The following is a 131,847-nucleotide window of genomic DNA, read 5'->3' on the forward strand; positions in this document are numbered from 1 at the left end:
GCGTTTGCAAAATGCTACTGTTTAGCATTACAAAATATTCAGTGATTCCCCACAAGATCTCTGAGGGACAGATTAGTTACCACAGACAGGAAAAGAAATAGGTCACTTGGTGTACAATTCTTGGAAGATTTGGAATACATGAGCAACTAGAGAAGGCCAGATTCTCTGATGAAAATGTAAGTGTGCATGCTGACTTGAAGTTTGAACACTTAGAGCAGTTGAAGTGTAAGCACTGGCTGGGTTTGAAATGTCTTTTGAAGTGTAAGAGCCAAAAACAGTTGAGGTGTAGTTGCTAAAAGCATTTGAAATTTGAATTTCAAGTTTAAGTTGAATTGTCAGTTGTCAGTGTGTGAGAACTGAAAGCAGCTGAAGTGTCTGTTGAAGTGAAAGATAAATGTTGCTGACCTGTCATTTGAAGACTAATGAAAGCTGTCAAAATGATAAGCTTCAAAAGGTGAAAGCAACTGAAATCGTTTCAGAGATAGTTAAAGTGTATGCACTGTTAATAGTTGAAGTGTCTACTGGTACTTTAGCTGCAGCTGCAGTTCAAATATCAGAGAAATGGATGGAATACTGTGTGCAATGCAACACACCCTCAGATCACATGATATACATGCTGATCTGCACAAATGTCAGTGCAACATCCACAACACTAACATGCTGTGGTAAAGTAGCACTATCGCAGATGTAAAAAAAAAACAAAACAATGAAAGACGAAGCACTGAGTTTTGGCACCACCGCTGCACCACTTTCAGTTCATAAGGCACTGCCAAAAGTCACAGTGTGGTCTTGGCATGTATATACGCATACACACATGCACACAGCAGCTACAGTCGAGTATGGAATGGAAAGAGCTCGCAAAGCTCCGCGCTTGTGGTGAAAATCTGTCAAACGCATCCAGCAGAGGCATTAATCATGGCAGGTCAGCAATCTGTGAATCATTATTGAGACTCTATAGCGCTGAATGGTGTATGACTCAAGCTCTCACAGTACTGTAAAACATACCCCACATTTGCTCAGTTTATACACAAAATCCCCATAAACTGTAAGTCATGTCCATGTGCCACTGCAATAATCTATGTTATTAATGTACTCTGTGCACGTTAAGAATCCACAGTGACATCCAGGATTTGATTGGCACATTCACACAGTTGCTGCATGCACATGTGGCACCTATTTTCTTGACACGCATGGACTGCAGAGATTTTGGTTTTTTCCCTCCCCAATAAAGACAGTTCTTGTGTTTTTTCCTCTCTGTCAAGTTTGGCGTGACAGCCACATCCTTTGCAACCCTGAGGGATGCAGCACAATCGATTGATCACCACGACCCCGATCTTTGTGGCCTCTCCGTGGCCTCTGACCTCCATATCATCCGCTGACAGCTCCTACTGCTTCCTTCACAGCTCTGGAGGTTTCATCCCTTCCCCTGCAGAGACAATGATGCACTCACCGCGCTTGTGTGTCACCACAATCTGGAGGCTTCCTCTCCGAGTGTGGGATTATACAGCGGGGCAACGGATACGCGCACCACAAAACACAACACCCACGCGCCACTCCACACTTTGGTTGTTGCACTTCCCCCGTCTAACCGCTAATAACAGTCAACACGACATATCCTCCCAAAGGTGAGGTAAGGTCCAGGTTTTGTTATGCAGCCAAGTGAGAGGAGTGACTCACAGGGGTTACCACAGTCATTCAAAGAGATCCGGAGATCACAAGGAGCCACGAAGGTAGTGTAACAGGAGAGAGATGTCCTCAGGCCTCGACCTCCCCCCTACTGTTGATGGAAAATGGTCCCTGTGTCGCTGGAAGGCTGCGTGACACTTTAATAACATCACACATTTCTACAGGGAATGTGCTAGTGGCTGCTCCTTCGTATTGTAGCTGAGCCATTAGATGAAAACAAGTCTAGATTTAAGACAGTATTTTTGGAAATTAATAAATGTTTCTCATTTTATGAATCCAGGAAGAAAAGGAAGAAATCTGCTGACATTTCACAAAGATCTTTCCCTTTTTATTTTTAGTCTCATGCTTCTTCGAGCTTTGATCCCAAGCTCAAAAGGTGGGCTGGTGGAGGGGTGTGCTAGTGGCCCGGACACAGGCTTTGAAACCCAACACTGTCTGCCTCCAGCAGCCCTGGGGAGCCCATGAAAGTGATGTAATGGGGAGAGTGGTTTAGGAATCATCAGTGGTGGGCAGCAGGATGGAATAGCGGTTAGTAACCGAGATCAAATGGCTTAATTTCCACAGCCTTCGGATCCCATTTGACATTAACTGCCCACCTGTCAAGACCAGCGGACCTTAGTTACGCCCATTAGCACAATGAGGAGAATTAAAGGTCAATTATAGCTTTCTGGGAACGTATCTGAAATCATAATGCCTGTGGGCCATGCAAAGCCTTGTGCAGAAACTGTGAGAACTCACATACCCAGTGCATGCTGAGAAATTACCTTGATTTACGGGGCCATTGCAAAGTGCTTACCATGCGCAGGCTTTGGCACTGAGAAATCTGACATCACAGATGCTAAGAAGCTTTAGCTCCACATCTTTCGATAAATCATACCATCATCTTGGGAAATAAACTGTGAATTTGAAGTCCGGCTTTAGGAAAGCTGGTACAGGCTTTTGTGTATCCCCCACATGGTCTTCGAACAATATGTCAGATTTTCATCAGTTGTGTTCGGCATTTTGGCCAAAGGCTTCTCGGACAATATATCATAATATGTCCTCTGCAGCTGTCATTGTGCCTCCTGGTGCCACAAAGTGCAATAACTGGAGCGAACCCCCCCACCCCCACCTCCTCACAGTAAACTCCCTTTTGTCCTGGATTGCCGGTAAGCCCTGTCTTCTCAATGTGTAGGGGGATAAAGGGTACAGGGTCCCACATAGACATCTGTCCCACAGATAGGGTGCAAATGTATCTCTGCAATGTGGATATTAATTCATTTCACATTCATTCAAGCTATTCTATATGGCTTTTCATACACCACAGCACCCCTCCTGCTTAAGATGCATCAATACATTCAAGTCCCCTGACAGTGTATCCAATTGTTACGGTTGCACAATGGTTATGTATGAACAAACCCACAGTGCTTCCAATGTAAAACAGCATGATGGCTACATGTCTGGACGTTACCATAAAATATAGTAATGAGCATTTTTTGGGGTATGTAAAAATGAAAAATACACCTCTTTATGGCTTTAAATTATTTGCTACTGTATCATATTCTGGTGTTATTATTGTTTTGCTTTATAATCTTTTGTCTTCGTTGAGCTGTATGTTTAAATTGGAGTCAAATTTCTTGTATGTGCACACATACTTGTCCAATAAAGCCAATTCTGATTCTGATTCTGCTGATGGAGCATGTCATACACATCATGATGCTGTAAATCAGTGGTTACCAATGTTGTTTTGGCAGACATGCCCCCACACAGCCCTGTCTGATGAACTCAAGTACCCCCACAGCACATCAAAAATACCAAAAATTTACTGTCTTTATCCATTACTTTCAGAAAGCTACTTTAACTGTTAATGCTTTAAGCTGTTACAACTTCTCTGCTTGCTAATTTGATTTTATCTCTTTTTTTCTTAATCACTGAAATACTCCAAAGTCTTTCCACATACCCCCTGACAACTGCACAAATACCCCTGGCTGGGACTCACTGTGTTGTTGTAAATGATTTGGCCATAATGTGACTATAGGAACAATATGGTTGCTAATTACAGCACAACACATCAAATGCATACACACACACACTTTAGTTGGTAAAACTGGCAGGGCCTTTGTCACTGTTACATAACCCATCTGCTACCCTGCTGCAGGGTGCTGAGGATCACCTTCCAATCACGGGAACCAGCCCCTTCAGCAGTAGTGCTGGGCTCGCCCTACCATGAACCATACTATCTAACTCTAATTGCCGCTTAAATCTGTGCCTACAATAACAACGCAACGTCATATTTCCATGTTAGCGCAAAAAATACGACCACAGCGATGTTGACTTTGAGGCCAATTCAGCGGCTGTCGGTGCCAGTTGATCCAGAGGTACGTCAGCGGTGGCCACAGAGCAGATGCTGGCGCAGCAGCATGTCTGACGCAGATCACAGCTGGCAGCTCTCTCTGCAGCCAACCTGACAGGTTACATCAGTTATACAAGCAGCATTAAAAAACAAGCCAAAAAAGCCTTGCATGTATTTTCACTTTGAAATGACCTGAAGATGCTTTAGTGTTGAAACAAATATCTTTGCCAGAGGGTTTCTATTAAAAACCTTGACGCAACTGCCAGACTTCGGAGCTCACGCAGAGTCAGTGAAATTCCACTTGCAGCAGTCTATGTCTGATCTCAACTATCGAACAAACTCATGAACCTTGAATGTTCTTGAGCTACTTTACTCTCTGAAAAACAACTTCACCTATTCAACTTATTTACTAAGAATATTTGTCTAAAACACACGCATTAATGGCAAAGTATTAATGGGCTAGATTTAATTTTCAGATGTTTGTTGACAGTCACAACGAGCTTCACTTCAAGTTTGACAACAAGTCTCATTTCACAGCTATTAAACCCATCAGAGACCCTTATGAGCTATACCACTGGATTAAATCCTTCATAAATACACTCAAAAATCCTATATCACAACATTTATCCTTTAATGCAATCTGACTGCACATGGGTAGAAATTCCATTATCTCCCAGGACGGAGCATGAAATCCCTCAAACTTAAGTGAAGCATGTTTATTTGTGCCGCTGAATATGAAAACAGGATTGAAGCTTCAGTCAGTCAGTGTGAAAACATTTGTAACTGATCAACAAATGAACACTTTCCATCTTCAAATGTAAGTAATGAATGCCAGAGAAAAACAATTTCGCTGCTGAAAGACAAAAACTGTTTATTTTTCGATTTCTCTGTTCATTCTGGGGGATGAATAAACCATGAAAGGATTGGACATAGTCGAACCGTTAAATATTGATTGATTTTCAATGAGCACATCCTCACATTGACAAGACAAACACAAGGAAGGCTCACAAGGACAGTAACTAAATGAATAAACAGGGGTTTTGTTTGGCCCTTTGTAAAAATAAAATAAAATAATAATAATAAAATACCACTGCTTGTCCTTGTGGACAAATTAATGCTATACACTAATTAATGAGAAATGCCTGCTGGAGTCTCTGTTAGACCAATAGAAAATAAAACAGAGCTGCTTTGAGGGCTAGCAGTCTTTGACTCTGAGAGCACGGGATATTTACACACTAACTGAACAATTCCCCCCGCTGCGCTCCATCTCACAATCAATTATTCAGCATGCAATCCATTTTAAGGCTGTTTGAGAAAGAAAAAGAATGGTGTACATAAATACATGCATGTGACACACTAACTCTTCCAGCAGCTCAGTATGCCCTTCAGGTTAGGTCACAACCCTGTTATGAGACGCGTGCGGATCCACTCAATAGTCTGGCTGTGTATGCATTGACGCAAATAAAACTTGCTGTCAGCACGAAAATACACAAGCACTGCAGGGTTTTTCCCATGTAGTTGCTCTGAATCACCATATTAGGTTGTTTGTCTTAGACAATCTTGTAGTGCTGCTAAAAGGTCTTGGAGAAGAGCATTTCTGTTTTCCTTCGACACCTGAAGTGGGAAAAGAAGTAAGCAAAAATCATAAACGATGGCTCGTACAGTAGGGAGCCTGCACATAATGTAAAATTATATAACCTGTGCTGCCAAAGACAAACAACATGAGAACTGTGACCAATTTCTGGTCCTGTAGGTCAGGATCAAAAGGCTAAGCCTCAGAGAATACAGCGTCCACTCTGAGATTATCAAACCACATGTTGTAAACACCAAATCTCTGACCCACCATCGCAGAAGTAAAATTACAAATCATATGTTTGCCAGAAATGTTCACACTGCCTCATAACCTTGTTTGACAGAATAACTACCCCAGCTTGGTGAGTATTTTGCATGACAATATCTATAACTGAGTCTTCCGTGATAAATCATTTTGACATTTGAGACCACCCTTTGTTGTTGAATCAGTCACGCATGATTTAGAGTTAATCCTGCTATAGGAGAGGGATAATGCAGGGCATGCCACTTCTGCCTTAGTGAGCAGACTGACTATCCTCCTAAGACCAAGTGGATACAATGTAAACAGTGTCCTATAGCTATTGTGAGACTTAAACGCTCCTGAACTGACCTAAATATCTATTTTTTCCCCTCCGGGCAGCGTGCTAGTATTTGCACTCACCGTGAAGACCCTGACATCTCTCCTGCTCCGTACCTCTTCAACGAGCCCCAGTGGTTTACCCTTAGGAATGGGGATGGTGCCCAGGATGGTACAGGAAGAGCTGTCTAAAGTCTGTCTCACCGATCTGATGAACGACTGACTGAAGAGCTCCATTTTGCCAATCTCGTCAATGACAAACACCTTCCTGCTGCCCCCATCCGCTGCCCCGACCTGGAGAAGACGGATGTTAGCGTTAAGCAAGAGCGCTATCAGTGCATGCATACAAGTTTGCTTGATGCTGGATAAGCTTTAGAAATTAAAGTTCAGTTTGGACATTTATTGATAAAAAAGATTAAACATCTGCGGTCATGTGGCTAATCTAACATGTGGGAAAAGCTCATCATGTTAATGTCTCGTGTGTGAATCTCACTGATAGTATGTCTGTCACAGTGTTGGCACATTGCACGCAACGGGTGATCTGAAGTGATTACAGAGATGCTTTGAGCGAGATGAAAGTGGAATATGTGCAGCCAAGGCATAGACACCTTCCTCTGGAGCGCATGTGTAGGCGTCACTCCAGGCTCACTTTACATGCCGGATTAATCACGGTCAGTGACAGCCAGACGGCACCACGAACACTAAAAATGTCACTCTGGAATTTATGTGTTTGCAAGCTTCCAATTATTCCATCAATTCTGAGAAAATCAAAGGTCTGATGATTTGTTAAGTGGGGAGAAAGGGGAGTTTTGCTCACTGTGATCTATTGATGAGTTTTAAAAGCACGTGTTGCTGTCTTACATTGCTGAAGAGGGGGAGAGCCAGGTTTTCAAATGAAGGCAAGTCAACCACATACTGGCCGACTGTGTATTCCCGTCTGCTATGAGATGGACCCGTAATGTCTCTGTGAGATAGAATAAGGCAAATGTTGCCACAAACAGCATGATAAAAGAGAGCAGGCATTTAGATTTGGGTAGGATGACAACCCCGCTACCTGATTCTGGACAGGTGGCCCCTCTCTCCTGTCACTGTGACTACATCAAAGCCGACTCTCCGGCCTCCCTCCCTGACCTCCTCTGTGTAAAAGCCTTCAACTCCCACGCCAGATGACACTAAGGCCTCACAGGCCTTCTGGACCAGGGTGGTTTTCCCCACACCTGTAAGCAAAACAACACTATGAGACAACTATATTACAGTTTAAGTCTGGGTTACAGTGCCTCACTGGAGACTGTATAATCCATGCATTAGTGATGCTCTCAGTCTCCTAAATGTCAAAATCAATATGTCTTTGAAGAGGGAATTATTGAGCCATATTGACTAAACAAGTACCGAAAAAAGTATTTAAAAGGAACTATTTATACGAACGTCTCTTGAATATTTGTAAGGAGTTAAAGGACTAGCATTCAGTGTATGAATAGCTAAAAAAAGGCTAACTTTAATCAGAACCTAGGTTGTCGTTTACAGACTGGGACTCTGGGTCAAGACAGCTGACTGACTGCTAAGGATTTACAGCGACTTTAAGTTCAACAGCACCGGGAAGTCTGGCTGTGAAGTATTACCTGGAGGTCCTGTCAGAAAAACGTGTTTGAACATCTCACTTCGCACCGTTCAGCCCTTCAACACGCTGCCACGGCTCTTCCGTACACAGCAAGTTGACGCATGCGCGGTGGGCACTGGACGTCAGAGCTGTATTTTGTAAAAAGGCAGCATCTTCTCGCTCAGTTCTCGACGATCTAGTTTCTTTAATGAGCCAGTTCAACATAAGCAAAAACTACAAAACACTATACTTGTGAGTACAAGTACCTTAGAATACTACTTAATTACAGTCCTTGAGTAAATATACTTAATAACGGTAATACATTTCCACCACTGCAAATTCGTTAATTCAGTTGTACCACTGAAACCCAAAAATTACGGGATAAATCCTAAACACAGCTGTCACACAAAACACCCCCTGCCAGCTTTAAAATGAATGAATAGCTGTTTCTCTTTTGCTTATCAAATAACATCAAGGGGCAAATGCAAAGTGGTATTTAAAGGAAATACCCTGATATCAGGAGCTGCCCTGCGAGCTCTGGGAGATTTTCAGCTAGAGGCAACTAAGCTGGAAACAAGATCTTATAAGATAAATGATTTGCATCCTCAATGGCGCACATAGACAGATTGTCGACCCTCTTATGCGTTACTAAAAGACTCATGGTCCACCTCTATACAAATGTACAATAGCCTCATATTACCTGAATTATACAACGTCAAATGGTCACATCACTTTCACAGAAAGCTTGTCTTTATTAAAAATGTTGCTGGACAATCACAACTGGAAGGAGAACTTGCACAATTACACATTTAAAAATACATGCATTAGCTAGAGGTACACAGTATAATGCTGCTACTCATCTGTTTGACTTGCTTAAGGGAAATAATGTCGTCTTAAATGTTTCCATAATATGTAATTATATTTTTTTACATAGTGTAACCGGGGAGTTTGTTTGCCACTAGCTTAGAGATATGCTGATACTCCTTTCTGAAATCGAGAGATCCAAGCTCATCCTCAAGTTCCTCTGCCTCCTCTGGTTCAAAGGAGGATATTGATTCTGCAGAAAACCCTCGAACTGGGCTGCTGTTCTTGGTTGACTCGCTCATTTGACCTCTTGACGATATGAAACTGTCAGCGCCAGAGCTCCGTCCCATTCCGCCACTGTCTGACATCTGTTTTCTGGAGCGTATGGTTTGTAAGGAGGCCGGCCCGTCTCTCTCAACGTCATCGGAGGAAAAGCTGAGGGCCGAGGCGTGGGTTCGAGGTCGGATGATGTGTGTACCCCTCAGGGCGTGCTGTGGAGAGCTGGGGGCTTTGATGGGCATGGGGAGGACCGTTCTCCTCTGGAAACCTTCAGAGCCAGAGTCAGAGTTGCAGAAGTCAGGGCGGATGGGAGACCTGGGAGTCTTGGCTCTGGAGGGCTCAGGGCTACTTGCAGGGTCAGGAGAGTAGGCATCGCTGGGCTCAAGACTGGTGAAGTCATCGGCGTAGTCTGCCTCCTCGTTTCCCTCCGTGACGGAGTCTGAAAATGAAGATCTCGGGCTGCTGTGCCCGCTGCTTCCTGAACTTTCAATTTTGTCCCTGTGCCTGTCAGAGTCAGACTGCAATTGATTTGATTCACTGTGATGCTCGTTCTTGTCTTTGTCTTGGGCAACACCATCCACACCGGGAATGTGTATACATTTCAAACCTCTTTCAGAAAGAGACGGTTGTCCTGAAATTCTCTGAGAGTGTCTGTCTAATTTGCCACAAACCTTCCCATGCAGATTTTTCTTTTTTAGCGTGACTGTTTCTTGTAATGCAGAGCCCACTGTGATGCTTTGAATCATTGTCTCAATATTTTCATTGACACCGGAGCTCTGGTTTACTGCTGATTTTCTTTTGCTGGACTTCACGATCTTATCACTTGACTTTGTCTTGCCTTTGGCCATCAATGATGGTGTTTCATTCTGCATTAATTCCATGCATTCATGACGTTTTACTTTCAAGGAGGAAATTTGCTTCAGTCTTAGATTAAATGTCTTAGTTGTACCATATACAAGCTTCTTCTTGGGAAATGTACTAGAGCTTTTGCTCTCAATCAAAGCCTCTTCTTGTTTGTCTTTCACTTTAACAGATGCAGGCCTAACTAGTGGTGTAGAACAGTTTCTGGGGGAATGTAAATGCTTTAAATGGGGACTAGTCCGCTGTCTGGTTGCCTGCGGTGATTTGTTTTGCGCCTTTCTTGCTGTGTTTCCATGCCCATCTGTGGAAGCAGGCCTGTAAATCCAAGCAAGATTGGGATGAATAGACAACGGCCGGTGTGGGTTCTGGTCATTCAACTGCGACAGCTCAACAAGAAGAGCATTCAGTAGAGGCAACTGTTGTAAAGCTTCCCCAAGGACATTTTGAGTCGCCCCACTTGTTTCTTGTCTTCTTGACGTTTTTACACCATCTCTCACACTCTGATCGATCGTTGTAGGGCTTTCACCTTCAGTTTTACTGTCAGCTATGTCTTCCTCTGAGTATGTGTCTTCATATGTAAAAACCTCTGAATCTAGATTCAATAAGTTGCAATCACCCCTTTCATTTTCGCTTTTTTCCTCTGCAGAATTACTGTAAAAGAGATGTGGTGGACAAAACACGGTTAAATCTTCAAAAACATTTTCAGTTTCTTTGAGTGTCTGAGGCATTTGGCTTCTTGGCTTGTGTTCAGTCTGCTTCTCATTTGGTGGTTTCTTGTTTGGGATGTTTCTGCTCACATCACACAACACCTCTTCAGATACTTGTACATATTGTTCTCCATGTACATTGGTGCTTTTAAGTCCCCTACTACTGTCTGTGATATGAGGCAGCAAACTAGCTCCCAGACTTAGCAGTTTATAACTCAGGGAAATTGATCCGATTTTCTCCCCCATCAGGTTGCATATACCAACAAGTCCCCTTTCACCATGAGACGAGGGAGTAGAAGCACCATGTTCAGTGACATCCTGTCTGATCCTGTCCATCACAGAGGCCAGTGAGACGAGCGAGGTCCCCACTAACTTCGGGATCTCCTCTTTCACATCCAACACCATAGCGTAGAGGGGGCTGTTAGATAACTGGGTGTGCAGTAAGTTCATGTTCATTTTGAAGAAACAAGACTTGCCCCTGTTAAAGATGTGTTCTCCCCGCTGATCCTTTCCATGATGTTCTTGTTGGTTAATGCCACCGCTGCTCTGCTGAGGCTGATAAATGATCAGCGTTGGAAAATCCAGTAGACGTACCCCGAGAGCCAGCTCATCGGAAACCTTACTCTCTTTCTGGATTCGGATACATTCCACCAAAAGCTCAAAAGAAAAGAGAGTCTCCAGACTATCGCTTTTTTGTCTTCCTGACATCGTGAAGACCGTAAAACCTCAAAAACAAAAACCAGCTAGCTAACTAGCTGTTAGCTAATCCGCAAACTCGAGCTTTTAGCTTCTATCGGCTCCATGGAAACAAGCAGGTCGCGAGCATTTTGCGTCATACAACGCCCAGCGTCTTGGGAAATGTAGTTTCAGGGGGTTTTTACACATTGCACTGGAAATGTAATTAAGTATCAATAATATTACTTACTTTTGTATTATTTTATCAAAAAGTGTATTATTTGTATTAACAAATACAGGTTATTGTTGCAGTCTGTTTCTAAAGTAAACGAAAGAAAATATAAAAAAGAAAAAGCAACACATGCAGAAAATAATGTGTTACGGGCAACTAAATAAATACGACACATAATAATCACAGGGCAAGGGGATGCGAAGATATGAATTTATCCTGGTGCAGTTTGGGAGAGCAACTTTTCAGCGATTGACCAGATGGTGCCACTGTAGGGCTTATTGGGCTTATATACTAAAATAGTCTTGTGGTGAAAGACTTCAAGGCCATCGGGCTTAGTTTACACGCAGGTTCATTATTCACGTTTATTCCGCAGTGTACATTGGTCTGTCAGCCTCGTGTCAATATGAACCTCCAAATGTTTGGTGGTAATGAGCGCGAGCGGCCGGCAGCGAACAGCAGAGAGTTCCTGCGAGCGTCGGGTGGGCGGAGTCTTCTCCGCAGCGCGTTGTCATGACGGAGTTAGGTGCTGGATGGATATCGCTGAGGTCTGTGCCACTTCAGTCTGGAGGCTGAGACTGACAGAGAAAGAGATGTGAGACCGACCGCTACAGCTTCAGCGTGTTTCACCTTTTAAGGATACTTGACAGCGTTAACAATTTCGCTACCTGGACAGGACGCCGCTCCCGTTTTAAGGTAAGACCCGGACGTCTTTTTGCCCCCCGGAACGGACCGACAAAGTAAAAAGTAGGACTGTAGCTGGAAGTGAGGAGCGCTACACGCAGCGGGAGCAGCGGAAGGCGTAGACACTCACTGGCATGTCGCTGGTGGTGGTGAACACAAAGGATAAAGTTAGTTTCTGGCACCGAAGCGGTCAAATATAAAATAACAGGGGGTATGATGTTTCAGCAGTAGTTTGTCTGTAGCCCACATTTGTGTCTGTTCGTGAAGTACATGGTATGACCTTACGCTGCTGCTGACTTCCACTTAACTCATGTTTGTTTGTTTGTTTGTTTATTTACTTACTGAGGAGCATGTCAGCCTCTTACATAGAGCCAATTCAAGGCAAAATACTGAACTTATCATCCATATTCCTGAAGGCAGGGCATGTCATATCACTCCGCTTTTTAAATCAATTCGGCTGCTAATGATATAAGACGTTGACGTCATATTTTGTGGTGGTGAGGGTGATGGCGGTGACGGTGTTTGCGCGCGTGCTGCGTGGAATTAAATGGACTGGATTTGCGCAGAAATATTTTTTGAATGAATTTATTTAATTTGTACAGTGGCGTGCCTCCATGAAAACGGTGGGGGGCGATAAAGGCATCGTTGTCCAACTGGTCATGAGTGATAAAGCCTCCTCATGTAGGTGAAGTCCACAGCTGTAGTCTCGCAGGCCGTGTTTAATGGCCCTGGGAAGCCCCAAAAAAGGAATGTGTTTTTTATTGATCTAACTAGTGGTCAAAGAAAGCGCACTCTACTGGGCTTTGCTCTTGTATTATGTGCTTATCTTGATTTTTTGCAGCAGTAGGAGCTTGTCAGTGTGCCCAGACAAAGAACTATTTCCCCTAACATGAGAGATGTTTGGATTCTCCATAAATAATATCTGGCAGTCTGCTTATACACACCATGTACAATCTTGTTTTCTTACTGGCTGCTCCTGTGGCCTATTCAGCATACAGTGTGCTGTATACCCCTCTGGGAGAATAAACTGTTGTGAGTGAAATGTTGTTTGTCTTCCAGTGCCATATCCTTTGCTTTCTTCCTGTAGGAAGTTTAGCCTGTACAATAACTAACTTCCCAATAAAGGGAAACAAATAAGGCCGTTCCTCTTCTGGTAGCTAGCTGCAGACACAACAATCAGGTGCTCGTGAACGTAAATGTAACTTTCCATTGTTTCGTTTTCAGTTCTCTGGATTAATGTCCTCCTGTCTTCACAGCTCCCGTCTGAACAGATGAAGCATAAAGAGTTCTCAGCTCCTCGAGCGTTAAAATCAATAAGACACCATTATTTTTCACAGCGTTTTATGTCTGGGAAAGATTAGTTTTCTGTGGGGCTGTGCAGGGCTAAGTAGGCACAGGAGTGCTTTAAGATGGCTCCGGTATGTTGATGGCCTGGTATAACATTTAACATATTTTCCTTTAACGCCTAAAATGTTTGGCTTAACTCCAGCTGTAAGAGCTCTGCACATCAGGGAGGCCATTTTTCAACTGGCCACGCTCCTGAATGAGCATAAAGACATCTGTAGTGATGTGCGAATAATTTGCTATTATTGTGCACAAAAGCGAAAAGCAACCCCATTAATCTGCTCACTCTCTCTGTCATCATGCAAACATTTCTATTAGTGAGCTTGTTTTTCAGTTGAGTTTTGATTCATGCCTTTCCTTATTATGTAGTTGAACTCAATACCTGACCTTTGTGATCTTTAATTTAGAGTTTCATTAGCGTTCCACCTTGTTGTATTTTCTGTTGGAAATTCTGTTTTTGTTACAGAAGACAAGGCAGTCTTTATTTTTTCCCACACAGAGAAAAGATGGATTAAAGACAAGATCCCTAATGTAGATGAAAATGAGGCTGCCGAGGTACTCCATCTCGCCCACTGCTTGCAGTGCACTCCTTGAGGGAGACCTGCTCAACAGCCATGATCATGAGAGTGCCAGGGAAAGTCTTTCAATCTTAGTTTGAATAGAGATCTGTTGCATTCTGCCTTCAAGAGTGCATAGAGAGTGCCCTGAAGAAGAAATATGTTCTCATCTATTTCTAACAGCGCCTTCTGCATGGCTAACCAGACAATGGGTAATTGAGCCGGATAGATATGTCTTTCGAAATAAGTTATGTGCACAATGTGTGCTCAGCTGAACAATAAGGCACCTGTCAGGATTGGCAGAGGAACGGCTTCCTGTGACATGCCCACAGGCCATATCCAGTTGTTATCATTGCAGAGCTGGTTAGGATGTCTTCTGACCTAGTGGGCTCGGAGACGCCCCTCTAGAGTTACAGCTGTTATGTTGTGTTTGTGAACCAGAAATAGCCTTCAGAGATATTACCATAAGACAGAACACACCACAACACGCGAGTTTGTGGGCTTTCTTTATGTTCGGGACATTACTTAACAGCAGTAGCTGATTTCAGTCTTCTTGTTACACCACTCCCCCTGAGTGCTTGACACTGTCTCCTGCTCTCCCTCTGTTATTCCCACGGTGCTTTGCTACTGGGGTACTGACTAGCCATGATTTGGAGAACAGTAGAATGGAAAAAACTGCCAAAGGACTTTAAGTTCAGACCACATTTGTTAGGGGTGATGCATTTTTCCTCATTGTACCATAGCAGCATGCCAAACCATGTGGCGCCCCCCTCTCCAACAGATCTCACTCCCCATTCATGTGATGAGGATCAGGGAACCTGGTCTGGTCTGTGCCGGCTGGCTGGCTGGCTGGCTGGCCGGCCGGCCAGGAGTCACATTAGGCCTCCCAACCAAATCCTGTTGCTTCAAAACCAACCAACCAGCAGACAGGGGATCACATGCTGCCTGCTCCTGTTGTGAGAGCCAGATTTTCTCTCCGTCTTTCTATCAGCCTTTGTTTTGATAGCAGTCTGGATTTATGGAAGGATTTAAGCCCACTCATCACTGTAAGGGAAAGCACAGATGCTGTCATTAGGTTGAAGTTTTTTATGAATTGATCCCATGTTCCAGCAGGGGTCTGTTTGTGATGGACGTGGGTGGTTTTCTGAGCAATGTTCATAATGCGTATGGTACAGATAAGAGCTGGCAATAAGATTTATCACATTGTTGATCACTTAAGAACATATCAGTTCCAGTCATACTTTCCATTAGTTTAGGATACAAGAGTAACAATAAACCTTCCGTTTGACTCTGAAGCATGGTTACCAAAGGGTCTTGTTAGGTTATTTTAGAGTCTGGACTGCACTTGATATGACTTCTCATGTGTAATTAGTGTAATAGCATTAAGATGGCATGTTTAACAGCTTGCTCAGGCGCTGGCCTGTGTCAGCATCTATTCCAGAGAAACACAGGAAGAGGCCAGCAGCCCTTCACTGCACAATATTTCCACTCCTCACATGATATGCACAAATGAGATGTTATGGCCCGTGGTGTGTTTCTTGAGGACATGTGTGGATTGCTGGCCTTGTGTGCCTCTTTGCTTATTTATTTATTTTTTTCTAGTAAATGTATGTTAATCTGATGTGGTTAAGCCTTGTAGTAGATACTGTAGATTAGATGCAGACAGACGCTGTGCTTAGGCAGATGTAATGCTTGCCATTTAAAGGCATTTTGCTAAGGGATTCCTACATTATACCTCATATGGTTTTAAAGGAGAAATGGATCCATAGAACATTTTCATGGTTATCTTGTTCAGAAGTAGATGCTAGTAGCATTAGTAAATGTCGTTTGTTAAAATAGCTGCTCCACCAGCCTGTCCCTTGCGTCTTGTACAGGCTGTATGTGCTCTGCTCTTTCATTTCCCACCCTCTTGCCACTCATCCAGTGGCTTGCTGTCGTGCCAGGCACATGTGGGTGAAGAAGCAGTGTCATAGCTGGAGGGGAAGCTGCTGGATGGAGCAGATGGTATGGTGACAGAAGTCAAACGTTGCCCGCGCCATTGCTGGTGAGGACCCTGTCAACCTCGCCGAGCTGCTGAAGGACTGAGGAGAAGGTGGGATGTCGGGGCAGAGGGGAGAATAAAGGCTTGATCCCTGCGATGAGAGACTATGCTTTCACCGCTGGCTCATGTGTAGCTAGACCAATTATGAAAAGATTAAGCATCTGATAACTTCAGCCAGAGACATGGATGATGTACCGTATGCTTCTCTGAGTCCTTATTACAGCTGTTTTGTGGCCCTTTTGTTGCAGTGCAGATGGTGAATGTACAATGATGTAGCATTATATCCACGCATTAGATATTACAGCTGTATCTCTGGTCATGAAAACAAAACCATATGACCAGCTTAGACCAGCTTGGGCCTTTTTAATGATGACCTTTTGAAACCCTGCATGATTTTTCTGAACTAAGCTCCATCATACACACGGCACTGACAGACGGAGGTACATGTGATCTTAACTATGTGACGGTAGCACTCACAGTCAACACAGATGTAGCTGTAAGATAGTTTTCCATCTGAAAGAAAATCATTAATCCTTTAGATAATAGATAAGAAATAATTTGATCTTCAGACACAATGGTTAAATATGGGTCATCTCAGTTTATAACTGAGGACTGTCATTTCGTTAAATAGCAAGATGGAGGCAAACCACAACGTTCAGGCTTTGCGCTAAATCCATTAGTCTTGTTCCTGGTGTAAATGCACCTTTATTTTATCCATTTCTTATCCATTGGTGACAATGTGCAAATACTGCAGGATCATTCTTTGTTTCACCAAACCAATCAGTTCACATTGCCTCTCCAAAAAACATCATAGTCATGCATTATGGATTTTCACTAGTCAAGCATACAGGAAAATGTGCCTTGCCAAGATGAATTATGTCTGCATCTCATGTTCCCTTGGGGACTCATTAGTGTCTATATCAGGAATGTTGGGGAAAAGGCCACCGAAAGTTGCTGACCCTCCTTACATGTTTTGTCTACATGTCTGTCACTGGGCCACAATGGAGAGAATGAGTGCTGGCCAGTCATTAACCTGATTGCCAGTGAGTCCAAGGACCAGTCGTGACCCATGGGGTTAACTCGGTCTGTGTTCCCCTCAGCGGGCCCAGACAATCGGGACAGCTGACCTCTGTGGTCGCAGCCAGCCTCCAATGGGAGATAAGAAGGGATTTGGTTTAGTGCTGGTGTGCATACCTCCTTCCTACTGTAGCGAAAAGAAAGGGCCAGTCTGAATAGGCAGACATGACTGGGTGTGGGCGATCCAGCCAGAGTCCAGACTGCATGCCATCACGGCCTCTGTAGACTTTTTCTCTCGTGTCTCTTGTGTCTCTGCCTATTCATTCATTTAATAGACACTACCTTGGTAAATGTGTCCAGTGGGGTGTAAAATCAACACACACGTATGTGTAAATACAGGGCAGTATGTTCATTAACCAAATTGCCTCCCTCAGCTGATCACCTGCCAATGAGAACTGTAAAATAATGAATGAATAGAGCATTGAGTTTGATGGTTTCACACTTTATTGGTTTATTTATGTATTTTTCTGTATTACTCATAGGATTATGTATTTCATTATATCTATGTATGTAATATTGGGGATGTTGAAGTCCTTGAAGGTACCTGGACCTGCAGTCATAAAACGTAGGCCAATACTGCACGATACCCCTCGTGCAAACATCTGTGCCCTTGACTGTCAAATTGACCCTGCGTAAGCCAAGGCGCAAATAGCCATCGGATGAGTTGTTTTGAAGCGTAAAAGTATGCTGACTTGTTTCTGATGGAGGTTGATTGTAATTAACAAGTCAAATGGAGCAGAGCCGTGACAGATGTGCCATAAAGTGCTCAGCTTTAGTGTTCGCGTGCGTGAGTCACTGAGGCACTGCTGCTGGAGCCGCTATCCTTCACTTAACCTCACCAGTGCACTGCAGTGATTCCACACTGTTGTTGAGCATGAGGTTATGTTGAGATTCAGTTTAGCCTAAATGACCAGCAGGATTGCTTCAATAGAGATTACACTGTATACTGTAAGGCAGATTCCTTAAGCAGTATTTACTTAAGATATAATGATTATAAGGGTCTAAGAATGAAAGAATTGAATTATACCACTCCATGCTGTTTGACAGAGGCTGCTTTGTGCCTATTCTGCTCCGTGTACAGTGCTGACAAGAATGTTTTCTGGCTATCGGCCTTTTTACAGGAAGGAACTTTCTCCTAAACAGTCCTTTCATCAGTTGTGAGAAAGTGTCTGTTTTTTGTTGGTTCCTTTCATGTTGCCAGCCCACTGACATGAGACAAATTAGAAAGTCTTGTCATGGTCTGTAGTCTGTCATTGTGTTTTGTGAAGCGCTGATGGAACATATTGGGACATTTTTCTTGTTTGTGTTTCCACTGATCCATTAATCAGATGATAATGAGTTTAGTTTACAGAATATCTGTGGTTTATACTGAGAATCCCCAAACTATAACAAAACTTTGTCCGGTTTGCACTTTTATTGCAGTGTGTATTTCAGATTTGTGTGATTCAATGTATTATTCTGATTGTGTTATTCTTCCATTTGACAGCAGCAGCAAGCCGTAAAACATCTTTGTGTTGGCTAGAAGAAATCAGAGGCATTATGGCATTCTTCCATGAAGCCTTTTTCATTTTCTAGAGCTTATTTGGTTTAAACAAACATTCTACTTCCTTTCAATATGCTTGAAATATAAAGATTTTGCATCTTCAGACTGTACTTTTGAATTATGCACACCATTAAACCAGGACATTACTATGTAGCCTTTGTATCCACTTACTGAGGCATAAAAATGCCTGTATATGATGTTGCCTTTGGCCTTTTCTTCTAACTTGCTGTTAGCGAAGGCATAGTAGTCTTTGACAATTTTAGACAAGCCTGAGATACTGGAGTTACTGGTGTGTATGGGAAACCCTTTTACACAAAGTGGAAGGGAAGGCTAAAGCTGAGAGGAGCTGAACTGTGCAGGGATGGCAGTCGGCCTGGCCTTTCCTTGTACTTGGGGCTGCTGAAGCAGCGGCATGATGTGTTTAAGGAGCAGCGGCCCAGCCAAGCAGAGCTAATTCGAAGCTAGAGTAGTATATTCCATCTTGCTTGTTTTTTTCCCCTCTTTCTTTGCGACATCGTTTTGACTAGCCTTCCTTTTATGCTCTTTGTAAAGGCTGTTGACGGAGGATAATGATCTAGAGTGACAGTGGCCTGATTTTTTTTTCTTTTCTCTTGCTCCTATAATCGCACTGTCTGTCAATGTGGAGGAGATCAACTGCACCCCTCCAATGAAGTGTATTGAAAGCTTCTGCGGATGTTTGGGGGTTAGCCACAGGGGGTGAGACGCTGTGGGCTCCAGAGCTAGAAGGACAGCAAATTTGACACTGAATGCTCGCCTTTATATGGACTTACTGCCTTAAAAGAAGAAGGAGCAAAGGAAAAGGAGATTACATAACACAGTCAAGCAAACAGTGTCCCAGACATTATGTTAGGGTCCCAAACAAGAGCTCTCTGTACAAGCAATTTTTACAATGCCTAGCAGCTACACTGTGTTCATTCAGTGCTTACCTTCCACAGGCTATGTTTACTGGAAGCCCTCAGAACCTCTCTGAAATGTAAACAGGACTGGAGGGCCACATACAGTTCAGCACTGAGCTGTGTGGGCTCGAGCCAAAACACAACGAACACACAACTGCTGGATACACAGCCAGGTGCTGTGCATCTAACCACAGGAGCAGCTGTATAATTACACTGTTCTCATCTGTCTCAAGATAATCGGCATTTAGGTAGAGCACACAAACACCAGAGGTCAGAGGTCAAAGCAAGCTTGCAACTTGTTGATGGATTTACTTTGTAATATATTTACTTAACTATCTTTACTCAAAGTTTTTTTTTCTGTCTCTCCAGTAGAAACCCTGCTGAGCCAACCAGATTTTTCCCAAAGCTTTCCTCTATTAAGGAGCAGTTTCTCCTTTACACGACTCTTAAATAAATCAGGTTAGAAAGCCAACAATAATCAGGTTAGTTAAGTGCATGTAAACACACAGACTCTCATCAGGTCGCACATGAAGATCCATTGTCTCAGGTGGTGACATTTGACATTTTCTGTGGGAGTGTAAAGAGTGAAATGAGTGGAGGTTAATTGTTTCCTGTCATTTTGTTTAATTTTCACTGAAAGGCAGTCTGAGCCTGGAGTCCCCGAGGAGACTTCTTGCATTTCCCTCTGCTCAAATGGAGCCAGTTCCCTGGTTAGCCCAAGCTGCTGTTTGTTGACTTCATGGATTGCTGCTGCACCATTGCTTTGTCACCTCAGTGTTTTTGTTGTTGCCCTGCAGAGTCAACAACATGCCCATGGCTAGATTTGCAATGTGGAATATGATGGGTTTGCAAACATTTTCTCACCATAGATGCTGAAAGACACACACTGAGCCATGAGCCTCTGCTTGATAGGATTTTGCCCCAGGGAGTCCCATACTGGAACAGTGTGGTCGTTATTGATTTAGTATTGAATAGCATTACTGTCTGTGCTTTCTTAGGCACAATCGTAATGGTGAGGATTCAAGTATTTCATATTCCTGAGGTGGTATGTCAAGGTCAGATGCACAAATTCCCTAACAGACTCCGACAAAGTGTGAAAGGACTCTTTGTGTCTCTCATTAACAAGGCAGGTTGACTACGATCTTATTTATAGCAACAGCCTGTGGGAGTCGTCCGTCTTACCAAACCCTTCTAGATGCACAGTAACACTGCGTTTGCTGTCTACCTAAACTAAAGCTTTCTACTTGATTCTGCTGGGTTGGTGACCCTGAGTATATGCTGTACAGCCGCCAGTGCCTGGTGCTTTCGCTAAATACTGCCATCTTGGTGACATTCTTCAGAGCCAGCTGCAGTTTAGAGATAAGGAAGTGAAGTATAAGGAAATCTGTGCTTATTTGGTATTCTGTTGTAAAGTCTGGCCAGCTCTGTGATTAAGGACAGACACCTTCCTGTGCACATTTTTCATCTTTTGCCTCATCTCTGCTTGAGTGAGGTGGAAGTACATTTAAAGGTTTTTTTTATGCCATTCTGAATTGCATAAATATTGATGTCAATGGACTTCCATGTGCATTAACCAGTGAGGTCCCTGAGGAAATGCTGCAGTATGCACTACAACCATACTCCTTATGATTGTTAGGACATTTTGCATCCACCCCCCATTCTTTGCACACTCTCTTCACCCCTCCCCACCCCCTTCATAAGATCGTTGGCCTCAATCAGTTCTAAAGGTCAAAGGTCACTCGATCGCTGGGGCCCCTCATGACGGGTTGGATCAGTGCACTTGGCTCCTGGTGGAAGGAATAAATTCATCTGCGCTCATCTCCCTGGACACTTTTCCCCATTTAGCATTCAGGAAGGGGGATGGTAGGATGGTGGTGTAAAGAGGTGGGAACAAGACTAGAGAGAAGATGTGGTGCCTAAAAAAGAGCATTCGTATCCCTTCGTCCCTTAACACACTTTTTAATGGTTCATGTACAGTGCGTGTGTGTGCGTGTGTGTGCACACGTGCCTGTGCCTGTGTGTGTGTGTGTGTGTGTGTGCGTGCGCGTGCCTGTGTGTGTGTGTTTGTGCCTGTGTGTGTGCACCTGTATGTATACAGATATTTAGCAGGTGATGATGATAGCCAGCTGACTGGAGGAATGGGATGCATGTATGTACTGTATGTGTTTTTTTTTTTTTTCTTGAAGGCAGCTGACTCCTCTCTAAATCAGTGAGATCAAGGATGTGCTGATGAGTGGCAGTAGAGAGGGGAGCAAATTTTAGAGCACAGTGTTTCCTGGTGCTTCGGTATGTCATTAACATTATTAATCTTTACGCAGAGACAAATGCATACTGTGTGATTGTGAACATGTGGCTGACCGTGCATGTAACCCTGTGTGTGTTTATGCGGAGTTGTGCGCGTGTGTGGGTGGCTCTCAGTGGGAGGTTAGTCTTTGACACCCTTTTAGCTGCCACGCCTCCCTTGAACACACCCACCGCATGCCATGCCAGCTGCAGCTGTTGTGCCTCAATGCTAGAGATGTAGAAAATTCCTCTCACTCTGCAATTAGAGCTGCAGATTGCTGAATAGCGCACATTGCAATGTCCTAAAATTGCACTTGGTCCCCTTTCTACTCCGAAGAACACTGAGTAAATAGAAACTGATGAGAGCGAATCATGAATAAACTGGCCTCCGTCTGCCTCCAAGTTGACAGATTGTGTTTTGTGCAAGCTGCTCCTTGTGATGTGCTGTTGCCCTGGTTAAAAAACCAAAGGGTGGAAAAAGGCCTCATTGATGGGGTGGGTTTCTCACGCCTGACTGAGAATGTTCGCTTTCCATCGAGTCAAGTGGTGCATTGTGATTCCACCAAAGAAATGCAAATATATAGAACAGATGTACTATTTCTTTTCCCCCCCCCCCGTTTGTCGGCAGGAGTAATCCCTCACTCCAGTGGAGATTGTGCTGGGTGCGCTCTGGGTGCAAGACTAAAGTGTTAACAAGGGAAAAGCCATGTCACCCTGGCACATGTGATGGCGGCCCGCCATTCAGGGCCTTTTCTCAATAAGGCTAGATGCTCAGGATAGATAAATGGAGGCTTTTGTGGCCAATGCCAGAGGGAGAACCACACAATGAAGGACACACACAGAGCAAGGTCTTTTCCAGAGAAAACAGCTAAAAGCAGCATTTCTACAGTTCCTCCTCTTTTCTCTCTTTCACTCCCTCCTTCACTTTCTCCTGTCCCTCACTCTTACTTCCCAAATCTTTTCCTCCTCCGTGAGAACTGAACCTTGCTCTTGTAATGTTTCCATAAACAGGCTGAGGGAATGGAAATAACTCGGACAATTTCCCATTGCCTCCCTCTATCCACTCTCCCCCCACTTGCACTCTTTTTACAGGGCCGTGGATAGTACTTCCCTTAATGATGCACAGTGTTTTACACTACTCTGAGCACTAGCAGAGTGGGCATTTAAGGCATCTCGTACACTCTGGACACAGCAGCCTTAATATAGCTGTGCTGCTGCTACTTCATCAGGCGCTAGCAGGCCCCTCTACTAACAGGACTGCTTTGAACAGGATGGAGGTCAAATTGGTCTTCTGTCTGCGATAGAAAGTACCACTGCACATCCTTCAATATGGCCAGGAGACATATTACTCAGAATTACTAGTTATTGCACTCCTCTTCCTCCACTATAATAATATATCATCTCTTGTTATTCAGGTTTTCTCCCTCCTTTCATTCTTCTTTTGAGTCATGTGTACTATCAGTACAGCCATCTTTTCTCGGTCCCTATCTTTTCACTCTATTCGTCATTTCTTTTTTCCTCTCCTTTACCCTTTGTAACTTATATTGTTGTCTTAACTGTCACAATGTGGCTGTCTCGGCTTTTACATGTACATTTGCATGTCGGTTGTCGCCTACATCTGCAGGCCATCCTGTCAGGACTGGGTAATCTCTCATGTGGGTAGCTGCCCTGGGAACAGATGTTTTTGATGCCACTTGTAGGAGGGGGGGGCTTTGAAAGTGACTCCATAAAAGAGATGCCAGCTGCATGACAAACCAGGGCCGCCTAGCTCTCAGGAATTTTGTCAGAGCCATTTCTCTCTCAGCTCTGAAAACATGGCCTGTGGAGAATAAGAAGAGTTTTCACTTAATCAGACTGTTCCCTTTGGAGAACTTCATTAATTACAGCAGGAAGTAGCTGCATTGGAACATATGCTCCAGATGGCCTTCACTTTGCTTGTTGTTGTTGTTGTTGTTGTTTTTGGAATCTAGATCCTGTACAGTGTTCTGAATATAGTCTTTTTCTTAGCCACACCTACAGTATGTCAACAGGTTGATACATTTTTGAATGGTAACTGTTGTTAGATGGCTTGTTTGTTTAATGGGCTGTTTTCCACTTCTCTTGCCAGGCATTTGGAAATCATACACGGTCATCTAAAAACACTGGCAACTTTGCCCATACTGCTGTTAACAATATTGTTTCCAGTGTCAACTTTCCTTTGCTTCCTGACTGCCTGCTCCCTCTGCTCACATCCATAGAGCAGCACCCCTGATCTGGCATCCAGTGCACTCTGCCCTGCCAAACTTCCAATGAAAAGCAGCTCTCTGGCCAGTGATTATTATTCACGTGCTAATTTTAGCCCCTGCAATCGTCAAAAACCCTCATTATGTGCCCTGTGGATGAAGCACGTCATCTGTCCTGCACACAAAATGTGCTGAGCCGGAACTATTGGTGTCTGCCAACTTTTGCCAAAGTATAGTTTGTAGGTTGTGGTGGTAATGCTGGTACTCTGCCCCAGGAGTTTCTGACAGATCCTAATCATATGTTCATAGGTAATGAAAGAGCATGTGCAAAACTGCAAAATAGAAACAAGACTTGGATAAGCACTTAATTACTGAAGACATCCTCAGTGTGCCAGTGGCAATGCTGTAGTGTTCAAAAACTAATTCAGAAATTTTGTTTACTTCTCTGTGGACAGAGATACACTTGCATGTTTTAAAGCTCTGGTACCCACCCTTTTTGGGCTCCCTTAAAATGATGCAAAATCCACTGTCACCAGTTGCATATGGTTATTTTTTATTTGAAAGAACAAAATGATTCAGTAATTTCAATGAAAACTGCAAAAATTAGAAGCACGAATGTTAGTCTGCTCTCTTATTCTGTTAAATTAGCTCATGACACCTCAGATTTGTCTTGCAACCCCATGTTGGGTCCCCACTCCAAGATCTTCTCTGAGATTATATTGGTTCACCTTTTTCTAGACTAATGATTTGGTCCAAATGTTTAATAATGTTGCTTGAAACTGATCAACAATGTGTCTGTCCCTGTATTCACCAGATCACCGCTCATCTCTGCGCTGCTCTCTGCTCCTCTCCTTTCCCTCCCTCTTTGTTCTGAAGGGAGGTCTGCTGTCACTCAATGCTGTCATATGCAGAAAAAAGTTGCCTAGCAACAACATAGAGGGATGCGAAGCCACTGTTTACTCTCCACCCCCTCACCTCATGTGCCCACTACCCCCTTCTCTTTCACTCTTCTTCTGATGGAGTGGCATGGGAGGATAGTGGAGGCAGCGCAGACTCCTGTTTTCTGATGAATTCAGAGAACAGATACAAGACAGAGCAAAAAGAAAGAAAGAAAGAAAGAAAGAAAGAAAGAAAGAAAGAAAGAAAGAAAGAAAGAAAGAAAGAAAGAAAGAAAGAAAGAAAGAAAGAAAGGGAATAGGGGAGAAGTGACACTCGGAGAAACTGTGTCTGCCTGTTGCCTGCCAGCTGCTTTTCTTCCCTTCCACTCTGCAGGAGGAACAGGCCATTTCCCTAAACAACTTCTCTCCCTCTCTGCATAAGTAAGGAGAAACTTGTCTTACCACAGCATGCCATTATCAGCAGGACTAAAAATACCGGACAGCAAATGTATCACATGCCTGGCTATCGTCACACCCTCATGAAAGAGGGCTCAATCTAAGCGGATACAGGTGCCTTTCGTTCTTGGTGGATTGTTAAATGTCCCCTGGTGGAAGTAATCAGGCAAAAGCCCTTGTTCCTTACCACATTATGTTCCTTTGTTTTGTACCGTAATTATAAAGCAAGCCTCAGTGGCTTCCACACTGCCATGCTGAGTCTGGTTGTGTTTTTAGGTTAACTGTAGAATGACAAGAGAAGCCTATTCTATTCAGAAAGAATAGGCTTCACTACAGAGATCATATAAGAGAGTGTGATTTAACACCATGCTATCTCCTGGATAATGGTGAGTGTACATGTATTGTGATCAGACTTGGCACAAATGAGGGATTACATTTTTTGCAGTTTTTTGACAGCTTGGCTTGTCAGTCATCTTAACCAAAACGATGAATATGTGGCACCAAGTCATTTCTCAGGCATCTCCAGTAGAAAGGTCTGTCTAATGCTAATGCTTAAAGGAACAATTGGAAGTTTTGGGAAATACACCTGTTAGCTTTCTTGCAGGGGGTCAGATGACAGGCTACCTCCCCTGTGTCTGTGCAATAAATACAAATACAGCCAGTAGCCAATTAGCTTAGCTTAGCAGAAAAACTGGAAACAGCTAGTCTGACACTGTCCAATGACAAAAAAAACACCTACCAGAACGTCTTAACCTCACTAGTTAACATGTTATATCTCACTACCAGATCTCTGGTTACAGGGCAGTGTGCTGCACTATTTTAAAGAAATACTCTGCATCAGTATTATCTAACTCTTGGCAAGAAAGCAAACAAGCGTATATTCCAAGATATGGAACTAAGCAGAGTGTTAATTATACAACTAGGTGCAAACTAAGCCAACTCAAACATAAAGCTAAACCTGTCTCCAAACCAAAGTAGGTGTTTTTAAAAAATATTTAAATCTATGAATGAACAGAAACGTTGTCCCTGGCCAAATATTGCCATTTTCTAAGGGACTTCCTATGTGAGTAAAACAAATCAAACCACAAGTGTGACATGGAAAACAATCTTCTGCCACTAAACTTGTATTTCATTTCATTTCATTATTACACATGAAAAGATTAAAAGTAACATTTTTGTCAGATGATGGAGTCCCCAAAAGTCAGTATGTTGCTTTAAATGAGTCAAAACTCTCCACAGCGTTTGAAAGATGAGCTGTGAAAGATGTTTTTTCAGTGTTTGTGAATGTAGGTCGTTCTGCATGTGTATCCGTTTGTGTAATGACTACCCTTGGTATGTAAATTACCCATCAGACCCGCTCGTCCATGTGCAAACGAGCAGTGCTTGTGGGATTGTGTGCTTCTCCACAGGCCCTGCTGCACATGTGTGTAGGCTGATGAATAGTTTGTCTGTTTGCTGGGATGCAGTGACAAGAACTCCTAAGTGTTACCTCCTGGGGCTTCCCACTCTTCAAATAAAACTCTTTCCTTCCCCTCAACTCAAATCAAAGCTGCAAACCTGCCTGCAGAGGCTAGATCAAAGCAGATTGTGGCACACAGACCTGTACTTGCTGCCATTCATTCAGCTTGATTAAAGTCTGTCATTTCCTGCTGTTAACATGCTCGTACCTCCAACCAGAAACAGACAGAGCATCAGGAAGTGGTTAGAATGACACTGTTTAGTGTTTTTCCAATTAAGCTCCCTGAAACTCAATTATGTTGCCTTGCACAAGAGCAAAGATATATCATCAAAATTCAATTACCGCACAGAGTTGTTCTTTATTTAGCCTTTATGTGTCCAAGGAAGGTTGACTTCCGCAGATATAACTGGTGTTTTTCATGTTGGCCATCACGCAGCTCCTCTGTGGAAGTTAAAAAGTGCCTTGCTCAGAGGTGTCTCATTGGCTGTTAAGAAGGGTTTTATTGGTCTGTAAACCCACATTTAACCTGAATTCAAACCCACACAGTCACAAGTCTGCTGCACTGTCTCTCTGTGTTGAGGCCAAGTCACACCAAGCTGACCTCAAGGAAGGTGCATCAACAAACTGCAACTAATAACAGCTGACACTGCCAGACGTCTTCCATTAAAAGCTGAAGTTGAACACCACAAAGACAACAGCTTACAGTCAGCTGACCTGCGCTTGCATATGAGGAACTCAAGAAGTATGTATATGTAATCCAAAAAAGGACGCAGCCTTAGTTTAACTAAATGTTTGAAAAATGAATTGAGAATATGTCTGCCAGAAAGTTGAAACTGGCACTGTAACATTCTACCACTCAGTGTCAGGCATCAGCTGTTCAGCCGAGCAAGCTGTTGTTTTCACCAGTTTCCATCAGATTCTCCTGTTGAGGTTTCTTTTTTGTCTGTTGGCTTTTGCCTTCTCTTGTCTTCTCCGAGCAAAAGACCAGGCCCAATGCCAACACATAGCAAAGCAAAGCAAACCTTAACAGTGCCAGTCGCAACTTTTGAATAGACCACTTACTTATTATTTGCTGCCATGCAGGCCCAGATCGTGCATGAATGCCAGTGGTCAGCTTGCTGTCAGCTGTAGCCTTTGATGCATTGCCTCACATCTTCTGATAAAAGCTGCACTTAAACACACTGCAGTCAGTCTTTGTTGGTGCTAGCTCAGCTCGCACAGCTGTTTGCAGGGAAGCACCGGAGAGTAGCGCCCTGCAGAGATGAGGACCTTTTTTCATGCATTTTTCTTCCCTGCTCTTAGGACCATCGCAGCCTCTCCCCTCCCCACCTCTCTCCTATCTGCTGCTCTGGCCTCTGCTGAAGGTAAAAATATGCAGGCTCAGCATATGGCATGTGGCTAGAGGGATTATCAGTTTTGAAAGAAGGGCAGTTCCCCTCTCTGGTCGTGTCTTTCTTCCCTTATCTCATTGTTGCTGGCTCTGTTTGTCAGACAGACCTTTGTACCAGGCTGTAGTTCATAGGACAGGAAATAAGTGGATTCCTCCATCTCCCGCTGCTCCAAATGTCAGCCATTGCAAGAAACTGGGAAGGTCACAGGCTTGACCTGGGCATCTTTTCCCGGGAACAATAGCTTTCCCCCTCTTTTTCCTTGTCCTTCCTGTCAGCCAGAAAACTTCTGAATGTCACGGTCCACCCCCTCCCCCCAAACCACCAACACCCAGCAGTCTTTCTCCCCCCACCCAGCACAGCCACCTACTTCCCTTACATATGCTAATGTTGCAGTCTCATTCATTCTGTTGGTGGCTTTGTCACAGGGGGAGGGAGAGGGCCGCGTGCATTAAGGGGCAGCTGTATGCATTTCGTTAAATTGACTCCCTGATGGCTGCCAGACTTGTCCTTACTTTACTCTCCCTCCTTCTTTTTCTTCTATCTTTCTCCATTTTCTCCCCAAACTAGTTATTGGATAAAGGAGCAGAAGGAAGAGCTGTTTATATTAGAGGCTTTCTGCTGTGAAGTGTGGCGGCTTCCTCTCAACAAGTGGCTGATGGATTTAATGCACTTGGATAGCATTTCCACACATTGAGCTCATTAACGCAGTGGCTCACAGGGCTTTATGTCGTGTGCTTTTAGGATTTATGGCTCTGATGAAAAAGGACTCTCTTAATCAGGTAAGCATGGCAACTGTTGATCTCAAATGCTGGTTGTCATGTAATGTCCATGTGTGATGGAAAAAATGGAAAGGCTGAACAATGCATATTGACCTCAGTTTTACATGCATTTCTGTGCAGAAGAAGCACACTATAAAACCCTTATATTCAGACAATGGTATGTTTGAGTCGTCTAGTCTGTGGTGTGTACCAGGAGGAATTTGTGAGTGTGTGTCTCTGGCAGACACGGCACAGAAAGTTCAGTGAATAAATGAGTGATTCATCTGTGTATCTGTGCTTACTCCTGCTCTCCCTGCAGTTATGTTCGCCTCACATCCTCTGGTTGATTAAACCTTATTCGGTGTCAGCTGTGGGGCTTCCAGCTGCTGCCCAGGAGTCCAAATGGCCTCTCTTACACCAGATTTCAGTCAGCAACACCAGGCCAAGTGTGAAAAACAAACTTTGAAAAGAAAATCAGTACGCTGAAGTGAATAAGAGGAGGCACAGATGCTCCATGGCACCGACACACTCTGAGGTCGCTCTGCCGGTCAGCGTATAAATGCTCCTCCCTGAAGGATGTGTGTAAGTGTGTGTCTCTGCGTCAGTGTGTGGGTTCTCAGCCTTCAGTGTCACACAGCTTACCTACTTTCCTCCTCTGCTGCACTGTTCCTCAGTGATAATGTGACAATATGGACTCTGACTGACCTCAGCAGAGGAGCGGAAGCATGGATGTTCTCAGAGCTTTCGATCCGGCCTCCTCACAACTCTTTTAACAGCGCCCCTTTTTGCGAGATCAGAGCGCCCTTCTCACCATTTCTCTCCACCTCTTTTCTTTCTCTCCTTCTCCCGAGAGAGTGCGCTCCGCTGACAGGCTGTCATTGGTATGGAGGTAGTGGGGCAAGCAGCGGGCTGCTGGGAGGCAGCAGAGGGGGTATGTGTGCTGATGGAAATAGGTGGTGGTTTATTCTGGAGGCCTGCTGGGCCACATCAACCCTGCACGTCTCTTTCTGTCTCACCATAGCAGTGAAGGCCGGTGTGGCTAGGCCAAGTTCGGGGGACAGATGGTCCCTTTTGGAGAAGGGCCACAGCACAGTGCTCTCTGTTCGTGGGGCTCTGCTGGAGCAGCCAAGAACAAACATGGTCTCCTTCTGTTGAGAACATACAGGAGCTCCAGTCTGCGAGACCTCGATAGGCTCTGGGATCGACATCTAAAACTATGCATGTGTACCTTGGGTGTGATATTAATGCTGGGTGTTACATAATATGAGCTGACATGCAACTAAGTACTTCGTGATAGCACTGCTAGTCACATTTCCAATAACACGGTATTCCACTAGTCAGTATTCATTAATTTTGTATCAGAACAGGGACTCCCTGCATTATGCTTAGCCAGATTTACAACATCGCTAAAGTCTTTTAACTTAGTGCACTGTGGGTCTCTGTTTACCGCACTGGTTGTTCTTTATTCTGTGTGTATAAACAGGGAAAATCTGTTGTCCTGTCTATTTTAATTCTCAGATCACCCTGAAACAACTAAAGGACAATGGCAGTGTGCTGCCTGGCAGGCGCTGGGCAGATAGCCAGCTGGCGGGGCATCAGGGTGGGAGACTCCCATTTTCAGTGGAGCCAGGAGGAGGCCTGCCTCTCTCCTGCACCACCTACAGCCAGCACTACCACTATTGTGCTTATTTACAGTATCTGATACTCAGTCCAATTCTTGTCTTTTCATAATGAAACTGCCACATAGCTCGGCTCTACACCTCGCCAATGTGATTATTTGAAGCTACCATCAGTGCCTGTGACTGTTGTTAAGCTGCCAGTTGATGGATTGCTCTTAGCAATTATGTTAATCTTGGCATGTAAAGGTCGTCATTCCAGAGCTGCAGTGGTAATTTCATTTTATCGATGGCTGTCATCTCAATGCATTATCTGCTGTTGGAATTTAGAAACAATATATCTGAAACACAAGGTGCACTTTATGTCTGCACTAGAGATACTGTGGCAAATGACTTGATGAATGTGCTCACTTGCAACCGATTGATAAGAGACAGGTCTCTTAAAGCCCTTCAAGAACATCTGTTGTGGATATTTAGTGATCATATAGCATGTCAAAACACTCCTCGGTGAAGAAGCATAAATGTTGCGTTTGAAGCCCCTGCATGCAGAGCTTCAAAACATGCTGTGGTGCTTCACAATGCAATCAATTACTTTGAAAGACCCAATTGATGTTTCCAGAGAAACAGAGATGAAAGATATATACACATAATAAGATTTACTTTGACTAGTTCCCTGGCTTCCATACACAATCATGGTGTTTCAAACCACTCTCTTCTGGCAGACCCCCTTTCTTTGTGTGTAATGCAGCATATGGTAGATATTATGAGATTTGAATGTGTGCAGGAAATGAAAAGAATTTACCATTTGCAGTTCTGTTGGGTAAATACTTACTGTTCCCTGGACCAAGCAAAGTGGAGTCAGATCATGAGTGACCCCTGTGCTTTAGACATTCCACATGGAGCTTCTGCTAGCATAAAGCAGAGCAGACTCTGGGGGTGCACTGGTTTAGGAAAACAGACTCATGTCTATGTAAGCTGCCTCCATGATAAGACAATGGCTAGAAATAACTAGCAGTCCAAACCACAAAGTCCACAGAAAACCAAACAGCTATCTTTTGTTTAATATTACACGTGAGAGCACCACTGTTGACAGATGAGGTGTGGCGAAATTACTGTTGGAGGGCAGTGACCTCGGGTACGCTCTGTGACCACAGGAGCAGATATCAGACAGTGAAGCTCAGCATAAAGCTACAGTATATCTCTGTGGCCTCTTTTATTCCAGCTGTTGTCCGCCTTATATATGTGGAAAGCTATTCAATTTTCCTAGGCTGCTATGGAAGTATTGAAGTCTTATTCTGGTATGAAGCAGCTTCCTTTCTGCAGAGATTCCCGTCTGGTCCTCTCAGTCTAGAAGTGAAACAGCTGAAAGGACTTTTACTCGAGTTTTATATACATCAAAATGTGGACAGAGTATAAAGAGTCTCTTTTGAAGCAGCGCTCATGCCAGAGGTTAGACTCCTGGAGACACTGCAGTGCTTGTTTGATAGAGGCTGTGTTCTCCATAAGTCTGTGCACCTGGAGCACTGACTGGGCATTAGTGAATGTGGGCATTTCCCACAGTGCATTGTGAGGCCTGGCGCCCGGGGAATGATGAGACGGCGAGGGTATATGTTTACTCTTTGCTGTCTGACCTCCTTTTTTATCTCTTCTGCTGATTGTTCTTCTGCTGTTAGGTCAACTCGGGTCTGTGTGCTTTGAGATGTAAACAAAAGGCCTCTAATCGTCTCTCTCTCCTGCAGAAACTACCTCCGTTCTGCCCTAAAGCAAGCACACGCTCATATATGTATACACCTTCCTCTCCTTTGTGGTACTTTCTGTTTTCTCTTGGTCTGCCCTGCTGCTGTCATGCCCATCGTCATTTTGACAGTCTTATGCTTTCGCTCAAAGAGTTTAGCTTGAAAGGGACAGAGTGCACATATGCAGACCGTCAAAGAGAAGATAGATTGCAAATGAGTAGCACAACCCAGATTTCCAAAAAAAGTTGGACCGCTGTGCAAAATGTAAATAGAAACAGAATTTAACAACTGAGCCTTTCCAGGATGCCCCTTTCATACCCATCATGATACCATCACCTGTTGTTTATCAACCTGTTTACCTGTGGAATGTTCCAAACAGGTGTTTTTGGAGCATTCCACAACTTTCCCAGTCTTGTGTGGCTCCTGTCCCAACATGTTTGAAACGTGTTGCTTCATCAAATTCAGAGTAAGCAGATATTTGTAAAAATCAATGAAGCTGATGAGGTAAAACATTTAATATATTGTCTTTGTTTTCCTTGGAGTTTATGTCAAAAAGGATTAGCAAATGATCACATTCTGTTGTGTGTATGTTTTATGCTGAGTCCCTTTTTTGGAATCGGGGTTATAAAACATGGAGGGACTGAAAAACAGAAATGTCATGTTCTCTCAAACGACAAGGCAGGTTTGCAACAAATGAAAGGCCCTCACTGGGCTTTGATTGATGCAGTCTGCGTCGTTCTGTAGTTGTAACTTTCATGTTTAAAGTGCCTCCAAATGGTTAATAATGTCGTGTGATCTGTTCCACATTATAGGTATCAGCTTTGGGCACATGCTTCTTGTAAATCTGCCGTTTATCTTATTTCCAAACAAGGTAAATGGACCAAATTTGACAATCAGGATGAATCATTTCAAGGCAACTTTGAAAGGAATCCATCCTATGAATATGTTCCATGTATAAACAAGGATCTGCTAAAACTGAACTGAAAACTTATACCGAAAAACTAGTAGAAAGCAGCTGGTCCTTAGCTGTACTCATCACCTTTCATGTTGTCTTCCTGCCAATGTACTGTAGTTAAGCATTTACAGAAACTTTTGAGAAATTTGAGACACTTTTAATGCAATTAACAAAATAAATCACATTAAGTTTACTTAGTGGGAGTGTTTATTGCTTTTGTTAAAACGGGTCACTCGCTGTGGCACATCATTAAAGTGACTGGCACACAGTCACCCCCTCATCTGTACCCCTCCCCTGTTAGAATAGAGTAAGCTCTCCATTCTGTCTCCTTCCTTGGTTTCGGGAACAAACACACTGTCTGCTTTTTGTTGTCGCAAAGCAGCACCAGGACCGATTCTAAATCATCTCGTCCCTCTTGTAACATAAGCTGTAACTTCAAGCTGCAGCTGGAGCTTGTGCATCTATTCATTTCAACTTTCACCATCAGGATTTCTGGCTTTGTGACTTCTCTGCAAATTCCACAATTTCACATAGAGGGACAGACCTCCAGTCACACCCAGAGCTGTGTTCCACAGCCTTTGAGGACATGCCAAGCTGATTTCAAATCGACTATACTGGAGCTCACAATAGAAATCTCTGAAGAAGAGGGTGGGATACAGGGGGAGTGATGGGGTAATGGTTACTGACAGTCCCTATATCTCTCTCACTCTTTAATGGATGATGCTGTCAAATTGCCATCCATCACTAGTGAAGTATTATTTTTAATTCTGTAGCTTATTACTTACGCAACCTCACTTAACCTAAATAAATCTTAGCATCTGTGGTTGTTAAATTCCCATCCGTGTGAATATTTTTAAGGGATAACTAAGCTGGATGTGGTGTGCTGTTCGTTTCTACACATGAGGCTCGATAAGGCGGCTGGCTGCAACTCATTTCATTGGTTTCCTTACCTCCCACTGAGGGTGTGACCCTCCATTCACACTGCCCATTAAAATCTCAGCATTACTCCCTGCAGGCAATATTGGCACATCGGGGTGTTCGGTTGGTGATCTGAACACAATAAGAGAAGGTGGAGTTAGATGATTGGGTTCTTTAGCTATAGTGAGTTATCGCTGTGTACAGGAAGGGGTGGTTTAGGCCATTAATGGCAGGGCTTTAGCATCGGTGCTAATTTGAGTGTCAGCTCGTGTGAGATGCCTCCCTGTTGTGAGGTTGAATTGTGGGAGCAGCAGATGAAAGAGGAAGAAGTTGAATGCCGCATTCGGTTTTCTTTGGTCTCATGCACACACACACACACACACACACACAGTCTCACACACAGTGTCCTCTCTGGATATGGAGGCACTTGGGGAAGATGGTATGCCTGCTTTCCCAGGACCCAGTAATGAACTCTCAAGGATACCATCTCCCAATTAATTGGTTCTGTGGTTTAATTGTACGGATCTCTTTGAGCAAGGTTTGGCAAAACTCCCATTCTTTTTTTTTTTGTCTTCCTGCCCCGCCACTTTCACTTCTCTTCTTAACCCCACATTCTCCTATGCTTTAACCCAGTCAAGGTAAAGAATCGCTCCAGTGAAGCAGAAACAGAAATGTTTTCATCAGATTGGAGATGCCCGTGTCTGGTTGCGGTCATACACCCCTCCTTCTCTGACTGAAAGTGTGATGAATTTAATATCTACCCTGCCCAAAACCAAAGCGTACACCCCTCCCATTCCCACCGCAAGGTTGGAACAGCTGCTCACAATAGAGGATTGAAAACAGAGCTCCCACGTTGTTTTAAATCAACTCCTCGGAGGGCGAAACACTAACACAGTGTGCAGCGCAAATTTGATTGTATTTGAGTGTGATGTGACATGGAATGTGATTCATTGTTTTTATTGTGAGTTTAGTGAGGAATCAAATGGCGGGCAGTGAAGCATAAGCAAATGTGCCTTCAGGTTTGTTTTGCTTTCCGCTTGGATTTTTTCCTTCCTCTGTGTTAATGATGAACACAGTGTGACACATCCAAATGTCTGACTGGCTGAAGCCTGTCAACATAAAACAGTAGAAGGCAGGTGACAGGCAACTAAAATAAATAGGGTTGTGAATGCACAGAGAATGACTTGTAAATTTGCTTCACATACTAATGCTGCCTGAGTCACTATATGATGAAGTCCATGAGCTGGAAAATTGCTGTAATCATCTTGGCCTCTAACCTACATCGCACCCTAATTTGGCTGCAGGAGGAGATGATGACTGCATCTCGGCTTGGCCTCAGCTCTGGAGGTCGAGGCGTCTTGGGGACGAGGCCAGCTACTACTTCCTGCTTGCCGAGAACAGAGGAGCATTAATGTGGCTCAATTACACCAGAGTTTATTAAAGATAATTGTCCATAATCACAGGTCTGTGTTCACCCTGGGGCTCAGAGTGACCCTGCAGCTTTGTAGGGGCTAACTAAACATGTTTGACTTTGGCCTGAGGTGCAGAAGTCTGGACAATGTAGTGGATACCACATTTTAGAAGAATGTAAAAATTCAAGGAAGGGAAAAGCATGGTTTCAATACAGTTACTTCACTTTAGGGCCATGTGCCTTCTTTTACCAACAAGATGCTTTGGCTTCAGCTTTGCCAGTGTGCTGAATAATATAATAACACACTGCTCTGTTATTATAATATTCTGTAATCATGCAGAGTGGGTGCACTGGCAGAAACATACAGCTAGATTGTGCTTGTGATGGCCAAACATATGCAAATCTTGATATTTTGCTTCCTTAATTGTGACTTCTAGGTGAATTTTTGCTATTTTAACACGCTAAACCTTTGCAACATCAACTCCTCTAGTTTATGCTGCACAAGATATTTTGAAAGGTAACCTTATGTTAGTATCAGGCATGGAAATGATTTAGCATTCCTCTCAAGAGTATTTTTTTAAAGGCCTTATGACATGGCCCTGCTTTTTGAGCATACAGTATGTGCTTAATTTCCTGAAGTGCTGTCAGCTCTGAGTGGAGTAATCTTAATAACGTTGTGCACAGAATGTGTTTGCAACTGGCATCAAATACAGCGTCAGTGTTGAAACATGCAGTGCTGTTTTGTAGAACATCTTTGCATTATGATTTAATTTCCATATATCTCTTTCAGTTTCACATTTTTTACACTCTTAGCTCAAGTAGCTGAGCAGCAAGGTGTTTCTCAATGTGCCACACCACCCAGTTTGATCAATCCAATGCTGTAAACGTATGGATAAGTTGGAGAGCTGCAGGAGAGCTGCAACCAAACTTCGACAAAAAGGCGATCCACAGTTTTGTTCGGAGGGACTTCCTCTCTGATCATAGTGACAGTTGGAGTTGTAGACGTGCCTTAATGAGAAGTGAGTCTGTCAGATCTGGCTGACATCATGCCGTGTATCCTGCTCTGGTGAAATGGCCTATCAGCGATAATAACTATTAATCTCAGGATGGTGGACAGAACGTGTTCACTTCTCTGACAGTGTATTAATATCTGCCGGGCCTTTAATCAGGCCACAATGTCAGGATTATTTTAAGACCTGGGAGAACTGCTGGGCCACTCCTCTCCTGATGAACCAAGATGAAAGACAGACTATCCAACATCAGACAGAAAATGAGTTCATTACTGTAATTAGGCCTGTCTTTCTCTCCCATCTCTCCTTCTCCATCCCTTCCCCCTGTTCACCAGGCCTTGTGTCTTAAACACCCATAATGGCGCTGTGTTACTCCAGTAATAAAGGGCTGTTAGCAAAGCAGGCCGCCCACCCTCCATCTGCTGCCTCCCCTGTACACACAGCCACAAAGGAAAGGACAGAAAACAGCCTCCTTCCTTCAGGTCGCACTGAAGATAGATTCTGCTGACCAAGTAGCGTGTGGCACTCTATTGGTTGGGGGTGCAGGGGGATGGATGTGGAATGAGACATGGTACAACTGAGTTCATTAATCACTGTCGCAGGGAAAGTAGCTAATAGACGGCAGGAAAGGGAAACACAGACCACCATGTTCACTGGTTTATCCTGTCCTGTCCTCAAGGTGAAATAAAAGCCAGATCACCCTTTCCTGACCTCGTGTAGCAGCGCAAACAGGGAGAGGCTGGACAGTATGAACATAAACAGACTAATCTCCTGCCTCTGTGTTTTGTTTTGTTCTTTTTAAACTATGAATTCACTACAAGTGGGAAAGAGACTGGGGACAATGTATGAAACACAGCCAGGAATGAAAAGACTTTCAAATTATGTGCTTTTAAAATAGGCAATATTTACACTGATGGGGTCTTTTATTGTCTTTTTTCACCACGTTTGTCCTTTTTTTTTATTTTTAAGCGATGACATAATGCTGTTTTCTCCTGACAGTGGTAACAGCGCTGCAGTGGTGACAGCATTACACCCCTCTATCTTTTTTAGCCACTCAACACAGACTACTGTGAAAAGTCATTCATGCTGTTTTGTTGACATGCATTGAAATTACAGTATGTCAGTTCCTTTGTTCCTCCTGTTCTCAGTCATCCGTTAAAGCCTCTGTTGGAGTGTCACCATTGATAAAGCTGTTTGCACAGGTGGCACATTTTGCTGTCACTCGCTGTAATTGTTCAGTCAACGCGTGACATTTGGGTGTCGGTCAGCAGACTGCCATTGTCACCTCTGCTCCCTGCCATGCCTGGGAAAGAGACCTGAGGTACATTTTGGTTGACTGGAGAAACCAAAAATACATTTCCAGCAGCAAGAATAAAAAGGAAAAATGTAGAAAATCGTCTACTGTAATTTTTCCATGATTCTTTGTTTGTTTTGGTGACAGAATATCATGGTTGCAGTATACTGGTTTCACCCTATACCATGGTGTGAAAGTTGATGGTTATAATATCATGTACATTTGCTTATCTGCGGTGTTGAATTCTACCTTATTAGTAACTTGACGCTCCAGATGGTTTATTGCACAGAACCATCTGGAAAGTCATCCATGGAAACTGTTAAGAGAAGGGCAGGCACTTTAAAAAAAAAAAACTTGGCAGGTGATTGGATGAGCCATCTGTCTGTTAGAGGCAAACTTCAACCAATCAGATCAATGAACCATTGACTTACTACGAGAGCAAACCTCTCTGACTGAGGCCAGTCTGGAAGACCAAAAACATGTTTTCCACGGAGAAAAGCCTTCAGTGTTGTTCGTTGTTCTTCTTTCAATGAAGAAATACGCTCCAGCTCTGATATAACTGACACTATCGCAGCATCTACACTAACTTCTTCAGGAGCCGCTAGTGTTGTTTTCGAACAAACAGTCATGCTGTTGTCACATCTAAACCAAGCCTGTAGCCGCCAGTGGTTGCTCATAGGTTAGGACCACAAGCGCATAACTTAAAGCCTGGTAAAATTGATTCCCGCATTGTGTGATCTCAAGTAATCTTTTAAGATCTCATGTGATCTCATGATCTTGCAAATCCAGCTGCCTCGTAAGGTAACTGCATTAGTGTTATTAAAAAGAGGTCAAGTCATAGATTACGATTCACACATATTTCAGAGACGTAGTTATCCTTCTGAGTATTATTAAAGTATTACCATAATTACCCTTCACCAGAACAAATGTTTGTCCCAATATGTGCTAGCACATTGACTCACATGTGTGTGATTAAAGCACCAGTCCAGGACGTGCATTGCTTTATTTAGAAATAGTACTTTGACCTTTTCAGACACAGATGTTGTCTGTGTTGAAAATGAGTGGCGTTGGCATTATTCAGTACACTGCAGCCCAGCACATATTCCATCATTCATCACTCCCCAACATATTTTCCAGAACAGTTCTTGTCGCTACATTGTGCACTCGCATGACACAACTCAGTATCGTCCTGTCCCCTCTCAGCCTTGTGTTAAATACAGTCACACTACAGTTTCCTGCTTGTGAATGAAGCTGTGTTCCTAGCCGGACCAGTCCATGATGGGACAGAGAGGTCTGTGGAGTGTTTGGCAGCAGACTTAACTGAGAAGGTATCATTGTCAGTCTATTCCTACACATTTGGGTCATGCGTGCCGTAACCTGTATTTGGCCCAGGCAGGAAGCTTGTACTTTATTATCACATAGTTTCTAACTCATCCCGTGTGTATTTGGTCCAGTTTGTGTTGTAGCTAATCTTGATGTGACCCACATTTTCATCCTGAAATAGTTTATCCTCCTCCTTAATGGTAAATGACAGAGAAACGTAAACAGCTGTCTGGAAACAGAAGCTATCATGTTAAAGGGCCTTGGACTGAGCTGAACCTTATCTGTCATGTCCACAGTGAAACCTTACAAAAAGAATATCTTTAACAGGGCTTTTCTTCACTGGAGCAGAAAGAACCACGAGCAATTCAGTTCCATATTCTCTGTGATCTGCAGGGTTTACTTGATAACTCATGGGATTTTCACATCATTGCAGTACTAGGAGAAATGAAGCACACCACCAGCTTCAAAGAACAAGAAAAAGGCATTTAGGTCAATTTAGGAGAACTGGCAGTCTCTGTTATGGCATGGCGTGGTGCGATCTTCCATGCAGAAGTCAGTTTTTGACGAGATGAATCCAGTGTAGCACTTCAGCCACTTACCCCCAGTGGACCAACAACACACCTAATAGCATGGGATGAGATCGATGAGAGAGGAACCTGCTTGGGTTTCGTGGAGTTGCTCACTTCCTGTTGGATGATTGCATTCAGTATACAGTATGGTCTTTGTTTGTTAGCGTCTTTATTGCATTGTCCATGTCAAATCATTTTGCACAGTTGAAGGAGGCTTTATGACCAACATGGCGCCAAGTCAACAAAGCCTACAAATGGCTGATATACAGGGACATTATGTATGGATGAAAATGGAAACTGTGAGTTTGCAGTGTGTGTTTTTATCTGACATCTGAAATACCCAAGAGGGAAAGAAGCTGCGTTTCAAGGACAAGCCGACCAATTTTTCGCTCTCCTTCTCTCTCACCTCAGATGTTCAGGTTAATGAATAAAACTGCTGATATCAGCTGTTTGTCTGTTTATTATTTCTGCAGTTGAACAAAACTGAACAAGGGGGAAAGAGTAAATTTGCAAACTTTCTCCTCTAAAGTTACAGTAGTAGAGAGGACTGCGACCTCATATATCAGTGACAGTTGTTACATTTCATTTCGTTACATTTTATATGTGTCATAGCCAGTGTACCTCATCAGGTCCTCGTTCATTGACCAGTTCAGTGACCCTGCCTTCCAGAGAGGTTGTGCGGTCTTCGCCCTCAGAAATGCAGCTCCGTGTTTGTTATTCTTTTCGTGTTGTCGTCAGTGCGGTTACTCAGTCGGCCCAGGTTGGACTGCAGATCAGCAAACTTCTGCTCCAAAACAGCGTTAATCTTCTCCTTTAGCTCCAGACATGTTTCCCAATAAAAGTTACCTAAGTAACTTAGATTGAATCAGTCAGGAATAAGAAATAATCTGCCCCCAAGGTGGAATGCCGGACAAAAACGATGCTCTCACTCCAAGTGCATCACGTGACAATTTTGCTCCTAACCAACAACATAAGATAAAAAGGCAAAGTGGCACTGGCGTCGAATATGCAAAAGTGCCCCTCCTGTATAATTTGCGGGCTTGATAATGCTGCGAGCGGTTGGATCAGATATTAGTACATGCTAACATAGAGCTGAACATCTGCCTCTTGTTGTTGTAATTTGGTTAACCACCATCTGTCAGGCATTGGCTGAAACAAAGATATACATCTATCTTGTTATAAACCCATAACCAGCTCCTCTCAAATACACTAATTAGCCATATTCGATGATGTGCTCTACATAGTTCCAGAACTAATACAGCCCTAAGTACACCTTGGTGGGAGTTTATCACAAGATAACAGGCTACAGACAATTTAGGTCAGCAGTATGATCATTTTTATAGCTGAACTGAATGTGCTGTGTTTTCGGGTCATTTTGAGGAATACAGGCTGCTTTTCCCTGTGTTTTAAATGTTTTAAAGTACCCTAACCCACTTGCTGTGTGCTAACATTTTCTTCTCTGTTTTTATTTCTGTGTCTCAGATCCGACTCTTCCAGCTGTCGTTCTGCATTGGCGGCACGCTGTGAGAAAAGACTCCACTCCGCTGTGCCTCAGCGCTCCTCAGGCACTTGTCCTTGACATCCAAATGCTGCGCGTTGATCGTCGTGCCAGCCGCCTTCTGTGAGTTATGACGGCGCCTGCTTCATTGACTCAGGAAAGAGGCTCCTCCTCCACTCACCACTGAGCAAATCACATGATGTAATGAAGAAGGGTCCTGAAAGTCTGCTCTTCAAGGGGTCTGCCAGCAGGATATGAGTATTTTGAGCCCTGTGACGGATAACAAATCAAACCTTGTGGGAATTGTGGGAGGCCCAGAAGAATACTCCAGAGCCATGCAGTCAGAGGAGCTATTTGGCAGGAAACTCAAAGCCCTAAATGGTAGCATGGGACCACCAGCCTCCAACATGCAGGGGAAACCTGAAGGTGCAGGCAAAACAAATGGTACTCCAGCCATGCCTAAAATGGGCGTCCGGGCCAGAGTGACAGAATGGCCACCAAGGAAAGATGGGTGGGACGGACGGCCTTCACCGAACTATCAGAGTGTGATACCAGTATTTCAGAATGGCCAGCAGGAACATACGGTGGAAATACTGGAGCAAGGCGAAGCAGTCTGTCTGGAGGTAGACTACTCTGACAAATACACACTGAGTGACCTCCTCAGCCACTCCCCGCTGAAGGGTCTCCATCCTATCCGTCAACGCAGTAACAGCGATGTTACCATAAGTGACATTGACTCTGAGGACATAATGGACCAGAACGCTGTCAATCCAAACACTGGGGCCTCGCTGCACCGTGAATACGGCAGCACATCCTCCATTGACCGTCAGGGCCTGAGTGGAGATGGCTTCTTTACCATGCTTAGGGGCTACCGAGTAGACACCCTGGACCACCGTAGCATTCCGCCTCTGGGTTTCCCAGAGTTGTTGCGCTGTGATGCCTCCCTGTCCCCCAGCCTGCAGACAGCAGCCCAGATAGCCAGGGGTGAGATAGTCCACATTCCAGGCTACGACTACATAGACAGCTCTCTGCTCTACAGCCGGGAGCGGGAGAAATCCTTCATGAGGCGTCTTAAATCAGAATCATCTGAAACGTCTCTGTTCAGGAAGCTGCGGACCATAAAGAGTGAGAGTGACGCCTTGCGGCTCTCAATAGAGGATGACCGCCGACCACTCAGCTTCCAAAAATGCTTTGCACACTATGATGTCCAGAGCGTTCTTTTCAACATCAGCGAGGCAGTGGCAAGCAGAGCTAACCTGAGCCAGAGGAAGAACACCACTACTGGGGCTTCAGCTGCCTCAGCTGGAATAGGGCCTGGAGCTGTCGGAGTGTCCGGAGGTGGTGTTGGGGCTGGACCCGGACCAGGTACAGATGGTGGAGCAGCAGGATGTAGCAGTGGAAATGCCCCCATGTTTGAGTCTCCACTAGGCAGCAGAGAGGACTTGAACCCCAAGGAGAACTTGGATGCTGACGAGGGGGACGGGAAGAGCAACAACTTAGCGCTGAGCTGTCCTCACTTTCGCAACGAGATCGGTGGTGAGGGCGAGAGGAGGATCTCGCTCTCCCGAGCCAACAGTGCCAACTACAGCGGTGTGTCGGAGAGCTGCTCCTTTGAATCATCTTTAAGTTCCCACTGCACCAACGCAGGAGTGTCTGTGTTGGAGGTGCCTCGAGAAAACCAGCCAATCCACAGGGAGAAGGTCAAGCGCTACATCATTGAACACATCGACCTCGGAGCATACTACTACCACAAGTACTTTTACGGGAGAGGTAAGGAATGCTTATGATGAATGTGTGTGTGATTTTTGAGTTGACGAGATTAAACAATGATGATACAGAGGGATTTAATGACTCAATGTTGAACATTACAAAACTTTCCCAGCCAAATCCATTTCCCTGAAACAACACTCTCACGATGCCGTGTGAGAGTTCCCAAATGGAGCAACCTCTGTTCATGGGGTCAGATATCTTGACGGCCCAGTTATTTTTGTAGGCCCAGATGAAATAAGGGCCAGAACAATAGCAGGCTTGTGTTGGGTGCGAGGGTGTGTGTTTCACTTCCTCTGTAGAGGAGCGGTCATGTCCTCCCTGTGATATTGTCCTGAACCCTGTGGAGAAGCTGTGATTAGTCATGTGAGAAGAGAGAGGTGAGCGAGAGGGTGTCTTGCAGCTGTTCCTCGCGGGGGCCACAGGGGTGTCAGGACCCCTCCTCTGAAACTTTAGGGTCAGCAAAGCTATGCCAAGAACCCAGCTCCCCTCATTAAAACACCTATGTGACTGATGCTGGAAATACCATGCTGACCCCGACCCATCACTGCATTATACATATCTGTTTTTCCCACTGTCTGTGCAGCCGTGTTCACTGCTCTGAGCAGATTGAATTACCCATTCTTAAGCCTCCCCAGAAAACAGCTGCTTCACCTTTCACACTGAGGGATGCCTGACCTTCCTCAAAAAGATACCCTGTATTAAAATATTAGTCAATCGAGGCTCGATGTCTCCAGTCAAGGTTAATGAGACCATTACGGTTCTGCTCTTCTTACAGTGTTTGACTGTACCACTGAGCTTACTCTGTTAATCATTTACTCTGAAATGTTGCCTCACTCACTGCTCATCCCAGAACTGGTGTAGCTGTATTATCTATTTAATCTTTCTGTGGTAATGTAGGCCAGTGTGGAAATGAAATTCCCAGTGTTGCTGTCAGTTTCGTTTGGATGTCATAGCCTTTACAGGAGATGCCTATTTCACAGTATGTGGACGTGGCCCTTGCCCTCCTTTCATGAGGTGTTTTATCAGACAGACAAGTCTGTTGTCACCTCTGCTTCACCACAAACACACACACATAAAAACAGACACATACTCTTGCACACAAACATGCCCGCGTGTCACCACTTTAGGGCAAGCTTTTATCAACCTGGGCTGAACATTGATCACATTGATTGCCCAAAGCCCTCCTTCCCTTAGCAACACCAGTGTTTCTCCCCAGGCTGCCCTAATGGACACAGGGTTTCAGTATTGTTCAGTTCCTGTATGTGGGTAGACATTGAGATGCATAGTAGCAGCTGATTTAAACCAGGAGTTCTCAGCCTTTTTGGATGTGGAGAGCAGCAGGCTAGCACAGAGTGGTCCTGTGTAACAGTGTGGTGGGTGGAGAAAAGGATTAAAAGATCTACAGTTTTAAGACACTGTTAAGAAACAGTTTAGAATAACTTCTAGCTATATTTTAACTCTGCACATACATTATTCTACCCAGTGATGCTCAAACATCAAAGTAAACGAACAAGAAAAACCCATTTTACAGGGAAGAGGGACTTTAACATCAAGTGCATTCACTCAAAATACCTTTTCAAAATAAAAAAATACAGTTCAAAAGTTAGCGGATTCCTTTAATAGCTCAGTATTTTTGCAACTTTACATCTGTCATGATGAGAGAAGAGAGAGAAAGCGGCAGAAAGCGCTCTGGTTTGGGTGAGCGAGAGGGGGCGTGCCAATACACTATTGACAGAGGGAGAGAAGTGTGAAAGTGAAGTTTATTACATGTCACGGAAAATAACACTCACCGCTCAATAAGAAATTTGCGCATATTCACAATCTATCTGTCATAGCGTGAATGATCTATATCAGCGACAGATGGAGGGTGTCTCTTTTATTCTGCTTCACCCAGTCTCTTGTGGGTGGATGGATGATTGGTTCTTGTCAGATCACATTTTTGCGGCCCAGTAGCCAACGCTGCGCGGACCGGTACCGGGTCACGGCCCGGTCATTGAGAATCACTTATATAAACCGTGCCTTATATGGAGATATGTGACCTAAAATGAAGTTTGTAAAAGTTAAGGACATGCAGTGTAGGACTTTTAAAATAAACTTTGAAGGCATCTCTGCTGTGTGGAGTGACAGCAAGATGGAAAAGAGGTGTTATTTGACATGACAATCAAAGTCATCCATTTTTTAACCTTTGGCAAATTGTCAACACCAAGTGACGAGAACCAATGACATGCCATAGAAATGTGTTGACGAAAGCGTTCCTCTACAGTCAACACTGTCTCCCTCACTGTGCCGCTGGTATTCGCCTGCCTAGCGGCCTCATATGCATCAGCAGCCCTCATACCACCATTTGACCTTATGCCTCACAGAGCATTTCCCCTCAGTCCACTGTCCCTGACAAGCCGAGCATTCCTCGGACGGTTAACCCCGCTGTACCCCCATACAGTTAATTCATTATTCGTGCTGATATGCCCCAGTGTTAATGCCTCAATGACAAGAATCAGTGTGTTCATATCGTATGCGCCGCATGGCATAGATCTAACCAGAACAGAAATCAGTGCTTTGAGTCCCTGCTGAGGTTTTTCTTTTGTTGTCTGCTGAATCCAGGTCTTTCTCCCTGTCTTTAGTCTGGATTAGGGAGTGTTTGCTCAAGGCACTGCATATTATGTGCAAAGCTCTGCTCCTGTCTATGTCCTAAACAGACACGCTCACACGCACACACATTTTTAACACACATTCTCCAACCTTTATTAGACAAATACTAAGTAAATGTTTTACAATTATACTATATCTTTACAAAATTCTCATTAAGTACAACATATTTTTTGTATCTTAGTTGGGCAAATATTTAGGTAATAATGGATTTCAAATTGAGTCTAAAACCCTTCTAGTGGCTCCCCTACTGTCCATTAAATTTTTCATTACACAATGCAAAACTGCTGGAAAGAGCATATTTTCTGGAAGCCTCACCAGAATTGAGACTATTATTATAATAATGTATACATTTAATGACAATCTGCCTATTATCTCCCTGCGATTATTATAACTGTTATTTACTGCACACATTAACATCTTCAGAAGAGGAAAACTCATTTTCATGTGTACCCTCACCTCTCCAGTGTAAATGTAAATGTACACTGGAGAGGTGAGAGTGTTTACAAAAACATTAGGAGACTGTCTGAGCACCATGAGAATCTCCAGGAAATGTCCCAAAGATCTGGCCATCAGTATTTGAGATAACTTGTCATAGATCAAAGTGTTGGACAAGGGGAAATAACATTTCCTGTAAATGTTGACATATCTTATTCATGATTGAATTGTTAAACTGATGGATGTACTGACCAACATGAACAGGCCCTGCCACTAAAATCCTAAGAAATGTCACTAACTTTTCTCCTTATACTTTGCCCTGGATTTTAATGTAGCCAGGAAACTTTGCAATATCAACTCTCGCCATATATTCTTCCACCCTGCTCATGCAATGAAAACAAAAGCAGAAATGATCTTGAGTAATGTATCCCTTCCATATAGCATGGTTGGTAAAACCTGGGTTTGCTTCACTGGAGCAGACTGTCATATCTGTAGTGGTGTGAGTCCAGACACAAAAAGTCCCTAAATCTTTCTGATATTTTCTGGTAGTTCTGAGGGTCTGCATTGTAAAGGTGTGCATGTGGTGGAATCATTAATTCAATACTTCATAATAAAGAATGCAAAAGATCATTATTTTTTGAGTTAGTCCCAAATCCATCTTTAATACTGAATCATGCTGAACAGAAACCTGTCTATGCCTGCAATAATACTTTGCTCTGCATGTGTTTATATCGTGAGAAGCAAAGCACTGTGTGAAGTATCTGGGTCAGTGATGGTCAGAGTGGGTCAAAGTTTCCAGGCCTGTATTTGTATTTGTTTATTTACTTTTTTAATCCCAGTGCTGCCACTACAAGCCAGGTTCTAATCCAAAGTGAATCATTTTCAAATCTCCCCTGAACCCCTCCTGTTTTCTGTAATTGGTTTTACAGCTCGCCACGATCAGTCCACAGAATTTTTGCATGAATGAATAAATATTTGAACTCAATAATGGAAATCGATATTCTGTGGAAGCAGTGATTTGATAACATTGGAACAAGGTTACAGATTGTTATTCTGTCACTCTCTGTGCGGCAATAACAATTTTCAAGACTTTGCAAGTTTTTCAGTTCAGTGAAGTTGATGTCATCTCGGAGCACTGTGATGCTTAATGTATGTTTATTTCCAATCTTTCATGCTTCACCTCCAGAGCATCAGAACTATTTCGGAGTTGATGACAATCTGGGACCTGTGGCAGTCAGCATCCGCAGGGAGAAGCTGGATGATGGGAAGGAGAAAGAAGGAATGCAGTTCAACTATCGAGTCACGTTCAGAACCAGCCAGGTAACTACACCGATGTGCACCTTTTCTGCTCTACTTCTCTTAAATCAACGCAAAACTATTACAGATGCATGGTAGGAGAAACTTGCGTGTTTTCTGTCGCTCTATTTAAGAACTGACTCCCAGCCAGAACATGCTTTTAAAGGAAATTTCTCATATATTGCGTTCAGCAAAACATGTTAAGGTCACTTAGCTCAGGGCTCATTCAAGCAGCACAAGAGTGCAGGAATGCCTCAATACTCCTGAAAACAGGAAGGCTTCTTTCAGCTCTCTGTTCCCAAACCTGCTCCTAGCACCCTAATGTGCCCAGCGATCCTGTGCCAGTTGTGACTCAGTTGGCCAGTCATGCAAGTGTGATCACCCTGGCTTGCTCACACTCTAACACACCCATGCGCGCACACATAGGCACGCGCATGTACACACAGGCTGATTAATCCACAAACTGAGATGCACGGCCTCACAGTCCCTGGTGGTACATAACCCTTGACTGATGCTGGGTGTTCTCATCCACTGAATAATTCAGGTGCAACAGATGTGTCAGGCAGGGAAATGTCACTGATATCCAGTGCCATTCTTGGTTTAGAGCACCACTCCCACGATAAAACAATGTATCTGGGTCATGGTAGCCCTGCAAGTAGCACGCAGAAAATGTTTTAACTCCCCAGCCACTGGAGCATCTATTTGCATGTACTCCTATCATTTAGCCTCAGCGCTCTCTGGCCCACTGTCCCTTCCTCTCTATGTCTATCAAGTAAACTGCTTTTCAGAAAGCCTCTCTATCGGACAGCCATTGACTGCTGACATTCACGTCCACAGGATGTGCAGATGGAAATGTGATTTAGGGGCGTAAATGTGCCTGTGGTGCTCCAAATAACAACACAAGGTTACAGAGTGGGTGTTCTGAAGCTGCTTGGGTTATCATTTACCTACACATTAATGATCTTGATAGTAAAATACCCCTTAACATCTAGTGCTCAGTTAGCCTATGTTAATTATTTAGAATGTGAGATCCTAATGCCTTTGAATGGAGCCGTACTGAAGCCACTGCTTCGAATAATATGGTAAAACATAAAGGGATATGATAACTGGCTCAGATAGCAGCTAGCATATTAGCCAGGTTTTCATTTCCAACATTTTGAAATAAACTGTAATGGCCAGCAGTGAGTTCCAAATGAATAAAATCACTGATTCACTGACATATTTACCCACATGTAAATAGTCCACACACAGACCTAACTGTAACACACTGTACAAGGCGACACCAAGACCTCATACGAGACACAACAGACAATTGACAGCATGACACTTCACCATCTCTCTTTTCTGTCAGCTGACCACACTCCGCGGAGCCATCCTGGAGGATGCCATTCCATCCACGGCAAGACACGGGACGGCCCGTGGACTGCCGCTGAAAGAAGTGCTTGAATACGTCATCCCTGAGCTTAATATCCAGTGTCTGAGGCTGGCCCTCAACTCCCCCAAGGTTCCAGAGCAGCTACTGAAGCTGGACGAGCAGGGAGTGAGTACATCAACGGGCCCTCAGTGCTGATGACGCAGCACTGGAGCAATCTGTGGCTGAATGTGTTCATTAGGGACATTTGTTGATAGGGAACAGTAGTTATTAAAGGAATGGTGCCAAATTTTGGGGAATTTTGCTCTTTGCTCTTTGTACAAATGCCTCAGTGTTGAAATTACAGTTTGTAGTTTTATGGGACCATTCCCTGTCCAGATACAGTGACTTCCTGGAGTCTTCTTGTTGCTATGAGACTCCAGGAAGTCACTGTATCCGGAAAAGAAATGGTGTCCCATAAGCCTTGTGAAGGCACAAAGTGCAGACATAAACAAACAAATGAGATATAGTGTGTAATAGTTGTAGTGAACCTTAGTGGTGTTGAAGGGTGGATTCTGTGAACTTCTGACAGAGCCAGGCTAGCTGTCTCCATGGTTAAGCTAAGCTTAAGCTGGTTTTCCAGTCCAAACTGGCTGCTTGCTGTAGGGCAGATATAAGAGTGGTATCAGTCAGTCCTCTCCTCTAACGTTTGTCAAATAAGCCTCTTCCCCAAAATGTTAAACTATTCATTTAAGGAAGCTAAAGCCATAGCCCATTCACTGTCCTTCGCAAAGATTTATCTTTTCATTTTGAAGCCATCAGTGCCACATATCAGTATAATCAATGATGTTTTGGAATTAGAGAATGAAGGACTCTATTGATATTATGATAGATTTTTCATTTAAGGTATATCTGACTCTGTTTCTAACATTTGGGGCAGCTATAGAAGGGAACAGGGGAGGGATTAACTTCAAATAGCAGGAACCTTTGTCCCATATGTGGGTTGCTTATTATACGTAGATGAAGACAGGCTCCCGGGTGGAGGCATAAGACAGCCAATATCACACCTAAATAGAATCAATATGAATCCCGCTGTCTCTGTAGCCAGCATCGACTACTTTGACTCACATTTTCTGCTGATAGGGCACTCAAGCTAAAGTAACTCACTTTTGACGACTTACTTATCCGAGAGCAGGTAATTTGGTATTCTGCCTGGATGGCGGCGGATGTCATGTTGCATTATCTCTGTTTGAATAAAATGGCTATTAGTGATATGGGCTCTCTGTATTCACAGGTGTCGGAGATGGATTCATTGTGTGATCTTAAGGCCTTTATTTTCTCATCTAATAAAACTGCGAGAGCGTGGGGGGATTAGCTAGTGCTGTATTGCTTATCTTACTATCAGAGAATGGCCAGCTTATTAGTGTAATTACATTCATTAGCATGAGCCCATCCTTCCAACTGACAGGGGAAAGGCTCTCATAATAGAAAGTGTCAGCTGTGTCCCTCTTGTACATTAAGGCTGTGTTACACACATAAACAAGTGTAGCGTCCTCTCCAAAGCAACTTAAATGCACTCAAGATGATGACAGACTTTGTGTCCAATTATCACAAAGTAACTTTGTAAGTACTCCAGGAAGTTCTTCCTGCCAGATCTTGAGGAGCTGATACAGGAGTTTGTTCACCTGCTGTACACCTTCCCTTGGGTTTGGCATGAGAGACTGTCTGCAGATACAGACTTTGATATAGGACAGGAACTGACACATGAAGGGGAAAAGAAGCAATAAAGTCATCTAAGGAACTACTTTCAGAGGAGGAGAGCCCAGGCTAAGTGGGGCTTAAAGCTCTTCCAACTGGCACTCTTCCTCACAGACCTCAAACCAAACGCCCAGTGGAGGCCAGTTTTTTATATTTGGACATCAGTATTTTTGTACACTCTGTTTTAATCATTAATGTTGTGCTTGCCGTGCAAATGTTTAACAGTCAAGCACCCCGTAATCTTCTTTTTAACCAAGCTGGACTTTCACCGCCCCTCTAATGTGTTTATGTGAGGAAGCTAATATTGGAAAGGAAGGACTGCAACTCAGAAATAGAGTGGTCTGACAGGCCTGTTTTTGTTTGTTTGAGTGCATAATTTTCTTCTACCGCATGTAGAAGGCTTTATTTGAGGAAGTTTAATGTGTATGCACATTGCTGCGGAGGATGATGATGATGTTAGTCCTCTGTTTTTGTGTTTTGAGTGAGCGTATGTGTGTGTGAAAAGGCTTCTTTTCACTGTGAGCAGACGCCTGGTGAGTGAGATTGTCCTGGAGCAGGACAGCCTTCATAATATCCTCATGATCAGTTCTGCAGAGAGAATATTCCTGAAAGCTTGTTGCAGACTGTGCTGTAATGGCCCTGGGTGTAAGAAGAGAATAGAGCATATGTGAATGTATTTTAGATCACATTGTAGATCACAGTGAACTGTGTGCAGATGGACTGGGAAAAGCATTAGGCAGTTTTTGAAATGTGATTTTAGGTGATAGAAATCACAAATGATGCATTCTTCTAAGGAAGCCATTGCTGTAAAATGTGTATCCGTAGTTACTGTCTAAAGACTAAAATCTGGAAAATGAAATGAAGACAAAAGCTATTGTTTAATAGAAGCAGTTTATCAGCTGCATCAGAATTAAATATGCAATTTCATGCTTTAATTTATAATTCATTATAATGAAGGCAGGGATCTGAACAAGATAAAGGCTAGCCTGCAGGTATCTGCATGGAAAACTTAACCACAAATAATAGTGTTTGGTGATAGCAAAGACAACATCGAAAAGGTCAGAGAAAGGCTACTGATCTTTCCCTCTCAGTAATGCTTAACAAATGACCTTCTTCCTCATCTGAAAAGACGTTTTCACCGCACTGCTCTGTATCATAACATCACACCACCCAGCTACACACTGCCAGTCAAGTTTTTCGGCAGCCTTACAATAACCAACAGGTAAAGCCTTTGCAGGACCATAAATCACTCCCGACACCCACAGCGACAGTTCAACTCTGAAGTATAATTCGGGATTAAGTGAGATTTGTTCCACAAGTTCAAGAGAGTAATCTACCACCTGCTGAGGCTGTTATTGCGCTGCCAAAAAATCACCTCTCCTTTATATGAATCAGTCCCCTGTCATGACATTGAAACTTGAGGATTAACTTGGTGACATTATGTAGTGACCAGAATTTTCCCCCCTTCATTTTCCCCCTCATCTACATCCCATGTTCCCTTTTTTAGATATCGTTGCTGTGGATCTTGAACTTGTCTGCCTCAAAAACAGTAATAGATGTCTGTGTAATGGTGCATCGTGATTGTAGCCAGGTTTTGGCAGCCATATTTTGGATTTTTGCTGCATCGGGACACTGCAGTGCAGACAGATGTCACAGTGTTGTGTGTGTGTGTGTGTGTGTGTGTGTGTGCGCGTGTGTGTGTGTGTGTGCGCGTGTGTGTGTGTGTGTGTGTGTGTGTGTGTGTGTGTGTGTGTGAGTTGTGTTAGGACACTGCTGTATCCCTCAGGTGCGTTTCAGAGCTCTCCGAGGGGAACGTTGTCCCCATTTCTCTCTTTGCTCATTAAGTATCTCTCCATTTTTACGTTTTGTTTTTTTTTTTGGTGAAGAGAAGGAGAGGGGAGAACACTTTTCAACACTCTGGACAGATAGACCAAGAGGAACGTTGGGGAAAAGAGAGACCAAATTACTGCTTTCTCACAACCTATACACAGATTTTTACCAAGTGGAATATTTTATTTTATCACAGATCAGTCAGATGGGATATAGCTTTTTTTATATGACCGCTCTACCTTATCAGAAGCTGATGCCGCCATGAGCTTCACCTCAGGAGCGTTACTAGTCAGTATATGTTTTATGTGTCCCGGTGTGTTTGCAGTTTTTCAGGCAACACCAAATTTGCACCAAAGGTTAACATGATTGTCCTTGCCATGAGGCAGTCTGTGAAGAGGAGCAGGAGGTTAAGTGAGCCCATATAATGCAGGATAAAAAATGGGAGACCACATCATTGCACATCATGCCACTTCCACTGGGCTTGATGGTATAATAGCTTTCCGCCACCACAGGAGCTTTAGTGCAAAGCAGACTGTCTGATGGAGGGAGTCATCATTGCAGCCGTGTCAGGAGCTCACCGGAAACTGATAACCTGTGACAGAGGAAAAAGACAATTCCAATTTGCTTCAGCATATAGCACATTTGTTGGCTTTTGACATTCTGAGAAATCTTTTCTTCTTGCTGCATGGACACATTTATCCTGGGTCAAGATCACGCTGTCCTCAGCTGCAAATATTGGGCAACAGGTGCCAAACGCAGGAGGCTATTTTTTCATCTGTTTTTTCCCTCTGTGACTCTCTTGCCTGGCCAGCATCAGAGAGCTATAATCCATGAAAGATTCATGTTGGTGGAGAGGCCTCTCTCTCCGTCTCACTGAAGAAGAATCACTGCGGATGTTTTATTTCTTCCGTCTCTGACAAGTTCATATCAGACTTATCATTTCTGAGTAATATTAATGCTTGCAGTGAAAACCTGTGAGATTTGGCTGGCTTGTCTATGAATAACTCTTTTTGTGAGTAAGACATTTATCTTTATTGAGGTATTCTTTGTTGAACAGTGACGTAATTAAGAGTAGTTTATTAGTGGGGTGTTGGGGAGATCAGTGCCGCTGCCATTCAATGCCTGTTTCTTGTATTTCACTGCTACAGTGAGGACTTTACCAAATGAAAGTATTGCTTAAGGAAGTGTTTTTAGAAAGGATTAAAATGCTATTGCTGGCAGCTTATAGAGCTGTCTGCCATTAACCAAAGCTATCCTGCTATATGTCACCCTTGTAGCTCCGCAGCTGCTCTTAAGTAGCAGCTATTAGCTTGGCTTGATTTATGCCCTGCTCAGAGCTCCTGAGAGTTCACAGCCTGGCTTCACAAAAGGGGATTTCAGCTCTCTCCTAGAAGGGTTATGAAGGCCTTCACATTAGCTGTGACATGATGGAAAGTGGGCTCTTGCATGCTTTGAGTGCATAATGTACAGTATGTGTGTGTGGGGTGTGTGATACTTCAGCGACAGGAAATTATACATACTCACTGAGTGTCTGTGAATTTTCCTCATTGCAGCTAAGCTTCCAACACAAGGTGGGAGTGCTTTACTGCAAGGCGGGCCAGAGCACAGAAGAAGAGATGTACAACAACGAGAGTGCTGGACCGGCACTGGAGGAGTTCTTAGATCTGCTCGGCCAGAGGGTGCGCCTCAAAGGCTTCACCAAGTACAGAGCCCAGCTGGATAACAAGAGTAAGAAAAAACACAGCAAACTAAATATTTACAAAGTGTAAGCCCACACACACTTCTATCCCTGCTGAGTGCAGCCTATATATCTTAAATCTTGATTTCTGTCCAGTTACATCATCAGTTTATCTAATACAATGGCCTTTTTTAATGAGGCCTGAGACCTTGACTGCCCTGTCCTGTCTGTGTTACAGCGGACTCCACGGGCACACACTCTCTCTACACCACCTACAAGGACTATGAGCTGATGTTTCATGTGTCCACCATGCTCCCCTACACACCCAACAACAGGCAGCAGGTCAGTAAATCCTACACGCTCTGTCCCCTCCAGCAGACCACCGTGTTTGCTTTACTATGTGGTAAGCTGGCATCTAATGATGGTAATAGTGGTCCCTGAGCAGCTTTCTTTTAGGATATCTTCAATCCCGGCCCCTTCCAATCTTCCCCAGAGGCTCATTTTACCACGGTAATGACCTATCAGTTGAAAGCATGGGCATTGCCATGGCAACAGTACCCCATAGTAGGATTTTAATCAATGCATCCCCAGGGGCTGGACCTGACGTGGTATTAGATGGGCCTCTGTGTCTGTCTGCGCTAACAAGTGGAATTAAGTGGATGTAGTGGTGCACTGGTGAGCGACAGCCGGATAGAGCCGCGATTACAGAAGTTCACCTCTGCACGCCTTGTATGGAAGTACTTTTTGAGCCCATAGCAAACGCTGTGGCTATAACCCTGCAGAGATAATAACAGTGAAGATACTGAAGGTGGTGGTCAGTGAGTCAGGGGCAGGATCTACAGTGAAGCACTGCGGAGACCTAATCTCTCATGTGCATCTAAAACGTCTGATTGGCTGGATTTTGGCAGGGGTTCTGTCCCTTTTCCCCTCCTTCAATTGTATTTCATGGAATGGGATAGTTCAATTTAATCCCTGGTGTTAATCTTTCAGAGGGCCCAAGCCAAGCTGACCCCACTCATCCCTTCAACCTTTCCAATTCACCTCTGTACCCTCTAATCCTGCTTGTTTCAATCTCTTGCTGACACTCACTGACAACTGTATAGCAGCCAGAGACCGAGGTAAACCATCCACACAATGCAACAGTACAAACGGTTTAAATTGGGTTTGAGGGAACATGTTTTCTTCACCCACAAGATCTTAAATTGTGTTAGTGGAAAGCATCTATCTCATTCAAAAAGCCCTTTATCTTGATTTCAAACACTCAAATTTCAGAAGCAAAACATGAAGCTGTATCAGTCAGTACATCTGCAAACAATGTTTAAAGCTCTGTCAATGATCTGATGTTCACATTACATGAAGTTTGCCACTTGACATTGAAATGATGTGAAATGTTATGGGGATTTCCTTGACTTGTCCACTCAAATGCTTTTAAACCACGGAGAATTAACCTACATATAAATCTAAAACTGTGTCCTTTGGAACGCTTCTACTGTGTTCACCCTTTTTATGATGCCTTTTCTCCTTCTATTTGACTCCATTTCTCCCTTTTTTTAAAATAGTTATTAAGGAAGAGGCACATTGGCAACGATATCGTCACCATAGTATTCCAGGAGCCCGGGGCCCTTCCTTTTACTCCAAAAAACATCCGCTCCCATTTCCAACATGTGTTTGTTATCGTCAAAGTCCACAACCCCTGCACTGATAACGTCTGCTACAGGTAAATAGAACAAGCATGCACCACGCCTGCAAGGCTCCCTCAAAGCTTTTCCACATCTTACCATGGCATTAGAAGCAAACTAATATCCTCAAGACAATTTAGGGGAATGTGTTTATCTTTTGATGTGCTTTGCATAAATGTCTTCATGCCAAATGGCTCTACATGTACTTTTAAGAGCACTTAATTTGAAAGAATAATAATAATAGCCTGCTGAGTGCTTTCTGTGGTTTCTGTCATGACTTCATAGTAATGTGCGGGAATCACAAGCCTCTTTTCATCTGTTCACTGATGATACAGTTATTATCTTCAGAGACACCTTGAAATTATGACTTATGACTCTCTCCTTGAGTGTTTCTGAAGTCAACTCTTGTTAATAACATAGCATTTGTTGAACAGACCAAGATTAGTCTGAGCTCCTCTCAGTCTTCACACCAGAGATAATTTCCCTGAAAGCCATATAATTTGAACACTCTTCAAATGGCTGCTCATTATACGTACAGTTCAATATTTCTTCACATCTTTTAGTTCCTCTTAACTGTCACCACTTCATTAGATTAATTGACTCCATCCTGTTTTCCAGCGTTGCTGTGTCCAGATCTAAAGACGTGCCTCCGTTCGGCCCCCCTATTCCCAAGTCTGTAACTTTCCCAAAGTCAGCAGTTTTCAGGGACTTCCTGCTTGCCAAGGTCATCAATGGAGAAAATGCCGCACACAAGTCAGAGAAGTTCCGAGCCATGGCGACTCGTACGCGGCAGGAGTACCTGAAGGACCTGGCTGAGAACTTTGTCAGCACAGCTACCATTGACAATGCTGTGAAATTCAGCTTCATCACCCTCGGGGCCAAGAAGAAGGAGAAGGTGAAACCCAGGAAGGATGCACATCTGTTCAGCGTGGGAGCCGTCACCTGGAGCGTCCGCGCCCGTGACTTTGGCCAGTCGATGGACGTAGACTGCTTGCTCGGCATTTCCAACGAATTCATCGTGCTCATCGAGGAAGAATCCAAAAACGTGGTCTTCAACTGCTCTTGTCGTGACGTCATTGGCTGGACCTCAGGGATTATGAGCATTAAGATCTTCTATGAGCGAGGGGAGTGTATCATGCTGTCTGCCCACGACAACTGTGGAGAGGACATCAGGGAAATGGTTCAAAGGCTAGAGGTAAGGTCCTTAGCTGTCAGCTGTATTAATCTCAGTGGTCTTAATATCTGATGGATTGTGTACTGTCTGATCCCTGTAACATACTTCATGCCCGTGTCTTCAGTATCAGTCTTGAATGATACTGTACAAAGAGATTTCACACAACGGTGATTTCTCTGTAGCTAAATGAGGGTTTTGTCCTAGTTTGGCAACCAGTTTGTTTTTCATTTAATATTACAGTTAAAAGAATTAAGACTTCATGCAGTTGAAAGGTACCGTTTGGCACTAATACACAAACATGCACTGACTGATAAAATAAACAAACTGTAGTGTAGAATGAGCCCAACATTAGAAAACCCATTGCCTGCTGAAGAATCAGGGGCTGTGTCTCCCTTTGCATGCTGTGTTCATCTTCACATGTTGCTCAGTCACTCTTTGCAAAGAGAACATTTGCACTGGTCATCTCTTTGCTCCATATTGTGGGGGTAACACAGTTGTTGGATTGATTATCATATCTCTTATATGGCCAACAGTCAACATTTGGTTCATTGGCACCTTCGGTTCACCATAAGGTGTCCCTTTCTTTTGCCCAGCTGGTCACTATCATATACCCCTGTGTCTTTCTTTTTATATCTGAGTGCTGTTATCTTAGGCCCAGTACTCTATTTTGCAGGTCTATAACGTGATTGTCACATTTCCTTGCATTTATTGTCCACTGATTGTGTGGGCTTTTCTTAACTCATAAAAACGTCCTTGTAAGAGTCTCAGTCCCAATATTTCATGTGTTTTGAAAAGGAGTTCACCCGTATGTCCTGCCTAAAATGTGACACATAAGCAACTCCCATAAAACATGGAGTAGCACTCTGTCATCAGAATTATCCAGTAAATCTATTATGACTGTGTTTCACACATGAGCTGCATGGCATATGAAGGAAAATGGCTGCCTTTACTTTAAATGGTGCAGTGAGGCATTTCACTTTGAGATAGTTGTGGTCCCTCTGTGGTGAAACAATGCATTCTACAGATATTGCTCTTGCCATTGTAGCTTTACTACTTACCACAAACCTTGTTATTTTATTTTCATCATTATGTCAGCACAACCGTTGCTTGTTTAACCTATATCTATCCTGTCAAGTCTCATGTGTTGCAACTCTATATACTGAGCTTCCACTCTTTTTTTTCTTCTTCCTTGTGGTTCTTTTGCTGCCTTTTTCCTCAGCATTGTAAGACAGTGGCTTACAGAATGAGCCCAAAACTTAGCCTTCCCCCTCCTCCGTCTACCTGGACCTGTTTGGGTTGTACAGAGACGGGAGTGTCACTTGAATGTGAAACTGTAAAGTGAATTCAATGGAGTCCAGAAAGGATTACAGGCCTCCTGTTGATAGCTTTCTTTGGCTCATCAAACAGAATCAGCAGAGGTGTACAGTCAACTGTTAAGGTCACACAAGTACAGACGATGTCCTGCTCTTGGTCTGGATAAACCATTTTAAAAAATAAAACCGAAGCCGCTCCCTGCAGCACTCTGTTAATTTAATGGAGTGAAAGATTGGCGATGATGTGATTGTTGCTCACTCTTGATTTTACGGATGTTTGGACACAGGTACAGGAGGAGGCAGCTTAAACAGGACACCAACCCAGTTTTGAAGGGGAGGAGAAGAAACAGACACATTTTTTGGGTCTGACAGACTAAGAATAGAGGACACTTGGCCTCAGACTACTTCACTCCTATGGAGAGCTACCCACTTAGTCCAAGTTTTCTCATCCCCATTTTGTGTTCTGCCTCGGCCATCTGCACAACTCGGTGGCCTTGGTTACATTGTGTGATTTTTGGGGTCAGGTGGGTCTAGGTGTCTTTCAAGTCCAGAAAAAAATAGGTCAAAACACCTGGTTCCTCAGCTTGGAATCTGGCATCCAATGCCTTATTTCCGCTCCTTGTGTTGCTACATAGGCTTGTATTTCCTATTCTAGTTTCCATGGTTTGTTTACTGAACCTCGAATCAGGCAACCCTTTGTTTCCTTTAAATAACATCCCAAAATGCAAACCTGAGCTGTGTATGACCTTATTTCTGCCTGCAAACTCTCTTCCACTTATCCCTTTGGCAACCTCATCAACAGTTTCAAAATTTTCTACAGATCCTAGCCAGCATATCATCGGTTCAGCCAACAACATGGGAGTAACAAGCCATTTCCTGCTAAAAACATGAACAAGAACCTTATTTTTCTGAGGATTACAGTGGACAGAGATAATTACACCTTTTCTATTATCACCTTTTGCAGTGAACTATTAGAAATTAGAATGAGTCGACGTAAATGTGAACAGGAGCACCAAGCTTTTGCATATCCCAACCGCCTCAAAAACCACAAGATCCTGAAGTATTTACCATAATTAATCTTAAAAGGACACGGATGTCATTCATTGTCTCCTCAGCTCATCATAAGAAAGGACAGTGCAGGATATATTAGCATTTGTGATTAGCCAGAGGACATCGCTTCCTCATTCACTATGCTAATATCCTTTCACATTTGCTGTCCACTCACCCACGGGATTTGTGAGGGATATTTCGCAGGGAAAAGCTCAGAATAAGTATTAATAAGTGGGTGGCTATTTGTGTTACTCACACAGACAGTGGAGCAGCAGCAGTAGGCACATTTGGGTATGAGCTGACCATGCATACTTTGTCCCAAAGGTGTCTGTAATGTGCCAGAGGTTGACTCGAATCGTGTTTCATGGGGAGGATTTACAGGCTGCCGGACCTGTGATGTAATGTGAACCAGAGTGAACAGATTGCTCACTGTAACACACAGAAGAGCCCAGTGTGGGAGCACAGCTAAAAGCTTTGTGATAACGTCCTGCTCTCCAGGGTGTTGCTGAGCTGGGTGGCCGTGCGTTCGGCTTTTATGAGACAAGTCATCTTTTCCAGGGTTGCATTGTTTTGGTTTTTGTTTTCTGAACAAAATCACTTAACAGTTATTTTAAGAAATGATTAAACATTTTATGTCATTAAATTCAATTATTCTCTGGTTCCAACTTCTCAAATGTAATAGTTTCATGCTGTTTTTTGTCATACATATATGCGACTTAATGGAAACTTTGCATTTAAGACTGGCGGTTGGCTAAAACAAGGACTTGGAATACTTGATATTTTGACTATGGTAAATTTTTACTGAAATGTTTTACAATTTTCTCAAAATCTTATAATAGACAAAATAACTAATCAAGAAAAATGATCAGCAGATCAATGGGTAATGAAAATAATCGCTACGCTTAATGAATAGTAATGGTAATCGATTAATTGCTTGATCATTCATTCTATAAAATGAACAAAAATGGTTTGAAATGCCCAAGGTAAACTTTATGTCACTTGTTTTGTCCATCCAACTGTCCAAAATCCAAAAATATTCAGAATGCTGTTAAATCTAACAGAGGAAAGCAGCCACATCTCAGCCGATGTTTTGCATTTATGCTTAATCAGCAACTTCAATGATTAATTCACTGCCAAATATGTTGTTGATTCGTTGACAGGTGACAGTAATGCCATGGCTAGGACTATGCTTGCCCCTTTAAGCAGAATTGTGCTTTATCACATTAGAAGTCAGTGTCCTGGATTCAGATATTGAATCCTACAAGGATCACAAACATACATCCCAGGGGAACAGAGTGGCTCTAGATTTACTAATCTGTGCTTGAGTTGTTTGAAGTTCAGTGGGATGACAAGGTTTTGTCATGTCTGTGAAACATGCTACTCCAGACGGTGTCATCAGTGTCAAAGCTGCTTCTGACTGTCAGACCTCTCACTGAGGATCAACGCCAGCAACACTGCTTTGCAACAGATTTGAGGCTGATACTGTTTGTTTCCTCAGGGTAGTGTTGTGGTTTTATGTCACCAGTAGTCGGAGCCCACTAGACTCTGCATGGAAACCCACACGTGCACACGCATGCGTCCATGTCACCATCCATCCCATATAGCTTTGCAGACCACAAATCCCTCCTATGAGATAATGAGTGACCTGTTAGCTTCAGCCGTTATGGATTTGGGCCATTCGGAGCAGAACCTGGGCACATTAATTTTCAGGATGGACTGAATAAAGGGCCTTGATGAAGGCATTTAGAAAGCTATTACTTAGGCCTAATGAATTTCTGACAAAGGGCAGTTTGATTCATGGTCCCTAATACCCAGGCCAATGCCTTCCGCATACACAGGCCATTTACTTCCAGACTTTGCCCCCAGAGAGCATTTGGACTTCACATTTCCAATTTCTTTTGCCCTTGATGTTTTATTCAAAGTGATTGTTTAGTTTGTGGGTCACCTTACCAAAGTGCTCCTCTAGTTTTATCTGTCTTTGAAAACTGAATCTTTGGGCCTGTATTTATTGCAAAACTGAGATTGTGACTGAACTAATGTAACAGGACGAGTCCTCTCCTCAGTTTGCATCTCACTATGAGGTCCATCATGGTTGTCTTGGGTCCCCTCTCACACAGTGGGGTAGGATTTCTGCCAGTGTGAGAATCTGGTGGAGTGTTGACAGGCCATAGTCTGAGTTAATGTGTCCCTGAAGCCAGCTGCCACTCTGTGGCAAATGGAGGCAGTCACCCACAACTGAACCAAGACTAATCTGATGGGTGATTAAAGCTCATTGGATGCAGTGTGAGGTTTTTTTCAGTGGTGTCACAAGAAAGCTTGGAGGAAACTGTCCAGTCCTACTTCGTACCTTCACATAAAAGCTCAGTCTCTTAGGTAAACCTAGATAGGCTACAGTTGCAAGTTCTCATCTCTGTTCAGTCTGGTCTTTGCGTGATTTACTGAAACATTGCTGCTAATGCAAGATGTTGACTTGAACTTCACTTGAACCTGAATTGCATTAAAGCAGAGGCTTAGGCAGGCCACCGCTGAGCGCAGTGAGCAACTTAATTTGCATGCAAGTACGTTATTGGACAATAACCAACTTTAAGTTTTATCCAAGCACGCAATTGGACAAGTAGCGACTGTCCACAAAGTATCCATGGGCGAAGTGTCAAGTCTCTGGCTGCAGTCCCCAGAATTGCAAGAAAAAGGGTGAAGAGATTATTTTTTCACAGTGGATGTGAATAAAGCATGTTCACCAGCTGCCAGTTGATGCAGATTATGTGTTATTGTACAAATGTTGTGCCCCGAAGTCCTCTTTCATAAATTAACTCTGGTTAATAGACTTAGTTCTGCGGACAAGTCCGTGTCTGATCGGCCAATTTGACCCTCATTCCCCACCCACAGACATGCTGCACTGTGTCTATAGAGACGGGGGTGTATTTGTGTGTGCAGTGCATGTGTGGTTTGGCTGCTTCTGTGCGGCTCTGACGCTAAATCAGTTAGCTCAAAGACATATCCTCTTATTAACTTCCATTTTGAGAGGTTTTATGAATTAGCCAAACAAACGTGCTCATGCACTTCTGCTTCAGGACAGGATTTTCACTCTGCTCTAATAGTATTATTCTTGTTTGTGCATATGTGTGTTTCTTCTATAATAAAATCCACACACATCTATTAAGAAAGATGCAAATTGTGCACTTTTGACAGCTACTGTTGGAATGTACTGTATTAGCCTAGAAAGCTCTTATTAAGCCACATGAAGATCAGTCTTTCTCTGTCTGCTATCTCATGCTTGTTTTCTGTCTTGCTCGTGTGATTTCCTACAGTGCACTGTCCATTTCACGTGTTGAATTTTTTCTGCCCACATATTTCTGAAGTTCTGCTGTTTTTATGACTCAGAAACAGTGCAATCAAGACAAAATCTATGTAGTGATGTTGTAGATAATAAACAAATTGATTCTGATTCCGGTTTCAGATCACCACCAGAGGTTGCGAGACGTCAGAGATGACTTTGCGTCGGAATGGCCTAGGCCAGCTCGGTTTCCATGTCAACTTTGAGGGCATCGTGGCCGATGTGGAGCCCTTCGGCTTCGCTTGGAAGGCAGGGCTTAGGCAGGGCAGCCGACTGGTGGAGATCTGCAAGGTGGCTGTCGCAACTCTCACCCATGAACAAATGATTGACCTACTGCGCACATCCGTCAGCGTCAAAGTGGTTATAATCCAGCCTCATGAAGACGGTACCCCACGAAGGTAACTAACTGTTTTCTTATTTTTACTAGAAAACCAACACTTTCTAGCAACTGCAGACACAAGATGCCAACAACACATATGCAAACTTCTGTTGTCTTTGAATTTTGGCTGTCATGCTGTGGTTAGTGAGACAGAGAAGCAGGTGCTCCTCAAAAATGAATGTAGAGGTTTCTTTTCCTTGTTTTTTCACGCAGCTGGGGTAAATTAGTTTGACATTTGCTCTCGTGTTTGAGATGATTAGCATAAAGAAATGCTTACATACTGTTTTTGTTGCATGCTAGTTGATGTTGTTCTCCACTGATTTCTCTGGAGAGGAGACTCTCTTTGTATTGATGTGGCTTTGTTGAAGGGAAAGCTCCAGCAGGGCTGTAGAGTCACGCAGACACGGACAGTCAGCACTTCTCACTAATGATAATGAGAGGAGCATTTTGATTAATGGCTCATCTCTCGCTGCTATTGTCTGACAGCTCACATTTGCAGATTGCTTTTTTCTAACCTCGCCCTGTCTTCTATTCAGCAATTAGGATGGGAGTGTTTGGCTTTTTAGAGACACACACCCATGGAGAGAGCCCATCGCTCCCGTAATAAAAAGAGAGAAGCATATTTCAAATGATCTTTTGTGACGGGAGGAGATGAAGGTCTGTGCAAAATGTTTGTTCCGAAAGCACATCTGCTTGTTTTGTCTGTGCGAGACAGACAGTCCTGTGAAACCATCCATCATGTTTTCACACTCGCATTTCCAACATCTTTGTTTTGGTTGTGCTTCAGGCTGACAGATTTGTGTACCAGCAAATACTGTTCTCACTTTGTCCACCACAGCAGAATGACTTCTGTGGGCAGAAACAGTACCTCCACTTAATCCCATTGTCTGTTTGTGAAATTATATTAATGGCACAAATTTGTTAAAATTATTGTATGAAAACAATCTTAAACAGCTTTGGGTATATATGTGTGTCATTATATGAAGGCCTGCAAAGTAGGTACGTGTTTAACTGTGTCTTAACTTTGTTGGACTGGCAATAGAGCAGTAACATATTTGCTCTATTGCCTCTTCTGTGAACCCAACACAGCAGCCACTCTGGCAGTACCAACGTCTAATCCGCTTACCACGATCTATGATGATACACGATGATACAATCATAATCGCAGTTCAGGGAAGCAGAAAGCAGACAAATCAAACATCTTCCAAAACTGGTTCTGTGTCGACAAACGCGTGTCTGGTTCCCTGGGGTTGAGGTTACAGGATGGGAGATTCTGTAAAGGAGGCTTTTGACATGGTATTTGTGCCAGTGGCATCTGGCACAAAGTGGCTTGGTTTCACAGACACCACTGAAGCCTGTGAAGGTGCTTTAAACAGCCAATAAAAGATGGTTGTAAAAATACACATGCTACATAGCATTGTGCCCAGAAGTATGCACTATATCAGGCTGTGTGTCCATAATGGGTAGTATGATGCACGATGCACTGAGCCTGACCCATATATGTCATTGTTAACAGATGCATCTGGCAGATTAGTAGGTATTTAAGTAGGAGACTATTCTGGTCAGAGCTGTTGAGCTGTAAAGGGAGACTTCCCCACCTTACTGAAACACAGTTTCTCATCATCATCCCATGAGAACCGAAGGGCTCCGTCTTGGGTCCTGTGAATTTTCTCCCAAGGCTCCAACAACTCAAGAGGTGAGAGGTCAGGTGAAGAATCTCGAGGGCCCTCAACTCTTTTCGCTGCTGCGTCTTTGAGTTGCCAAAGTGTCGCAGTCAACAATAAGTGCTCCAGTTTCTCCACTATTATCTCAAAGGAAAGGAATTCAGCAGGGGCCCGAAGGCCCCAGTCAGTCCCCTGTGGCCGGAGAGATGGGGGTTAGTCTAACAACAATGGACAAGAGTCTCTGACCTGCAGACAATGTACCCTGGCTCCACACTGCTACCACGACAAGGAAAACTGTTTTCATAAGCACATGTTGGGGCTCGGAGGAGAGTGTTTTCGCTTTACTGTTTTCAGATTGTCATAATATCATTTAGCTGTCTTTGAGATTCCTCCAGATTCAGTGAGGATTGATGAGGTCATATTGTTTCTGAAGATTATTTTTGGAAGAAAAAGGAACATGTAGATAACTGTGTAGTACTGTTTTGCACCAAACGTTCTAAAGCTGTTTATACCCTAAACGGTTTTACCCTGCTCAGCCTTAAGCCAATGAGATACGCCTCTAATATTAGCCTTACCTAGTGCTGTATTTATTTACAGTGGAGGAAGGATGTGGTTTTAGCCCAGTGCAATACCAGAGGCTTTTCCATCATCACTCTGAAAAGCTTTAAACAAGTTCAACATGTTAGCCTTGGATCAAACTAATGAGAAAAAGATGAAAAGGATTAGTTCTTTGGAACAAGAATGCAATGTACAGAACATGGCAGTCATTGTACGTTTAGGTATACAGTCATCAGAGATGTAAGAGTAAACAAAAGGATCAGTACAATGTGTACTAAAATGGATTAGACACACAAACAGTAACAGAAACCAAAAAAGTATCTGCGTTATATCAGCCCTTTGTGGGGGTTTTGCATACCGTATTGTACATTTTAGGTTTTAAGCACAAAGATGTATGTTTAAAATGGTGGGTAACCCAAATTTAAGTGGGTTCAACCTGCACTGGCCCCCCTGCTGATAATGAGTATCACTTGTGACACTGAGATGGCCACATGTGACCTTCCCTTTGAGATGTCATCAGACTTGTCATCATGGATTTCCATCTGGACCGAAGTTAAGCCGGATTTCTCACTTCCCATGCCAACACCCTGTGAAAAAGAGCACTGCTAAACCAAAACTCAGGGAACCTGCATCACAAATTGCTCGGCTTAATCCTGTCACATTCTTCACAGGAGCTGTTCTTTGCTTTAGATCCGTTTGCAAAGAAATCACTGCAAAAGGTTTTTTTCGCTCTCTTTTTTGCAATCGTACACACTTTTCAGCACACCTTATTTAATGAACCTCCTGACAATGGTCTGCAAAGGGCTGGTGGAGGTCAACACCTCTGTGGCTCTTTGCTGTGACATGGGCTCTGACTGTGGGAATGGATTAGCATGTCTCTCAGTCACTGGCCATGTCATTAGAGTGACAGCTCTCCGACTGAGGTCTAAGGTGCTGTTGTCACACTGATCTATTGTAATTCTTTAAGAGCCGCTTACTGAAGGAGCTGATTGTTCACCTTCAGTTGGCCACAAACTGAGCTAAACTTTTTTTATTTTGGTAGTTTCAGGTCAAGTTGTGACAATTGCGTTGTAAAATTATTTCCACCAGCAAGTGAGACACAGCTGTATTTTAGGTTAACCGGATGTTGTTTTAAGTGGTAGAGGTTCTCCTTCTTTACAAGCTTATCTAGTGTGATTTATAGCCCCTCACATTTATCTGGAAGAGTGCTCTTGGTGGAATCAAGAGGAAGCAGACAGTATTATTTCTCACCAGTTCTTGGCTTCCTCCTCTCCTTATGGCAGGCTGGATGTCTCAAACAGCCTCTCCTCTACCACCAGCTTCCAGCTCAGGTTTAACTGTCGACCAAACACCCGTTTCCTGCTGTTTCTCCATGATTTATATACATTGAGTCCAAGCCCCCTATACATTACAAACAAGAAGCACATTCCACATACATCAGGCCAATAAGACAAGAATTTCCACTCCCGGCTAAGATTGTAGAGGCGCTGAGGGAGAATATTGGGATCATATCAGAAATATACATTGTCAGCTCGTGGTAATTCTGGTGCAAAACGCAGAGCAAGAGACAACCACTGAAACCTTTCCGGTTGACAAGCAGAGAGTAAAGATGTGTGGCAAACCGGCATGACCACACACACAGAGTTAATGACGGTAATGAGTAGGTTAGTAGCCCTGTTAGAAAATCAATTGACCAACAGTCTGGAGGATTTAACGCTCTTGCTAGCTTCCTTTTCCTCTGACTTGAACAAAACCTTGATTAAAGGGCGTCAGGCTACACAGTGACAACAAGTGGGATGATAACTTTATCTGTTAACCCACCAATATCTGAGCTCCTCTTGTACATGCAGTAGCTTCGCCCAACAAAATACATTCCTGGACATTCACGGACATTTCAGACCTTCTGATGCTGTAAGGCCACTCATTACTCTCACTGGCCCATATATCAAACCAGTGATGCGTGCTTCATACATACAGTAAATAAGTAATGTAAACTGCGGAGGATGTAGAGCACACTGTCGACAGTCGTTCATCATGGATGAGGCCAGCTTGCAGATGACATCGACCAGATGTGAGAGACAGGCGACACGGTGGAGGAGGAGGAAGCGAAGGATGATCTTCTCGTTAGATCTTATAACACCCACATCTCCAGTGGGAGACTAGCTGTAAACAGCCCAGCCACCCATGGCCCAGTTTGATGAAAAGGTCTCTGAGAGGGATTACTCGCCCCCTCCACCGCAGCCTTTGCAATCAGCCATCGCACCCTCCTCAACCTCCACTGTGTGTACATGTATGACCACAGCAAAGTATACACAGTTTTCCATCCCACAGTGGGTTCTGGAAAATGGACTTTAGAGGGGGAGGGCAGTGTAATCATTAGGGTCATGCTTGAGATGCTTTCGGAGAGCTAGCAAAGCACCAAGGCTGCTTAACCCTGACCCACCACTCTGTAAACCCCCCCGTCCTTCCAAACATACACACCAAGCCTCTGCCCAGACCCGAAGATTAATGTTGCATGAAATGGCATCACAGGCCTTGTTCATCCCAGAGATCCTCAGTGTTGTTAGCAGTAATGGGGTGGAGGTGGAAGGAGTAAAAAACTCCTGTATAGACCTTCTCAGAGGAGATCCATAGCTGATTAAGTGGCAGGCTGACATTTTTGGCTCTATTAAACTGGGAAAAGTGTTTGTGCCTGCAAGACCTCGTCGTGCACATGCACCTGTGTGTGTGTGTGTGTGTGTGTGTGTGTGTGTGTGTGTGTGTGTGTGTGTGTGTGTGTGTGTGTGTGTGTGTGTGTGTGTGTGTGTGTGTGTGTGGTCACGCTTCCCCTCCACCCTGTTTTTACAGAGTTACAATAATAATACAATAAAATAACAGTGTGTGAGGTAAAAGAGGTCACGCATGGCGACGAATCCAATGGGAATTATCGCCCAACCCTTCTGTTCCCCTCCCCGGCGTCTTTTAGCTCATTGGTCACTCTCACCACTCTTATCCACTCCACTTCCAGTAGCAACATGCGCCTATTCTCAGATGAACCCACCACACACAACCTGCTCAGCAGCATCCAACCTGACAATGACAAAGTTATCAACTCTGCTGAACACAATGGTAGCTAAATGCTTAGAAAAAATGAATTAGTACTGCTTGAAGAGGTGAGCTGAAATTTTAGGCAATAGCATACAGAATGCAACCTGCAGTGCAACTAGGATGTTACTGTTGCCTTTTCAATCCCGACCGCATGTCTGACCTTTACCCTTCTTCTCTGTTTCCTTCCCCATCCTCCCTCCCTCTCAGGGGCTGCTCTGAGCTCTACCGCATACCCATGGTGGAGTACAAGGTCGACAGTGAGGGTACACCCTGCGAGTACAAGACGCCCTTCAGGAGAAACACCACCTGGCATCGGGTGCCCACAGCTGCTGGAGCACCTCTATCCCGAGGCTCGCCCACACAGGGCCCCGACCGCCTGCAGTGCCAGCAGATCCTCCAGCAGCACCAGGCAGCTATCCCACGAAGCACCTCCTTTGATAGGAAGTTGCCAGATGGGTCCAGGTAAACAGTGATTAGCTCCTCTCCTTTTCAGACAGGTTAAAATCAACTCTTGAGACATTTAGTAATTTGGTCAGTTAAGATGATAAGGTGATGGCTCAGCAAGGCAAGGTAACAAAGTTGTATCAAAATATTGTTGTATGAATTTTCATTATGAAAGAACAAAGTTTGATTCAGCAGGAAGCTGTTGCTACATACACAGTAAGTGCAGATAACAACTTAATATTTTGACCTTTAGTCCTTTTGTGATAGTGAAAAAAGTAAAATGTTATCAAGATAAAGTCACAGCAACATTATTGACAGTGGTGCAAAAAAAGTGAGCGAATGCAGAAACTCAACAAAACAAATGAACAAAGTGATGCTTTCAAGACATTTATGGAAGTCAAGCTTTCTACTCAAGGTGTTTCAGAAAGCCAGCCAGAGCAAAGCTTGGGATCAAACATCATGATGCTCAAAAGATCCAATCCTTTGAGAAGAAATCTTTGAACTCTCAGCCTCTCTCATTTAGAAAAGAGCCACAGTAGCACTTTGAGTGGCTGTTATTGTGTTCAGTTATTTGCATGTATATAATTGGAGCATTTTAGTCCAATGAATTCACGGCTTTGCTTTCATCTCCCTTTAGATGATAAGGCCACAGTCAGACTTTGTTCCTGTCCTAGGCTGTGTCTCTTTTGGACATCTCCATTGAGCCATGTAAAGCAGTGATTTGTTCATTCTAATGAAACCCCTACAGTCATGATAACCTTTCCAGTGTGTCACATCGACCCCCCCTGGTGTTGCCTGTTCTGACTATACTGGGATAATGGCCGCCTTCTCTGCCTAATCAGAGTCCCTAGCAGTGGGAGCGCTCCATTCTCCCTCGCTCCTTTCTTTCTCTCTCCGTATCCCTCCTACTCCACGCTCCCTCCCTCTTCCTGCACCCTGCCGAGGAGGAGGTGATGGGGACACTGACACAGCTCAGCTCATCTCATCCAATTACCGCAGAAACAAAGAGAGAGCTCTTCCCCATACCACGATATGTAGTGCCCCAGAGGGAGTGGGAGCAGAGGAGGGGGACGAAGGAGTCATAGACTGAAGAGGGAAGGAGGGAGAGAGAGGCAGGGGGAGACTATTATACCGTATCATATTCTAGTAAAGAAGAAGCTGCTTTCATTCATTTATTTTGTTTTATATTTGTTTTTTTCCATGTTGTGTGGCCATGCAGAATAGAAACTGAACATGTGGACAATCAATAGCAGTGATTCTAAACCAGTACCCCAGGGGTACTTCTGCATTTGCCAGGGATACGTGGCAAGATTGTACTGTAGAGTAGCTCAATAATTGATAAAAGATTGCAATAATTAGCAAAAACAGATATACTATATGGTTAAAATAGATAGCTGAGTGATGGATAATAATGGTATTAGCTTATCTATGGATAAAAGTTAGGTATAAAAGTGTTAACATGGTTCCTCTCTAAGAGGTAGTGGCAAGAATGCGAACTTGACCAGTCTGACCTAAACATTGACAGTTAGCTTTTAATAAAACATTATTGAAACAATATCCAGTTCTGTGTAATTAATAGTGTTGAATAACATCCAGTGTGAATTCAAATGAAAATGTTTGGAACATGACAGGTGGTATCAGTGAGTTCATCTGACAGAGCTGTGGGTGGATATCTGACAAAACCGCTGGTCTGCAGGACACATATGAGTCCTGATATCTTAGATAAAGCATCATCCCATTCACACATATAGCTGAATCCAGACTTCACACTGTAAAATATGACACCTACTCTGCAGCCAACTGAGACCGGCTGCTAATCTCTGTAGCCTCCAATGTTATTGCAGCGCAGACAGAAACATTTTGTTCAGTATCCCCCCAGAACTTTACATTATGTGAAGGGAGGGAAGAGGAGAACAAAAAGCAGCTGCTGCTGTTTCACATTAAAGTGCCTGGACCTGGCTGAGGAGACTAACACTTCAGCCGTGGAGGAAATGTAGCGATCCGGCCAAAGCGTTCAATGATGTGTGCTGCGACAGACTTACTGACAGTTTAGTGAGTTTCCCATGGAGGTCTAGACAAAGGAAACCTGATGACAAAGCAGAAAGGCTTGATGCCAAGAATTTGTCTCCTAAGTGGACGTTTTTATTGTGATTTTTTTAATGATATGGTTTTAATGGATTTGTTTAATGAAATATCCCTGCGTAGTTCTGATCTTGAATTTTCCGTCATGCTTGTAATTGTTAGGATGTTAATGAGCTTAATTCAGATCCAATCCTAAACCCATGATATAAGCATACATTAGAATAAAGACACAGAGATCAAAGGCGTATAGCATATTTGGCTGCGAGACCTGACTGGAGACTCAATGTGAAAGCCATCCTGCCTCTGCTTTTGTAGCCTTATTTCCGTCCGGTCATCTAACCTTCTTTGGTGCTTTGAGAGGAAGGCCTCCAGGCAGCAGACATAACTTGAATCCAGTGTTTATTTTTCCCTCTGGACCGTAGTCCGCAAGTTTTTCCTGACCAGGCGAAAGTAAACAAAGAAACCTCATGTCTGACATTAAGTCAGGCCAGGGCTTATTGCACGGCAGCAACATACACTTTGAATAGGTTGAGCTAAAATAATGGTCAAAGCCAAAATATGTAAGTGAGTAAACTTCGTTTAACAGGTCATATGTGAAAAGAGGTGAGTCAAGTTTGTGTTTCACAGTGGAAATCTCAAGCATTCTCTTATATTCAGAAGCTACTTCTGTCCTTACTGCACATACTGGCTTCACCATCTGGATAACTCACTCAGGTTTATTACCATAACTAATCTCTGTTTCTGTTTGTCTTTGGGGAACAAGACACCTTCCCCCTTACTGACAGTTCTCACATTTTCTTAGAGATTATCCATGGTGCTCACATGCAACAGACTACTCACAGTGTGACACCCAATAATGTAATCTTTAACGCAGGAAACAGTGTGGAGGAAAACGTGTTTCCAGTTTGTTGTGAAATTTCTGCTTTTTGAGTCCAAAATCAAATTTAAGCATCAAAAATAAAATGGTTTCAAATAATAATCCATACACATGGATTAGTGCTGAAATTATTAGAATAGCAATTACTTGATTAATGGAAAAAGTACTCTTTTTTTTTTTTTTTTTTACAATCAATTTATCCAATTTATTGAACACAAATGACAAACATTTGCAGATTCCGAAATATCATAACTGAGGATTTATTGCTTTTCTCTGTTTTATTTGACGTAAATAATTTTAATAGCTTCAGACTGAAAAAAGAGCCTTTTAGAGATGACACCCTGGCCCCTGGGAAATTGAGTTCATTTTTCAGTACTTCTGATTGATCACGGCAGCGTGTTTTACACTCGTATGTCTATTGCCCCTCTGTTTCTGCAGGACAGTGCAGGATATGGAAAACCCCCAGGTCACCTCATGTAACAAGGGAGACCAGCACTACCGCAGCTCCCCCAGCAACCAGTCCTCCTCCAGTGATCCAGGACCCTGCGGCAGCAGCACCTGGTCCCAGCAGCCTGGATATGATGGGTACGGGACCACAGCACTGCTACTTTTTTTGAAATGGCCTCTAAGTAGTCCCTCCAGGAATATGTGGTTTGTCAGTAATGAATGCAGCTACAATCAGTCCCAGCTCTTTTTCTGAGAACTTTCAAAATGACAGCAATTTTTCCACATGAAATGACCAAATCATCAGCGCACTTTTGGCCAGTCATCACTCTTTTTTTGATTGAACAAAACAATAAAATTATGCCTGCCACAGTCTAATACCACATCCAGAGCTTTAAAGAGGGAAGATGATGGAGGATGATGAGTTTTAATGTATGAGATTTTTTCCATTTAGCATTTATTATTGTAGTTTCCATCCAATCATCCTAATGCATTGGTTTCGTGATTTCACGCAGAAGAACATAAAGACTTCCTCCAACATAAATGGGCACTCTGCAAATTAAGCCATTAAAAATCCAAGCCAAGTACAGTATTTTGCTTTGCTGTAACTTTGAGCACATCCTCTGTCTTCTGTTCAGAATATTTAAAAAAAGATGAGCACTTAAGTATAATAGGAAGTGATTATAAAGAATATTTTCTTGTCCTTTTGTATATTTTGCTGTGACTGAAGTGCCTCTTTAGCAAACTACACTGTAATTTTGGCCATTGAAAAGAAAGTTTTTGGCAAAAATTATCTCAAAGAAACTGAAATTCTGCAAGAGGAGCTTGTAGCTTCTGTCAACATGATTATAGCCGCGGCAATTTCTTTCTGTCATCATAATTTTCCAGTTCACATGTTTTGTCCTCTTCACAGTACAAATCAAAGTAGATTCAGTGCATTCAGTGTTCAATATTCTCATATGATGGTTTGCAGGGCAGCATGGCTTCAGACTGCACACACATTAACATCTGTCAGGCTGAGTCTTGTACATGAGCAGAATCCATCAGAGACCAATGTCTGTCTGTAAGTGGTTACGGACCATGACAAGAGGCTTGGCTCCACGCTGCTGCTTTTCTGTCAGAGGCCTCAAAAGTGCACTGAACTCTCAGGCATCACTGTGCCCTGTCAGAGCTGCCACGGTGCAGAACAGCAGACACGTTGACTGGCCGACAGATCTCCAGTTAGAGTCTCTGCTAAAGATCACCAGACACTGAGGCCTCTGTTCATCTGCTGTAACCTTTATTAGCTCTTTAGGTTTAATTAAGACCCGCATTGAAAAATCTGCTGCTCTCTCCCTTTTGTCGAGAGCGAGAGAGCGCCTGGCACGCCGAGTCGAATGAAAGGACTCTTGTCAGCGTTGTCTGGCAGCTTCTTTATTCTATTATGAGCTCAAGTGATTCGACCTTAAATGATCTTGAGCTAATTGCTGTACATCTGTGTTGAATCTATTGAATATTATTCTATGACTAGAATACAGAGTTCACTCTATAGGCAGAAAATAATTCACAGCCCTTTTTCCTCCTCTTTCTTTCTGCAGGTGTCCCTCCCCTATCCTCCACGAGCGGGCAGGGGACATCCAGGGGGTGGATGGAGAGATCCACAGAGAGAGGGAGCCCACCCTGGAGAGGACCAGGTCTGCAGGTGAGTCTGATGTTGTTTTATCTAAGCAGTCATGATTCAGGTGCATAAAATGTCTACCAATGTAATGTTTTAAAAAGCATTGTGACCCAGGGCTTTCATCAGTTGCACTTATGGTGATTCATGCTGTCTGTTTATAACCGGCACTTCTCTACACTCAGCTTTTTCTTCTCGGTCCACAGAGGCCAAATGGCACATCCCGTCCACAAAGATCCTGAACCCTCTGAAGCAAAGAGAAGGAGGAAAAGACTCACCCAACAAGCTGTCCAGGGTAAATGCCTGACCTACTTTAATTTCTGTTTGGCAGAAGCTGCCCACATGACATTTAATGGAAGTGTTTAGAAATTCCTTGTCAACTTATTTTGAAGGGCACAAAAGCTCTTTAAAGCAGTTTTCTGTAGCCTCTATGTGTGCTATGTTTGGAGTTGATGCCCAACTCTGCACTGTCAGACCTGGTTTTCCCACATCAGTGTTTGAATTGGGATGAGGTCAAATTGTCCTTGTTTATGGGTTTGCAGCAACCAGCTCAATTGGGGTATTCAACCTCATGTCGCCCCCTTTCTCCGCTCATTGCACTGATCACTTTCCCTTCATCAGCATGCTAACGGGCGTCTCATCTCATCACCGTTTCTGGTTGTCTCACACTTTTCTAGGACACATTTTCCTGGAAGGTTGAATATATTAAGTGCTTGAGCCTCTCATTTTCCCCTCTCTCTATATTCCCCTCTCACTTGTCTTTTTTTCTTTGGCCCATCTCGCCTTCTGTCTTTTATTTCTCCTTTGATGCCGGAGGCTGGCGCACACAGCTAACAACATTTTTCAGTGCTTTCAGCCAGTGTTGCATTAACCCCAGCCAGTGGATAAAAATGTAAACCGTTCTCCTCCCTCATGCCCAGAACTTGTTTTTTTCAGATCAGACTAGCTGTTTTTGATGTGATATAATTTAAGTTCTTTACATGATTTAGCAGCGTTAAGATCTCTCACACAATTACCAAACTTTAGTATGTGACATTCTGCATATTCTGTTTTTATTCCTGTAGCTGTCAACTAGCTTTACGGTATTGTAGGCTTCAAGAAAACAAACTGTCGCCTCAGTAAGGGACACACGACCATGTGATGTTGCCCGATGGGTCAGCCCATCCCCTTATGGTGCCCCAAGCGTGTTAAAACAGCCGTAAGAATCATTTGCACCTGCTGTTTGACCTTGTCTGACTTACTGTATTTCTCTCTCTTTCACTCCTCTCTTTCAACCAGACGGGGGATAAAAACTCAAGCCACTCAAGTAGCAACACTCTCTCAAGCAACGCCTCCAGCAACAGCGACGATAAGCACTTTGGCTCTGGAGACTTGATGGACCCGGAGATGCTGGGCCTCACTTACATCAAAGGGGCGTCCACAGACAGTGGCATCGACACTAATCCCTGCGTGGCCCCTGGGGCCCGGGTGTTGATGCAGGGCAGGGTGGGGGAGCAGGGACACCCTTGGGTATCAGAGCACCACGAGGACGGGGCATCAGAGGACGATCACGGGAAACTGTACCTGCCACAGGGCTACGCCTCCGCCATTATGTCCAGTCATGTAACGGAAGGAAGCATCGGAGACCTGAGCGAGATTTCATCCCATTCAAGGTATGGTGCAGACACAGGATGTGTGTTTAATTTAACTGTTCTCCACCAAAAGACAGTTTAGATGTGTAGCTACATATATGGGCTGTTTTGGTGTATTTGGGGCAGCAAATATTTTGCCTCTTGTCAAGACAGAGATGGATGACAAATGAAAGGGAAAAATCTGAATGCTTAAGAGGAGAATCATAACAAATGCATCCATACAGGTCACAAGGGGTCACTGAATGGTATGAAAATGATAGAAATCAACTTCTATGGCCTTCTTAGTCACCAGATCTCAATTTAACACCTGTGGGAGATTTTGGAGTACCATGTTGGAAAGCCATCATCATAACATCGAATGAGGGAATTCCTTTGGAAGAATGGCATCCGTTCCTCCCGCAGAGTTCGTTGAAGCTATTCTGCAGCGGTCCAACACTTAAAGCCCGCTCCGCATCCGCTCCAATGAAAATCAAGCTTTTGACCTTATTAACATGTCCATGGCATGTTTTTTTTATATGCTACAAGAAATAGGAGGAGGAGAGAAACAAGCAGTCAACACCATGGCTGGGCATTCAGACAGCCAGGGTTTCATACATGACGTCACATACCAAAGGAACCAATCCCATCAAACTTCTAAATAAGTTATTTTGATGAACAGATATGTGTTAATGCTGTTTTTCCTTTTACTCACCACACTATGTACTCCAGCTAATGTCAGTGGTGACCCTGATGTTCTCTCTTCTCTAAAGGTAATTAGGTGGTTCTGTTGTGGCCTAATTCTAGCGTGTTGGGTCATTGATTTGAAAAATCACACCCTTTTCACGGTATATGGCTGGAAGCACAATCCACTGAGTTCAAACATGTGGGTTTATATTCACACATACACTACCACCACAGCTGCACTCATCAGCCCATTATCTGTCCTGTTAAACACACACACATGCACAAAAGACTGCTTGCTAGCTGTTAGCTGACCTTTTCACCCAGCCGTGCTCCCTCACTCCTGACCCACAGCCTGACTCGTCCAGCTGTGCTGATGCTGGTGGGTGGGGCTGCTGTCAGGCTGGGGCAACATGGGGGGTTTCATCACACCGTCACCCAAGTTCTCCTCAGCAGACTGGGGCCCATCTGGGAAAGAGGAGAGGTGTCACAGAGGGTTGGCCCTGCAGCTACTCACAGTCTGTCTCTGTGAAATAGAATGGGTATCTATTTGTTTATGCCATGCAGGATTATGTTACCACAATCTGTTCAGATCATTGACCTGTTTGGGAGACGTCAGAACTGTCCACTCCTGGTTATCATTCAGAAATGAGTAAAGAGCCCATGCCATCACCTTGACTACTCCGATGCTTCCCACCTTTTATCTAATGGTCTTTGACACCAGAGTGTCATCTGAACAAACAGTGAAGCAGCAGGAGCACGCTTTGCAGGGTGTGGCCCAGATGGTCATGAATATGGAAACAGAGTATGTAGTGGCTACAGCCAAAGCCAACTCTGATGTCTCAGGGTATTTTAGGAGAATGTTTTGTGTTTGCTGAAAGTTTTCCAGCAAACGACAAGATGTTCGAACCAAAACGTGATCTCATTATGGATCATTTGAGCCACTGACAGATGAATCCTAACCAGGCAGGTGACACAAGACAAAAACTGTCCACTGTCATATTAATAACGAGATGAATTGGAAACTACCGTAGATGCTATTCAGGGGGACTTCTTAAAACTGCACATGCTGCAGCTCATTTTCACATCACTGTCAAATGTGATACATTCATCCTTCATGAATTTACCATTACATGAATGAGGATGTAGTGTAAGGATATGGATATTTTCACAAAGCTGAAACGATAATCATAATCAAGTAAATAGCTCCTAACCACATTTAAATCCAATGGATTTAGAAGTTAACAAGCTGCATTTTTAGAAACTGCAGCTGAAATATCAACAAAATATTAAGAACTCTAGTATTATGTTATTTTTCTCTATAAATACAGCGTTGCTTTGACCATTTCAATGAATTTCATGGGCCAGTTAACTGAGATTATAGAATAAGAAACATTTTCCACTTACCAAGAGGTATCCAGCCATGCAGTTACTTTATTTTTTTTTTGTATTTTTTGTGCTTTCAGAGCCAGAAATAAGCAGGAGTCAGAGTGGTGGATATCTCAGAATCTCTACAATAAAACTGGCTAAATACCAGCGGGGAGGCAGTGGGAAAATACGCTTCTTAATGATTTGAGTGCACTGACCCTTTAATCTAGTTTGTCAGTTGATATTTTGCTAAATATTGAAAGGGCAAAGTTCAGCAGGAATACACACATGATAGACTGGATGTGAGTCATCTTGCAATGTGGGTTAAGGGTGACCACCGTGACTATACTTAATGCAGAGGAAATGATGTCATCCTGATGACAGCAGAGCTGAGCTTTCAGTATTCATTTTCAGATAAAAAAAAAATCACTACATCAGAGTTGCCTTGCTTGTCATTTATATCCTTTTTTTTCATTTTTGATGTTTGTTCATGCTTTCATGTTTCCTCTCTGTTTTTCAAAGTCATTCATTTTGGTCACTTTTGAGTTACATTATGCTTTTTTTTTGCTTTTTTTTTGCCATCTGGTCAGTGGCTCACACCACTCTGGCAGTCCCCTGGCCCGTGGTGCCAGATACGGTATGTCCGCTGACTCCTCCAAGGTGTACACCATCCCCCAGACCAGCAGCTCAGGGCCAGAGCCGGGGCCAGGGCCCAGCTCAGAGGCCTGTGGACAGACGCGGCCACAGTCCCGTTGCAAACTCCCAGTGGGCACGAAGACAACTGATGATGATGATGATGATGATGATGATGATGATGATGCCCCCAGCACTGAGGGACCTCCTAACATTTCAGAGTGTGGGTGAGTGTGTGTGAGAGAGAGAGAAAGTAAGAGAGAGCATGTATGACAGCATCGCCAAATATTCTGCTCATGTACTGCTCTCATACCGCAAAGTTAGTGATTTTTGGTTCTGGTTCACGTCAACTTTAACGATGTCTATCATGCAAAGCTAGATGACACACTTTTTAATCACCCTAACAGGCCTTGTCACCACTGCTTCTCTCACTGTAGAGCTGTTTTCCCCCCCAGACTTACTGTTGCACTAGAGTCAGACCCATTCCAATACAAGCGCCCGCCCCCCACCCAGTGTGCATAAACTGGCCTTGATTGAAGGCGACAGCCACAAAATAAATAAGCTCGATGAAGCCGTGGACGTAATACACTTGGCACATGTCACTTGTGGTTATTGATCGCTCCCGTGAAGCCGGGTCCCCGTGGACTACCAGGCTGAGTCTCTACCAGATCAGCATCTCTGCTGGGAGCCAAACAACCCTCCACACAGAACAAACTGCTGTCACACATAACCCAGGAACATCTGCCACAGAATAGCCTCTAGAAATATGGCAAAGGAAGAGCAATGTATGCCGTCGCTCAGCCAGGTGGAGAATGCATACTCTCTTCAGACTTTATATGAGCAGTGACGACTGACTACATCTGTCTGCTAATTGAATGGTTTGCTGTAGAGAACAGAGAGCCATTGATGGTGAAATTTAAACGCCGCTTTGATGGTGTGAGTGGATATGAACGTGTGGGTGTGTGTGCTTGTTTGACGGTGTTTGCGTGTGGGCTCGAGGTATATTGTGAAGGAGAGAATGTGAGATTTGCCCTGGAAGAAACCCCCTGCTCTAGCTCCCAAGTAATTTCATTTAGGCTGTGAAATTTGCCACTTAAGGGCTATGTGATTGATCGCATGCACTGAAGTCATCTTCTGCCGACTTATGAAAAAGCTCTGTAATTCAGTTACCCTCCCCATTGTTTGTTTATATATTCCTGCAGTTTTATTTCATCTTACATAACAGTGCCTCATGATGAATGGCCTAATATTACTCACAGATATTGTTCTAACATAATGAAGTTTCTCTTCCCCCTTTCTAAAAAGTTTTTTCATTTGCTGCAACACTATATGTAATGCAGGATGTGTAACAATGCTCCTAACCCTGCGCTGTTTCTCTCTTGCTTCTGCGTCTTCTTGTTCCAGCGGAGCGGAGAGCTTGTTAGCCTTCCTTCTCAAAATGCTGTCTGAGCGTTCAAGGTACACAGTCAGTCAAAGTCAACCTCGTGGCCCTAGTCTGACCCAGCCAGCTCCCCCACATATCCCTACACTTCTTTGTCCTGGACCACCATCCCAGTCGTCTCTCTTAGCACGTCTATAATGTGAATCCTGCCATGGGGCACATTGCTGAGAGCGGAGGACAACCAGCTGTGCGTCAGTGGCTGTGACATTTCTGCTATATCTCCTACAGAATCCCACTGCTGTGTACTGTCCACCAACATGTCCTCCTGTTAGACCCTCATCCAGCACACTCTCTGAACTTCTGTAGTTATGTTTCCATTCATTTCTGGCAAATAAAAATATGAATCATTCCATGTTTCTGTCAGTTACCGAGAGGCAAGAGCATCAAGCAAAATCACATATAGAATTGAGTACAAGTAACTCTGGTATATCTGATATTCATGCTACATCACATGTAATCATAGATCAATCTTGAGAGCTAAGTCAGAGCCCCCCCACCCCCCCAGTATACCTACCGAATTAATGCTGTACTTTTTCCTGGATTCAGCCTTCAAAATAAAGCAATTGCTTTTGAACCAGAGATGTCATGGATCAGTCCGAATGCATCTGGCAATCACACACGGACGTTTGCAAGGCCCGTCTATGTATTTAGGACTTGGTTGCCATGGTGCCAAAAGCTTTAAACAGGGCAGCTCCCAGCTCTAGTGCCTCTAGGTAACCATCACAGCCAACTGTCCCAACGTCTCACCATGTAGCATATCGTATCCCCCTGCGGCAATATAACAGCCTGCCAACAGCACTCAGTGTGTCATGCTCACAGGCTGCTCACTTAAAGCAGAGGTCTCACAGCCACACAACTTCACTAGCCAGGTCACATCCTCCCTTCGCTGCACCCCCCTCTATACCCACAGCACCCTCAAAATCATGTAAATGTTTTCTGAGAATACCCCACTGAGAACCACCACCACCAAAACAAAACATGTCACCTCTTATGGGTCCTTCTCCAACCTTGTCTAATAGCTCTCATGTCTTCCTCTGTTGTTGTTGTCTGACTCGTCCAGCTGTGCTCACACTCCCTTTGAGTCCCTGGTTTGCACTTGTCTCTAGATGTAATTTCTGTCAAAAATTCTCTTTTTTTCCCCTTTCCTCTACCTCTCAGCGTGCTTGGCTGCAGTCTTCACAGTCTCTTTAATCATGGGGTTGGCAGAGTAAGATCGAACAGGGTGGGATTGGAAATAAATTCCTTCCCTAGTTCCCCTCTCCAACCCCCGTTACCCTCACCTCACTAGCATGTAGCAGGGAGGCACCTGATGTTGGCATGCTAAGATGGATCCACCTGAAGCCTGTGTATGATATGACATTATTTTCTAAACAGCTGGACCCAAGCTGTAATGGCCCAAGGCCTCCCCTTGCAGCTTGTAGCTTGTATGCCCCGTCTGATGAGCTCTGCTCTTCTGTGCCCTCTGTATCGTCTATAGGCAGCTGTACGCACAGGAGGCTGCCTGCCGGCTCCAGGCCGCTGAACGGGATGGAAAATCACTGCAGAGACTGTCCAAAGAAGAATACCTTAAAATGATGCTGCCCGACAGCCCTCCAGGAGAAGACAGGACACGGAAGGTGAGGTCAATGTGGCTGGTTTACCAACTAATCTCTAAATTACATGATAATTGAACAGTTGAAATTGTGAAGTAATGTTGATTGCATGGTTATATTACATTATATACATTCCAAGGATCTACTGCAAACCCTAAGGTTATTTTATCATGCTGACCAACAGGCGTAGTACATACAAGGCCAGTATCAGAGCAGATGACCTCTTGCTGGGAAGCAACTAAAAGCAGGACAAACATGTACTGCCTTATCAGCTGGCCCTGCTGCTGAGCAACACAGCTGATAGGGCTTGTCTTTCCCGACACAAGATCCTTTCAGTCCCTGTTGAGCGGCACAGAGTGTTTGGCTAATTTAATTTATAGCGGGAGTCTGGGTTTGCTCAGTCGGGATGTCATGGATTCAAGGCAGGGAGTTGCAGAGAGTGCGTCGATGTTTGATGTTCCCGGGTCCTGCAGACTCTATTAATTGCATCTTCAGTTCCCCCTGCGCCATCCCCCACCACTCATCCCCCATCCATTATCTACCAGGAAGAGACCCTGGAGACATACAAATCAGTTATTTTTGGATGCTGCTCAATTCTAATATAAATGCACTTCATCCCCAGAGATGACAGGCTTGTCCTCTGGCACAGGCAGGCCTTGCCCCTCACATGAAGTACCTCAGTGCAGTGAATAGTTTGTCTTCCTGTCGTACACTGGGCTTGCACTGTATATATATAGTGTAGTGCTGAAAAGAGAACCAGGAAGCATCAGTGCCTGTCTAAAATGAAAGCAGGTGTATCAGGCCCGCACTGTGATTTCCCTTCATTTGATGCTATTTGTTTCCCACAGAGATGGAAAGCGCAGTAACCAGTACAAAGGTGCACAGTGCTGCTTGTCGAATTCAAAGAGAAGTACAGTCTTTGTTGTAATCTCACTCTCCAGTCTGATTCAGTGTGATAATACAGTGTGTGGAAAAGCAATCTGGGAGAGAGATGCATGAGGGACGGCACAGAGCCAGATACTCCAACCATATACTGTACACATCTGATCCCAATGAACACATACTGTTCTTTTCAGGGAGCGGCTTCTCTGGGACTGCATGTTTTCAATCATAAGCTGGCACGTAAAGGAATCAAATTACAATAATGACAATGTTGGAAACATCATTGATGTATTTCTAATTTCATACAGTCTGACTTGTTAAATCTGTAATGTGATTAAACAGAGTCTGCAGTAAAGGTTAATTCATGTGTCACTTCCGGTAGTCACCCGATGCCATTGTGTGGGTGAGCAGGTGCAGAGAGATTTTCCTTGCCAGCCGTCGTGTCCGCTGGGACGCCCTTCCACAGACAGGCAGACTATTGTGTGGCTGACGTAAAGGAAAGGCCGTTCACAGCTTGTTCTCCCACAACGTTCCTCTTTTGAACCTCCTGTGGGAAAGAAAAAGGCATCTGAATAGGTGGTTGTCCAACACATCCTCCCAAGTGGCATGTCAAAGGCTTACAAAGCTGCTTGTTGTCTTTGTTCAGTGTGGGCACTGAGGAAAAAAGTCAGGGAAATCAGGAAAAATCTAGGTGGATTCAGTGCTGCTGAGGCTGATAAGAACGTTGCTGCTCTACAAAAGAATTCAAACACATTGCAGCCCAAATCATGTTGCCAGCTGAGGTGGATTTAGACACACTGAAATAGTCCATAATCTTGCAGGTTTGATTTCTACAATATTTTCTGCATATTGTGCACAGCAGGTTCAGCTAACCAATGCCAAGATGTGTTCAGAGAGCCTGGTTTGATGCTGTAGATGTAATAAATAGATGGCTTATGAAAAAACATTAAGCCCTGTTGCAAATGGTTTCATTTGCCGTGACTCCATTTATTGGAGTTCTAAGGCTGTGCTATTTTTGCTTTATATGAGAGAGCAGAAAATCCTTTTTAAAGTTGTTTTGATGAGCGAGAACCTTATGGGGTCTAATCTTGTAAAGTTAGGTGGGAAAACTTGCAATAAGAGACAACCTTGTTAAGTTTAAAGCCTCTGAGATGTTCTTCAGAGGCAGTATGTTTGCTGCTTTGAATTCCAGTATATATCTCATATTTAAAGACTTACTAGATGTTTGTTAAATTCTCACGATGGGATTTGTGGGGAATCCGTCTTTGAAATTGAGATGGTTGGGTGTTGGCTTGTGGGGATATCAGTCTAGTGTTGGTTACAGCTGGGAAGCCAAAGGCAGACATTTACCCATCTGGCCAACTGCCCCGCATATCATTTGTGGCTACTTTTGATGTCACTCCTGCAATATTTATGTAAGCTAAAAGGGACAGTGATGGATTGGATTGGCTTTTGTGGTTTTGTGTGTTTAAACAGGAGATCCTCTGACAAAATTCTGGCCACAGTCACGAAACTCAAGTATCCCAGCAGCGGTACTCATCCTTCTCTGTGCACAGAGGACATCCCCTCAGGGATGTCACTGCTTTTCAAACCCTCGCAAGCTTTGTGATTGTTCACCCTGACCTCGTGTTGCCTTTTGACCTCTGCAATGCCTTGCATCAGCCTCTTTAAGTCATGAGATTCTCTGCAATACAAGTACTATTCTAGAGAGTACACACAAAGCAGCAAACACACTTTATGTAAGTACATTATACCCACCGCTTCACTGAACTGTGTTCATTGGGTCTTTGTCTGGTTTGTAAACAAGCACACAAAAGAAAATGTGTACTTAGTTTATTTAAATATGATGAGTTTTTAATAGAGTCCTGCATTTAATGGGCTCATACAGTAGCTCTGCTGTTCTCTATTTATCTGTATTGACAATCCCTAGATAATAGCTCATTTGGAGCTTAATTAAAGGAGATTTCTGGCATTTTTAGCCTGGCCTATTTCCCATAGATGTGGTCACTTTGACTCTATGGGTCATGCTAAATTTACACTCACCACCTCTGTTGTAGAGATTAATGGAAACGAGGACTTCCACAAAACGATATATATCAAGGAAAGCTGTGCGAGCCTCCCCACAAAAATGCCATTATGACTTTGTGCATAGGGATCTACATCTGGGTCAACTTGCTGGCTAACCTAACTGCAATAATTGCACTATTATACTACTAATTACATTTGAAGGAATACAAAGTCGCAGTCTAAACACAGTCTGTCATCATAGTCAAATGACTCATGATTGTCCTTATGGTCCCCAAGATAATCTGCCATCGCATTTAGTTTTCTGAGCTTCCTTAGAAGACAGTAAAGTTGCAGTGACAGTCAGCCCTGCACATATAGCAGGGTGGTTTGGTCACCTGGAGAGTTGAGCTGGCTGTAGATGGCTCTTCAAGGGGTTGTGTTTACTTTCAGGCAGACTTAGAGACAAACGTGCAGCTTGCCCTGATGTACGTTGTTTTGCACATTCCTCCTTTGCCCAAATGGAGGCGGTGAGTACAAAGTTATTATGACCCATAGAGCCACAATGGCCATATTTAGTCCACTCTGCTTCTATGGTTTCTCACATTAGGCTCAGTGACTATTGGCTGCCTTAGCGCTGTGACCTCTGTCACCACCTCCACAAGCCCTGTCCCCTGTTTTTCCCCACTTGCCAGACACTCTCCAGCTGTGCTCAATCCATCTGCATTTTCCTGAGAGCAAAGACTGTAATTGATTCCTGACACTGCACCCCGATGTTCCCTCCTTACCCACCCCGCTGCCTGCGCTTGTAAACCTGCTGTGCAGAGGAAATTCAAAGCACAGGGAAGGTGCAGAGAGGGGGCCATGGCTGGGGGTTTGGAGGTCATTCAGCTCATTCATTTGCATTGTTGTGACTATGTCTTGACAAATAGTTCCCCTTCTTTTCTCAGGTGTCAGCAGTGGGAAGCTTGTCACCGAGGCGCTCCCTATACCGGACGCTATCAGACGAGAGTGTGTGTAGTAACCGTAAGGGTTCGTCCTACGCCAGCTCGCACAGCTCCATGCTGGACCAAGCCATGCCTAACGACATCCTATTCAGCACCACCCCACCTTACCACAGCACGCTGCCTCCACGTATGATCCACAACCAGGGGGCATCCAACCTAAGGAGTGAGTACAGACAGTGAGAAATGTGTGCAATACCTCACCAAGGGTACTGCAGAAAAGCTGCTGTAAAGAAAACAAACAGACCTCAGCACTGTCTTATTAAAATACCTCCCAGAGGCAGGGTGGCTGATGTAGACGTTCTCTGCATGTTGCTCTTGGATTATCATTCTTCTTCTCTGGCATCAGATAAGAGCCAGGATATAGGTACTTGTTTGAAGAGCCACTTGTGTCCTACCAATATCATTAGCACAACTGGTACACACTCCAGCAACACTCCTCAATACAGCCAACTAATTGGAACTGGGTGAGGCGGCATGCAACTTGCAAGGGGCCTGCCGCTCCATCTGCATTAAGCAGACACCTGTCACTTCTGGCTAGTATTCCCCTTTCTACTGTTCACCCAGCATCCACTGAATATGCATTAGTGATGAGAGGTGTGATGTGTCCTGCCTGCGCTGCTGCAGGTCCTTAAGATCTGTGACATGAACATGCCTATTTTCCCATCAGGAGTGTCACAGTGGCTGTCATACATTATTTTTCATTCACTCATAAGTCCCTGCCTGCCTTCCCTCTCTGTCCCTCCTGTCTCATTTCCATACCGTTCCTCATCCGTCTCCGGCTGCCGTCGTTAGATAGAAAATGGCTTTTGGAAAGATGTTTCTCTCTTTAGCCTCTTCTGCTGTCAACCTGATGGATTCGCGATTGTTGTGAAGGATAGTTGAGAAGGCGAGCTCTCTTCTTCCCTTACTGAAACAGTCCAATTTTGTAAACAGTGAATCACTCGAGCTCTAAGATGCGGGGTAAATTGAAAGGAGAGTGTCAGCATCACCTCAAGCTCTCTCTGTCTCTTCTCTGCTTCTCCACTCATGCTTTTCTAAATGCCTCTCTGCAGAATGGGAGCTTGTTTATTGCATTCCCTGTCTTTCAGGGCTGACGGGGAGGGAGGGTGCACGAGACAGAGGGGAGGGAAAGGAGATATTGATTGAAACATGAAGACATTCACTTTGACAAGTCATTTATCGCCCCTCAGACAGCGCCTTGCGAGTGCTATGCAGAGATGGCGGTTTGCTGTCACATATTTACCAAACTTTTCTTTGCAAAGTTAAACTGTTTGAAACCTTCAAGAGGATTTGTTATTTCGGTGCATCCAGGTTAGAATTGGACTCAGGTACAGGTATGACTGGACAGGAGCTACTTCACATAGCATAGACTCAAGGCTGGAGTTGTGTCATCCCTTTAGTCAGCGATGACTAGTTTGAATAAACCCCTGCCTTCCCCTCTCTACGCCCCTCCATTCCTCTCCCAACCCCTCTTGTCTGCTCTGATTCAAACTGATGGGCGACTCAGAGATTAGCCCTAAACTCACGCCAGGCCTAGACACTGATCAGAGTGCCTGCCTGTCTCTGCAGATGAGTTTTGGTTCTCTGACGGCTCCTTGGCGGAAAGGTCCAAGTTCAGCGACCCGGGCCTCATGCCCCTCCCAGACACTGCCTCGGGCCTGGACTGGTCTCACCTGGTTGACGCAGCACGAGCCTTTGAAGGTAACCAGCCTAGCTGAAGCTGCTGGCACCTCGTGTAACCTCCCCCCTTCTCCTGGCTGCTTAGCGTGTGTTTGTGTGTGTGTGTGTGTGTTTGTGTGTCATTAATCTGCAAGTGCTAGCTCGCTTGCATGTGCAGGTTTGTGTGCGCTTTGTGTTTGCGTTTCTTCTACTACTATGACTCCGGGAATCCTTTTGCTTTTTGCACCTCTGCTCTGAGCCCCAGTGTGATTCCCATCAAACACTGTCACTTGGCAAAATAAGCCATCATTTCTCGGTGCAATTTTGAAACCCAAATTTTAAACCAGCAAGTCGTCACTCAGGGAGAGTTGTTACAGCGATACCTTTTACCATTAAGCTGTTGGGTTGATAGTTTGGGGTAATTTCAGCTCCTCTCTTGGCTTTTTGTCCATTAAGTCTGAATTTGGTCCACTGGAAGATGTTGGATTTTGTCTTCTTCACATTGATGACAGTCATCTGGTCCAAAGCGACAGATTCTCTCCATAGAAATCGTCATTTTTCAGGTGGAATGTTTCTTATAATCTGTCTGAATGGCTGCTTTGGGGTATTTGTGTTTTTTGGTGGCCACTGAAGTGATTTAGGAATGACAGTATGTTGTCTTTCCAGACAACATGGGTGATGCGTTCCTGTCAAAGCTAAAATCTGTCTTTTCACTCGGTCACAACCTCTTTTTAAGTTGATTAGCATTGACACGTTTCAGCCACTCCATGGTCAGCATCATCACTTCTCCATTTTTTCCCCCAGTTTAAGTACTTTTTTGACCGCTCTCATACCAGCGTATCTCCCATTCATCATGGAAACAGTAACATGCCATGAGTTTTTTTTCCCTCACTTGAACTCTGTCTGACCCCGAGACCAATGAGCAGGCAATCTAGCATGTGACCATTCATTTGTCATAATTAATGAATACTCTGTAGAGTTTCTTTGATACGTTTTCTGCTGCATTGCCTGCAGCACATAATTTAACGAGAGTGGAATCAGTGGAGATGATGCAGAGTCTGACTGGCAGCAAGAAGGCAGTTGTCACGGCAGCCTGGCTGGCCCAGAAAAAAGCTGTGTAAACTGGAACCTTGTTGCCGAGCAGAAAGTGGCTCCAGGCTGCCATTGTGCCATGTATGTTTAACCAGCTCTGGTTAGAGCCGGGGCAGAAAGAGGTTGCCAGATATGTAAAGTGTTTATAGTATTCATAACCTTGGTCATGTAAATCCTGAGAGACTGCTCGTATTCATGATGCAAAAAGACAGTTTGAATTGGCTCGCGGCATCCACAAACACACTGTGGCCCCCTGACTTTTGAAAATAGAAGCAGATTGAATAAAAATTGTGCTTTGGTAAATCTCAGCAACAAAAGGCTTTTGGTGCAATCTCTGAAAGCTCTCTTTGTCAACTACTGGACATGTTTTTAATATTCCATCACAAATAAGTACGACACTCTGAGCTCACTCACATAGATTGTCGTGTTTTCTCTTCAGCGTAATCTGGTTTTGTTTGATTTTCAGCCGTTGGTCCAGTAAATCTGGGCACCGGGTCACACAAAAATGACAAGCTGCTTTTCTGCGCCCGTCACTGCTTTCCTAGAAGTCTTTAATCTGTCTGATGCAGCCATCGAATACGAAGAAAATGTTAATTCATATGTAAATTAAAGCTTGGTCTCCCTTTCCTGCCTCGTCTGAACAACCAACTCCAGGCTCGATCATCTTTTGTCTTGGAGTGGATTAGCTTTCATTTGGGGGGCTAAATTAATGGAAGGGTTTCCTTAATCTTTGCTATGAATATGCAGATCCCTCTATCTTTAGTCTCAGACCAAGGGCTTGAGAGAGAGAGTGGTTTCTAAAGGAGAAGAGCATTGCGCCTCAAAACTGAGCAGTCCCCAAGTGTGACATGCCACGTATGGGTTTTCCATGGGGCTTTGAGCAAGCTTAACGGCCTGATATGGTAAAACAAGCATGACTGGTGCCTTACAGCTCTTTGGGATCCAGCCCATTATGAGCCAAACAGCTGTCAGAGGAAGCTCAGAGGGGCGAGGGCACCGGAGCAACACCCAGGGGACTGACTTCATCTGTGATAGTCAAGAAATGCTCTGTTTAAAACCTTGTTCCTTATTGTCTGGTTATAGATCGCTCAGTATGGGAGGGTCTCCTTTGGTGGCTTTGCAGCAGCGCTTATACCAGAACCACTCATTCATACAAAGCATGAATGAATCACCCCGTCCTGTCAGGAATGTGTGCATGCGAGTGTGTTGTTCTGCTCTGTTTTAGTTGCACGTTGACACCATGAAGGGCACTGCTGAACACATTTCCTGTTTTTGATGTTAAGGGCAGATTATGACCTGTTACGTCACCTGTTCTGTCTCCAGACCAGCGCGTGGCGTCTTTCTGCACCATGACGGACATGCAGCGGGCAGAGGCTCTGCAGATCTCCAGAGAGCTGACCAGACGAGTGGTGGAGGCCGAGGGAGCAGCACTGGAAGCAGAGTAGGCTTTACCGACGAACACAGACACACCAACGCTCCTGTAGCAAGCAAAAAACTGACTGTTTTCAAAAACCCGGACATCAGCGATTGCCCAATCATAGCTTAGTAACCATAACCAGGCACAGCAAGCCTGTCAAGCTTTGGATTTCTCCACATGATGAAGTGGTGTGCATGAGGTTCTAATAAGAGTCATACTCAGTATCTCAAGAGTTTTGAAGGCGGTGTCTTTTTTCTTACCTTTACAAAACAGTCATGAGCCAAAGTATGAGGATTGAAATAAACAGCATGTTGATCTGCTCTAACATCAGCTGCGTGCCAGCTACTACCTACAACAATAGCTGAGTGTTATATCCAAAGGCAAGGGGGATGTAATAGCGAACTACTGTATACTGATATATGAGGTTATAGGTAATGTTAGAAAAGGAGCCAAGCTGTTTAGAGTATATCAGGGTGTAGTAACATTGGTGGCACTGTCCTGCTTTTTATGTGGTTTGGAAACATTTACACTCCAGAATCTACATGTGTCCATGTCAGGGTGTTTGAGAGTATTTGCCGGTTATTCTCGACCTCAAGCCTTTTTTGCCCAATTATATTTTGGGGCTAGGGCTAACTAGCTCTATACTGCAATACACCAACAATGCTGCTCCTACACTTCCGGACCCCCTTAGTCTTCAGCCTCAGTCTGTTAGCATAATGTCGAGTAGGTTACCATCATATTTACCTTTTACAGGCCTGTTGTGTTAACACAAATCATCTGGAGACACTAAAAAGCCAGCTGGCTATGGAGATTTCAACTAACTGATTTCGTTTTAGGATAAGCATTACCACACACACGCTAGCTAAAGCTGCTAAAATCCATTAGCAGCCTCTGTTTGAAATGCCCATTGTTTTAAAAAATTCCTAGAAAGCTTAACAGGCGTAGCAACAGTAACTAAGAGGAGCAGACTTGGCTAATTGTCCATTAACAGTTTCTTTGTGATAAATTAGTCTTTTTTGAGTCTTAACAACATCCTATATTGTGTCCCCCAACAGCAGCTCCCCGTCCACACTAACTGGCAAAGTCAACCAGTTGGAGGTGATCCTTCGGCAGCTGCAGCATGACCTCAGAAAGGTAAGTCCGCACACATCAAACTCATTTCTTGATTATGTTTTTGGCAGGTTTTCGCTTTCAAACAGCGTGTCAGCAAACAGTGTGTGTCTGTGTCACCCAGCTCAGGAGAATAGACATTGAGTAATGGGCGCCCTGAGGTCCATGTAATACAAACTCGTCCACTTAATTCAATATCCTGCTTCCTTTCATGATTGTTTCCCAGCCCAACATTTCCCCACGTCCACTAATGTGCTTAAAATGGAGAGAGGAAATGCACTTTTATCAGAACGGAGAGAAGGCTGCTTTGCCGTCTTAATGCCTCCCATTTACACAGCGCTGACGAAAGACGGATGTTCTTGTAATAGCAGGGCTTTTATCAGCCTCTTGTGTATCCATTTATTTTTGCCTCATGTCCTGGTGTTGATTATGTGTGTGTGTGTGTGTGTGTGTGTGTGTTTGTGTGTGTGTGTGTTCAGGAGAAAGAGGATAAGGCGATGTTGCAGGAGGAGGTGCAACACCTGAGACAGGACAACATGCGACTGCAGGAGGAGAGCCAGACGGCGGCGGCTCAGCTCAGGAAGTTCACAGAGTGGTTCTTTCACACCATTGACAAGAAACCCTGAGAGAGAGAGAGAGACCCGCAGAAAGAGAGAGGACGAGAGAGCAAGACGGCCTTCACTCCTCCTGGGCACCCACTCAACTCCTACTTAAGACTCCCAGATGATCCACAGGCAAAACAAACTTTCGAACAAACCATTACCGGCCCCCAGCGTAATCAAGACTCTTTAAAAAGCCCCTGCTTAGGAGACTATAGTGCAGCCCTGTGTGGAGAGACTTAAAACCCTGATCTGGACCTTAGTTTTGGGATCCTCTTCTGTCTGAAGCGCAGGGCTGTTTCTAACGTTAACGGTTTCTCCATCCTGGCAAACGAGACTCTTGGGAAATCTGCCCATCTCCGGTGCTGGAGAGGAATTGAGAAAGGCAACCCCCGGGGGCCCCGCCTGAGTCCCTGGGATCTTCTTACAGTAGTGGAATGTAAAGCTCATTTACTGTAGTCAACATATAATCTACCTACGTATGTCCCGCCAGTCTACTGTACTGTATACTCAGCTGTACTGTATCATACTGCGCACACTGTCACACAGCTGTTTCTGTGCCGGCCTTCACGGACACAGGAAAGTAGAGAGGGTGAGGCGAGGAGGGGAGGAATGTACTGGACGTAATGAAGTGGTACTTACTGTCTGCTTGCACCAAGGGGAATCCACATGTGGTGGTCTTGAAACATACAGTCGGGCCGGGGAGGGGGGCAGGGAATGAATGTAGCTCAACTGAGACCCTTTTATTTCTGGATTCCTGGTTCCAAAAGTCACAAAGGTTTCAAGGTTTGGTGTTCTGGGCCATTTTTCTTTTTCAATGAATTCCACTTTTTCTTTTCCTCAGTGTTGTAATGTAGGGTCACATGGCAGTAATTTTGTTGTTTAAAGGTGCTTTCCCTACACACGTTTGTCAGTAGTTTCCATTCACTGTCACAATGTCCTAGCAATAACAAAGTGGTAGTTACGAAACTGTGTTTGAAAAATAAAAAAAAGTTAGCACAAACGTGAAGAGTTCCTGTCGAGAAGCAGTTGTACTTGACATGTATTTATAAAACAGGAAGAGACTGTGCCTAAAACTCTTGGTTGTAAATGGATTGTTTCTCTTTGCTTTTAATTCTCTTTTATAAACACATGCCTTGTCTGTGGCTCACTGATATGAAATTGTGTGTGTGAATGTGTGTGTGTGTATGTGTGCGTGCGTGTGTGTCTGTGTAGTTTATCACAGCAAAATGTGTTCTTATGCAGTGGTTTCTAGAGCATTAGAGCAAGCGCCAGTGAACCACACTTACAATGCCAAATGTGTTTATTTCTGTACATATCTGCCACAGAAGTGTCTTGTATTTAACACTATTATTTAAGCTTATTTAACCTAAAGTTGTTTATTTTATTAAGGGTATTTGTTTTTTTGTTTTTTTTTTCTGCACTAAGGAGAGATAAAGCTCTGTGTATGTTGTAAAGTGTGTAGCTTGCCAGGGCAAAAAAAAAACAACTATATATTTAAATATATAAATGATGATTTTGGAGATTCCAACATTTGGATGCTGCTAGATTACAGTTTGCTGGTTTGTATGCTTTTAAAAATGTCTCTCTCCGTAAACTGTCTCATCCCTGGTGGGACACTGGTTGCTTTATTGTTTTTTGTTTTGTTTTTTTAATAAATGTAGTTGTAAAAATAAGTGATTTTTTGTATGTTTTTATTGGCAGAATTCCTAACTAAAAGTTGTGTGTTAAAGAAGTAATTCAACATGTTGGGAAATATGAAAGGAATACTTATTTGCTTCCTTTCAGACTGTTAAATTAGATCGATACCGCTCATATAGTCCAGATCTGTTCAAAGAAATAGTTCCAGCAACTAATCACACATAATAATAATAATAATCACAGCCTTTTTGCACTTTTTGTACGAATTAAACAAGATATAATACCCGCAAATTCATACTCCACACAAGTCAGCACATCACCGGAGAAATCGCTAAATGTAGCTGCTGTTAGCCAGTTAGCTCAGCTAGCTGTGCAGCTAGTGGCCTTATTAGCTGCCTCTGCCTGTCCTGGGAGCTGAGTGTTGTTGCTGTTTACACTGTTAGCACAGGAGCTTCGAGGGTTTCAGGCCCGGGGCTGGACTCGGCAGGGAATGGACACCAGGGCCAGAGCCGGGCACAGAACCAGGCTCGGCTACCTCTCAGTGAACACAGCCAGACTGGGACCAAACACAGTCTCAGAGAATGACAGTGGCCAGTTTGATGACATAGAAAACTGCACCGACGTGATTTACTGACCAGGACTGACTCTGGGGACGACGAAGACACAGCGGGTTCAGGTGGGCGCCGAAGAGGAGGTCCCACCTCTGGAGGTCTGACCTGTACAATCAGACTATCGCCTCTTCGGGTACAAAGTGGTACTGCAAGACAGGACCTGGTTAGCTGGTTAGCATGCTTACTTCTGTAGGTATCTCAGCAACACAATACATAGAGATTATTTCTTATATCTCATATTCTGTTGATAATTTTAGATTTTGAATGTTTTACCATAAAGTTTGTTAAATCTTTAAAGGTGCTGGTAGGTGGATTGTGTTTGCATATGCTATGCTGATTGTTTGGTCTAGCTTTATATTTTTTGTGTAGACAAGAGTGACATCAATCTTCTCATCCAACTCTTAGTAAGAAAATGAATAAGCAAATTTCCAAATGCATCAACAGCAGAATCTGAATAACAAACAAAATGATGATCGAATTGTAAAAGTCACTGATATATTAAAGTCCTCAAATCTTATGGAAGCCCGTTAAAAGCATTACATTGTAAATGTAATATGTCAGCATGGGACCATAGGTGTACTGAAAAGACAAATCAAGAAGAGACTATTTTTTACAGAGGATACAGAGGACTGAGAACTTCATCACGTGGTGCAACAACAATCACCTGAAGTTCAATATCAGCAGAACCACTGAGCTAGTGGTGAACTACAATACTTAAAATATGGATGTTGATGCTACAAATTGTCAACAAGGATGCTTCTCTCACACCTACAACCCGACAGCACAGAAGAGGGATACAGTTACCACAGTCTTAAGGTGGACACCAAAGATTAGTGACAGCAATTCAACATCTGACCAAACGGTCACAATCTCTCCCTCTGTTGCTGAGTTATGGTTGAATAAAGGCCAGAAGGGTTTTTTTTGAAGAACCATGTGATCACAGTGAAGCTGACCTTTGAGCTTTGGGTTATAAAATGACACATTTGTGTTACGTTTGGTCGTAGTTTGTCAATATTTGTCATAATGCATGAATTCTTGATTTATAACCAAAAATGTGTTTAGTGAGGTCACAGCATCAAGATCTAATTATTTCATCCCTGTGTCCAAGTGGACATTTGTGCCAGATATGAAATTCCCTCCAGGCGTTCCTGAGATATCGCATTCACAACAATGGGACAGACGGGCAGACGGATGAACAGACGGATGGACGGACAACCTAAAACATAATGCCTCATGCCACAGCTGTCGCCTGCGCAGAGGCGGTCAAAGATTTCCGAGGTGAGCTCTGAGTTTGTGCTCCTTGTGGTGTGACTGATATGAACATGAAGATGGACTGAGAGCTGAGTTCCTGTCTTCATCAGCCAGCTGATACCTGTTCTCCAGCCTCAGACAAAAGACAAAGACCTCATTTTGCACAGTAACCTTGTTGAGCTCCTGCAGGTGAAAGCCAAGATAACCTTCTCTGCGAGACTTTTTCATCCTCTGTTTTGTAAACGGCAGCTGTGCTAAGACTTGCAAATGGAAACATGAAACATAATGTGTTTGTGACTTGATTCCCTGTGAGTTGGTGAGCTTTAAATAAATGACAGATGTTGCTTTCACCGCAGGGACGGCAAAGGACTCACTGAATAATTAATCATAAGCCTTTTTGGGTGCAGGTAGAAATACAATTAAATGTGTTTGCTACTTCCTGCCTAAACCTCCAGCCCAGCTGCTGCAGTGTGGTCAGCTCTATCATGTCCTCCAGGGGCTGGTGGGTATGCAGCTGCATTGAACTGTGGGTAGAGTTTTTTTTTGGATATATATTTTTTCCCCATTGGATGCACCTTTGAGGGAGATGGAACCAGCTGCAGATCTTGGATTTTTTTTTTAACCTTTGCACCACCTCTGTGTCAGCAAAGCTTGTCTGAGGTTACGAAGCAATTTCAATTAAAGTCCAACCACTTCATGAAGGAACCCGGAGGTCACATGGCCTCTCCATCAGGCCACTCCAAACTAGAGCAGCCTATAAAAATGCCTGGACGGTCATGTGTGGACGGGCTCGGGGCTTGGCCAGGAGCGGCGTGCAGTCAGATGAGGTAGTTAATCTACATGAGCGTACGCGGTGCCAGGACAGCAGATGGGAGCTCACACTGGCACAAGGCGAAAGTGTTGCCTGTTTCAGATGGAGGAGGGATCCAGGGTGTGTTGTGGAGGGGAAGATCAGGAGTTCGACCACTAAAGAGAGGTGCCAAACGACTTTGGCATCAGGGAAATCTGGAGAAGTGTCCGTGGACAGAGGCCGGGCCAGCAGCAGAGAGTGAAAATGGAAAACGAGCTGCAGCAAAAATATGCATGGGACTGATCTCACACTAGAATGACATGTTGGCATTTTATTAGCCTCGCAAAATATGCTGACAGGCAGTAAAGTTAGATGCAATCCAGTAGGTTGAAAGTCTACTCTAACCAGATGGAAGCGCTTATACCATATTGATTTCTGATATTCGACCGTGTCAGCACTTCAAGAAATAAACGTTAGCATTTCTTCTCCGCTCGGGAGTGACCGTCATCCACCGCTGCACAGATTTGGTGCTCATCACACATAATAGCATGTGACTGGGACGCAGTTGTCCTGCTTCCACGGTCCCACAGCAGATGCTCCCCTGCTGTGAGTGCCACCCTGGTCGGGATCACGTTACCCAGAATAGGGTTCAGTGTGCCCAGAGCACAGCTGGCACAGCTGAGAGGGAGGGGGATCTCTATCGACTGCGAGTGTAGGTCAGCCTATAGTTACTGCTCGCACAATATCAAATATCAGTATCGGCTTCAGCTATCAGCTTCCCTGAAACGATGGATTAGATTCTTGTTTCTGTTGGATTAATGTAAAAAAAAAAAAAAATCAACTTCAGGCTTGCAGGGAATTATTCATCAACATCAGACTTTCTGTCAATGCATTATTCAGAGTGGATGTTGTATGTAATCCTTGGTTCAATATCAAGATACCATATTTTCCACTTTTACTAGAAAGTTAAATGTATAAATTATTGAGCGCCGCTCGGGTATTAAGCATAGAGGATGGTGAAAACAGGAAAATTCAATAGGCTTGCCTTTGGTCTTGACAGACACTTAGGAAATCTCAATTGTGTTGTGTGCCTGCGAGGCGTAACGGCAGGATTAGCTCGCTCACCTGGACTGCTTATCTGTGCAGCTCATCTCTCCTCAGCAGGCACTTTGAAATTCCCTCTCACTCGCTGGGGAGCTGCATCTCACACACAACACAAAGGAAGGAAAGGAGCGAGGGAGGGAGGCAGGAAGGGAAACCAGCAGACAGCCGTCTCTCTCCCCCACATGCCTCCCAGGTCCCCACGGGCCGTCAGTACCTGTCAGTCAAGTCGCAGGTGACCACCGTCTTAGCTGAACCAAGTGAAGGGCGACATTTCATAAGCCACTTGCCTGACTGCCCGGCCTCAATAGAAATCAAAAAAAGGGTAAAAAAAGAAAAAATCATTGTGCAGAAAGGTCATAGCTGGCAGCAAAGCCTGAAATCTCACACATCCCAGAGAGACAAAACCTCAGCAAACCTCTTGTGCTGCTGGTGTGGGCATAAAAGAAAGGCTTGTGTCTCCTATTCTGTTGTCTCACTGCCAAATTAGATAAAGAGACAGGAACAAATAGATAAGGCAGGGCTGCTGAATTATCTTCATTTGCCGAGATGTCCTTGTCTGTTGTCCTTGTCAGCCTCCGAGCGACGGCGAGTTCAGCTATCGATTCTCAATCAGCTGCCTCCAGTGCAAACATCCCCGGCTGCGAGGAGGCACTCAAGGCGCAGGGCAGGTGGGTGAGCGGGTGGTGGGTGGTGGTTAGGAGGTGTTCAGACACAGATCTCTACGCTGCCTTTTCCTTTTTTTTTTATTTCTTAAAGATATTGATTATGCAAAGTTGCAATAGTCTGGCCTGGCCTGTGCAGCTGAGTGGAGGGGTTGTTTTAAAAGGGTCATGGGAATATTGATGTCTGGAGGGTGAATGGTTGGTGTGAGGGTGGGGGCGTATAGTAGCGAATAACAAACAACCCCCACTGATCCATCATCAGCAATAAAAGCTTAACTGGAGAAGCAATTGATCCTCAGTGTGAGAGAGGAGATACGGAGACGCAGGAAGGTCAAATGCAAAATGTGTCGGCACTGAGCTCAGGAATGAGCGATCCCGTTTACCTTCAACCTGGCCTGTCCGCATCAAACTGTTAAATAGAGTGCACGCTGTGTCCGCGCACAGGTAATTAGAGCAGACCTATTATTATCCGAAGGCGAGTATTGTTGAAAGTCTGCTTCTCGCTCGTTTTGGTGGTCTCTCAGTCATCATTTGGAGTTGATTCAGGCTCATTCTCTACAGAAAAGCATGTGCAACCCTTTCAAATGTGACTAAAAATTTTAAACTATTCAGCCTTACTGGCCGTTCCATACCTCAATGCTCGCCCAGTTTTTTCCATCTTATTCTCAGGGTTGGTATATATCCGAAAGAGCAGATGTTTCTATTTTGAGTTGTGGAACAGATGTGAAGAAGTAATAAATGTCACATCAGGACGTCAGTTCCTTGCAGTCAGTCCATGATCTCTTTTTCCATACATTAAATAATTTCATATGACCTAACAATACTAATGGTCTGCAGCCACACTAGCAGCTCTGTGAGGCTTTAGTTAGAATTAAATTCATAAAATGATGATAATAAAGAATAAAATGTTAGCATTGTTTGTTTCTGAAAACCACCTGATACACTACATTTGTAAATTTTCATAAGTATTGTATTAACGTTTCTACAACAGGTAAACAACTGACGAGCTTTAGAGACAACTGCCAAGCAACAGGCCTCTGTTTGAGCCCTAAAACTGGGAATTTTTAGCCAAAAAATTATCTTTTTCTGACTCCAGCCAAGATGTTTTTGTGCCTAAACCTAACCAGACCATTACCACATTGCTGTCACAACATCAAATTAAATATTGAGGTGTAAAGAAACGTAAAGTTTGAATATAAAGAAGAAAAAAATGTCAAAATATCCTTTGCCATTTGTTGGCATTGCACGTTGTCATTATCTGATGATGGCGCTAAATGAAAAGTCGGGGTAGCAACAAATAACAAGGTTTTATCCTCCAGAGACAACATCCATTCATTGTAATCCGAAACTGTTGACTGATCGACCAACCAAAACTGACCTCCCCAGCGCCGCAGAGCTAGCCTGGCTAAAAGTGACCTCATTACCTGGTAATTGTGTTTCCACTGTCTGAAATCAGCTTGGATCAGTATTTATACACAACTTCTTCTTATGGGCCCCACCGCCACCTGAGGGATTTCTGTATGTTTCTGTCTTCTCACCGTCTCTCACAGAGACGTGACTCAGAGATCAGAGTCTCCTGCTTCGCACGCCAGATGGTGACATTTATGTCTTTATTCAGCATGTCAACAAAAGCAATAAACGTTAATCTATGAAGCCTAATAAAACATAAAAACCAGAAGATTTTGATTTGTGATTTTAATTAGTCTGCTCGATAGCAGGACTTTATGTTCAGCAGGAGCAATGAGGCAAACACTGAATATTGGTAGTTTCCTGAATAGTTCATTAACTGGTTCAATAAGTGCAAATTAATGTGCACTTCTTCCTCTCCCGGTGACAGCTCGGTGTTGATAATGTGGGAACAGAGCTCCGCCGTTACACCCCATGGTGACGAAGGATCTGTCTGGCTTCAGATTCTTGACTGAATTTGGCATTAGAATAACATGTAGCTTTGATATGACTCCCATTCAGAAAGTGTGTAGTCACAGTCTCTATAACTTTACTTCTTCATTTCACCAACCTGTTCAACTGCAGAGCTGTTATTTATACAGTAATACACTCTTTAAAGCTACAGTTGCATAATAAGTGAGCTGGTATAAATCCACTATGCCATCAGGTCCACACACTTTATGTTATACAAACTATTAATGAATCATAAGGCAAAAAAATCGTATTTGATTTCATGTAAAGCCACATATATGACTCCAGCTCCACATACTCATCTGTGGACATTATATTAATGCTGACCTCTGACTCCAGTCATTATTCTGTATTGATTAAATGCAATCAATAATGTACAGCCCAATGAAGCTAAATGTATTTGCATACAGCAGCTATCTCAGGATGAATGACCTTTAATCTCTGGAAAACAAACTCCAATCCTCAGAAGCACCTTTGTGTGTTATTTACTCACCTACTTACTCACAACTTATTTGTCTTTGTTCCCCGGTGCGACATAACACTTTGACAAGTGCTCGCCGTGCTGCGGGTGTAATTTATGTGCGTAATAACAAGAGTGCAAAGCTCTGGTGGTCTATATGTCAAAGACGAGGGAGTCAGCTTTCAGTCTGTCGGGTCCCAGAGGCGCGAGAGATTCCTGCTGCTCCATCAATTTTTACTATACCTCCATTTAACATGCCACCCGCCTGCTCCACCCAACGTCTGTGTGCCGTACATTAGCGTGCTTTTCTCTTGTCGAGCACGGCTTTCTTCTTCACTGCAGATCATTTCGTTTCATACAATGTGTCAAACTCTGGAGGTCATTTGAATAATGTTCTGTGCATTGTTGGTATGAAAAAAAACAAACTACTATCAGGCCAGACTGAAGTATCTCAACACTTATTAGATGGATTACGGTGAAATTTTGCACAGACATTCATGTCACCCTCATGACACTAAGGTGATCCACAGCCTTTTCCTCTAGCGCCATCATCAGGTCAGTATTTCACCAATACTTTGGTTTAAGAACAAGTACCTGTAAAACTAATAATATCACATCAGCCTGAGCTTTCACTGCTTTGGGTTTAGTGCTAATTAGCAAATCTCAGCATGATAACACGCTAAACTAAGATGGTGAAGCACATAGACACAGGTATTACACTTGTGAAGGATGCAGCATGTTAGAACTGTTACTGTGAGGATATTAGCATGCTGGCATTAGCATTTAGCTCAAGACTGTAGACTGTTTCAATGCTAGCTCATTGCGGGTCATACTGTTACATGGAATGTGTGCACCGTTGGTGGAAATTTGGACAATGTTCCTGTTGTCTGTGGGGATGTTAGGCTTTTCAAGACACTAAAATAATATTTAAAAAAAAAATCCAGCTGGATTGGCTGCTGACCACATATTTTTCACAAAGTACAGAAACAAACGTGTAAAGTGTAAGATCAAACAGAACCTTTGATGTTTTGTGGTCGTAAGTAGAAGCTTTCGTATAAAGATTTTAAGCCTCTAAGATAACATGAAGCAAGGAGAGAGAGGTTGAGGATGGAGACAGAGGGTGTTTTTGTTCCTCTCTCTTCTTATGTTCATCTTATCAACAAAGCCAGGTACCAATCTGCCTCCCTTACACCGCATTCCTCCATGAAAAGGCATCCAGCCTGGATATTCTGCTGCAGCTGGATGTTGTGCAGTCTCCTGCCAAGAACAGACACACACCCACGTGATCCACTTTTTTTTATAGTAGCACCTGCTCTTCCCTAGCTCATGGTTACTGTAATTGTGCCCTTTCTCATGCAGTCTCTCATCATCAACCTCTATCTGCACACCATGTGACAGTGTAAATGGGCCGGGGAGAGGAGAAAGAGTGGCGGAAAGTACAAGTGCAGGCCTTGTGGCAGCCTGTGTGTGTGTGTGTGTGTGTGTGTGTGAGCAGCTGGAGGAGCTCAAACCACAACATCTGCAAGGAGCGAGGTCAGGTTTCTATCACACCACCCACAATGCAAAGCCTCATGTTGTTAGAGTCATGGAGGGCCAAAGGCTGAAATATAACAGGCCAGGTGTGCAACACGCCGACGTTAGATCACTAATGCCGCTTGAGTTTATGTTCATCCAAGTCTCAACCAAACTGTCGTGTGCGTCGCTGCGTATGCTTCCTAAAGTTTCAGATTACGTTTGAGTTTGCGCGTTTGATGTGTTTTGCTGAGTGTTTGAGATGAGTCGCCTGGGCTGACGGCCAGAAACGTCTGTGAGTGCATGCACGACTCATCGTACTGTTTGCCGTCAACCGTCGTCCTGTCAGTCACCGCCAGCGCGTTGTGCAGCTACAGCAAACACAGACGATGAGCAAACAGCCCAGACACAGGTGGCTTCGATGTGGTTTTACCTCATTCAGGAAAATGTTCTCATGACTATTATTGTGTTTGTTTTATGCTAGTTTCTCTATATGTGTGTGTGTAAAGATTGCTGTGCTTAAGTCAAGATTCAACTTCCAGCAACTTTCTGTCACCTCAATATGTCCCAAGCCTTCTGCAAACACTTTCTTTCTGGAGCACTTGAGCTCTCCATAGCCACTCTTTAAATACTGTTTTCCAGTATTGTTGACTTGACTTGCGTGTGCCATTAAAAATTGCGTGCTTATTATCTAAACAGTCTGATATATATGTATATATATGTATGTCAATAACTGCTCAATACTGTATCTTATATCACCCATGATGCATCTTTTAAAACATCCTTCATTGTCTCCTGCAGCTGCAGGAAGAGCATCATGTTCCTTCGGGTTGCTGTCATCTTCAAGGTCACGCAGTTGGTGATGTTCATTACTTTTTATTTCTGGGTCCAATTAGCTTCGTGGTGTATTCCCAAGAAGAACTGAAAGAATATTTCAGTGATGTATAACATCATCTGGAGCCTCAACAGACCACAGCGCTACGGGGCAAAGATCCTCGTGTGTTTGTACTAAAACCATGACTGTTTCGAGATGTGAAAATGTCAACTGTTCTCCACCAAACGACTCCACTGTTGCTATTGATAACACCGTGTGCTGTTGCTGCTCTTTTCTCCTAAACATTTGCAGTAATCCGCTGATGAATGAATAAATGAACACCTTACGGGGTGTTGTTGAAAGGCACAGGGGTTGACAGAGGCCAAGTGAGTTCATCAGCAAAAGGGAAATACAACAAGATTTGTTCATGACAGATTGAAGATGCAGTATGCAAACGTGAAATATGAGCTTATTCGTTCAGATCTTGCAGTTTTGCTCATGTTTAAGTCAAAAATACAAACCAGAACAATGACCAACTCATTTCAAGTTAACTAGATTCAAGTACTACTGCAGCTTAGGTTTAGCTGCTCGGCTTTTGATTGTCAGAGATGTTTTCTCCTCCCCTGACATGTCGGGATTGAAACATGTGAAGTGCCAAGACAAACACGAGTCTTCTTGAAGCGAGCAGGAGCACGACTTAAACCACGAACGAAACAAAAGGCGACGTATCCTCCAATCGCACTTCACTCTAGTATCACTTTGCTTTGCCAGGCACTCTGAGGCATGGACGCATTATAAAGGGATGAAGCCAGACTTAAAGTCTGGCTGTTGATGGGAACAAACATCCGCCCTGCTCCTCCCACGCTTCACACCAAACACACAACACACAGGATCTAATGAACCACCATCTGGCGCTACAGCAGACCTGGGCGCCTGCCCTGCATGGGCAACTCACAGAAACAAGTCCCCAAGAGGCTTCACCACCAAATGACAAACTCATGACGGAAATGTGGGTTAGGCTTTAAATATTGGCACCCGGGGCAGGTCGAGAGGGATGCGTTCAATATTGTTATAATGGAAGAATTAGTATCAAGTTATTTGCATGGGAGCTAAAACATCAACAGTGTTTGTTAGCTGCAAGACAAGAGTGTTTCTAATCAAGAGCTCACATTTGTCCATGTGTCAGCATTGTGTTACCATGTTTATGGTGCTGCTAAGCGCTCATTTATTCCATTTGGCCATATAAAAAAGGGCAGGTAATGGTAATGTGCGGTTGCGCTGTAATAAAAGAGCTGAAATGAATTTCTCTGTCTGCACAAAGGCAAAGCGATGAGAGATCACGAAACAGGCGGATGAAGGTTTGCACGTACAATAGGTCTAATTCAGCACACAAAGGCGGCGCATTGTGCAGACGAGATGTGAGCGATAGCAGAAATGAATAGCAATTGAAAGGTGTGAATGGCAGCTCTCATTGAAAGCAAACACGCAGAGAGGCAAATAAGCTTCTGATCCAGACTGTTCATGCTTGTTTTAGTTGGATTTTCACACTGCTTCCATGTGAGAGAGCTGTCAGGTGCAGAATTACTGCAGTGGGAGTTTTTTTTTTTTTTTTTTTTTCTTGTCATAGCAGAATGGAAAGGTCTCTTTTTGTCTACCTACCCTGCTGCCGGGGTGCAAACGAACTCTCTCCTCCTCCAGGCTCAGCTGATGCTGGGCTCACACGGCGGCAGAGGCGTGAAATGTGACCCGCAGCCAGGCATACAGTATGAGTGGCCATTCTGGTTCATGTCTTTGTTTTCTGTCCATTCAGGCAGACACGTCTGGCTAGCGGCAACATACAAATCAATAAATCCTGGCACACACGTACATATTGTAAATTCCTACATGGGTGCAGCACAGCTTCCAAAGCTCCTCGGGCCATTTTGAATTTTTCCAAAGTAGAGATGGGAGGGTGAAGGGTCATCAGCAAGAGGGAGCAAAAACTTCAGAGCAGCCAGAATTCAAGCTTTAAAATCACACTTTTTATATGTTGCTGGTGGGATTTTGTAGGCTATATTGTTTCATTTTGACTTCATTGTTGGATCTGAAGGCCTGAAAGCTTTGGTGTGACTTACAAAAAAGATCCTCTATCTATCTATCTATCTATCTATCTATCTATCTATCTATCTATCTATCTATCTATCTATCTATCTATCTATCTATCTACATTTCATTATATCTGCTTAGAATAACATATACAGATATATATCTGTAATTGACTGTTACGAGTGACCTTTTTGACAGTAAACCAACTGTAAAACAAAGAGCGCTGTACCAACAAACGGGAGTCTCTTGTTGTTGACTCTCTGTTGCCTGGGTGTGTGACTGTTTTCCTTTTCAAACCACCGCCTCAGCAGTAACTCTAATGAACTGCTTATTGTCTTTGTGTAAGAGCCTGCTGCTGATTAAATGTGGTCATGGTTACTTGAGTCGTCTTGACTTCTTGCTCTCTGCCAGCTGCTTTTCACTGAGTCGGAGCCCTTCCACACAGACCTATTAGCAAATTCTTCTGCGGGCTTAACGTCACTTCTGAGCAGTGGGTGTAGACGTAATGGCTCATATTTGGGCATTTTTCCAAATGCTTCAGTAAAATATTAGTGTGTGAGCGATACAGCTTTGCCAGGATAATCCTGATTTAATTTTGGTTGGCTGATTAACATTATATCTTGCTATCTATTTGCTGGAGGTTTCTCATGGGGGCTCTGTTACATTTTAAGTATGGTGAAGGTAAGAGAATTAGCCTGCATTACTGTGTAACTGATCTGATTTCAACTGGGAAACTCTCTCTCTTTCTCCCTCAAACCTCATCACATCAAGGCAAATGGAGCAATCTGAGAGCAGTGTGGTCACTGCTTTGTTGTACTTGTCACTACAGTTTACCGTGATGAGATAAAGCTGATTAAAGTTACAGGGAAAGTAAAATTCTTTTGGTTGGTGTGATGAAAGACATCAGAGCCCTGAGGACGTTTTATATGAGGAACAAGGGCACAAAACTGAAGGGCATGTCATAGCTGCTGCTTTATCTCCTCCTGCAGCGAACTAAATTTGCTTGAAAGAATAGTTCAACATTTTGGAAAATATGCTTAATTATTTCCTTGCAGAGAGCTAGATGAGAAGATTGATGCCACTCTCATGTCTCCGCTTAATATGAAGCGACAGCAAGCCGCTATCTTAGCTTAGCATAAAGTGTGGCAACTGGGGGAACAGTTAGCCTGGCTATGTCCAAAGCGCTAGCTCACTGACACTGTGAGGCCACAACATGTCGTTACTGCACTTCATATATAGAATAATTTATTAATTAGTGATCTTATCATACTGGAAATGTGGATTTTGTTATATTTGGACAGAGCCAGGCTAGCTTTTTCCTCTGGTTATAGCCACTTTGTGCTAAGCTAAGCAAGCCATACAGACATTACAGTGGTTGCCTATTGAGCTCTGAAAGCTAATGCATGTATTTCCCAAAATGTTAAACTATTTCTTTCCAGAACAATACAATCTGGCAGGGTTTCTGTTTAAAGATCCACCCCTTCTACTATTCTCATTCTCAAGTCTGTGAAGACATAATGAGTTTATATAATAGTGTGGTTAATGTGATCTAATGAGGTCAGAAATAGCAGGCAGGAAGCCAATAAAAGGGTCCACCCATTGCAAACTATTTTTAAATGACTGCAGAGTCTGCAGACGCAGCCCCTGCACCGAGCCAGCTGAATGAGGCCGGAAAAGAGAGGGTAACTCGTGAAGACAGTCGGAAAGAGCAGTCGATGTTCACCAGCGTCATGTTGTGATGAGGCATCACAGGCATTTCTCCTCTACAGCCGAAATCCACGAAGAGCCTGACAGAGACAGCGGCGCAGAGGAGGGAGGGAGCCGACGATCCACTCAAGGACACCGGATAGAAGGAAACATTCATACTCTCAGCCAATTTACAGTTTTAGGTGGATGACTTTGCTCTCTCTGTCTGGAGATTTCTTCCCCTCTTTGTCTTCCTCTCTCCGCCCGAGGCAAAGCAGAAATCAGCTGATGTCTGCACAAACACAATGACCCCAGGTCTTGTGTGTTCTTGAACCAGAAAAGAAAGACAAAACTGCAAAGGAAACAGTAATGGGGGGAAGGGAAAGAGGACGAGCTGTTTGGAGAGTTGTAAAAGGCACTAAAGGTAGCATTTCTGCTCTGTCATGATGGTGCATTCCTCGATGACACATGCTTTGGCAAAAGGCCCCGGATGAATAATCACTGCTCATTAGAAAATAGCATCCCAGCCTGTGTTTCATAAATACACAGGTAACAAAATACTGGTATCGCCACGTAACTGATCGGTGTCAATATGTTTCAGTCACAAATGTTCTGTTATGTTCTGGTTTGATGGTAAAAAAGGGCCGAGGACGCCCACAGGTACGATGCACTCACCTTTATGTCACATCACATTTAGGTCAGAAAGGTTCAAAATCAGCACATCAGGTCACTGACCTTGAACTCAAAGCAGCAGGTGTAGGTGGACGTACATGTGCATGTGCTGGTCACCATGAGCTTGGACTTTCAGAGAGGGAAACAAAGGTCTGGGGTGCTTTTTTCATTCATGCACGCTTTTCAAAAGTTTTCTACATAGCTGGTTTTTACGAGACTGTTGGCTTCTCACCTTTTTCTGTGTCAAGGACCCCTAATGTTCCTCGTTGCCCTGTTGTCCAGTTTCCTGCTAATAAAACCAACACTACCAGCAGACGAGAATATTGGTACTGGAAAACCATTTGCAGCCATTTGGTGCAGGGCAGATAGCGCTCAGTGGGTTTTTAGTGCTGCGCACAGTGAACATAGTGGAGCATCGAGCAGCTTAAGATATTTTTGGCAAGGGTGAATATTCATTGATGGATCCCATCTGAAGGACAGTGAAATAAAGGTGTTTTTATAGTGAAAAAGCTCATCTGCCAGTTCTGACCCACATGTGTCATTGTTCCCTGACTGATGTGTTTTACCCGTGTGTCCTTCGGCTGGATGAGGGCAGAGTGTGCTGCCTTCACAAAGACAGAGAGGGATGGAGGGGATCTGTCGATTGTGGCCTCTTGGGTCAGCTGTAATCCACCGTGCCAAGTAGAAGGTCTGGGTGTGATTCCAAGGTCCTACCAAACAATTAGCACCTGAGCCCATGACAAATATATTACACTACCGCACATGACCCAGAGGACACATAAAAAGAGTTATCAATCACAGGACCTAGCAGGACATTCACAGGTGACTGTGTTTTGGATGAAAGTGAAAATTTCAGCTCACCTAATGGTGCTTACTGCTGTGGTTAGAGCCAGATGTGGCTCTGCAGACAAAAACACAACCAAGCAGTTAAATGTGACAAAAGCCAGAGACATTTTACTGGCGGTTGTTGTGGAGGTGGAGCAGGTTAAATTTTCTGAGCAACACCATCTCTAAAATGAACACCACTTTAATTTCTAAGACTTGAAAGCTTGAGGTATTAAGGGAGAGGATCTATCAGTTCTACCAGGTGTCCACATGCACCTGTTCAGTAACTATCTGGTTTCCAGACTCATCACATGATACCCCGTGTTTGAATGCACTTGTTGTAAGTTGGACAAAAGTGTCCACCAAACAAATATAATTTAATATCATATTAATATTTATTATGATTTTACCAGTTTTTATGGTTTGTTGCTCTTGATGAGTGTGAAATGCAAACTTCTGAGGAAATTTGTAGCAGCAGTTGATGTGCTGATATCATGCAATTGAACCCTGAATGTCCTACTTTGTTCTTCCCAGAGATCACAACAGTTTGTCCTGACTTACGTTGTCTCTGTCATATTCTCCCTCCCCTGCTGGACACTGGCTACCAAATGGTTGAAACACCAAATGTAAAATGTTTGCAGTCTGTTGTTATTATTTCATTTTCTCTGTTTGTATGATGCAGTTGTTGTCCAGATGTCCTCCTCTTGGCAGATATCATTGAACTGATTCTTCTTCTGGCAGGTGAAACCCTATTTCCAAAAGGATGCTGTGTAATTTTTTTTCTTAAAAACAAAATGTGACACTCAAACCACATATTTAATTGAAAATAGCACAAAGACAACACATCAGATGTTGAAACTGAGAAATTTCATTGTTTTTTGAAAATGATATCCACATCTAGAATTTGATGCCAGCAGCAAAAGGCTGGAAATGTTGTGAAGCTTAAAAGAAAACAGCTGGTGGAACATCTCACAGTTAATTTGGTTAACTGGCAACAGGTGAGTCACATGATCGGGTATAAAAAGAGACTCTGAGAGAGGCTGAGTGTTTCTGAAGTAAAGATGAGGAGGGGTTCACCTCTCTGTGACACACTGCGCTGGCAAATAGTGAAACAGTTTCAGAATAATGTTTCTCAGTGTAAAATAGTAAATTAAATTAAAAACTGTCATTGTCTACAGCACATTATGTCATTAAAAGATTCAGAGAAGCTGAAGATGTGTCAAGGGACAAGGCTGAAAACCAAAGAGGAAACCGAATATAAACCAGATCCAGAAACGCAGCCGCCTTCTCTGGTCCTGAGCTCTTTTAAGATGGACTGAGGTGAAGTGGAAAACCGTCCTCTGGTCTGACGAGTCGATATTTGAAATTCTTTTTGGAAATCATAGAGGCCGTGTCCTCGTGGCTAAAGAGGAGAGGGACCATCCGGCTGGTTGTCAGCACACAGTTCAAAAGCCAGCACTTGTGATGGTATGAGGGGGCATTAGTGCACATGACACATGGGTAACACTTGTGAAGGCTCCATTAATGCTGAACCACATATACATGTTCTGGAGTACATATGCTGCCAAGTACACAATGTCTTTTTCAGGGAAGGCCTAACTTATTTCAGCAAGACAATGTCAAAACACCCAAACTGTTGAGCAGCTGAAGTCGCACGTCAAGCAAGAATGGGAAAACATTCGGCATGACAGCAGTTGGTCTCCTCAGTTCCCAAACAGGGTGTTGTTAAAAGAAGAGGTGATGCAACAGAGCGGTAAACAAACCCTGTCCCAACTTTTCTGAAGCGTGTTGCTGGCATCAAATTCTAAATGAGGATGTAATTTTCAACAACAATGAACTTTCTCAGTTTCATGATCTGACATGTTGTCTTTGTGCTATTTTCAATTAAATATGGGCTTCTGTTGTTTTGCAAATCGTCTCGTTCTGTTTCTATCTACATTTTACACAGTGTCCTGACTTATTTGAAAACTGAGACATGCTGTATGTGCTTATTAATTCAGCACCAGGCCATCAAAGAAACCCAACAACTGCCTTTTCAGAGCCATCTGTCATTGTAATCGTTAATACTTGGGTGTGAGTTTGTAAATGGAGTGTATGGGCTTTGTCTATGTCAATAGTGACTGGTTTATGCCTCCTTGCAAGCTTGCAATTCATCTCCATCTTTTCAAGCAAGACACAAACAACTGATAAACAGCCTTGCTCAAAAGGATTTGCTCCTGATGTATTTTTAAAGAGATTTGGAGAAATATCTTCCCTCTAGCCAAGATATATTCTCATAAGGTGGAAGGGAACAGAAAGCAGACGGGCAAGCAGTAATTTCACCTGCGCTCACATCAAAACGACTGCTGTCCACCCACACAAAGGCGGCAGGTGTGATCAGCCTGTCAGTCAGCAGGAGCAAGGGCAAACGCATTTCACAGTCAGGCTAAAATGAATGCAGATCATAAACCTATCTATGCATGTAGGTCAGAAAAACATCAGCAACAGCGTGCCACTGGATTATGGATAGGGACACCTCCACCCGGATCCATCTCCATGTTGATGCTGAGAAGGTGTAACTGAGTCCTCCTGTCAGGAGGCTAATCCCTCGCAGGGACAGATTTAGCTGCCGCGTCTCATCAAGCTTTCATCTGAGTCCAGGCCTGATGTCATCGAGCCCGCTGCCCTTACAGACTGAGTTATGTTAAGAGCAAACAGCTTCACGCCTGCTCGACAACAGCAGTGAACTGACGCTGCCGTTACAGGAGAAAGACCGCCGTTGGATTAATGAGTCGAGAGCTCGCAGGAGGCTCCCTCCTCGCCACCAAAGAGCATCAGGAAGATTTGGAGCAGGTCAACTTGCAGATTCACAGAGTGTCAAATGCCAGCAGGGTGCGTTGGTGATGAAGAGATCTGAAGCAGCCTCAAAGCTCTGATCAGTCCTCCCCTCCCCTAACCCTTTAAACCCCCTCTGGTGCCCGCGGGGCCGTCTGTGGACACCCTGCACACCACGCGCAATTACCCTTTAAGCTGTTCCCAAGCACAATTACCTTCGCTCCTTAGCAGAGCAACACATGGTATTGCAATAATGTATGGAATGGTCAGTGACGGTGTGTGTGTGTGTGTGTGTGTAGGGGTGAGGAGTGTTGAGTTAGTAACACTATCCTTTATCCTGTCTCCTGCTTGCAAAGACCACACAGTGATCAAAGTCTCTTTGAAGAGCTGCATTTACGAAGGTGCGCTTTTAGTGCTATGTGGCAAATGTTGAATGCTAACATGCTAAATTATGGTGGTGAACACAGTAAGCATCATATGCTACAGATGCCTACAGATGTAGAGTCTTGTTATACTCCGTCATACAAGGAGGCCCCTAAAAAGGCCAGTTGTCTGCTGGTTTCTAATGCCAACACCACCATATCCTCCACCTAGATAGAGATAAGCCTCTGTATTAAATGTCTTCACTGGGCTCTAATGTTTGTGTGTGTTTGCAGCTCTCTCTGAAACTGTACCAATAAGTGCTTTAGATTAGTTTTCCCCGCAGAGTCCCAGAAGAGCCTTTGCCTGAGAGCAGAACCTTTTCCATCAAATCAAACTCACAATTTATGACGACTAAAGTGTGTCAACTACTGGTAGCGCTGTACTCGCTGCACTCACCAAGTTCTAAACTTGTAAACACATCACAGCTTACAAACCAACATGCTTGTTAAACTGGCTCACTTGCTGCAGTTGTGCATGCAATGAGGAACTCTTGCTGAAATGTCAGTGCTTTCTTATGGTTTCATCTCCAAATAAAGTGGTTTAAATCATCTGGAAAACTGCTGGTTTGTTCCGATGCGATCATCTGAACACTCATGTTTTTTAGCCTGTCGAGCTTGACTGTAGCAATATTGACTTAGTGAGTACAATGTTAACGGCACAATTACCTTCGCTCCTTAGCAGAGCAACACACGGTACTGCAATGTGACACAGAATACTAACCAGGTTGTAATAAACCAGAATTAACATCTAAATGAAAGAGAATTTATAATGTCTACAACTGGTGTGTGTGAAGTGGGGGAGTGTGTGGGTGAGGTTAAGGGGTGAAGAGGGCTATTGCACTCGTGCATGCGCCTCTCCACATGCACTTCCTCTGACGGCTCCATGCGCGGCTTGGTGCCATCAATTGTTAGAGATGGTGAAGTGATTAATTTCTGTGTCAGGTCTTGGGCTGATTGGACAAGCCTTTGGGGAAACCTGGATTGATTGGATGGTTCCTGTTTCTGTTTTATAGCTGCAGCAGTTGTGATGGTGGAGGAGGGGTGAGGGTGGGGGGAACGGTTGCTTTCTCTCTCTCTATCTCTCTCATGTTCTCTCTCCAGAGATCGGCCACAAATTAATACAAATCAGAGCCCTCTTCTCTGCCCGAGCCTTGTCACTCACCTTCCCCCCAGGTAGGAAAAAGGAGAGAGGACGATGGAGCAGGTGCAGCCAAGTGCAGAGCAATCGGAAGAGAAATGATTGGAATATCAGTGAGTGGGTGCTTTTGTGCCTGAGAGACAATGTGTGTGTGTGTGAGAGAGAGAGAGAGAGAGAGGATATATACTATTATCACAAAGCCTCAGAAAAACATATGGTGCTCCAGTTTTGCCAGAGACACCTGTGGTAATATAGATCTCTACTGTGCTGTACGTCTTGTTTAAGCATCTGGACAGATGTTCGAATTTTTAAATCTTCAGCTGTCCTTTTGATCAAAACTCTTTCACTTACTGCGGCTCAACAGATTGGTAGAAAAATGGAAAATTCTCTCCTGGATGTGAAAGCATTAACACCACTCACACCAAACCCACTCTGCCCCCACGTGAATCTGTATAAACTGAAGCTTGTTCAGCGTCTGCATGGCGGTTTTCACATCAGTCCACACAAAGTAACAGAGCAGCGATGGTGGCAGAGTGACCCCTTCTGGTGTGATGGTCAGCACTGTCTGCTCTACTCTTGTAGAGACAGTGTTGTACCCAGTGCTCCCAGTCTGACTCACTGGTTTGCTGTGCTGTGTCAGTGCTCTCAGACCCTGCTGTGTGTTGTTCGCTCTGTCTTAATTCTTTCTAAATGTGAAATGTCTCTAGTGTGAACATTAGTTAGCAATTAACTGCTTACATTTTTTTTAAAAGCATTATGAGGCATTTTACATATGAGAATATTTAATAAGTGCCAGTTTAAATGCAGCTCTCGCCTCAGTGAAATCATGTAGTCTGTTACTGCTAAGTGACACTTTTATTGTTTAACATCAGATAATGTGATATCTGATACTTCAGCTGCTATATTTAAAGTCTCAAGGTTTCTAAAATGACTTAATTGATTAAGCTGTCCACTCTGGTGGGTTTTGTCTTTCTTGTTGAGCATCTTCAATGCACAGCAAAAATCAGATTCTCTGGGCAGAGCTCTATTGATCTTTCCATCACATGATGCTGTTTAAATGCACCATGTGATCATGTTCATTTCATTAACCATGACTGACCAGTATGCTTTTGCTGCTGAACAACAGGAATCTGTGCGTGTTATTTGTGTGTCTGTGGTGAACGTGGTACAATACACTTTGCAAAACTGTGTCAGACCCTGTGTGGCATCAATGCTCCGGGGACAATAGTGACACCTCAGATTGACAAATCCTTTTCATCTCACTTTCATAACGCAGGATGTCATCGTGGAGAGCACCCCAGATAAACCGTAGCCTTTAGCCAGCGTCAAGCACAGCTCTGTGAGAATAACCTTGGACATTCTCCTTTGATGCTGCCGACACATGGAGATTAGCAGCCTGGTGTCAGTGTGTCAAGGCTGATCTGAGTCCAGTAGCTTTCTCTCTGATGATGTCTACTGGCAGCGGTGGTGCATGAGCTAGCTAATTCATAAGAGCTTTAGCAGCTCTTATGAATTAGGTTTTGAGACTTAATCACAAAAAAACAACCACCGCACCAAATGGGGCCGATTTGTTGCCCAAATGTCATGAGGTGGGATTAGGGGGACAAGTGACACAGCAGTCTGCAGCAATTCGTGTTTAACCTTTATGGAAACCCACATGAACAAACATAACCACATGAACTAGTTCTTATGCAAACAACAGCTGCAACTGCTCCGTAGATAACTGTCAAATGACAAAGCTAACATTGCAAATATGGTCCCCTGGCATTTTTTAAAAGCTATGCTACAGCTACTGTTAATACTACCGCAGAGAGACTTCCTGTTTACATCCTTTACTGCTTTTGATTGGACAATGCTAGCTTTTGATTGTGCCACCCTCTTCAGTAAATCACTAGTTTGAAACTAGTCCGTTGTTGCTAAAGTAAGCTCAGTAAGTCACAGGAAAGGGGCTGTGAAGGGCTCTCAGAGACCCAGTGTGGACCACCTTGGCCCCATTAGTGGGCCGCACAGTTGTACCGTATGTACAAACTGGGCTCCGGGGCTCAGAATCCAGCACATCAGTATCACATGTGTGGCTCACATGGACATGTCGGCCATTTTATTCCAATGTTCCTCCACTGGGCGTTCGCTTCTGTCGTTCATAGCACTTACGTGCACTCAGTGTGTCAAAGACCAGAGCTCATTTGCTTCACAGGACTTGATTAAAACCCATCCTTGTTGAAAGTAACAGTGTTTACTCAGATGATAATGGTTCTTGTATGTAGGTCAGCCTGTGTCTGGTTGTTCTTGTACAGTTTTGTCAAAGTGCTGCCTCATATGAAAATGCAGCAGCGGGAGGACTCCAGGGCTTCAAGTGGGTTGCAGAGGGACGCTTTCAGCTCCCTTGTTCCTCCTCTCCTCGTCTGTCATCATCCACAGTCGAGTGCTTCTTTATGGTTTGGCCTTTAGTGAAGTGGTCCATTGTGCACCAGTCTATGAGCTCATGACCCCTCTGTGCCCCCCAGGAAATCTACTGTCCACATTGGCGCAATACTACAGTTACGACTAATGTGTCGGTGGCTTTTTAATTCGATACAATCATTTAAAACCGCTTTTGTGTTTAGATTTTGTTCCTCGGGATGCTTCAGGGCTACAAAATTGTCTGTCTTGGTCACAGTTGCCTTTATCTCAAAATGAATGAAATGTGGCTCCAAATCCTCCCCCGAGGCTATTTTTCCCCATGAAACCTGCATGTCCACAGGGTAAGACACCAGGCAATCCCCCTTTCCCAAGGCACCACTAATCACCTCTAAATCAGATGCCTTTAGCAATTTCACAGGACAATAGCATTGCCACTGTTCAACCCTGAGGCAAATCACCATACGGAACAAGAGCGGGAGGTATCTGTAGCAAAATTGGAGCACCATATGTTTCTCAAAGGGTTTTTTGATAATAGTTTTCCCTGAGATGAGCACGCACACACACACACACACACACACACACACACACACACACAAACACACACACAGAGAGAAAGAGAGGGAGAAAGGCAGGGAGACTGAAGCCCAAAAGGCTCAGGGAGGAGGAAAGCCCTAGATTTGCTCACCAGACAGACTTTACTGATGAAAGCCCTCAAAGTGTCGCTGTCACACACACACACACACACACACACACACACACACACACATACATGTATACACACAGAGCGCAGAGCCTTGGGCCAGCACGGACAGACTGCTGCTCACAGTGGAGAGCTGGATGTTCATGGTTCAGGTGCGGTGCTCCCTCTGAAGTTACACCAAATGAGATTATACCTCAGCAGCTCAAGTTAACCTCAGCTGTGTTTTTTTTTTGTCGTTCATGTCCATCCTTCTAAAGAACACTTTAAAGATTCCCTCCAGACGTGTTTTAAGACATAAAAAGATCCTGTTTGAATGAACGACACAGCTCCCATCTTCCCCGTATTTTCTCATGTCACAAAGTGCATGCCTTAAACTCGGATGAGCGCAGACAATATTTCCCCCTTCAGCAAATGAAGTGACAGGGTCAGCGCCTGGACACCAAACGTCAACGCTGTAAATATTCTATGTTTGCATAATGATCTATTCCACATCAGCTGGATGACTTGACTTTAACATAATGCAAAAAGTGATCAAACTTGAACTTTTAAAGACATAATTTTACATTTTGGGAAACTGATACACCTGAAGTCTTATCATCACGATGAAGTTGCCAGGCAACTGGCAGAGACTCCAGGAAGTGACTGCACCTTTAGAGGTGCTGGTAGGAGGATTTTGTTATCTTAGGCCAGAACCAGTTTCCAGTCTTTATGCTAAGCTAACCAGCAGCTGGCGATGGCCACATATTTATCCTACAGACGTGACAGTGGTATGAATCATGGGATCTATGGGATCACTCTAAACATCTCAGCTCAGCAGAAGAAGAAGAAGATATTTCCTCATCAAAAAATACAACACCCAAAGAATTCAGTGTCTAAATCTACCTTTAATAATGTGCCTTATAGCACAGCTGCAGAATAATTATTAAATATTGAAAGATTTACATAGACTTTGTATGTCTGCTCCATTATGATATCACAATTATTCTGCCATGGTGAGCAAATCTATTGTTTGGAATCAAGAGATGCTGGCTGGTTCTGTAAGAGGTGAAGGTCAGAGACGGGTGCATCAGTCATATCCAGACAATAGCAGCACTGGAGAACTCTGGCTTCTGCTTAGGAGGAGAAAGCCTCCAGGATCCCCTTTCAGCAGATGGGGCTGTGTTTGCAGGGCAGAGGCAATTAGGCCAGCTATAATCCTCCATCTGCTTGCCTCCATCACCGTCCCTCAGCCAGAAACAAGGCTGCCCCCAAACCCAGAAGAGCGGGCACCTACCGTTGCAAGAAAAACCCCTGACAGAGCACGATGAAACTAAACTAACTCCGTCAGCTATTTTTCCTTGTAATTGCACTCAACCACTTTCTGTTCGGTTTTCTTCACCTGCGCCTGCTTCCTCTCAGGTTCTCTCCCTCAACACCTCACTCTCCAGAAGAACTGAGCCAGCATTTGAAACAGGGATAAGCACTTTTGCTTAAGCGAAAGGTTTCACAAGATGCAAATTTCACCATCTAACCAGGGTCCATGCAGTCGCAAAAGTTAGAATGACATGAACTGTACGCACTGACAAACATATGTGACCAAGTCCACATCCGCTTTCAGATTATATCCATCCCTTATGTGTGGTTGAACAGCCCTTTGTGCTACGTAGTTCATTTCAAGCATACCCTGATGTTTTGTCCCTCACAAACTGAGCCACTTAGAGTACTTACACTGTATTTAAGGTATTCATGGATGCAATAATGTGAGGTGCAGTCAAAGCATCCCTCAATATTCCCAATCCTTACATTCAAACAAGTGCTGGATCTTTGCTGAAGAAAATTCAGCAAAGTACGAAAACCAGTTGTTCAATAATATGTAACTTAAAACTGTCGGGGAGCTTTTTCTTGTCTGCTTGGCCTTTTCACCACCTGTTACATTCAAGTACCAATTGCTGTAATTTTGACGAGGTATTTAAAAGGGCTGAGGTGAAGTGAGTTTCCATTCATTCATTCAATTCGAATTCTTAAATTAAAACTGTCTATCATAGCAAAAGTGGAACACACTTTCTGAATATGTCTTCAGAGAAAGAACTAAATGTTTTTGTGGCAAAAAGCTCCAGCTTGTGAAGAAAACTGACTTTGGACCGGATTAAATTGCTGCTGAACTGACCTCGCCTCCAAACCACCGTTGTCTCTGATGAATGTGAATGATGCGCGTTCGCTTTCCGATGTTTGAATCAGGCGAGCTGTGTTGTGCGGGGAAACCACTGAGCGAGAAGAAAGTCACGGTGATTGTGCACACGCTGAACATAAAGAGACCATCTGCTGGAATCTTCTGCCCGTCTGGAAAAGACATGACATTTGCTGGTTCATTTGAGCTGTCTGTCACTTTAATTTTTCTTTTACTGTCAAAATGTTTGTTAGCCTCTGCCGTGAGAATGGATTTTATGGATTATAATGCGCATTAGTACATTTCAATTCAGACAGTGGCTGTTATGGGTGATTATTCTATAGAATTAAAGACTTATAGCACTGAGGGGACTTGACGAAGACAATTTTGTACATGGCAGCTTTAAATCCACACAGTGTAGCTCACTCCAGAGACTGTGCTGTAATAAATGCTTGACACACTGCCTGGCGGGACCAAACATAGATACAGCATATACTGTGTTATGGGACAAACACCGAGAGTTGTCAGCAGAACCAGGATAGGCTATACATCATACCGGCTATTCTTTCTTCGCGTCTGCCTGCCCCCAGGGAGCGTGTCGAGCAACAATACAAAAGTGTTGCCATTGCCACCAGAGCTGCATTGACCTTCTGCAGTGTTAACAGGTCACAGGGAGAACAGTTTCAGCCTCGGGACTAATCCACGAACAGCGTGACGAGAGGAGACAGAAAGAACATACCAAGCATTCATGTCAATCAAATGAATTGCCTTTTCACCAATTATAGCAGGTTTTAGCACCTGGTGTTGCGCCAACTCCCAATTTATGCTGAAACTAATTTCATCTTGATTCAGTGAACTCCACGCTGCACACTCACCAGAATGACCAACTCCCAGAGGAAATGGAAAATGACTCACTCAGCTACAAGAAAAGTGAGCTCTCTTATGTGTAGTCATGCTCCTCCACTGAAAGAAAAGGCTTTTTTTCTGAGCCGGATGGAGGCTCGCTCTGTCCGGGGGCATCGGCCGTACTCTCTCAACAGTCTGCAGGAACACAGGTTGAGAGGTCAGTGCATTAGCAGCTGTTATTCTCTGAGCCTGCAACAGAGGGGGAGCCAAGAATGAGGCGAAATGAAGGAATGGTCCTGTTGGAGGTTTATTTTGTAGCGTTTTATATGACGGACACAACTTTAGGAAGTTACGCGGGAGGAGTAAGAGCAGCTCTACCTGCCCAACACCAACAAACTTAGCTGCTGAACACAGTGGAACATCAGGAGATAATGGAGACCAAAAACACACAGTACATCGCTTGATGTGTGAATTAGAGGCAGCCTTTGCTATACATAATATCAACTTGTAAGGGGATAATATGTAAATGTTCTGTTTGTTTGTAACAAAGTGGCCATAAAATCATTTGATTCAGGTTTTAAGAAGTGTCACTATAGCAGGTCATGAGTCTGAGTCACCTTGACTGGCCAGTCTGGAACTGCAGACAAATACAAGATACCCACGCATTTTAACCTGCTTATAAGATTTACTGATGTTTAGTGAAAGCCATGACTGTGACAGAGAAGTCCCAAAGATATGAAAACACTTCATTTATTGTTGGCTTTCACTGTGAGCAGCTGCACTGATGCAGCTGGATTTGATCTGATTCCTTACATAGCAATAATTAACGAAGAAACAATGCAACCTACCAGTCAACACATCTGCACAAAGTGCCTCATAGTTTTTTAAAAAACATGTAAAAGTCTGGCTGATGATCATTTTAACTGCTGCTCCCGAGTAGCTGAACTCAGTGGGTCCTTGTGTAGCGCCTTTGTAGTGTTTTAGTCTTTTATGATGACTAATGAATGGCTCAACCAATAAAGTGATGTTGGAATCTTTGGATCTCTCCCTGCTTGAAAAGTCCCAACAAAGTCTCTTCACAGTAAATCCAACCATGATTTAACTTAAAGTAGTAACAAGGACACAAAAAACTGGAGTACAAGTAAGGCCAGGCTAATGTGTATCAATCGGGTTTAGGATCGTTTACACCTGGCAGGTTTCAGACTCCAGACTGGTTCTGGTCAGGTTAGTTTAGCCTTGGCTTGTTGTGTGGAACAAGTAGAGTACAGCAGCCCTGTCAGGAGCTCACTCTGAGGTAGATAATTAGCCTGCACATCTTACTGTAGTAATTGTAATGATAGTCAAAAGAGCTGTGTGGAAAAAGAATATAGACTGATTACAAATGTCAAAAATAAGCTGTCAACATTTGGTAAATGCATTACATGGTTATGTTTCATGTTGCTCAAATCATCTCCATATGGAGGCCTGCCAATGACTTGAAAAGTGCTGAAGGTTTCACTCTACGTTCTCGGCGTGAATGCACTACAGCGAGATAGGGACTATACGAGCAAAATGCTGTCTCTGCTGGTTCTTGAGCCATCCATCATGTAACGTCTCCACCAAATGTGATGTATATTTTTAGTCCAACAGAGAACCACATTTCCAACCATTCCCTTTGGTGCAAGCAGAGAATCATCGTGTAATAAATATCAGTCTTATGTATATCTTGATTGATTACTGGCAGTGCCATTTGGCCTCCACATAGAAAAAAAAATTACATTTGGCATGCACTAGCGGCTTGGGCAATCAGTGCAGCCATGGCCACGTTTGATGAAATGCCTTCTGAAAAGGCCACCTCTTCACATTTGTAAGAGTCACCTTCCATTATCTTCCACTTGTGGGAGTCGGGTGTTCTTTGAGCTCTGTAATGTTATCTTTTACAAGTGTGGCAGGACCAGCCTGACATTTGTAAACAGTCTTTTTATTTCCTCCTGCCTTGATTCAATGTCTTTATGACCAATCAGATATGGCTCCCGTTCCCCTGATGGCTGGGGCTGCAGCCAGCTCAGACTTACCGTAAGAAGCCTTCCACAGCTGCACTCGTCTTTCTAGCTAAATGCCACAGTGTCATCGCGCTGGTATTTCACAGAACGGCTCCTCCAAATCATGTGTCTCATGCTTCTCCACTGAATGTGACTGCGTTTAGATGAGATACACTGGACTGATAATGGCGTGGCGGTGCGGCTGGTTGGCAGTCGATTCCAGATAAAGTGTGTGGGTGAAATGCAATGTGTAATTGGCAGAGAGAATCAGAGTGTGTGAACTGGAAGTGTGAAAGAAAAGCAACAGTCCTCTGAGCATATTGGAAAATCTGCAATCTGCGGTCTGTTGTGGTCTTAATGGTCAAGAATCTGCATTTCCCCGATATGATAATGATTAACATGTGCAAGAAACATCAGCCCCACCGTATTCAAAGTGAGACGGTTTCTTCTGACATGTTTCTGTAATCATTTCCATATGATGATAGATGATCCAGCCCGACCTCATCTGTATTTCTGCTGTTTTTCATACTTACAAGCTAATTACAGATATTTAAGGGCTCACTGTCTGCTGACAGCTTAGCCTTTCCAAACTGGAGAGAGGCGAATTACTCCAGGCCTCTGGGAAACACTTTTTTCATATAGTATTAATTCTCACTGCGTTATCAAATATTTTTCTTGTTTCCATGGACACTGTAGGTCATGACTGTCAGTTGACTAGATTTGATGATTGAATAAAGAACAGAAGTCTCATAGCTATAATATAATTATAGCTATGAGACTAATATAATAGTATTATGAAAATGTTCATCCACTCTTGCACTTGCCGTTTATTTTGATTTACATCTAATCATTGTTATACTGTATAAAATAAGCGAAACATCATAACAGAACAGAATCATTGCAATGCACATGCTGCATACCTCACTAATGAAACATGCATTCACCGAACCAAGGGCAGCAGAGGCAAACTACAATATATAATATTGACATATTAACCTTTTATGATGAACAATTTCTTATTTACACATGCAGCAGAATCAGAGTAACATTAGCATTCATTAGGAGTTGTGTTTCTGGTCACCTGATGAATGTTACTCCAATATTCACCCTCCGTCCAGTGGGCTTATCAGAGCTTTACTGCTGAAAGCAGCTGCCTGCTGGAAATGAGGTCGATGAGAGTGAACCAAAAGATTAAAGATGCAGCCCGTAAAACCAAAACAATGAACTGAAATTTGCTAAGAGAGACCCCTTTCAGATACATTTAGTAATCAGATCAATTGTTGATATAAAATACTGATTCTAGCAGCTTTTGTTCAATATGACAGACCATTACCACAAAAGGAGTCTTAAAACAGTCGCATAGAGTTGAATCAGCTGCTCTCAGTCCCACAGTTTCTGCACTGCTGAATGCACTGCAGCACCATGACAGAAGAAAGAGGACTCAAACCCACAGCATAATAAGCATATTGTTTAGACCCCGGCTGGCTGATTCATCACAACACCCTCCGCAGAGCATTTTTTCGTAAAAATACAAGTACAAGTATGGTCATGTTAGACGTGGTTTAACAGCTAAAATCCATCCTGTGGGACGTGTGCGTGGAGAGGAAGTGGCTCTGTGCTTCAGGCCAAACTTCCACTGGTAGCAGCTAATGTAGCATGCAGAGACGTTCTGCACGTGCTGTCATTCATTTCCATTATCCCGGAGTGGGAATGCCAATGGAGATATCAATCAGGCTGTGGATACTCATGCTGGAGCTGTCATGTGCCACCACACTGGAGCAAGCTGTGACGGATAAAGATGGATGACACATCCCGACGCAGGGAATATCCTTAACAGGAGAGTAATTAGCTGAATGAAATTGAAGCCGGGCTCAACACTGGAGGAATTTAAATTTGGTTGGCGTGGGATACTGGGGGAAAACCTGATCAAGCCCAGAGGAACAGCAGATGAGTGCCCATCCCTGAAGTGTGTCATCAGTGTGGCAAGGAAATGATCTTCAGAGTGATGCGGCAGAAAAAAAATGATGACAGTGATATCTGTCCTCCTGTTGGTCGACTCCAGGCATGTTCAGGTCCACCAGCTACAGAAGTAGGTCATGGTATGGTAGAGACACACCTGAGCCAATCACTGGCTGGCAAACAGGATCAAGGTTCTCTCGCTGGAGCCCTACAGCTTTGATGGAGCAGCGTCAGGTGTCTTTTCAAAAGATTTATAAATAGCACATAGCTGCTCCCCAAGCTGCAGACCTGCCTCCCTCTCAGTGTCATTAAGCCCAATTGGAGCGGTAATTGCTTATAGCGAGGCAGTCAACCACATCGCTGATGGATAGAAGGAGACGACAGGACTATTTTTGGCAAAGCTGCCGCGGCTGTGGATGGCAGTTACGGGACACCTTTTTAGCAGCAAACCATTTTCTCATCACATTTTACCTTACAGGTGCTGCCAAAGCCCATATCTAATTTCCTCATTACGGCATTTAATGCATTTATGCATGAATAGAGAGAAAAATAGCTAGAACTGAAAGATGTGATGTTTCACTGTATCATTTCCTCTGCACGCACGGCATCAATATCAGAGATCACAGAGTCTTATTGTTGACCCAGCCAGGGAGCCGTCACACAATGAGCTGTCATAGCACCCCCGATCGTATAGTTGAAAACATTACACACACGAGCAGCAGGCCATTGAAATGAGAGCGCCCATCAAAAAGACGATTCACCTCTCTTTTTCAATTCACTCTCTTTTCTCGTTGGGGTTCCTCTTTTTCTGGCTCCTCGGAGCAACCAGCCGGAAGGTTATTTTTCACCTCACCCCCTCACCTGTCCTGCAGTCTGCTCAGTGACAGATAAACCCAGTGGGTTTGCTCTGAGTCTTGTGCCTGCAGATGGCATGCTGGTGCTGATGGGGCTGCTATACCGGAGACTGCACAGGGACGTGCAGAGGGGAGGCCTTAAAGAGCGTGAGTAATAGTAACACTATCTGGACTGTGAAATGCCAGGGAGAAATGTGCGGAATGGATGAGCCAGCACCATGGCAACAAAAACAAAGGGGAAGCAGCATAGCTAAGACTCCCAAGGTGACTGTTCATGCTCTTTTCCTGGATTTCCCTTATCACCAATAACAAGATGTTCACTGGGGCTGACAGTTCCTGAATGCTGGAGGGTTCAATTGATTTCTATACAACATTTGTACATATGCTGCAAGAATAAATGAGAAAAACAACACAGAAGCTGCAATTTGTCCGTTTTTTTCCCATTGCAGATAATTCCCAAATCAGATATAACTTCTTTTGGATGTGAAATTAATTAGATTCTGCCGAATAATGAACTGCACGTGTGTGTGTGTGTCTTCGCCTGAAATAGTTTTTACACATTTTCAATTAAAAAATGCCTTTTTCCCCACTCACTTTCTAACAAATGAAGCCCAGTGGAAGGCACACAAGCAAAAATATAAAGTAAAATAAAAATAGGAAGCCTGATTTTTCAGAGGAAGAGTTCAGCCATAGCCGTTCCCACCGTGTCGATGACCTCGGGGTCACACGGAGACAGATTCCCCTGGGTGTTTACAAAGGGCTCCTCAAGTTCACTTCCTACACTGCAGGAGGAATGACTGCTTCAGGAAACCTCCTGGGGAGACACAACAAAGTGACCTCATGGCTCTGCAGAGGAGCGGCTGCAGAGCAGGATATGGCGGCTCCCTCCACTGTCCCTCTGCCAGCAGTGTATTATTAATCTGCCAGCTGTATATTAATAAACCTCAAAGACCTCGACTCACAGTGCCACTGCATGTTGGCTGTTTGCTCGTTCTGCCCTTGAAACTGCCGTGGTCTTAATTCATAATGCTGCGTGATGTTCCAGACTGGACAAGGTCAGTGAAGTATGAGCACAAAATGCAGTTTGTATTTTTTATTTTCTCATGCTGTTGCAGATATTTGGAGGAGGGTCAAGCTGAGGTTGTTTTAAAGAGACTTTGTTTTCCGCCAGTAAGAGCTTCTTTGAGCCCTCACAGTAGTTTCAATGAACCAGTCATTCATATCTTTAAAGAAAAATAAATGAGACATACATATTTATGTTTTGGGATTCTCAAAAGGATAAACATAACCTAATTATCTCTATTCTAGTACAAACAGAAAAATGTTTATTGCCAATTTCAACTAATAAAACAAAGCACAAAGGGCAGTCCTGGTACCCTGAGACACTGTCAGTTCTTTTCATTTATACACATAAATGTCTTCATTCTGTTTTCTGGTCTTGTCTTTTGTCATTGTGACACAAAACGTTGTTCTTATTTTCTTAATAAAAGAAGAGGCTACAGCCACGCCACCAGCACTGTGTTGCTAAACGCTATCTTCAGTATACTATCCTGCAGACGGTGACAATGCTAACATGCTGATGTTTAGCAGGTGCCGCGCAGGCACCATCTTTCTTTAGAGTGTTACCTTGCCAATATATGCCAGCTAGCAGTATAGCTGAAGCTGATGGGAAGCACACTAGTCTTGCAGGTATTTGGTCCCAAACCAAAGTATTGGTTGAAATTTGAAGCTGATGTTGGCTGTAGATGAACAGCCTCATCATCATCATCCTGAGCAGAACATGAATGCATGCACCAAATGTAATGCCAATCCACAGAATGGCTGCTGAGCTAGTGGAGCAAAGCAGCAGACCAAATGACATGATGATTTTACAATCCAGAGAGCCTCGAGCTGCGCTGCAAACTACATCTAGACACACATAACATCACTGTATATAGGCATGCACACAGTCTCCTATATGCACTATGATGCTAAGCAGCTTATTGTTAGTGATGTATTGAGATCCACGCTGAGCTTCCACTTGAAATTAAAGAATGTATCATTAAGGCCCCATTTCATTTGAACTGTGATACAGTATGTTTTTGTGGTGAATGTCCTCATATTAAACACAACATAAAACTATTAGTTAATTGCAGAGGAACATAATGTGACAACACTTCATAACATAAATTCAGGAAAACACAGATGAAGCGAGAGGGAAGCTTATTCATTACAAAAATAACATTTCTCTGGACACCCAGCAGGCTTGTTGGAGCTCAAACTAATTGAGGAAATGCATCAAAACTGAAGTAAATGCTTATAAAATCAGGATCAGCTGCCTGTCCTCACTCTGTATCTCCAGCTGTTTAACAGTTAATTCATATGGCCATGTGCTATCTATTGTCCTGAATGTCTCTTACAGTCACTTTTCCATAAAGGTCACATTTGGAATGTGCATTTGCATATTTCCTTTTCTCCTCTTCTGTTGTTTTGTTGTCGCTCGCCTTTTGATATATATTCAAATTCTGATGCTGTATGGGATATGTGATTGCTTTTTCTGTCTGGATTAAAGCTGGATAAAAAAAAAGATGGGCAATAACAGCCTAGGCGATGCAACCAAACATCCGTAAACACCTGGATTAATCTGTAAGTGTGACATGTAACCAGTTTATGATACAGCATGTGAGCACGAGGTTAAACTGGACTTGATTCAGATTAAGGTGGTTTAGGATGTGCATTAGAGTATATGACATGGGATGCATGTATCTGACTTAATCTATAAATGTTAAGTGCTATTCTAATCAACGGATATCCTTTAGGTAGGAGGCTTCCACCTCTTGCAGCAGATCATAATAACAGGCAGTGTTCCTTGCATTTCAGTGCCCCTGTGGTTATTTATACATGTGAAAGTCATTGGAGCAGACTAATATATGAAGAGGAGCCACAGCAGGACAAAAAACACTCAACTACACTTGACTAAATTGGGTAAATAAACCTGGTTTGAAACCTTTAGTTTCATACTATTTGAGGTCATATATTCAGTTTTTGGGACACACAAACTGAGATTTACAAGTTCCTCTTGGATCCCAAAGGGGGAAAAAAACTACCTCCCAACAAAATTCAGTGCCTGAGATCGCCTTGTCAAACAGAGTTTCTGCCTGAGGTGAAGTCAGAGCAGAGACTTATATGACTTATATTCTGAGCCCTTGCGTCAGTGAGCTCAAACCTCCAAACATCAGACAGATCTGAAGTCAGTTTGAGAAATCCAGCATCTGGACAACCCCTGAGCAAACACACACACACGTTTTTTTTTAACTTGATTGCCGCGCCTTTCTTGATGTCGCGCGATGTGCAGCTTTAATCCGCTCCCAAGCTCCGTGATGAATATTGATGTTTCCATTCAAATTTATCCAGTCTCCTGTCGCCATAAGTCCACTGATCTAGGTTTAGCACTTCAGTTTTATTTGTATAATTCATACTGGATGATTGTCACGCAAATGCGGGCAGCTGTAATTCCAAACATTTGTAGCTGTACAATATGATTAACAATACATCCAGGGACAAGTGTTCCTGTGAAACAGAAAAACATTTCAGAACTGCTTTGCGCTGTCGGTGGAGCAGCGCTGCATATTCCAACAGGCATCTATTCTCAGATGTGTGTTACAGCCTGCATCTTTTATAGATATACATCCTGCCCTACAGGAATACTCACATCGCTATCTGTTTTCTCTGTCATTCTACATTTCTTCCTCTCTTTTTCACCGTGCATCCATTTTAAATTCCAAATGGCACTAATGTCCTTGGGCTGCTCTTCATCATCTGCTTGTTACGTTAGTGTGTTCGCGCTGAAAAGGATGGAAAGTTTAAGGGGGCCCATATAGCTGCTCTTGACACATTTATCAAAATGTTGCACGTCTCAAGGCTACATTTCTATAAATAGTGTGTAGATGGTATATGTGCATGAGTGAGCACACGGAGTGACCATCCTGTAATAGAGTGTTTAATAAAAAGAGCCTGTGTGATGACTCAAAACTCAAACTGGTTGGTAGCAGTTTACCTGAATTCTGTGATTCACACCATCGTGATGCACTGTTGCTGTGAAGGCATTTCCATTCTCCAGTGTCAGATCAGTGTGACCCAGACAGTGACCCCTTTCAGCTGGATAGGCAACATAAATCGAATGAGGTGTCAACTAAGGGTCAGCTCAGTAATCTGTTATGTAAAAAGACCTCACATTAGCGACATTAATACCAGGTCACTGAGGTCAACAGAGCAGCCATTTGAAAATATGGCACAATAGTCACATGTGAGTATTATTACACAATGTAATAAACTGGCCCTTACACAGATGATGTGTTGGTCCAGTATGGACCCTTTAATATAACAGTGAGGTCCAGCTCTGATGGGATGGAGTTCATTATTTGAAATCCTTAGAAACAGTCTGTAAAACCCGCAGTGATATTTTATCTATTATTCATGTTAGTATGTTCAGTTGTAAATACGTTATTTTGAAATGATGCTTGGGTTTGATCACATTGGCTGGGCCAGCCTACTTGGCATGGTGCTTTCAAGTTCCTTCTGTGAAAATATAGTGTAAAAGTAAATAAAAATGAAAGAGCTACTGTCTGTGTTTGGCTATGTTCTATTCAGTGTTCAGGTTTTCTTGACGAAGCATGAACACAACAGATAGGCTCTGGCTATTTCAGGTGGTAAATAACCTATTTATGTAGCCCAGCTCAGGATGGAGGACGTCAAACAAAATGTGTCAGCGAGAAAGTTTAAAACAGGGAAATCAACGGTACGGGGGCATTTCTATTTAGCTGTCAATTCAGATAATGATGAAGCAGTTGGTTTTGTAAAATGTCCAACGTGTCAGGCCCTGATCAGATATGACTGTAAGCAGACTGGGAATTCAGAGGGTGCAGGATGCAGGCGGGCTAACGACAGCCGTGTGACAGGATGACACAAACAAGCGCTTCAGCTTATATTAACTGGTCCGGGTTCAGGGCGGCCTCGGTAGCCTCTCTCTTGGCAAACACATCATCGGCATATTATCACCATGTAATGTTGCCATGACAAACATACTGCAACCCTGAAAAAAGTTGGGATGCCGTGTAGAACATAATAAAAACAGAATGCAATCATTTGCAAACAACCTTCTGAAGTGTCCCTGAGCCCACGTGGTAACATCCTTTATACAATCACGTTTCAGTGGTGAGCCTCGCTCCATCCTTGTGAACGAGGAGGATGCCTGTTTCATACCCAATCGTGATACTATCACCTACTTTCAGCAGCTTTAAACATGAATCGGGACTGTTTTACACCTGGAGCACCGAGCGGCTACAACTTCACGTGCTGTGTTGGCATGTCACATCTTGTGTTCCTCGATGGACTGACAGCTGCTGGGGAGCAACATCTCCCTCCTCAGGACAGGAGCTCCTCTAAGTCTCATTAGTCCAGCCTGGCAGCTCAAGTGAAAGCAAAGAGGGCCACGGGCCCAGCCTCCCATGGCAAAAGCCTCCCCATCGCTCACAGGAGCTCTCATTACTTGTCTCCCCTTCCCTCCGTCCCCTAGTCCCTCTCCTAAAGGCAGCCAGCTCCATCCATCAGATCTATCGATCCCGTCTCCCCCTGGTGTGGTACCTGCCTGTTTTTGAGACTAAGTGGGAAGGATGGCAGAGCTGGCATGATATTTCAGCTTTTCCAGTGACAGCCACGTCCCCTGGGGATGTTACAAGGTTGAAGCAGTGTTTGGGTTTCACGCAGGAAGTGCACTAAATGGAGGAGCTCTCCCTGGAGGAATTACTATCAATATGTTTTTCCTGCTTGGACATCGAAGTAATAATCAATTCTCTGTTGCTTCCGCTGCTGGTTACGCTGCTGCCAAAAAAAAAGGGGGTATCCCATTCCTCTTGATATTACACTTGAGATAGCAGCACAAAGCATCTCTTTGCTCCAAACACACTGTTTTCAAAAACCGTCATAAGTGTTGTTTAAGGCTTGACAGTGACGTCGCACAAGGAAACGTGGGGACCGTAAATCTTCTTAAAGAGATTTGATGGTGTGTCACACAGAGTTCCTCTTGGCTTTGATCTTATTACTCAGGTGGTTTTTGGGCAGAGAAGCAAGCTTAAGCTTTTAAAGCGATTGCCTTTGAGAAAACCATTTTAGAGCAGTCCGACGTGAGCACTTTTTATTCTTCTAACTGGGATTAAATACACAGTGTCCTTATATTTGTCTTTTAGTCAATTGCTATGCAGGATGTTAGATACAGGTTACTGAGGTCATGAGTGCCCTCAAAGTCCCCTCAAACAAATTGTAAAGAGAAAACAAAAAAACGTCTCTGAAAGGCTTTTAGTGATGTGTCTTTGTCATATTCAATATATACACTTAACTGCTTCTTCACAGTTACATTTAAGCTGCATTTACAGTTCTGTGTTAAGAGGTTGCAGCTGATGTGTGGTCAGCTTGTGTTTCCTCGTGCAGTTTCTGATAGTGTAGTATAATGATCTCCTTCCCAGTGTCTAGCAAAGCCCCCTCCACTATCCTCAAAGCAATCAACGCCCCTTATAACAGTAAAAGGATGTTATGCTGGTGCTGTAAGTGCATTTGTAGCCCACAGCCACCCAACATATATCAGAAAGTACATGAAATAACATAAAAACTTTAGAGTGGGGAATATACTTAAAGCATCATATCGCCTGATCACATATGTACATATATGATGTGAAATCAGAGGCTGAACTGTAAATCAAACCTTCAAATCTTCAGTGGGACCCTGAAACATTACAAACACATGATCTCAGAGTCCTCGGTGGCAGCTATGGCCGGGGCTGCATGATACACTGCAGTATAGAGCTTCTTATAGCCACTCACTGTGTGCCAGATTGTCCTCGGAGAGAGCTGAAAGATAATGAGAGATAAAACATGGATTGGTTCAGTCACTGCTGTGATGTATGTTCTTCTACAGTTGGATTGTGGTGGTCAGAGCTTATCTTTGTTACAGTGGTGCCAATAAATAGTCCTGTTCTTCAGCAGCCTTCTACTTAGTACAGTATTATCATCAAACAACTCCCACCATCAGTCCAGTCCCAGTAGTTCACAGCACTTCCACAGTCTCTCATTATTAAGGCACATTAGACATCAGCTGCTTGAATCTTCAGAGATTTAAATATATTCTAATGTGGCTTTCTGTTATTTTTTCCTCAGGGGTCTTACTGCTCAGATAGATCACATGCAGGCTAATTATTCCAAGTTCAGTCTGAATGATTAAACGTGTAAATGAGTAATATTTCTGATTGGGTCCCTGCAGGATCAGTAAATCTCTCTCTGCACTTGCACAGACACGTGTTGCACCATGCACCTCTCAAACTCCAGTTTTTCCATGTGTATTATCTGAAAGGGCCAGCATGTCCGCCACATAGCTGAACGAAGATGGAAATAGACATGTGCTTGCATCTCTGACTGCATTTCCCCCAATCCTCTTATGATTTCTCATACAGCCATAAGTGATGGAAACAGGTCTGTTTCTGAGGAGACGGCAGCTCCCACCGGCACAGTGTTTATAATGAAGTGTGATTTTCAACATCAGACCACAGAAAAAGAATATGGCAGGCTATTTCCTCTTGTCTCTGCACAGTCTGCTCTGTTGTTCACGTGTGCCATGCTTCTTTCCCGGTTAGATGGAGAAATATGCAGATTTTGAGTTGGGAAGACTTGCAATTAAATCATTTAAAATGCTTATTAATTCCATGGGAAATTCCTCCCTATTTTGTTGCTTGGTTGAATTTATTCAGCTGTTGAGCAGCACGTAGAGTGAATTTGAATGAGCTCCTAAAACCACTGGAAGGAGTTGAATGAAAGGCCACTTGCAGACAGCGATGCATTCAGTGTCCAGTTTTTCTCTGGACAGTAACTGGACAGAAGGGTTAACTTCACTGGCTCAGTGACCAGAACTGACATGCAGTCGCTCACACATAACAAAAGGTGTCAGTTTCAGAGGAGCACACGGAAACCTCTGTGGATTTGAAAGGCATGAACACAGAAAAAAGCTCAATTTGCATTCATTAGTGGTGTCTGTGGCGCTGGTTGAAGCGGTCGGTGCAAGAGGGAAATCTGCGACGCGATCTATGATTCTCCCATGGTTCAGAGAGTTTGTACATGTACCTGTCAGACAACACAACAGCTCAGCGGGGAATCACATAAACAAACCACGATCCCAGACCCCGATCCTCTGATACACACACACACACACACACTCCTGAAATCATTCATTCAGTCATATTCAGTCATGAAATATTCTTCATAAATCCAGGGAAACGCTCGCACAGGGAGTGGAACAACATCACTTGCATTTGCATGTCATTTTCAGACGCTTAATGAATTTTTCTGTCTTTCTTTTATTGTTTGTTTTCTTCATTATTTCGAGGCAGAAGCAGACAGACTCCTGTGTGTATGAGCAAAGTGACACATGAAAAATTCTAAAATGAATCAATTTGTGTTGAAAACAAACCAATTTATCTCACCTCGCTGGCAAATCTTCTTTCCCTACATTTATTGAATGAGTTATTTATTCAATGTAGAAAAGTTTCATGCTGCCTGAACAAATGACTGCCACAGACTATCCAACTGACCATTCACCAAACCGCTCCACCTGTGGACAGCCACTGTCCAATCATAGCTTAGCACCAATAACTGGGCATGGCAGGTCTGTCAAGCTTTGGAGTTCTCCACATGTTGAGGTGGCTGCTTAGGGCTGTATAAGAGTGATACTTTGATGTGTTTTTACGGTCAAAAAACAAAAATACAATAGCAAAAGTGTGTGTATCTACTCTAATCGATGAGAATGGGTGAAAATAAGGACAGGGGAGTTGGCTGTGGGCGTGGTCACGTTGCCATGGTGGGCGTGGCCTTTCAAACATTACAACATCTATGTTTTTTGGCTGGATGTTCACCACGTCCTGACACACCAGGCCCCATGTCAGCTATGGATAGTTTAACTTCCGTCCATAAATGTTTTAATTCAACAATGTCATAGTGATGACAGCTAAAAGAACACTACAACAGCCCTCACTCATGTAGTCTTTTACTTGTTAAAAGGCCACCCTGTGGGCACAATGATCAGTATTTAAGGCTTCATCAAAACTTGGGTTTCGTCTAATTTTCAGGACAAAGCAGTTTATGCATTCTGCAGTAATTTCAGCCAACAAATCAACGGTTACAGAAATGATCAGCCTGTTTTCGGCTACCACTGTCTGAAATTAAGGACCCATTGTTTGGAAAATAACTGAATTTTGGTGGTCATGGGGCAGATCTGGCTGGACTGTATGGAAAAGGTATGGAAAGAAAGCGGATTAGATGATTGTGTTAAAAACAGCGTACACTATCATAGAAACCAAAATGTAGAGACAAAGGACTTCGACTGCATGGTGCTTCACTTTGCATCAGGAAACATCTCACCCTGCTATATCTGCCTGCTGAAAACCATCTGGGTTTTTCTCTGTGGCCGTTTTATGAGCAGAGCTGCCATGCAGGGCACAGTATGGTGCAAACACACATTCAATTATGAGGAGGGGGTGTTTGGCAGGAAGGTGTGTGTGCCAGGCTCTGTCTGTATGCTGCCTCAAGCTGATAGATGTGGAGACTTCTGGCCCGGCAAGTGGTTTTCAACCTGTCTGT

The 131,847-nt window shown here is 43.7% G+C and overlaps 3 protein-coding genes across 4 annotated transcripts; 1 reads left to right on the top strand and 2 right to left on the bottom strand.

Annotated features, from left to right (window-relative positions):
- Positions 1–4,678: 4,678 nt before the first annotated feature.
- On the bottom strand, positions 4,679–7,867 carry ntpcr (nucleoside-triphosphatase, cancer-related). Its single transcript, XM_041947924.1, has 5 exons — positions 7,787–7,867; positions 7,222–7,384; positions 7,029–7,131; positions 6,252–6,461; positions 4,679–5,632 (listed from the first exon to the last, which is right to left on the bottom strand). Exons 1-5 carry the CDS (start codon positions 7,818–7,820, stop codon positions 5,555–5,557), a joined length of 588 nt encoding a protein of 195 aa, XP_041803858.1. The 5' UTR covers positions 7,821–7,867; the 3' UTR covers positions 4,679–5,554.
- Positions 7,868–8,600: 733 nt separating this feature from the next.
- map10 (microtubule associated protein 10) lies at positions 8,601–11,123 on the bottom strand. Its single transcript, XM_041948077.1, has one exon. It carries the CDS (start codon positions 11,121–11,123, stop codon positions 8,691–8,693), a length of 2,433 nt encoding a protein of 810 aa, XP_041804011.1. The 3' UTR covers positions 8,601–8,690.
- A 766-nt stretch (positions 11,124–11,889) lies between these two features.
- Positions 11,890–92,506, top strand: LOC121613572 (signal-induced proliferation-associated 1-like protein 2). 2 transcript variants are annotated; one of them, XM_041947029.1, is made up of 21 exons: positions 11,890–12,015; positions 41,244–43,029; positions 47,300–47,433; positions 48,761–48,949; positions 53,902–54,076; positions 54,265–54,368; positions 55,586–55,743; positions 56,324–56,900; positions 62,700–62,974; positions 68,472–68,726; positions 72,106–72,252; positions 73,689–73,792; positions 73,972–74,060; positions 75,044–75,417; positions 78,015–78,284; positions 80,976–81,114; positions 84,927–85,146; positions 86,553–86,684; positions 89,058–89,175; positions 90,207–90,285; positions 90,741–92,506. In XM_041947029.1, exons 2-21 carry the CDS (start codon positions 41,514–41,516, stop codon positions 90,885–90,887), a joined length of 5,202 nt encoding a protein of 1,733 aa, XP_041802963.1. In that variant the 5' UTR covers positions 11,890–12,015; positions 41,244–41,513; the 3' UTR covers positions 90,888–92,506. The 2 variants fall into 2 exon arrangements, with proteins under 2 accessions (XP_041802963.1, XP_041802964.1); XM_041947030.1 differs by lacking the exons at positions 86,553–86,684; positions 89,058–89,175; positions 90,207–90,285; positions 90,741–92,506 and having other exon boundaries at positions 78,015–78,061; positions 84,927–85,060.
- Positions 92,507–131,847: the final 39,341 nt, after the last annotated feature.

The sequence above is a fragment of the Chelmon rostratus genome, chromosome 11 (genome assembly GCF_017976325.1).
Source record: "Chelmon rostratus isolate fCheRos1 chromosome 11, fCheRos1.pri, whole genome shotgun sequence".
Classification (NCBI taxonomy): domain Eukaryota; kingdom Metazoa; phylum Chordata; class Actinopteri; order Chaetodontiformes; family Chaetodontidae; genus Chelmon; species Chelmon rostratus.

Coding starts and splice junctions, on each gene's coding strand:
- map10 (XM_041948077.1), bottom strand. CDS start 11,123: ATGTCAGGAAGACAAAAAAGCGATAGTCTGGAGACTCTCTTTTCTTTT.
- ntpcr (XM_041947924.1), bottom strand. CDS start 7,820: ATGTTCAAACACGTTTTTCTGACAGGACCTCCAG. Junction 7,132..7,221: donor GGCCACCTGTCCAGAATCAG/GTAGCGGGGTTG, acceptor TCTATCTCACAG/AGACATTACGGGTCCATCTC. Junction 6,462..7,028: donor CTCTCCCCCTCTTCAGCAAT/GTAAGACAGCAA, acceptor CGTCTTCTCCAG/GTCGGGGCAGCGGATGGGGG.
- LOC121613572 (XM_041947029.1), top strand. CDS start 41,514: ATGAGTATTTTGAGCCCTGTGACGGATAACAAATCAAACCTTGTGGGA. Junction 56,901..62,699: donor AAATGGTTCAAAGGCTAGAG/GTAAGGTCCTTA, acceptor TTCCGGTTTCAG/ATCACCACCAGAGGTTGCGA. Junction 81,115..84,926: donor GAGAAGACAGGACACGGAAG/GTGAGGTCAATG, acceptor TTCTTTTCTCAG/GTGTCAGCAGTGGGAAGCTT.